The sequence below is a fragment of the Lampris incognitus genome, chromosome 4 (assembly GCF_029633865.1).
Source record: "Lampris incognitus isolate fLamInc1 chromosome 4, fLamInc1.hap2, whole genome shotgun sequence".
NCBI lineage: Eukaryota > Metazoa > Chordata > Actinopteri > Lampriformes > Lampridae > Lampris > Lampris incognitus.
The window spans coordinates 60300018-60444196 of NC_079214.1; the positions used below are offsets into that span (position 1 = coordinate 60300018).

The 144179-nt window shown below is 44.6% G+C and overlaps 3 protein-coding genes across 4 annotated transcripts; 1 reads left to right on the top strand and 2 right to left on the bottom strand.

Annotated features, from left to right (window-relative positions):
• Positions 1 to 2432: 2432 nt before the first annotated feature.
• On the bottom strand, positions 2433 to 78125 carry tcf25 (transcription factor 25 (basic helix-loop-helix)). 2 transcript variants are annotated; one of them, XM_056278210.1, is made up of 18 exons: positions 77742 to 78121; positions 73813 to 73956; positions 72227 to 72295; positions 71697 to 71821; positions 64225 to 64290; positions 64060 to 64142; positions 53563 to 53693; positions 52113 to 52212; positions 45613 to 45706; positions 45380 to 45472; positions 38497 to 38602; positions 37233 to 37392; positions 32459 to 32546; positions 32009 to 32167; positions 23051 to 23141; positions 18052 to 18131; positions 17717 to 17792; positions 2433 to 2798 (listed from the first exon to the last, which is right to left on the bottom strand). In XM_056278210.1, the coding sequence occupies exons 1-18, from the start codon at positions 77958 to 77960 to the stop codon at positions 2631 to 2633; spliced, it is 2052 nt and encodes a 683-aa protein (XP_056134185.1). In that variant the 5' UTR covers positions 77961 to 78121; the 3' UTR covers positions 2433 to 2630. The 2 variants fall into 2 exon arrangements, with proteins under 2 accessions (XP_056134185.1, XP_056134186.1); XM_056278211.1 differs by lacking the exons at positions 2433 to 2798; positions 17717 to 17792; positions 18052 to 18131; positions 23051 to 23141 and adding an exon at positions 24207 to 24605 and having other exon boundaries at positions 77742 to 78125.
• An 8358-nt stretch (positions 78126 to 86483) lies between these two features.
• On the bottom strand, positions 86484 to 93918 carry mrps11 (mitochondrial ribosomal protein S11). Its single transcript, XM_056278213.1, has 6 exons — positions 93764 to 93918; positions 92625 to 92726; positions 92095 to 92193; positions 90284 to 90413; positions 86952 to 87017; positions 86484 to 86684 (listed from the first exon to the last, which is right to left on the bottom strand). The coding sequence occupies exons 1-6, from the start codon at positions 93847 to 93849 to the stop codon at positions 86577 to 86579; spliced, it is 591 nt and encodes a 196-aa protein (XP_056134188.1). The 5' UTR covers positions 93850 to 93918; the 3' UTR covers positions 86484 to 86576.
• Positions 93919 to 94193: 275 nt separating this feature from the next.
• mrpl46 (mitochondrial ribosomal protein L46) lies at positions 94194 to 102040 on the top strand. The gene is made up of 4 exons (XM_056278212.1): positions 94194 to 94460; positions 95444 to 95645; positions 99600 to 99770; positions 101754 to 102040. The coding sequence occupies exons 1-4, from the start codon at positions 94200 to 94202 to the stop codon at positions 101999 to 102001; spliced, it is 882 nt and encodes a 293-aa protein (XP_056134187.1). The 5' UTR covers positions 94194 to 94199; the 3' UTR covers positions 102002 to 102040.
• Positions 102041 to 144179: the final 42139 nt, after the last annotated feature.

Sequence of the window (144179 nt, forward strand, 5' to 3'; positions counted from 1 at the left end):
TGCATTCCAGGAAAGTGCACTGCTTTTGCCCCTCTCTTCTTTTCTGCACCCTCTTTCATCTTCCCCTGCTTCTCTTTCACTGTTTGTGCTGTGTTTTGTGCTTGTAGGGATGTGACAGGCTGTGGTTTGTGGAGGCCTGTCACATGGAGTTTGGTGCACATCTGACGTCCGTGCAACAGCTCTGCAGGGGAGCATTGAGTGGTGGCATGCCTGGTTGCCCTGTAGACCTGTAGAAGGTCTCTGGTTGATGCTGTCCACTCCTTTCCTTCTATTTTCACAGCCAGTAGACTATCCTTCAGACATCGATTAAATCTCTCAATTTCCCCATCGGCCCGGGGGTAGTAGAGTGAGGAGCGTTTGTGTGCAATCCCCCTGTCCTTGAGAAAGGACTCCATTTCCTGTGAAATCAGTTGACTACCATTGTCATGAGATTAACTCTTTTGGGTTTCCTTCCCTGCTGAACACTGTAGACAGCAAGTGGATCGCTGATGCAGAAGTAACTTGGGACATGAATGCAACCTCAGGCCACTTGCTAAAGTAATCTATGGGGGTAACAGCAAAACGGCAACCAGGGGCTGTGGACTCAAAAGTTTCCTGGTATTAACGTGTCCTGACATGAACCTGAATTTCCTGAAAAGTCACTTAGTAAAAGATGCATTTTGTTGACCCGCATAAAGATTAAATGTTTAATGCAAAACATTCTCACTTCTCTGACAATGTCAGAACTTCCTCAAAAACCCTTTCCCATCTTTTCGAAGATATACACATCAGCCACAACATTAAAACAACTACCTACTATTGTGTAGGTCCCCCTCGTGGCGCCAAAACAGCTCTGACCCGTCGAGACATGGAGTCTGCAAGACCTCTGAAGGTGTCCTCTGGTATCTGGCACCAAGACGTTAGCAACAGATCCTTTAAGTCCTATAAATTGCGTGGTGGGGCCTCCATGGATCGGACTTGTTTTTCCAGCACATCCCGCAGATGCTCGATGGGATTGAAATCTGGGGAATTTGGAGGCGGTGGCACAGTGGTTAGCATGGTCGCCTCACAGCAAGAAAGTCCTTGGTTCGAGCCCCAGGGTAGTCCAACCTTGGTGGGCCGTCCCGGGTCGTCCTCTGTGTGGAGTTTGCCTGTTCTCCCCGTGTCTGTGCCGGTTGCTCCGGTTTCCTCCCACAGTCCAAAGACATGTAGGTCAGGTGAATCAGCCGTACTAAATTGTCCCTGTGAAAGAGTGTGTGTGTGTGTGTGTGTGGACCCTGTAATGGCCTGGCGGCCTGTCAAGGGTGTCTCCCCGCCTCCCACGACCCTGAGAGCAGGATCAGCGGTTCAGATAATGGATGGATGGATGGATGGAATTTGGAGGCCAAGGCAACACTTTGAACACCTTGTCATGTTCCTCAAACCATTCCTGAACCATTTTTTGCAGTGTGGCAGGGCGCATTATCCTGCTGAAAAGAGGCCACTGCCATCAGGGAATACCATTGCCATGAAGGGGTGTACCTGGTCTGCAACGATGTTTAGGTAGGTGGTACGTGTCAAAGTCACATCCACATGAATGCCAGTGACCCAAGGTTTCCCAGCAGAACATTGCCCACAGCATCCCACTGCCTCCGCCGACTTGCCTTCTTCCCGTAGCGCATCCTGGTGCCACCTCTTCCCCAGGTAAACGATGCACACGCACTTGGCCATCGGCATGATGTAAAAGAAAACGTGATTTATCAGACCAGGCCACCTTCCTCCATGGTCCAGCTCTTGACGCTCATGTGCCCATTGTAGACGCTTTCGGGGGTGGACAGGGGTCATCATGGGCACTCTGACCGGTCCGCAGCCCCACGTGCAGCAAGCTGCGATGCACTGTGTGTTCTGACACCTGCTTAACATAGCCTGTATTAACTTTTTCCAGTAATTTGAGCTACACTAGCTCTTCTGTGAGATGGCACCAGGCCGGCTAGCCTTCGCCCCGAGCCTTGGGCGCCCATGACCCTGTCGCCGGTTCACCAGTTGTCCTTCCTTGGGCTACTTTTGCAGGTACTGACCACTGCATACCGGTAACACCTCACAAGACCTGCCGTTTTGGAGATGCTCTGACCCAGTTGCCCATTTTTCCTGCTTCAACTTCAAGGAACTGACTGTGCACTTGCTGCCCAATATATGCCACCCCTTGACAGGTGGCACTGTAATGAGATTATCAATGCTACTCCCTTACCCGTCAGTGGGTTTAATGTTTTGGCTGATTGGTGTATATTTCCGCAGGTTCAGCTCCACTTGTAATCGTCACAAAATCACTAGTTTAAAATAATCATCCCTCTGAGAAGTTGGCAATGTTCAAAGATATGAAGTGGACGTTCCCAGAATGGCATTCCCCTTTTGCCTAACCAAGCTCCCTATGCTCACTACTAAAATGGAGGACTGCAACAAAACTATGAAGACAATTTGACTGCACAATGCAAAGTTATTTATTTCCCTTGACTTAACATACTCTTAGAGTAAGCATTTTTTTTGTGTGTGTTTACCTTTTGAATTTTGGCAATTCAAAGATATGTCGCAATCCTGCTATCCCATACCGTGTCATTGTAGTATACTCAATTCCTTTAGCTGTACATTACATACTCAAACCACCCCACCCCCACTCAGTCCCATTCCTCTTCATCCCTGTCGGGGTTGTCTTCTCTCGGCGGCTCTTGAAACTGGATGTTGGCCAGCATGTCCCTCATTGCCACCATTAGACGGTTCACTTCCTGGTTCAGCTCCCGACCGGCTCGAGCCACCTCCATATCATCCTCCTGCCTCTGTCCACCCTGAACAGAGATGATGGAAGATGTCAATTCATTTGCAAATATCCATTTCCATTTATTGGGTATGTTGCCGTTTTGCTTTAACTTTTAACGTTTCCTACCACACTTGTGCATTACTAATTTTAAGGGGCCTTTTACACCAGGTATTAACGTGTCTTGAGTGAGCAGATTGTATTGAGATATGGGTTAACTGCATAAAAAATACAGGCGCAAATGCACCCAGTAGGCATTGTTTGCCCTTTTCACTCCATTACCCCACATAATTCCCATATACCTCATTTTGATAGAGTGAATAGCAGTTTGCCTGAAAATGTATGAAAGAGGATAAAAACTGCAGAAAAAACATATGGTGAAAAACACACTTTGATGGAGAAGATGGACACTAAGAGAAATTCTCATTCTCAGCTTGGTCTTAATGTAAGCCAAATGGCTCACTTCAGCTACGGATAAAATTTTACCAAAAAAAATAAAAATAAAATAAAAAATGTGTGTATGTATATATATATATATATACACATACACACACACACACAGATGCAGGGAAAACAGTTTAAATACATAGCAGTACAAGCCTGTTTCGTGCATCGCCACTCATCGGCTGCTAATGTGATTCAACAGACAGTTTACGCTGCCCAGCGCCACGCCCCCTAATTTCGGTGGACAGCAACCAATCAATCAGAGGAGAAAACATTTAAACTATAACAACCAATTGGGTAGGTAGTTGCACAGCAACCAATGGTGGCACGAACCAGGCCTGTTCTGCTATGCATTTAGACTTTTTTTCCTGCATCCGTATTGATATTCCGCTCATTAGTTGAGCACTTCTATCAACACCATTGACGGTTTCGGGGTGGGGGGTGGGGATGCTATTATGAAAAAAGCAAATCACGTTGGTTCACATCACTATAATCTATAATCTTCAGATCGCATACCGGGCAATTCTCCACGTTCTGCTGCCGAACGCAGTAGCCCAGCTGCAGGCAGATGCCATCAAGCCACCGATTAATGCTCGAGTTTTAGATCGACGGTTAAACAATGACTTACAGCTAAGCATGTAATGCAACTACACGTGCAATGCACACTACAAAGTGATGCAATATTCTTTTGAGTTATTTTTTGCACAAGCCAAATTGGAAATAATGAAGCAAAGCCCTTTTTTTATAGGCGGCAGTGATAATACCCTCCCCGGAGCCAAGCTGGATGTTGCGTCAGTAACTCTTTTGATGCCAAATCACAAAAACATCAGAGGAGGATATTATCTGATAATGTTCAATTCATCCAAGTATTCATCAAGCGGGAATATTTCAGTTTTGCGATATACAGATAGGAGACGTGTGACAAGGAACGGGTGAAGAAAAAACCCCCAACATAAAGTGTCTTGGCAAGGCGTTGGGCCACCATGAGCCTCCAGAACAGATGCTCCTTGTCATAGATTCTACAAGTCTCTCAACCCTACTGGAGGGATGGACGCCATTCTTCCAAAAGAAATTCCCACATTTGGCGTTTTGATGATGGTGGTGGAGAGTGCGTTGGTCACGTCGGTCCAAAATCTCCCACAGGTGTTCCGTTAGGTTGAGATCTGGTGACTGCGAAGGCCATAGCATATGATTTACATCATCTTCATCAAACCTACCAGTGACCCCTGGTGCCCTGTGGATGGGGGCATTGTCATCCTGGAGGAGGCCACCCCCATCAGGATAGAAATGTTTCATCATAGGATAAAGGCGGTCACTCAGAATAAATTTGCATTGATTTGCAGTGACCCTTCCCTCTAAGTGGACCCAAACCATGCGAGGAAAATGCCCCCTGCAGCATAACAGAGCCCCCTGACCCCTTCAATTTTTGAGTGAAAACAATCAGCTGTAGAAGAACATTTGAACCTACTCTGTCCCCACAGCGTGGACTTGCACTTCACACATAACCCCACAGTAGGTCAAATGAAACAGGCTTAGGAAAGGGTAACATTCAGAGGTTTAAGTGAGCGCCTAACGCGTCCTCATGAAATGCTTTAACCGGCACTACATCTAGGCACATCATTTAAAAGGAACACTCATTATGTCCGCGGTGGTGTAGCGGTCTAAGCATCGGCTTTGTGTCGATGCAGTTGCCCACTGGGGACCGGGGTTCGAGCCCAAGTCTCGTCAGATCCGACTATGGCCGGACTCGATGAAGCAGCAATAATTGGCAACGCTGTCTTCGGGAGGGGGGCGGAGTCAGCTTGTGTTCGTCACATGAACGCGTCTCTGGGTGTGTGGGAAAAAGCAGTAGTTCGGCCTGGAGTCGCCTTGTCACGGAAGTGGCGAGGCGACTCCTTCGAGACTGCCGGCCGGAGAGATGCAGTTGGCGAACACATGCAGTACGAGGGTGGGTGTTTGAACTAAAATAGGAATCGATTGGCCACTAAATTGGGAGAAAAAGGGAAAATTCAGAAATAAATTTAAATTAAAAAAAAAAAAAGAACACCCACAGACACAAAATTGTCAGGTTCAGCTGTTTGAACTTCAAGGAACATCCTGCTGATTTCGCAAGTTTGAGCCCATTTACTAGTCAAGTCAAGTCAGTTGTGTTTGTATAGGGCATTACCACAAATTACAAATTTGCCTCTGGGGGGCTTTACAGCAATACAACATGCTGTCTTTAGACCCTCACATCGGATAAGGGACAACTCCCTAAAAAACCCTTTAACAGGGAGAAAAAACAGGAAGAAACCTCAAGGACAGCAACGGAGGTGGGATCTCTCTCCCAAGATGGACAGATGTGCAATGGATGTTGTGTTTACACAATTTACAGAAAACAACATTGAAAGAGGATAACAGAATTATAATGGAATTGTAAGTTATATGAAGAATATGATGAGGAGGATGCCAAGCAGTGTCCAGATGCCACCGGACCAGCCTAGGACCTGAGTAACGGGACCACCATCACCATGTAGACCTGACAGGAGGACAGACTAAACATGCACACAGGGGAGACTCACATCACACCACTCACATACGTGGGAGAAGAGACAAGAAAAAAAAAAAGTCACACATCGGAGTGAGAGAAGGATACAACATTGTAATAGGATAACAAAATTTTACGGATTTATAAGATATATAAAAACATGTGATGAGGGTGATGCCAAGCAGTGTGTAGGTGGCGGCCACCTGGGAGACCTGGGAGGACAGACTACACATGCACTCAGGGGAGGCTCACATCACACCATTCACATACACAGAAGAAGAGAAAGGGGATGACATCATTCAGAGAGAGAAAAGACAACAGTTTGCATTAGTCAATGTTATTAAAGGTAGAAACAAGTAGGATTTTCCTAAAAAAATCAATGTATACACCCTCTCAAACATCACTTATGATGTGTGGCGGTGTCTGTATCGGCAGAGACCCTGTCCTCTGCCTGTATTTTTTTATTTCTCTTATTTTGCTGTACAGGACCTTTCTGAGAGTTAACCTTTGGGCAGCGGGACTATAAAAATGTAGCGACCAGTTGCCAGATCGAGATCACAAGCACGCATCCAAGAGGAAGCTATGACAATGGCGGACACAGCTTCGAATAGACGCAGGTATAGCGAGGCGAAAGGCCAAGCTGACAAAGCTCGTCCCAAAATGAGAGTGAATCCCAGGTTAGCTTTCAACTGCTGGTGAGCACTGGGACATATTCTGACATCTGCGGTGTTCAAGGCTAGATTATGGCCCGGGCATGCCAGGCCAGTGCCCCAGGGCCCCGGACCATGAGGGGCCCCAAAAGGTCAGGGGTATTGTGTTCACGTATAGTAGGGTTCCCCAATCATACCCTACAAGGGACGTTTGTTCCAACCCTGCATCGCAATGCAGGGCCCAAGCTAGTCTCTACTGATGCAGGGCCCCAAGCCTGCACCAATGTTTAGTATTGTTTGCGTAGCCTATCTGACAGGGCCGGGGCAATGGACGTGCATGCCCCGTGGCCCCCTGGTGGGTTAATCCGACCATGGCGGTGTTCTAGTGTCGTTGAGCTGGGGGGAGGAGCCAACTCTGAATGTTCTGTTTGCAAACCGCAACAGAAAAATCCTACCTTTAAATATCTTTTTAATACAAATGGTATGAGGTGGGAACGTTTTATCAAACATTTTAAAAACACTAAAACAAGTTATTTGTTGGCCTGCATCAGTCTAGTCTGTTACCCTGACACATTTTCACTGATGATATCATAATGTATTGGTGTTTGGGGCTTATAATGCAGCTTTCAACAATGAAGAGTGTTTCCTGTGAAGCACTGCTTATGGAAGAGCCATCAGTACCAATGCTGTAAACAACTTTCTTCACATTCGTGAATGTCGTTGTTGTGCAGCGAAAGCAAAAAATACTGGATATACTTAAATTGCTTTTACATGGCGTTGTGTAAAGAGGTCATATGCTTTCACTGCTTTGATGTTTTTCCATTTACAACTGCTTTAGGGGATTTATGGGTACTTCGACGGGATGTCTATATCAGTCAAGTGTGTGTGTTTCGATGTTTTCCTGCTTCCCTTTTTTCACTCTGATCTGTCACAGCTATTGCGTAACCTGCAACAACATGGGCCTACCTCGGGAGCCCTTCCTGGAGAATGGGACATGGGATCAAAAGGCAGACATTTCAGTGTACAGTGTTAAACAGCACGCGTAAGCATGGATGCTGGAAAGACTTTAACTATGTTTAGTTTAGCTGATCTGAATGTTGTGGGACTTCGAATATGACATCTAAGAAACTCTGCTGACAATTTCCCAGGGTGGCATATTTTCTGTCAGTGGTCTTACAACAAACAAATGTGTTCCTTTTGTTCACATTCTCTGATCATCAGAGGACAATGTACCTTATTTCATGGTCATTACTGGAAATGTCCAATTTTCCCTGAGTATTATTTTCAGTTTTTGCCATCGTGCACATAAGTTATGACATGATTTTACTCATCAGCTTCATTGTTTAGAACTTGGACATGGACCACCACTAAACACAGCTTTACAACAGCGTATGTACAATTCAACTGAACACAAGCATTAGACATGTTTCAACAAACCCAATTTAATCCAATTCGTCGTCGCTGGCATCTCTCGTGTCTGAGGATCCATTCCAAGAGATTAAGGTGTGTGCTTGAAACGAAGATGGGTTAACAGTCCAAGGTGAGAATAGAAAAGACGGGAACAGCATGGACGGGATAGTAGGGGGTGGACCCTTTCCTGCAGCTCTCTGTTCTTGGCGGATTTTTTGGCAACGATGCTTTTATTCTGCATAGGCACGTTTGTCAGTTTCAGCCTTGATGGAACCAGCCAGGCAGGCAGCTCTCCAGTGTTCTCGATTTTCCGCTACTTTTTCCCAGTTCTTAGGGTCGATGTTGAAGGTGATCAGCGTTCCCTTGATATAATACTTCTCAGTTTTTGCTGATGAAAGCATTCTAGTTTACGGATTTGGTCCAGGTCCAGGCTTCACAGCCGTACAGGAGGGTTGAACGAACCACTGCACAGTAAACCATGATTTTAATTGATGTCTTGAGATCACAATCACAGAAAAAACAGTGAGAAAGTCAGCCAAAGGCAGTGTAGGCAGCTTTCAGTCTGTTGGTGATATCCGGTTCTAGACTGCACGTTTCTTCGAGGATTCTTCCAAGGTACTGAAAGGATGGAACTTGATTTATAGATTGGCCATGGATGGCGGTTTGAAGCGGAACTCCTGGAGTATCTTGAGGCACAACAGCAAGCGTTTTGGTTTTCTTGATGTTCACAGAAAAGCCAAACCTTTTGTAGGCCTGAACAAAGGAGTTGGTGATCGACTAAAGACCTTCTGGAGTCACGGTATGAGCAGCATTATCATCAGCATATTGAAGCGCGATGATGAAATTGGTGGATGTCTTGTTCTTAGAATTCAATTGCTGGAGATTGAACAAGCTGCCATCGAAGCGGTAACGGATGTTGACTTTACCGTCTAGTGATCGATCTGTCTTCTGCAAGAGAGCAGCAAGGTGCATGGAAAATAACGTAGGCGCTAGAACACAGCTTTGCTTTACTCCACAATACATGTGGGAAAGGCTCGGAAAGGGTTCTATGCAAACAGACACAGCCTTTCATTTCATCATGGAGGGCGCGAATCATCTGGATGAAGTGGTCAGGGCATCCAAATTTGAATAGCACGTTCCATAAAATGGCTCTCTGAAGAGAATCAAACGCTTTCTCGAGGTTGAAAAAGATGAAAAACATTGTCTTCTGTTGTTTTCTTGCCTTCTCCATGAGCTGTCATGCCACAAAGATCAGATCAGTGGTTCCTCTGTGGGATCGAAAACTGCTTTGGGATTCAGGGAGAACTTCTTCGGCCAAGGTGGTGAGATGATTCAGAAGGATCCGCGACAGAATTTTCCCAGCTGTTGAGAGGAGGGAAATTCATTTGTAATTGCCGCACACTCCTCGGTCCCCTTTTTTGAAAATGGTAACGATGTTTGCGTCGCTGAAATCAGCTGGGGTGGTCCTGGTTTCACTGATCTGCAGGATGATTTCGTACAATTGCTTCAGAAGAGGTAGTCCTCCATACTTGTACAGTTCAGTTCGGCAGAGATTCCGTCAGGGCCAGCCGCTTTGTTGTTGTGCATCTGAGCTGTTTGAAGATCCTTGGCGGAAGGATGTGCAGACATCCACGGTTTTTGCGGCAGTGTAGGTGGACCATCAAGACATTCCGGAGACGCTCGTGATGGTTTGCAGAGGAGCTGGTGGAAGTGCTGTTTCCATCATTGACTGATGGCTAAGTCGTCCCTCAGAATTGTTACATTGTCCTCAGCTTTCATTGGTCTTGGTGCGGTCTTGGTGGGCACGTAGATGGCACGGGTAGCAGAGAAGAAGTCGTGGAGGTGGTTCTGGTCTGCAATAATTAATTCAATTACATAAACAACAAATCTAGAATCAAAGGAATTGTGTATAGGTCAGTGCAATCCTCATAAGAATTGCACTGACCTATACATAGGAGAAACCAAACAACCACTACACAAACGGATGGCCCAACACAGAAGGCCAAATTCCTCAGGACAAGACTCAGTAGTCTATCTACACCTAAAGGAGAAGACACACTCCTTCGAGGACAGCAACGTACACATTTTGGACAGGGAAGATAGATGGTTTGAAAGAGGGGTGAAGGAAGCCATCTATGCGAAACTGGAAAAACCATCCCTCAACAGAGGAGGAGGTCTGCGACACCACCTATCTCCCACTTACAATGCCGTCCTTTCATCTCTACCCAGGAGACTCAAAAGCTTAGCCTCCAAGAACAAAAATCGGTCACCAACGGCTCCAACGACTCATGACCACTGAATGGAGCACTAACGAAGTCGAAACTAACACCTCCAACGACTGTCGTTGCTAAACACCGGGACACAAAAGAGCCATTGACATCAATAGCTCTGATAACGACTGTCGTTGGGAAACATCGGAACACAAAAGAGCCATTGACAGCAATAGCTCTGATAACGACTGTCGTTGGGAAACATCGGAACACAAAAGAGCCATTGACAGCAATAGCTCTGATAACGACTGTCGTTGGTAAACATCGGAACACAAAAGAGCCATTGACATCTATAGCTCTGATAACGACTCCAAAGAGGCTAAATATCTGAGTCTCATCACCAGCCAGTCAGACTAGCTTGGTCTAGTCAGAAAGGCGCGAACTGATGAAGCCTCTTGGATGAGAGGCGAAACGTCTTCACGGATATATAACCAAGTCCAGTTGCACTTGATTCAATTCCTTTGGATAACCATGACCTGGATGAATGAGAGCATTCACATATAACAAATCTAGAACTGAAAAAGAAAGGGCAGATTAAAAGATATTATCTAAAATATCCAACAATTGTATTACTGAGCTACTTTCTGGTGTAAAAGACAAGACTGATCCAGGCCAACAAAACATTTAATTTTAGTTTTTTTTTTATTAAAAAAAATCCCCCCCCCTTTTTTTCCCTCCCCAGTTGTACTTGGCCAATTACCCTATTTTCCAAGCTGTCCCGGTAGCTGCTCCACCCCCTCTGCCGATCCGGGGAGGGCTGCAGACTACCACATGCCTCCCCTGATACATGTGGAGTCGCCAGCCGCTTCTTTTCACCTAACAGTAAGGAGTTTCGCCAAGGGATATGTAGCGCGTGGGAGGATCGCGCTACTCTCCCTAGTTTCCCCCCCCCCCAAAAAGGCGCCCCGACTGGCCAGAGGAGGCGCTAGTGCAGCGACCAGGACACATACCCACATCCAGCTTCCCACATGCAGACACGGCCAATTGTGTCTGTACGGACACCTGACCAAGCCAGACATAACACGGGGATTTGAACCAGTGATCCCTGTGTCGGTAGGCAACGGAATAGACCTCCACGCCACCCAGACGCCCCATTTTAGTTTTTTTTTAATAAAAGTTTTGATAAAGCTTTTCCACCTCTTATACCATTTACATTAAAAAGATTTAATAACAACTGAGGTTGCATTTACTATTCTTTTCCTGTCAAGTCAATCCTTGTGTATATATCTGAAGATTGTTGTGTTGTAGTGTTGTTATTCTGTTAAGTACACTGAGAGAGCCACAAAACCGAAGTCAAATTCCATGTATGTGCAAACCTACATGTCCACTAAACATTATTCTGATTCTGTAGTTATGTTTTATGATGGTCTGTAAAGTATTTTGTAATTTGTTGTTAGAAAAGTGCAATAGAAAGTTAATCATAATATTATTGTTTATCAAAGGAACAGTCTCAAAGCAATAACAATCTCAGTCTCAAGCTCAGAAAATCTTATTAAAACGCCCTGCTGCTTTTGGACGAGAACTATTTCAATAGTTGATTCTTTTTTATTTATCTAATTTTTATTAAGTATAATCATTTCCACTGAGTGTTACTAAAACTGTCAGTATGATGGTTAGAACTCTTCTGCATTATCAAACATGTTGGGGTTCTACTTTTCAGCCTTAAATGACCATACCACGTTTTTACATGTTTTAGCCCGTTTTTGAGGGGCCGCCTCGAATGTCAGGCCAGGGGTACTGGTGGTGCAGGAAGCCAGACCACTGGCGGAAGGAGTGCCTTTAATGGAGGTGGGGCAGGTGGTCTGGGTTCTTGGCCCATTAGCCCCCTTTGCCCGGTCTAGATGGGCTATACAGTGTGCTGTTCGGTATGCAAGAGAGTATATATATCAGGCTTTGGTGGACACAGGCTGCATGCAGACCCTGATTCATCAAACTAAAGTAGTAACCTAAACTAGTAACCAGAAAGTAACCTGGCATTGACTGTGGTGTTTTTGATGTCATTGTGTGGAGTGCGGGGTGGTGTGTCGAGGGTGTCTGGCTGGGAGAGCTAGCACTGGATCGGCTGGGACAGATTGGTCTGCTTGGTGTGGTGGGCCCAGGGACCACGGCTCCTGGCAGGAGTTGCACCTGAGGAGGAAACACCGAGGGCGGTCTGACAAGACGTGGAAGCAGGGCAGGCTAAGCTAACTGTTAGCCCATGCAGACCAGCAGTTCTGACAGTCATCCTGGCTGGTGTTCGTTACCTCGGACAGTGATTTTTTTGTTTAGTTTGGATATATGTGTTAGTTTGGATATATGTGTTCTTGTAGTTCTTTTAGTTTTTGGATGTGTTTTTGTCTTTGTGTTGCACTGCTAGGGCTGGGGGGAAACGGCATTTCATTTCATTTCATGTACAATAGTACATGAAATGAAATGACAAAGTGTTCCTTATCCCTGATATGTGGGGCGGCACAGTGGTGCAGTGGTTAGCGCGGTCGCCTCACAGCAAAAGGGTCCTGGGTTCAAGCCCCAGGGTAGTCCAACCTTGGGGGTTGTCCTGGGTCATCCTCTGTATGGAGTTTGCATGTTCTCCCTGTGTCTACGTAGGTTTCCTCCGGGTGCTCCGGTTTCCCCCCACAGTCCAAAAACATGTAGGTCAGGTGAACTGGCCATACTAAATTGTCCCTAAGTGTGAATGTGTGTGTGTGTTGGCCCTGTGATGGACTGGCGGCCCATACAGGGTGTGTCTCCCCCAGCTGCCGCCCAATGACTGCTGGGATAGGCTCCAGCATCCCACAACCCCAGTTGGGATAAGTGGCTTGGATAATAATAGTTCTCATCTAAAACCAGTAAGGCATTTTAATATGACTTTCTGAGACTGAGATTGAGATGGTTATTGTTTTGAGACTTATCCTTGGATAAGCAATACCATTATATAAACATTCTATTGCCCTTTTCAAACAACAAATTACAAAGTACTTTATAGAACATCATAAAACATAAAACTACAGCAAAACATGGTACAAGAGGTGGAAAAGCTTTATCAAAAAGTTTGGAAAAAATAAAACTAAAACAAATTATTTGTTGGCCTGCATCAGTCTAGTCTGTTACCCCTGACACATTTTCACTGATGATTTCATAATTTATTGGTGCTTTGGGCTTATAAAGCAGCTTTCAACAATGAAGAGTGTTTCCTGTGAAGCACTGCTTATGGAGGAGTCATCAGTACCAATGCTGTAAACAACTTTCTTCACATTCGTGAATGTCGTCATTGTGGAGTTGTGCAGTGAGAAAGCGAAAAAATACTGGATATACTTAAATTGCTTTTGCATGGCGATGTGCAAACAGGTCATATGCTTTCACTTCTTTGATGTTTTTCCATTTACAACCTCTTTAGGGGATTTATGGGTACTTCGACGGGACGTCTATATCAGTCAAGTGTGTGTGCGTGTTTCGATGTTTTCCTGCTTCCCTTTTTTCACTCTGATCTGTCACAGCTATTGAGTAACCTGCAACGACATGGGCCTACCTCGGGAGCCCTTCCAGTAGAATCGGACACGGGGTCAAAAGGCAGACTTTTCAGTGTACAGTGTTAAACAGCAAGCATAGGCATGGATGCTGGAAAGGCTTTAACTGTGTTTAGTTTAGCTGATCCGAACGTTGTGGGACTTTGAATATGACACATCTTAGAAACTCTGCTGACAATTTCTCAAGGTGGCATATTTTTTGTCAATGGTCTTACAACAAACAAATGTCTTCCTTTTGTTCACATTCTCTGATCATCAGAGGACAATGTACCTTATTTCATGGTCATTACAGGAAATGTCCATTCTTTTTAATATCCGAGTCTTATTTTGGTAGTTTTTGCCATCATGCATACAAGTTATGACATGATTTTGCTCATCAACTTCATTGATTAGAACTTGGACATGGACCCCCACCTAACACAGCTTTACAACAGCATCTTACAGATACAACTGAACACAAGCATTATTTCAACAAATCCAATTCAATCCAACTATATAAACCTCAAATTTGGAAGTGAAAATGAAAGTGCAGGTTAAAAGGTATTATCTAAAATGTCCAATAGTATCAATGGTTGATACATTGCTGAGCTAGTTCCCGGTCCAATTTGCAGGAATGACCATGGCCTATACTTACCGTAGGTAGTAGCACCATTGATAAACTACCTGGCTGGATAGGTTGTAGATAATGGAAAATCATGTACACAGTCTAACTTGAGACACTAGGTTTTTGCTGTTACTGTTATTGAAAGGACAGCTTTAACGCTTTTTTGGTCACCCTGTAAGACTCCCGTTGTAAAGCGGTGACCAATGGGAGTCCCATATCCAAAATCTCATCTCATCTCATCATCAGCCGCTTCTCCGGGGTCGGGTCGTGGTGGTAGCAAGATAGGCAGAGCACTCTAGATGTCCCTCTCCCCAGCAACGCCCTCCAGCTTCTCCTTGGGGATCCCAAGACGTTCCAAGGCCAGATTGGACATGTAGTCCCTCCAGCAAGTTCTGGGTCTAACCCGGGGGTCTCCTCCCAGTTGGGCGTGCTCGGCAAGCCTCCAAAGGTAGGCGCCCAAGAGGCATCCTAATCAGATGCCCGAACCACCTTAACCGGCTCCTTTCAACACGAAGGAGCAGTGGCTCTATTCCCGACCTCCCTCCAGATGTCCAAGCTCCTCACCCTATCTCTAAGGCTGAGCCAAGACACCCTACAGAGGAAACTCTTTTCAGCCGCTTGCATCAGCAATCTCACCCTTTTGGTCACTACCCGAAGGGTCGGAATGAAGATTGACTAGCAAATTGAGAGCTTTACCTTCTGGCTCAGGTCCCTCTTCACCACAACGGTCCAGTACAAAGTCCACATTACTGCTGATGCTGCACCAATTCGCCTGTCAATCTCCCGCTCCATCCTACCCTCACTTGTGAACAAGAACCCAAGATACTTGAACTCCTTCACTTGAGGCGACAACTCATCCCCAACCCGGAGGGAGCAATCCACCATTTTCTGGTAGAGAACCATGGCCTCAGACTTGGAGGTGCTGACTCATCCCGGCCATTTCACACTCAGCTGCAAACCGCCCCAGTGCATGCTGGAGGTCACGTTCTGATGAAGCCAACAAAACCACATCATCTGCAAAGAGCAGAGATGCAATTCTGAGGTTCCCAAAATGGACACACTCCTCACCTTGGCTGCGCCTTGGGATTTTATCTATAAATATCACAAACAGAACTGGAGATAAGGGACAACCTTGGTGGAGACCCAGATACCTACCGAAAACATGTTTGACTTTGTGCCAAGAATGCGGACACAGCTCTCAGTTTGGTTATACAAGGACCGGATGGATTGCAGCAACTGCCCCAAAATCTGTCCAAAATCCCCATAACCAACATGTATGATGACAAAAACAAAAACAAAAAAAACAAACAAAACAAAAACAAAAAAACCCCCCCAGATTTAAAAAAACAAAACAGAACAGGATTTTCATTTCTTTCTTTGTTTTTTTTTTCCATTTCATGGCTTTGCCTAAAACAGTGACAGTTACATGCAGATGACTAATAGGGATGCACAAATTTCAATTTTATATAATAACACCCAAGTTGTAAAAAAAAAAACCCCAGAATTTTTCCTTATCTTTCTTTTTTTCATCTCATGGCTTTGCCTGAAAGTTAAATGCAAGCGACTAATAGGGATGCAACAATTTCAAGTTTTCACAGGAGCTACAGAATCCAAGTAGGATCTTGAAGAATCGGCCTATGATGAGTACTGATCTGATCCATTACTTTTACTGAGCAGTGCAGACTTGGACCATTAATTTGGACCTATTAATTGCTACAGAATCAGTTGCATCCATGTGCCAAAATGCAGTAAATCGAACTGTTTTGCTTTTATTTATGATATGTTACTTGTGGCTTTTGGTGTCTGCTTTTAGTCAAGAGTAAAATCTCTTAATCCATTTTAGCCTGGTATCATCCCAATACATGATACCAGTATCAGTATCGGTGCATCCCTGGCAACATACATACATACATACACAGACAGAGAGATAAACAAGCAAAAACACCAATCAGAAGATATTTGAAAACGCAAGTAAGCCCAAGGAGGAATTCAGCGCTTATTAGTTCTATGAAACCCATTATGTATGTTAGCTTGTAGATTTTCCCTGAAATAAACAAGGGAACAGATAGCATATTGTCTCTTCTGTTTAGACCCCCTGGGCCCATCAGTGTAATCCATTATTAGATGTGAACCACCTCATGAACCTAGCTTCTAACTCACTCACAAACTGACATGACAGTCAGTGTCATTGACACATTTGGGACGACTTCAAAAATGTAAAAAAAAAAAAACATGCTGTTGAAAGATGTTAAAGATTTTGCATTGGTTTTTTCTTTCTAATTAACATCACAATTTTCATCATTGGTGGGAATATTGGCAAAAATATATTTTTTCCTGCACCTCCATCAATATCCTCTCTTAGCCTCTTCCTCGTATTCTATCACTTGCTATCTTGCGTGGTTTCATTCGAGGTAGGATTTCACAGAATCACTACCAAGAGAGATGCAAGGTACGACATACTCTATCACCTTTAGTGTGCTCAAACAAATAATTCTTTTAATAAAATTTTTTACACGTTTTTATGTCTCAGCTTTTGGGTTGTTGATTAGCTAAAAACTTCATTCAGATGAGCTAACTTTAGCTCTGTTGAACAGCTACAACACCATGTAAGCTATTTTCACAATGTCAGTGTTAAGCTTCCAGTCAAGATATAATGTAAATAATATGTAGTGTTAGCTACTCATTTGAAAATGTGCAGTCTAGGCCAACTTACCTTGATGCCTGCTCACTAATCCTGGTGTGGAATCCCAGATAAATTGAATCAGTTCATCTGGACACAGTATTTAGTGGAGGAACGGTTCATCACTGAACTAAGTGAATTTTTCAGTCTCAGCTGACTGCAGGGATCCCCACCCTTATAACAGTACCATTGCATAATGACTGAAACTGGCGATTTAACACTGGTTTCATATGCAAATTGCTGTGACCATGAATTAACCTTAATTATAAGGTTGGGGATACCTGCAGTCAGCTGAAATTGATAAAGTCACTTAGATGAATGATGAAACATTTCTCCCATTACATCTTTTGTCCAGATGAACTGATTCAACTTTTCTGAGACTAGGCCTACTTCAATTTACAAACTTAAGACAATAATCCTTTATCATTCTGTTTACAGCAAAGTCACACAACAGTTGTACTTTACACCCACGACACTGTGTCCTTGTTAAATATAAGACTGGATCGTCAAATCGTCATCGTTCAAAGTTTCATCAAAATTGGGCAATCATCATTAAGACATGGACAAACAGGAAGAAAAACAACTAGCAAGTAAAAAGTGCGCTTACAGACGAGTTTGTCCAAAGCGAGACGTGGCAGAATGCAGTGGTAAAGGCATAATTCTCCAGATGTTTATCAAAATTTGATCAGTGGTTAGCACCTGAATGATCAAAATTGATATATGGAATTGATAGTAAATCAATAATCAGACCACTTTGGGCCCGTTGGAGGGATTGTTTGTGAAACACTGATGAACAAACAACTGAACAAAGCTATGATTAGATGGATGGAGGCCAGTCCATACCCTTTAAACACTCACCTGAAAGTTGAAATTTGGCAGCAAAGTACGGAAAAACAGCGACAATGTACTCTCATTGGAACCTGCAACACTCTGTCTACACAGGTGCATAAAATAGCCACAAACACAACACAACATATACACACACACAGACATACAAACAAATGCAATTAAAGGGACATTCGATAAGCCCAATATGTCAAATCTTATCCTACCTAGGATATTATATATGAATTATATGAATTAAAAAACTACTTTTCTAAACCCTGTTAGGGTATATTATTTTCTATAATATATTGCATGATTGTATCATAACTTTACAAGTCATTTTTTAAGTCCTGAGCAACACCAGCTACCTTTCAGGTCGGGTGTAAGATGTCACAGACTCCAATGGAGGGAGAGGGTCGAAGCCCATCAAAGGCTGAGCGGTCACGTCCTGAGGGGTAAAAGAAATGAGTAAATTTGGAAAAAGAGTGACATGAATGGTCAGAGTTCACAGTCCTCTTCACTTAAAGCCTAAACCATATAGAATAAAACAACACAGGTGCCGCCAAGTATTGATTTTAACTTAATGTGCTATGGTTTGAAAGCAGGTCAGACTCCCTGGCACCTGGGAGAAAGTCTTGCTTTCAATGTCCAACAGTGAGTCACTATAGGCACCAGTTAAAGGGATAGTTTGGATTTTTTGGAGTGTGGTTGTATGAAGTATCTATCCATAATCAGTGTATTACCTACAGTAGATTGCGGTCGGTGCGCCCGCAGTTTGGAGAAGCAAGCAGGAGTATAAACAGGATTAGCAAGCAATGTACTGCTGTGGAAGGGGCCAGAAACAAAATATGTGTTTTAGCCACCTAAAAAAGCTGCACCTAAAAAATAAATAAAATCAATATCTTCACAGCTTTATCTTGCTGTCAGACAGCTCTGTTTTGGCACAACATTTTCTCAACTGCAGAACTTCCGTATTCCTACACATAAGCTAACTGCTTATGCTAACTAATCTAACTGCTAGCTCATGCAGACCGGCATTTCCGATAACACCGAGGGCGGTCTGGCGGCGGCCTCGCCTGATGTTGACTGTTGGTGTTTTTGGTGTCGTCGTGTTGAGGGAGGGGGGGTGTGTGAGCTGGCGTTGGATCGGCTGGGGGAGCCTGGTCTGCTGCAGCCGGTGGAGCCGAGGAGCACGTCCCCTGCCTGGAGCTACGCCCAAGGAGGAAGCACCGAGTGCAGTCTGACAGGATGCAAAAGTGAGGCAGGCTAAGCTAACTGCTAGCCCATGCAGACCAGCAGTTCTGACAGTCATCCTGGCTGGCGTTCGTTCTCTTGGACAGTAATTTTTTTTTATAGTTTGGATATATGTGTTAGTTTAGATATATGTGTTAGTTAGTATGTGTGTTCTTGAAGTTCTTGTAGTTTTTGGATATGTGTTTTTGTCTTTGTGTTGCACTGCTGGGGGAAACAATATTTTGAAGTGTTCCTGATCCCTGATTTGCGCAGCTGTACCACGCACTGTATCACGCCGCCCACAGATCAGCTGTTTGGGTCCGAGTTTCAGCGGGTTATGAAAGAGACAAAAAATGCAAGAAAATAAAAATGAGTGATGATAACAGCAACAAATAAAAACCATTCACTGTGGAGACAGGATGATAACTTTATGAACCAGAGTATACAGAAGAACTTTTGCAGATACAGACTGAACGGACTGAAAGAGTGAGGGGAAGCGTCTGTCTCAAAACCGGAGGCCAAGAAAGAGCCCAAGCTACCTGGTGGTGCAGATGGGTAAACTGTAAGCCCTTGCCCACGGACACGGAGACCTACTGCTGCCATGAGTGGGACTTGGTTACAACACAACTTCAGGATCTTTCTGAATCAGAGGACGCCAGCCCCTCACATACAGTCTGCATCACTGACCATCCAGAGTTCCCTGCCTTCCTGGATGCTACGGTCTTGTGGACCTTCTTCAATTTTCCGAAGATTAATTGGAAAAAACGTCCCAGACCAGAGGGGCCTGATGACAATTAAGTTTTTGGCTCTCACGACATTTTATTGCATAATGATATACATATCACCATCTACTGATATGTATATAAATGCAGGAATACATCTAATTTCCAAATATTTGTAATAGACAGATCGTGGAAGTACATATCATAGTAACTGTCCCTATTTCATATTTTATATGTGGATATCAAACTGTATTTATAACATTTATTTTATGATGGGAAATAAAAAGCACACTGTAATATTGAAGGGAATTTATAATGCTCTTCTGTAACCATTTTTAACAATAATCCGTGTGTTATGCTGCATATTATTCATCCATCCATCCATCCATTATCCAAGCCGCTTATCCCAACCGGGGTCGCGGGATGCTGGAGCCTATCCCAGCAGTCATTGGGTGGCAGGTGGGGAGACACACTGGACAGGCCGCCAGGCCATCATAGGGCCCACCCACCCACCCACCCACACACACACACACACACACACGCACACACACAAACACACACACACACACCTGGGGACAATTTAGTATTTTTAAAAATAATAATAATTATGTTTATTGGCCATGCAAATAATAACTGACTAAAATATGTGTTCTCTTTTGGTTCTGCTTCAGGCGATTCAGGCTTGTTGCTTACTGGGTTGTACTTGAGTGTGCCTTAAGGGGACTACAGCTTGGAAAAGGCAACAAGACAGTTTTACCATCATGTGTAGTGAATAACAAAAATAACTTCAGGCTCGCTGAGTGAGACAGCTTCGTAAGTTTGCAGGTCTCACTTTTCGAACTTGTAAAATGAATGGTGCTGCCATTACAACTGTAATCTCACCTCAGGATTAATGGATAACTCGACCAAACAAACCCGTGATTTGATACAGCCTGCATCGCCCTCTCCGTCAATTCAAGATAATAAGGGCACAAACTTCTCTCTACTGGACTCGGACACCCCCAGCAAACACAGCCAGTTGCCGGTATGCAAAGTGCCTGCCACTCCCAAGGACATAACCTCTCATCTGATCAACATTTCTCGAGCTATTCCTGATTTAAAGGACTCTGACTGATATCCAGGAAGATGTAAGTGCCATGGGGGTTGCTGTCACTGCAATCCAAACACAGATTAGAAGTTTAAAGGTTACCATCTCCAGAATGGAGAGCGAGTTTATTGGGCTATCTAATTCGCTCACATCGCTCTCAAAAAGAACTGATATCATCCAGTCCTGCATGCACAACGTGAGTTCAATCAACTAAACAAAGACAAGATCCAAAATATAGCAGACCTGGTTGCTGAACAGGAGGATTATACATGTAGATCTAACCTTAGATTAATCCTCCTCCCTGAAGGAGAGGAGGGAAGCGACACAATTGGTTTACTCCAGTGTCAACTCCCTATATGGCTCCCTTCGCTGTCGACAAGAGGAATTATGGAGATGAAGTGGGCCCACATGATTTATTCTATGTCCTCTGCTGATAAAAAACCTTGACCATTTTTTTCAGACTACTCCGTTACACTGACAGGAAGGCCATACTGGATGCTTACCGAGCTGCTGGGAATTGCTGCTGTTTGCTGATTTTTCCCTATACACCTCAAGAAGCAGAATGGCTTTTCCTCCTGTTATGAAAGAGCTGCAGAAAAAGAGGAGTACAGAACTTCCTGCTGTACCCTGCCAAGCTAAAAGGTCTCCAACAATAGGGCGCCCGGGGCCCGGGTATTGTAGCGGTCTATTCCGTTGCCTATCAACACAAGGGTCGGCAGTTCGAATCCCCGTGTTAACTCCGGCTTGGTCGAGTGTCTCTATAGACACAATTGGCCGTGTCTGTGGGTGGGAAGTCGGATGTGGGTATGTGTCCTGGTCGCTGCACTAGCGCCTCCTCTGGTCGGTCGGGGTGCCTGTTTGGGGGGGAGAAATAGCGGGATACTCCCACGTGCTACGTTTCCCTGGTGAAACTCCTCACTGTCAGGTGAAAAGAAGCGGCTGGCGACTACACATGTATAGGAGGAGGCATGTGGTAGTCTGCAGCCCTCCCCGGATCGGCAGACGGGGTGAAGCAGCAACCGGGACGGCTCAGAAGAGTGGAGTAATTGGCCAAGTCCAATTGGGGAGAAAAAGGGGGGTGGGGTGAATAACCGTCTCAATATCAGTCCATGTGTATGAGAGTTTGTGGGAAATGAAATGGAAGGACATACCACCTACTGAGGCAGTGGATGGTATGTCCTTCCTCGAGCAGTTTCATTGACAGTTGATGATTGCTTATAGTATGAAACGGGCTTGTACTGTCTCACAGAAAATTTACTTGACCAACTGAATTAACTTTGTTAAAAGAAATACTCAATGGTAGGGAAAGTGCTCAACAAATAAGGATATATGACCGCGATCTACTGTAGGTAATACACAGACTATGGATAGGTATCTCATACAACCCCACTTCAAAAAAAAACAAAAAACAAACTATCCCTTTAACTCCTCTCTGTGGTCCCTGTAAACCTCTTAATCACGTCTCTCCGACATTTCTAAAAGAAATCAGTTATTTTGGGTGCTATTTTTCTACATTTACTGTGTCCTGACATTACTTAACACCAGAGGAATGCAATGATTATTATTATTATTATACTATTATTGTTATCATCAGATGTTCTTCAGTTTTCTTGATACAGTTACCAAAGAAAATTAAGTGTGGGAGAAAAGTTAGACCATGGGAGAAGAAAAGTGGGGTAAAAACAAGGACTCAGCCAGCCACTGACTAGTCTTGTAAGGCGACTAATAATTTTCATTCTGGGATATAGAAAGAAAATCTGAATCATTCAGTGAAAAAAAAAACTTTGTGATGGAATAACCTCAGATCAGCTGCAATAGCTGGGGTTGGTTCCTTTGCAGAGATAACATCGTGAGTGGTTTATTTCAACCGTCAGTCCTCTTATCAACCATCGTTCTCAAATTTTAACAACATTGGATTTAGGAAACGGTAGGAAGCGAGGGGTTGACAAGAACACATTTTTTTTTGGAGAGCTAAAGGCTGAAAACTGAAGATGATGCATGTACTGCGCTACGTTTTGCAGAGGGGAATAAAACCTAACTGCCAGCCGAGATGCTTTTTAAATGTAATTGTCGTGATGCAGTGGAGTTGATATTATCTCAGTGGAGTTGGATATTGCATTTCTAAATCCATCGTTTTTCCCAGTCCGTCTGACATCCATTACAGAATAACTGCATTAAGAGCTTTCGAAATGTTAAGAACTGCCAATATTTAAAAAGAATGGATTCCCTGAAATCTATGAAATCCTGTGAATGACCTTCAGCATTCAGGTGTGCACAAGAATGAATTGTAGTTGTCAAAGGACGGCTGCTGGTTGTGTTGCTCACCAGAGGCAGAGTTGAGATGGCTTCTTTAATCTCAGACAGCAGGACGTGACGGTGGATGTTTCGTGGTGCACACTGGTACCTCTGCTTTCTCCTGGGTCAAAAAAAAAAAAAGACGTGTCAAGGTTTTCTGACTCAGTATTCTTTATGATGACATGCCATTTAGTAGTTTTTTTTTTTTAATGTACTGACATAATGTACATGTTAAAGGAATGAAAGACCCAATAACTAAAACAGAAGCAGAAAGGAAAAGAAGAGCCGGCAGGATTCTGTTCAAGGCTTATGGGCATTTAGTTGCATAAACCGGGGTCTTTATTGCTACATGGATTCATCACCTATTTCCTATAGAAGTCAAACCAATGAAAACTATAAATCGGCTATAAACGCAGGGCTACACATAGCCTTCACAGAGATGTTCAGCTAAGCATGTGGCTGGCATCTGGGCGAAGTCAAATGACATCTGCGAAGTCATACACCCGCACAAAATCATATTAACTGTGAGGGCTTGTGTTGCATAGCTCATGTGCTTACCACAAATTAAATAAGCATCGTGCTCATGTATGTAATGCCCTCTGCCCAAAGGAACTGTTCACTGTGATTCCATAAGGATGACGCAATGATGGGGCAACAGTGGTACTGGACTGGTATCAGTTCATTAGAAAATATAAACAGGGGTTTTGCGTTAATCAGCAGCATGTGTTGAAACAAAAATCCCCAAAAGCCTGAGCTACAGATTAATTACGTGAAATGAGAATATGGGGCAGCCCTGTGATGGCCTGGCGGCCTGTCCAGGGTGTCTCCCTGCCTCCCGCCCAAAGCTTCAGCATCCCTGCGACCCTGGGAGCAGGATAAGCGGTTCGGATAATGGACGGATGGTACCGCAAATGATTATTCATGTTTTTTCTCCCATGCATCTCATAATTTAAGCTGCAGCAGGTACTCTTTCTGTGCCAAAGTGTGTCCATCCATGGACAGCCAAATTGGCTTTTCATCGACACACAGGGACAATGAACTTAGCGCTGTATGTGAAGTGGTTGTAAACCACAATAGACAATTATAATAATGACTAGAATACTCCGGTACAGTTCTTCAGACAAGTGAGAACAGTTTTATTTTTTATTTTTATATATATACTTTAATGATCCCTGTAGGGAAATTATGCTCTGCATTTAACCCCTCCTAGCTGTGTAGCTAGGAGCAGTGGGCAGCCATTGTGCAACGCCCAAGGACCAACTCCAGTTTGTCTTGCCATGCCTTGGTCAAAGTCACAGACAGGAGTATTAACCCTAGCATGCGTTGAAAAGGAGTCAGTTGACGTGGTTCAGGCATCTGATTAGGATGCCTCCTGGGCGCCTTCCTTTGGAGGTTTTCCGGGCACGTCCAAATGGGAGGAAACCCCGGGGTAGACCCAGAATTCGCTGGAGGGACTACATGTCCAATCTGGCATGGGAACGCCTTGGGATTCCCCAGGAAGAGCTGGAGGGCGTTGCTGGGGAGAGGGACATCTGGAGTGCCCTCCTTAGCTTGCTGCCACCACGACCCGACCCAGGAGAAGTGGCTGATGAGGAGATGAGATGAGATGAGAGATATATAGAAGGACATAGCTCTTTGTGAAGCCGGGGCCGCGTTGGAAGGATCAATCCCAGGGTCGACTAAGAAGTTAAAATCCCCCCCAAGGATCAAGATGGTGTCTTAAAAGTCCAGCAAAGTAGCCTTGATTGTATCAAGGAAATCAACACTGAAAATATTAGGGGTGTATATTGAACCCAGACAGATTTTTTATCTATTTAACATAGCAATCACATAGCAGAAACTCCCATCACTGTCTGAGCCAGAGGCTCTTAATGATATGTTTAGTTTCCTTCTGACCAGACTCAACACCTCCCTCCCCCCTTACTCTTATTTGGGGCCGAGGAAAAAGCAACCATCTTACACATTTTGTTCTGGAATCTTTTGATATCGACAGACTTTAGGTGGGTTTCCTGCACAAAAGTGATGTCGACATTTTTATGTTTTAAATATTCCAGGCACTTCAGTCTTTGTACTGGAGAATTCAAGCCTCGCACGTTCGAAGTCATGAAATTAAGACTGACCATAATTTTCTATGACTAAGAAAGCTTGCCAATACATCACAAGTACTGAAGGCCATGTAGACTAATAAAAAGACACCAAGACAGAACATGAAATACAGAATGAAATCCCCGAAGTAGCAACATGTTACAGTATACTAACATATGTGTAATCTACTAAATAGCAGTCTACTATCAATAAAAATCATATCAATAAATTTCAATAGAAAATATCAATCAAATATCAATAAAAATATAAAATATCAATAAAATCAATATCAAATAAAACAATATATATCAATAAATATCAATATTAATAAATATCAATGCATCATATAAATCAATATCAGTAAATATGAATAAAAGCAATCTACTAAATAACAAAAATTTAAAAAAAAGCCAGTATGCCAGGGGAGGCCCGAGAGGTAACTGGAGAATAACATCATATTAGGACCCCTCGAGTACCCTGACATAAGGCAGGGATGCTCATTTCGAGCTCAGTTTGCTAGCTTGGGAGAAAACAAAAGGGGGAAGAAGAAAAAAAAAAGGAAAAACTTTTTTTAACTTAACCCCCTTCCTCTTTTTTTCTTTCTTTCTTTAAGTCCCTTTCGTGTATAGGTCTTCCCAAATGGGGGGGGGGGGGTTATTACCCGTAAAGTTAGAAAAACACATCTGGGAATCTGAATCTCGAGCTAGAAAATGGCGTCAGTTCAAGCATACAACTGGAATTCAAATAATACAATCCACACAGACGTTGACCTGGGATGACCTCCAAGGTTGGGCTCCAGGGTTCGAACCCAGGACCTTCTTGCTGTGAGGCGAAAGCACTAACCACTGTGCCGCCCACAGATGGATCAAGATATAAAAAACACAATATAGGTAATTTAAAAATAAAGAAATAAAATGCTACTGGATGTTTTATTATGCCATGTTCAAGATTTTTAGACATAAAAAGTTAAATCTGCTTACTGATTTCAGTCCAAACTTTAAGGGCTGTTAGATAAGTACGTGTGCAAAAGCTGTAAATTATGAACCAATAGTGGGTGCCATGAATATCAAAAATGTCTCTCACAATTGGACTGACCAAATCTAATGAAGATTTATCACACATTGATTAATTGTCTCTGGTCCTTTACCCATGAGGGCTAATGATGAGATGTACAGTAGGTTCACCTCAATGAACCGCTGGCTGGCTCGTTACTGTAATGAGCAGGGATTTGGTTTTGTTGATAACTGGCCTTCTTTCTGGGGCCGCCCTTACCAGCTGAAAGCGGAGGGCATTCACCCTACTGGGGACGGCGCCGCTCTTTTGTCTAGCGATATAAATAGCTGTTTACGTTTAGTTTGACACTAGGGACTTGTCATTCAGCAGGTCACAGGTGATTAGAGAGCCTGCTAGGTTTGAATCTAGCGCAGATGTCAGACTGACAGCTTGGTCTATAACACCGAGACCGTCTCGCTACCCTATTCCTCCCAAGCTGTCCTCTCCTAAATGTGTGAATCACAATAATCTAATAATTATTCCTACCACTGGTGGTGGTGAAATGTACAACGAAGCACCTAATAATCTACAAAACCAAACATCTAATGTTATCAAAAATGTGAACAGACATCATTCAAAGTGTAGGTCTTCAAAATTATCAACTACTAACACAAGGTATCTAATTCCAATTAACATTTCCTCTAGTGGTAGCTGTATAGCTCTGCCTACTACTGATCACTTCAACAAGATGATTAAATTTCGTTTCATAAATATCAGGTCACTGTCTACTAAAGCCTGGACTCTGATCCACCTGTGCTTCTACTACTGGACCTCAGTGATCACTGTTATACTATTAGACAGAATAAATTGCAATTTTTGTGTCTCTGGCTTAGCGCTCTCTTGGCTTAAGTCCTACTTATCTGGAAGAACACAGTGTGTCTGCTATAATAATATTACATCGAAATTCTCTGACATTAAATATGGTGTACCTCAGGGCTCAGTTCTCGGCCCTCTATTTTTCTCTACATTTCACCTCTTGGCCAAATTATACAGTTATGGAATACATTTCTATTGCTATGCGGATGATACTCAGCTGTATGTGCCTATAAGGGCTGATGATCGTACTCAAAAGACTTAAAGGCCTGCTTGGCTGATTTAAAAAAAATGAGTGTTACTAAATTTCCTGCTTTTAAATTTGGATAAAACTGGGATGCTGATTGTTGGCTCTGCTAGACACAGACACCAATTTGATCAAGTAACATTAACAATCGACATCTCTGATTTCACAAAGTGTGGCAGCCAAAAATCTTGGTGTTACATTTGATCCCGGCCTTTCCTTTGATAACCACATTAAAGAAATCACCAAGACTGCCTTTTTTCACTTAAATAACATAACTAAAATTCAGTCTTTCCTGTCCATGTCTGATGCAGACTCTAACAAATGCATTTGTTTCATCCAGACTTGATTACTGTTACTGTAATGTTCTGTTTTCAGGTCTGCCACATGCTGCAGCTAGAATCCTAACTAAAAGTAGAAAATTTGACCATATTACACCAATCCTTGCCTCCCTTCATTGGCTTCCTATCCATGTTAGATCAGACTTCAAGGTGCTTCTGCTGACTTATAAAATCCTAAATGGACGTGCCCCATCATACCTGTCTGATCTCCTTAAACTGTTCATTCCATCTTGAGCTCTCCGCTCTCAAAATACAGAGCTCCTATGTGTACCCAAACTTAAAAAGAAGCCAGCTGGTGGCAGGGCCTTTTCCTATCGGGCCCTGTTCTTTTGGAATAACCTGCCTGCTGCTGTCAGACAATCAGTCTGTTGAGTCCTTTAAATCCAAACTTATAACTCATCTTTTTGCCTTAACCTACAATTGATGCCTTTAAATTGAGTACTTCACGACCTGAACTGCATGGCGGGTCGTTTGTGTCTCAACGAATTTACCAACCACTGTTCTGCCGACGACACTAGAGTATAGATTATTGACTATTGCAATTTTTTTCTTCTCACTCACGTCTTTTCTCTCTCTCTGAATGCATTCTCCTTTCTCTTCTCCTGTGTACATGAATGGTGTTGAGTCTCTTGTGTGCATGTGTAGTCTTGTTCTCCTTCCAGGTCTACATGGTGATGGTGGTCATGTGGCTCAGGTCATAGGCTGTTCTGATAACATTTGGACACTGCTTGGTGTCCTCCTCATCCTATTCATCCCATATCCTTTAATTCCATTATAATTCTGTTATCCCCTTTCAATGTTTTACTCTGTAAACTGTTTTATTCCGTACACACAACATCAACTGCACGTCCCTCCATCTTGCAGAAGAGATTCCTTGTCCGTTGCTCTCCCTGAGGTTTTTTGTTTTCTATTTTTTTCCTCCGTGTTAAAGGTTTTCTTTATTTAGGGAGTTGTTCCTTATCTGATGTGAGGGTCTAAGGACAGGATGTTGTTTTGCTGTAATGCCACCTGAGGAAAATTTGTAATTTGTGTTATTGGGCTGTACAAATAAAACTGACTTGACTTCACTTATTCATATCTGTGCAAAATAGCACTCAGGCTGAGGGCTGTTGACATCTCCAGTCCAGCCGAATCCATAAGACCGGTAACTTTCATGATACTGTCTACTGAGTTTTTTTGTTCTCTTTTCTTTAGGTGGTGGGTCGTTTGCACTGGTAGTTAGTTGTGGAATGCTCCGCAAAAGAAAGTAATCTGTTTTCCCCCTCGTGGATTTCTCTTTTTTTAATGTTGTTATCCTCCTTCACACTGGCTATCAATCAGGCATTATTTTTCCCCCACCCGCACTCCGGGAAGACCCACCCCTACTCTTCCTCTGATAGACTAATCCTAACGCTAACCCCACCCTAACCCTAACCAATGGAAGCAACTAGTACTAGCCAATTAGAGGCAGAGTTCCCAGAGTGGGGGTGAGGAAAAACAATAAGGCATCAATCAGGGCCTTTGATGTGTCACACTCTAATAATTCCCACCATCCGGCAACAGCGCAAATGGCAAAAACTGGGGTTTGCTTTGACATAAAATTTAAAAAAAAATTTTTTTTTTTAGGGTATAGCGTTTGCCTCTGTATTGGGAATGACTGCGTACAAAGTACTGATATAGTAAATTAAAAATCTTTACTTTTTTTATAGTTGTATATTGCAACAATAATACTACATGGTTGTCACAAACTCCTATGGCACACGGAAACCAATGGATTAGAGTATTAGAAATCCTGCTGGTCTGTATGTAGTCTTTCCGGCCACCAACTGATGTACTACATGTCATTACTGAAAAAGAAGTCATGTCAAGTCAATTTTACTTGTATAGCCCAATATCACAAATTACAAATTTGCCTCAAGGGGCTTTACATCAACACAACATCCTGTCCTTAGACCCTCGCACTGGATAAGGAACAACTGCCTAAAAAAAACCTTTAACAAGGAGAAAAAATAGGGAGAAATCTCAGGGAGAGCAACAGAGGAGGGATCTCTCCCCCAAGACGGACAACGTGCAATGGATGTTGTGTTTACACAATTTTCAGAATACAACATTGAAAGAGGATCACACAATTATAATGAAATGATCAAATCTATGAAGAATATGATGCGTAGGATGCCAACCAGTGTCCAGACACCACCAGAACAGCCCAGGACCCAAGCCATGCAACCAGCATCACCATGTATAATTTTTTTTTTTTTTTTAAAAGCAGGATAACAAAATTGTATGTATTTATAAGATATAGAAAAAGAAAATGTGAGGAGGGGAATGGCAGGCAGCATCCAGGTGGCGACCACCGTCACCACGGAGACCTGGAAGGAGGACCGACTGCAAGTGCACACAAGGGAGACTCACATGACACCATTCACACACAGAAAAAGAGAAAGGAGAATACATCATTCAGAGAGAGAAAAGACATGTGAGAGAACAGAACAGTTTGCAGTAGTCATTGGTCATAATCAATTAAGTCATTAGTCATAATCTATATGCTATAATCTTGTTGGCAGAAAAGGGGCTGGTAAATTCATTGAAACAGAAACCGACCCGCCATGCAGTATAGGTTGTGAAGCACTCAACTTAAAGGCAGCTCATTGTAGGCTAAGGCAAAAGGATGAGTTTTAAGTTTGGATTTAAAGGACTCAACAGACTCTGATTGTCTGATGGCAGCAGGCAGGTTATTCCACAAGAACAGGGCCCGATAGGAAAAGGCCCTGCCACCAGCCGATTTCTTTTTAACTTTGGGTACACACAGGAGCCCTGTATTTTGAGAGTGAACAGCTCGAGATGGAACGTACGGTTTAAGGAGATCAGACAGGTAAGATGGGGCAAGCCACAACTGCAGGTGTTTTTCATGTGCTACACCTGTTGCAGACAGAAATAAGGTTGAAAATCGGCATATTTTTGCTTATTAATATAATCCTAAATGCTCAGTACTACATGGTTACCCATTATAGCCAAGCTTACATTGATAACATTTTGATTTATGACTTATAAATTGTGTTAAAAATGTAGGATTTTTGATAAATCTGTATAATTTATGACTTAAAATCAATGAGCTACATTCACTTCTTAACTTAAAGAGAATCTTCAGTGGTCAAAATGCTGAGCAACATTTACTTTTTTTGTTTCTATAACACTGCCGACCCATCTTGGCCTTAGATGATTTACAAGCTAAAATTTACTTGACCCCAGAACTGCGGTTAGCTTATACATTTATGACCGCCAGGCGGTAGCCTGGAGAGAATCACGTGTTTGTCTGGCCGTGTGTGTGTGTGTGTGTGTGTGTGTGTGTGTGTGTGTGTGTGTGTGTGAGACCAAGACTAATCTCAACTTGCACTTTACAAATAGAAAAGGTTTGCTATGCAACCATTTTGGACTGACCCTACCCTTATTATCCCCGCCAGGTGGTAGCCTAGAGGGGATTATGTGTTTGGTCATGTGTGTGCGTGTGTGTGCGTCTGTCCGCAGCCAATGTCACAAACTACTGGACCCATCAACCTACTTTTTTTTATTGCACAGTTATGACTGTATGATGAAGAACCTCTCGTGGTTGTGGTGATTATAAACCTTCAGAAAATGCATGTTCTTACTTCCGCCACTCCCTCTCTTCATTCACCGTCTAGCTTGCTCTACAAACGCCGCTCTGGCATGCACACGGTAGACTTCGATCGGGCAGCAACGGTGTCAAAACATTATGTATTCAGGTGCGATTGTTGAAAGTAAATGAGGCGTCGATCATACTTCGCAAATCAGCAAATCGTCCACTGCTGATCTCAGAACAGGAGAACTGGAGGAACACCGGATGAACCAACAATGATTCGTCGTATTCACCCCGCCGCCACGTTGGTTTAAACTGACACCATGAGGGGGATTAGATGCGGGAAGTGCCATAGTCTCCAATGTTAAAACTCTGCTATAAAAATACAATTTAAAGAATAGGATTAATCAGTCCCAGCTGTAAATCATCTCAGTAACGACAACATACCGTTTCCCATGGCTGAGCTATGTTTTCTCACTGGCGTTTTATTGCTTTACAATGAATGAAAGTCATTCGCCTTCATTCATTTTAAAATCATGAAAACTGTGATGGTTAAACACATCTCAAGTCTGTTAATAAGGGCCCCTTCTCCCGGTAGGCAAAAAAAAAAGAAGGGGTGGTCTGTCTCCAAGCCTGAGCACCGGAGACGCCTGGCGGAGATCTGCACACTACTGAGTGCACTCTTCTAGTTTACTTTGCTTTTACTACAGTACATTGTGATTAAATGACTAGAAGACACTAAGAGTTGGCACCCGGATCAAAAAAGCGCAAGTTATTAAGAGGTGTATGAGAGATGGTTGGGAGCCGACTTTAGCGTTGAAAGTTGGAAGTACTATTATTAAAATGAGGGAAAGGGGAGCAGCTTGCTGGGATCTTACTTGTTTTGTGAGTCCTCCACCAGAGGGTCCTTGGTATCTACTCGATGCAACACCTCCCTGACATTTTTCTCTAGCCACAGCAGGACCCCTCCTTCCTTCCACAGGACATGAGTCCTCCCCACGTACAGACTGGTCAACTCAGCTAGGGCCGGGGATTGTCTAGAGATAGCGATGTAGCGAGGGTAGGGAGGGTGTGCAAAATTGGGCGACACGGAGTTGGAAAACAGAGGGAGGGGAAACACAAAAAGAAAGCACAAAGGCAAAAAAAACGGACCACGTGCATAAGATTTAGTGATGGATGTCGTTCAAACTAAACTGTTATGCTTCAGTTACATAAGAGATTAGAATTTCAAGGGAAAACAAGTATTGGGTCAATTTTTTTTGGTCTAATAAACTCAGAAAAAAACTGTTTGGATGGGACAGCAAAGGCTGAACATATGTGATACTGACCCCATATGACTCCTCTGGCCAAAGAACGCATGGGATGAGACTGCACCATCCGGTTGTACTGTACACAGATCCAGTAGGGGCATCAATACTGAAGAAAAAAAAACAAAACAACAAAACACAAATAGCACACAAGACCGGAGAAAAACACATATTCACAACTAGATACACCAACCTTAATGGATACGTTCAATATTTTTGAACCAAAACTTCATTAAAACATTGTTGGGCATCATTTAGAATCATCATGACAAAAACTTCAATGATCTCATTCCTGAATCTTGTTAATAGGCTTAAACACAGTCCAATGTGGCACACTTCTTCTTTCGGCTGCTCCCGTTAGGGGGCGCCACAGCATCTCTTCCTGTCCTTTGCATCTTCCTCTGTTACGCCAACCACCTGCATGTCCTCCCTCACCACATCCATAAACCTCCTCTGTGGCCTTTCTCTTCTCCTCTTCCCTGGCAGCTCCATATTCAGCATTCTTCTCCCAATATACCCAGCATCTCTCCTCCACACATGTCCAAGCCATCTCAGTCTTGCCTCTCTTGCTTTGTCTCCAAACCATCCACCCTGAGCTGTCCCTCTAATATACTCGTTCCTAATCCTGTCCTTCTTCGTCACTCCCAATGAAAATCTTAGCATCTTCAACTCTGCCACCTCCAGCTCCACTTCCTGTCTTTTCATCAGTTCCACCATCTCCAAACCATACAACATAGCTGGAATCACTACCATCTTGTAAACCTTCCCTTTAACTCTTGCTGGTACCCTTCTGTCACAAATCACTCCTGACACTCTTCTTCACCCACTCCACCCTGCCTGCACTCTCTTCTTCACCTCTCTTCTGCACTCCCTGTTACTTTGAACTGTTGACTTTGCCACCTCTACTCCTTGCACCCTTCACCATTCTGCTTTCTTCTCTGTCATTCACGCATATGTATTCTGTCTTGTTCCAGCCACCGAGGACGCACAAGCCACTGCATTCTTAGTGGCGGTCCCAAGCCCGGTTGAATGGGGAGGGTTGCGCCAGGAAGGGTATCCGGCATAAAACCTTCGCCAAATCAAATATGCGGCTCATAAATCACATTTCCAATGTGGCACGCATATAAGCCTTCAAAACCCACACTATATCTCCTTTTCAAAACCAGGCAGCTCACAGTACAGTAAAATGTATCTTAGTTTATTTTATGTTTATTCAGGATATGTTCTGAGTGGAAGCCAAATCCAATTTGATTTCAGACATAACGTTGGCTACAGCCCAGTATTTCCGGAGAAATTCTGCATGGATGTAGGATGGAAAAACCCATTTGCAGAAGTGCAAAAGAAAGACAGCTGTTTTAACTTGAAAGATCTCGTGACCCGAATCAGGATAAGCGGCTTGGATAATGGGTAGGACATATAAAAACACCTAAAGGTACTGAGAACTTCCCATTTTCTATAAGGAGACATATCATGATTTTTGAAAGAGTGGGCAGCAGTAGCTCAGGAAATAAGAGCAGGTCGTCTCGTAACTGGAGGGCTGCTGGTTCAATCCTCAGCCCCTCCTGGCAAAATTATTGAGGTGTCCCGAGCAAGACACCTAACCTCTTACTGCTCCCGATGAGCTGGTTGTTACCTTACATGGTGAATGTGAGGTATTATTTGTAAAGCACTTTGGAAAAAAAAGCACTATATACAGTGGGTACACCCGTTAAAATGTCCGGTTTTGCGATGCAAAAAAATGAAACCAAGATGAATCATGTCAGAACTTTTTCCACCTTTAATGTGAAATTGTAACTGAAATCTTTTAGGGGGGAAAAAAGAAAAAGAAAAAGCTTTCAATAACATGGTTGTGTAAGTGTGTATACCCTTTTATAATGGCTGTGTTCAGAATTAACCAATCACATTCAAATTCATGTTAAATCTTACTGGTTGCATCCAACTGCAAAAGCCACGGTCCACAGAGCTTCTGATGTTGAAAGGTATGGATCAGGAGAGGGGTAAAAGGAATGTCCGAGGCATTAATTACACCATGGAACACAGTGAGGACAACCATCAACAAGTGAAGAAAATATGGCAGAACAGTGACATTAGCAACAACAGGACGTCCCTCCAAAATTGATGAGATGACGAGAAGAAAACTGGTCAGGGAGGCTGCCAAGAGGCCTACAGCAACATTAAAGGAGTTCCAGGAATTACTGGCTAGCACTGGTTGCTCCCTACATGTGACAACAATCTCCCGTATTCTTCATATGTCTGGGCTATGGGGTGGGGTGACAAGAAGGGAGCCTTTCACATGACAAAAAAAAAAATCCAAGTAAGGCTATGCGATATATCGTTTATTCCGTTGTGTTGCAAATAGCACTAATTATGGCAATATTTTTCATCATTTAGAGTCTGTCCAACTTCTGCGTGGATTACATTAATAAATAACTCTTATTGGCTTCTTACTCCCAAAGCTTTTATTGCACTTACAGTAACGTAACTGGTGTAGTTGTGGTCAACTTTCTACCGTTGTCTCTCCTCTGCTCCACTGAGCTCCATATGTGTGGAGGGGCCGAGCCCCACCCACAGTGAAACAGAGAGAAACTATCCATCCACCCTTTATCCAAACCGCTTATCCTGCTAAGGATAGCGGGATGCTGCAGCCTATCCCAGCAGTCATTGGGTGGCACGTGCGGAGACACCCTGGACAGGCCGACAGTCCATTACTGGGCCAACACACACATTCCCACCTAGGGACAATTTGTGGGACTGTGTGTTGTATACTTAACCGTACTTTAGATATATACTATAACAATAAAAGGTATACTACCGTTGGGCAGCCAAAAATGTATTTCTTAGTAAACCACTGAGTTAGACTTTGGGACTAAACTGGTCCAGTTTTTAGTTTACAGAAGTATACTTGTGAGAGTACTTAAGGAGTAACTAAACCCTAGACCATATCCATGGGCGTCTTAATGCATGGGCTTAAGCCCCCGGGCCCCGGCCGCGGACCAGGGTCCGCACGAGACATGTTTTCCCAGGCGGGATGTCGAAGTATTTTAACTCGCTCGCTCCGTGATGCGCTTTTACATGTAAAAGAAAATGACTCGAACTGGGCTTGTTTACAATTCGGGACATCTGAGCAACGTGACCATAAATGACCACAAACGCAGTCGAGACTATATTTATTCATGTTATTCACCTTATCTATGTGCGCTCATTTCATTTCAGCTTAGTGCGAGGTTCAGCAAGTGCGGGGCTGCCCCTCCACACACACACACAGCATGTGCAAATGCTGGGGGGGGGGGGGCACGGACCAGAAACTATTAATCTATCGAATTTATAGAAAATGTGCTATATTGTGATATGTATCGTTATCGGGATATAAAATGACCTATATCGGGATATGAGATTTTGGCTATCATACCCACGCCCGGCTAAGTTTTTCAAAATGACACATCAAGTCTCCCAAAAACCACGTGGAGAAATGTGTTATAATCTGATGAGACCAAGGTTGAACTTTTTTGGCCATAATTCCAAAAGGTGTGATTGGTGCAAAAACAACACAGCCCATCACCAAAAGAACACCATACCCACGGTGAAGCATGGTGGTGGCAGCATCATGCTTGGTGGCTGCTTTTCTCCAGCCGGAACTGGGGCTTTAGTCAAGGTGGAGGGAATCACGAAGAGCTCCAAATATGCAAGGCTCAGCGTTTTCGGTTTTTCATTTTTCAAAGCCATCCAGCATGCCGAATTTCGCCACAAGAGAGCACTGTTACGTAACGTCACACAAACAGGAACAACTTTTGTATCCGTGGAAACATAAAATCTGGGTGAAAATCGGTTTAAAAACCTGGGTATTTTTCAGTGAAAATCGGTAAAAACTGAAAATGCTGAGCCTTGCAAATATGCTGGTCGATTTTGGTGCAAAACTTTCAGGCGTCTGCTAGAAAGCCGAAGATGAAGAGGAATTTCAGCTTTTGGCACGACGATGACCCAAAGCCTACATCCGAACCAACAAAGAAACGGTGTCACCAAAAGATCAACGTTTTGGAATGGCTCGGCCAGAGCCCAGACTTGAATCCAACTGAAAATCTATGAGGTGACATGAAGAGGGCTGTGCACAGGAGACGCCCTCGCGTTTTGATGGCTCTAGAACGTTTCTGCAAGGATGAGTGGGAAAATATCACCAAGTCAAGACGTGCCAGGCTAATAGTCTTACTCAAAAAGACCGACTGCTGTAATAAAATCAAAAGGTGCTTCAACACAGTATTCGTTCAGACATGTGCACTCCTATACAACCAGGTTATTGTTAAGTCTTTATTTCTATTTTTTCCTTTAAATGTTTCAGTTTGTTTTTCACTTTATTTTTATAGGTTGCAATCTCATTAAAGGTAGAAAGGTTCTGACAGGATTTATCTTGGTTTAATTTTTTTTTTACATTGAAAACCCTGCCATTTTAGTAGGGGTGTGTAGACTTTATAGCCACTATAAATGCGGTCCTTTTACCATTTTGAAGGCTTTGAGGCCCAGAGAGAAGATTCAGCAGAGCGGTTGGTGTTTCAATACTTCTGTCTGTACAACTCTAAATGATGCTTGAAAATATTTAAAACTGTCTGGGTTTGAAAAAAAGCAAGTCGATCCTTTAACCAATTAAATTCTTTGTTGCGACTTCCTCAAGCTCTACCGAGAGACAAACTTTGTGGAAGATTTAAGAATCATGCCACAAACTATACTGAGCGATAATACCATAATTACACTTAAATGTGTTTTCGTTCATGGGCTGTGATGTATTTGTATCTTTCTGTCTCACCTCCGGGGAACATGATGAGGGCGTTCTGCAGGAGCATGTCGGCCTTGTGTCCGTGTCTGTCCTTCTCCTCAGGATCCATGTCTTCTAGCTGGCTGAGATGGAAATGGCTCAGCGCCACAGAGAATGCAAAGTTTGGCAGCTGGGACAGGTTTCTGTGTTCCTGAGGTAGGTGAACAAATATTAACCTCCATGAGGCAAATTACAGAACGACCAAGGCGGTCATTATGACCGTTTTGGATTTTCAAAATGTAATAACTTTATGGAAAAAAAAAAGCTACAGACCTGCCGCTCCCTGAATTCTCCTAAAATTGCACATATTTGCATTTAAAATTAGTTTTAAATCAACTGCACCAAAAAAAAAAGTGATTATAAGATCTACCTAAAACTACCATGTCAAAATGGCTGCTCGTAATTTGCGTGTCATCGTGTGCATCATGTCACTATTTATGACGTGTGTTGGTCGCATCATTTCCTTCGTGAAGTTCATTGCTCTGCCCTGGAAACACACTGGCGTTCTCCAGTGCAGAGAAATAGTCTAAAGTTGATTTTTGATTATTTCCAACATGTCTGGTTACGGACGCCGTTCCAGACGCATCATGACTACCACCGCGGCGTTGCAGTATTTACAGGTGTTGTACAGCAGCCATTTTAAATTGTTTGAAAAACAGCATTAGAAGTTGTTAAAATGTTAATTTTGGTGTCAGTTAGTTTCTTAACAGACATACTAACATATGTAATGCATTAATATCTCAATTGGGTATTTATCTCGACAGAATATAGAGTTTAAAAACCGTGGCGTCAAATGACCGCCCATGGTCGTTCTAGCAGTTTTTAAGTTCCAGTCATTGTTAGGGACTGTTTCAATGGTTATTTTCAGTTCTTTTTTTACATTTCACGTTTTATAGGCCTTGTTACGTTTGTTAGATTAGCAATATGTGTTCTCCGTTTTGTTTTTCAGGTAATATTTTCACTTTTTCAATTCTGCTATTCAAGTTCGACCATATCTCTCTGAAGTTTAAATTGTTTAAAAAATAGTATTATAGTTGTTAAACTTTTCATTGTGGTGTCAGTTCTAAACAGACATACTAACATATGTAATACATTAATATCTCAACTGGGTATTTATCTTGACAGAATATAGAGTTTAAAAACCGGCGGTCATTTTAACCGCCCATGGTCATATTAGGTAGGAGTGAAATCCCAGTCGTTCCAGTGGCCAAACACAAACAAACTGACCAAAACACACACAAACACACGAATTCACCTCCCAGTCCTGGTACAAGTGGAGGAGAGAGTGGTGCTCTCTGGAGCGCAGTGTTAAGAAATCTATGAGCAGCAGCATGCAGAGGGGGTCTGAGTCAGGATCCAAACTGATGGAGAGAAGAAGAGAGGGACAAACATGAGACAAACACAGTAACTGATGCATGACCTGATAAGAGATTTGCTAAAATGTGCAGACTGAAAACTATTAAACATGATCCAGCCGTTAAACCTATCTCACAATCAGGAGGACTAAATATCTGTAGGATCCAGACTGGCCTGACAGAATAGAGAGTTTGTTGTGTGCATGAGAAACTGCTTTGAACGGTAATCCGTCATCTTGTTATGGACGGAGAGCTGTCAGACTGCATTTTAAAGCTGCTCATGGAAAAAGGACCAGACCACGTTTATCGTGACATCAGGAAACCAGAGCTTGATGGGAAACATAGATACACCGTGAGTGCGACTTGTATGGGCTATAAAGCTAGCGCTCAAAGCCGTACATACAGGCTCTATCCATCAGGAGGACTCTGGAGGGTTTACGATCCATGAATCAAAGCACTGACGTTTACCATTTCTACACTTTATGGTCATCCTCGTAAATTTAGTCACAGACACTAAGTAAGAGCTGGTTCTATGCATTCTGTACTGCAAATACTACACTGTTTCACTGCTGCAATACAGTATTAGCAGTGCAAAATGTACTGGCATTCTGCAACCTGAAAAACCAAAGATCATCTGAATGAATTTACTTTTTTTGCTGATTGTTGTTGTTTTTTCCAAACAAAATAATTGTTGTTATAGAATTTTTGAGTTTAGGTTTTGAGGCAGTTTTAGAGACAAAGTAAAGTCAAAACTTTAGCACATGTCTGAGATTTTGGATCGGTAACTAAGATGCTGGGACTGAATGACACAACATCATCATTTTATGACCGACAGCCAAAAACATGTGTGATACCTCATTCTTCCCTACTTAGCCATAACACTTGTTCATTCTTAAAATTGTTGGGTGTACTTATTGACTGTAATCTGTCTTGGAATCCATCCATCCATTATCCAAACCGCTTATCCTGGTCTCAGGGATGCTGGAGCCTATCCCAGCAGTCATTGGGTGGCAGGCGGGGAGACACCCTGGACAGGCCGCCAGGCCATCACACAGGGCGCACACACCCACACAGACCTAGGGACAATTTAGTACGGCCAATCACCTGACCTACATGTCTTTGGACTGTGGGAGGAAACCGGAGCACCCAGAGGAAACCCATGCAGACATGGGGAGAACATGCAAACTCCACACAGAGGACGACCCGGGACGACCCCCAAGTTTAGACTACCCCGGGGTTCAAACCCAGGACCTTCTTGCTGTGAGGCAATCGAGCTAACCACTGCGCCACTGTGAATTCTATATGTACTGGGATACATCAGCAACTCTTCTTTTCACACAGACTCAGGGTGTTTGGGATTGGACAGAGGGTAATGATGTTATTTTATCATGCTGTGATAGAGAGTATATTACCTTACAGAATTTCAGCTTGGTTTGGTAACATATCAGTTAAGTTAAAACCACAATTATCAGACTGGTCCACACAGCAATGAAAGTGAATGGGGGTGAGGGAGCATCCCTCCCTCCAAAAGCTCTTTGAAAAGACAATAGTTAAAACAGGCCAGCAAAAATATCGCTGACCCCTCTCATGTCCTGTAGTCAGAATATGACCTGCTCCCATCAGTTAGATGCTACAGGGCTCCAGTAAAAGATACCTAAACAGGTATAAATAGGTTTTATATACATATATAGCGTTTTTTTTCTTCCAGAAATCATCAATGGTGTTGATAAAAGTGCTCAACAAATATATATATGTATAGATGTAGGAAAAAAACGTTTAATACATAGCAGTACAAGCTTGTTTCGTGCGTCGCGCACTCATCAGCTGCTAATGTCTAATACGAAGCAGCTGAATCACATATTAGTCATACTGGTGTTTTAAAACGTACTGTTATTTAGCTGGTCGTGCTTGTTTCATGGGCTAATCATTTGGCCTTGCTGAATCAGAGTCGACTCTTGAGTTTTCCAGCCCATTAGCAGCTGATGAGCAGAGCCGACTCTTGAGTTTCCCAGCCCATTAGCAGCTGATGAGTGCGCGATGCATGAAACAAGTTTGTACTGTTATGTATTAAAAGTTTGATTTCCTACATCTATATTGATATTCTGCTCCTCATTTGTTGAGCACTTTTATCAACACCATTGACGGTTTCGGAAAAGCGGAATATATACACACTTTTTTTTTTTGAGGTTGGGCGGCACGGTGGCGCAGTGGTTAGTGCTGTCCCCTCACATCAAGAAGGTCCCGGGTTCGAACCCCAGGGTTGTCCAACATTGGGGGATCATCCAGGGTTCGACATTAACCATGGCCCGTGGCCATAAAAAGTTACTCTGTGGCCACCATATATCCCCAGTAGGTGGCCCCCTGTGGCCACCAAGTCAAGGTTAAATTAAAAAAAAAAACCATCACCCTTCGCAAACGCAACGTTACAGTTCCACAAACATCCCGATTCATTCACGCCTTTTAATTCAACATTCTACGAAAACAGCTTACAATAACTTAATTCTACTCATCACCGGCTAGCTGCCGATATGTCGGGGCTGCTGAAGTATGGGTTTACTAAGCAAGCCTAACATTACTCAAGCTGCGAACACGATCCCTACCGAAAAACCAGAAACACAAAAGGTGGACTATGAAAAAACGGAACGGCAACGAAAATTTAAGAGTGAATAGAAGCAAGAGTTTAAGTGGCTGGAATACGACACATCTAAGGACGTAAGGTACTGCGGTGTGCCACCAATTTCCTCAACAAGCCGAGAAGTCTAGCTCGTTTTTCATCGGAAACAATGCCTTCAGGAAACACCACATCACAAGTCATGGAAGAAGTGGACAACACTTAAGGTGCACAGTTGCACACCTTGCAGTTACATCGCCTGAAAATACACCCATGGGGAGACAAATGGAGTGAACAACAGGAGAAAATGATTAAAAATTTCAACATCGCATACTATTCTGTACGCAAGGCTCAGTGTTTTTGTTTTTTACCGATTTTCACCGAAAAATACCCAGGTTTTTTTTTTTTTTTTTTAAAGGAGCCGATCGGTTTAAACTGATTTTCACACGGATTGTATGTTTCCACGGATTCAAAAGTTGTTCCTTTTCATGTGAGGTTATGTAACAGTGTCCTCTTGTGGCGAAACTCGGCATGCTGGATGGCTTTGAAAAATAACAACCGAAAACGTTGAGCCTTGTCTGTATGTAACGAAATCGCATCCAGTGCTTTCCCTGGGCTTATCAAACTCCATATCAAGAACGGCGTGGACATGGTGCATGGATATGCAAACGACAAAGCCATAGCAAGGTGGGTTGGTTTAATTCTAATCTAGTTAGCTAGCTAGCTGGTTAGGTTTATATGCTGCAAATTAACGTAGTGCTAATGCTACTAAGTAGAGCAGCCACCTAAATTTATTGGACAAATAATGTAACGTTAGCTAGTCTTCATCAGCGTAGGCTATTGCTGGCTAGCTCACATAGCATATTTTCTGTTTGCATTGCAGCTAGTTGCTCATAGTTAATGGTTTTAACGTTGTTCTCGGCAACTTTACTGCTGTAGATTCATTCCCCACATCTACAATGACATCTGGGAACCAACACTGGAGAAGCTGTGCCAAGCCCGCTATATTTCGGTTGTTGCGGATTATAATTCTACTGCTTTTTGTAATGTTTTTATTGCACACATGACTGACGCCGGGACAATGCTGGGAGGGAGGGAGCAAGCAAGCGAGAGAGTGTATGAGGCAGAGGGATGCGGAAAAGACTGAACTGAAACTGTGAGAGAATATATGTACCATATGTTTACAAAAACTTGAGTTTTCAATTTAAATAATTATTAAAAAAATATTCATTCTGCCCATGTATTTTGACAATTTTGGCTACAGTTAGAAGTATGTGTTATAGGTTTTCTACTGCTTTTTGTAATGTTTTTATTGCAGACATGACTGACAGGCACAATGCTGGGAGGGAGGGAGGCTGGGATTGAGGGAGCGAGAGAGAGCGTGTATGAGGCAGAGGCATGGAGGGGGGGTGCGAAAAAGAGACTGAACTAAGAGACAAAGACTATGTATTTATGTTTACAAAAGAACTTGAGTTTTCAATTTAAATAAATAGTTCTATATTTTCATTTTGTTGATGTCTTTTCGTTTGTTGATGTGTCACAGTGTTAAATTGTGATAAATTGCCTTTTCTGTGTTTTTACATTTGGGCCACCAAAAATGTACTTTGGCCACCAAATTTAGGGGCTTGGTGGCCCATGGGGCCAGTGCTTGAAAACATTAGCATCTATCCCTGTCATCCCAGGTCGTCCTCTGTGTAGGGTTTGCATGTTCTCCCCATGTCCGCAGTGGGTTTTCTCCGGGTGCTCCAGTTTCCTCCATCATCAAAAAAGACGTGCATGATATACATATCAAATAAAAACTCTTTCATCCCATGATCAGTGAATCTCCTAAACTCAGGACATAAGGAGGGTGTGAAACGAGGGGCTGTGCTGCACATATTTGAATGCACTTTATGTCTGCACTTGTCTGTGCTGTGCACTTTATGTCTGTTACTGCACTATAATCTATTTTTGTGGCAGCCTTTATGTCCAAGACAAATTTCCCTAGGGCCAAATAAAATAATCTTGAATCTTGAAATGGACATTTTCATTTTCACTGGCGGTCCCATGCACGACTGGCCCAACAGGGATATAACCACATATCTTCAGGTAAATACCTGAGCATTTTAGTTAGGTCGGAAAGAGAACAATATGATATTTGCCCAGTTTATTGTCTTTTCACAGTACATGAATAGAAAAATGATTACAATGCTTCTTCATCATATTCTGATTGAGCAGGTTGCTGTGGCGGCCTCTTCCACTGAAATAATGTTTTTCAACTATAATACATATTCTATTCTCACAACGAATGTGTTCTCTGCATTTAACCCATCCTTTTGTATAGGAGCAGTGAGCGGCTGCAGCACCCGGGGACCAACTCCAGTTCTTCTTTCAATTGCCTTGTTCAGGGACACAGGCAGGAGCATTATGTCTTTTTGATGGTGGGAGGGAATCGAAGCACCCGGAGGAAACCCACCACAGACACAGGGATGACATGCAAATGACCATGAAAATTGATGCATTGGGAGCCAAGGCAAAGGGTTAATGCGGCATCATAATAGCGATGTAGTTAAGTCAACTCTCCCCACAGAGCATGCTAATATTTTATTCATCACTTTTCATCATCTTTAGATGGTAATAACTTGGATAGATAGTAGAAAAAGAACATCCATCCATCATTCCATCCATTATCCAAACCGCTTATCCTGTTCTCAGAGTCATGGGGGATGCTAGAGCCTATCCCAGCAGTCATTGGGCGTCAGGCAGGGAGACACCCTGGACAGGCCGCCAGGCCATCACAAGGCATATACACTCACTGGCCACTTTATTAGGTACACCTTGCTAGTACCGGGTTGGACCCCGTTTTGCCTTCAGAACTGCCTTAATCCTTCGTGGCATAGATTCAACAAGGTACTGGAAACATTCCTCAGAGAGTTTGGTCCATATTGACATGATAGCATCACGCAGTTGCTGCAGATTTGTCAGCTACACATCCATGATGCGAATCTCCCGGTCCACCACATCCCAAAGGTGCTCTATTGGATTGAGATCTGGTGACTGTGGAGGCCATTTGAGTACAGTGAACTCATTGTCATGTTCAAGAAACCAGTCTGAGAAGACTCGAGCTTTATGACATGGTGCGTTATCCTGCTGGAAGTAGCCATCAGAAGATGGGAACACTGTGGTCATAAAGGGATGGACATGGTCAGCAACAATACTCAGGTAGGCTGTGGCGTTGACACGATGCTCAATTGGTACTAAGGGGCCCAAAGTGTGCCAAGAAAACATCCCCCACACCATTACACCACCACCACCAGCCTGAACCGTTGATACAAGGCAGGATGGCTCCATGCTTTCATGTTGTTGACGCCAAATTCTGACCCTACCATCCGAATGTCGCAGCAGAAATCGAGACTCATCAGACCAGGCAATGTTTTTCCAATCTTCTATTGTCCAATTTTGGTGAGCCTGTGCGAACTGGAGCCTCAGTTTCCTGTTCTTAGCTGACAGGAGTGGAACCCGGTGTGGTCTTCTGCTGCTGTAGCCCATCTGCCTCAAGGTTCGACGTGTTGTGCGTTCAGAGATGCTCTTCTGCATACCTCGATTGTAATGAGTGGTTATTTGAGTTACTGTTGCCTTTCTATCAGCTCGAACCAGTCTGGCCGTTCTCCTCTGACCTCTGGCATCAACAAGGCATTTTCGCCCACAGAACTGCCGCTCACTGGATATTTTCTCTTTTTCGGACCATTCTCTGTAAACCCTAGAGATGGTTGTGCGTGAAAATCCCAGTAGATCAGCAGTTTCTGAAATACCCTGACCAGCCCGTCTGGCACCAATAACCACGTTCAAAGTCACTTAAATCACCTTTCTTCCCCATTCTGTTGCTCGGTTTGAACTGCAGCAGATCGTCTTGACCATGTCTACATGCCTAAATGCATTGAGTTGCTGCCATGTGATTGGCTGATTAGAAATTTGTGTTAACAAGCAGTTGGACGGGTGTGCCTAATAAAGTGGCCGGTGAGTGTATGTTTAGGTTTGTTTGTGAATTGGGAGAGGCTATACGGTGACTGGTTCATCTACCAAGAAACGATTCAGTCAAACGGTTAATTTTTCAGTTTTCTCTTTAAAGGCCTTTATCTTGCCTTTGAGTACGCCTGTATGTTTAATGTGTGACATAAAGTCTGATTGTGTACCTCAGGATCAGTTTGCAGTACTCCATAGCTGTCCGCGGGCATCCTCGTTTCTCCAGGAACATCATGTGCTTATAGAGAGCCAAGTAAAAAGCCCTGGAAAACAAGGCAATAAAACACGCTGTCTTTATTTAAAACAAACTGTCATACGTCCAGTACGCACACAGTGGAGCATAAAGACGTAGACAAATTAATTTGGGAGAGCAGCGGATGTAGATGCTCTGAACATGAACTACCTGTTCTCTGGTCTGAGATAATCAAGTCTGCAGGTCCCTGAAGTCAGACTGAATAATGGGTGGAAAGCGCACTCAAAGCTGTACAAGGCCCTCTCTGAAAAAGAAAAACCCAATTTATGCCCACAATATCAGAAAAACAGCCGTTACGCTCCCTCGTACCAAGCAAGCATCTGCAGCGGAATAAGGCAAACAGGGTTAGTTAATAACAAGAAAAGAAACAAGAATCACGTTGGTGAGCATCCGGGTGGTGTGGCGGTCTATTCTGTTGCCTACCAACACGGGGATCGGTGGTTCGATTCCCCGTTACCTCCGGCTTGGTCGGGCATCCCTACAGACACAATTGGCCGTGTCTGCGAGTGGGAAGCTGGATGTGGGTGTATGTGTCCTGATCGCTGCACTAGCGCCTCCTCTGGTTGGTCGGGGTGCTGGGGGGGGGGGGAACTGGGGGGAATAGTGTGATCCTCCCATGCGCTACATCCCCCTGGTGAAACTCCTCGCTGTCAGGTGAAAAGAAGCGGCTGGCGACTCCACATGTATCAGAGGAGGCATGCGGTAGTCTGCAGCCCTCCCCAGATCGGCAGAGGGGGAGCAGTGACCAGGACAGCTCACAAGAGTGGGGTAATTGGCAATGCACGACTGGGGAGAAAAAGAGGGAAACATCCCCCCCCCCCCCCCCACAAAAAAAATCATGTTGGTGCATGGTTCTGTTAGGCACATTCATCGTGCTCTTCCTACAGAGCATCACCCCGAGGGTGAAGCAACATATCAGTAATTGAAGTGGGTCCACCTGACATCCAGTATTCTGACAACCACTTGGGAGTGTCCGGTGTAGACTGTGGCTGAGATACACACTACAGCAGGGCTTCGCAAAGTTCGGACCTTGGTCCGCATCCGGACCGAACAGCAAGTCAATGCGGACCCAGGCCATACCTGGTCTTATGAATACAATACATTATGAAGTGTAACATTTTCTATTTTGTGTGTTGTTGCTGCCGAGTTCACTCTCTAACAGTACAGCGGAGAATTTGCTTTGGGGGGTGGTGCCAAGCTGTTATCACACTTACAGTAAGGTAACGAATGTAGTTGTCGTCAACTCGAACAACACTATCGTCATCTTCACTCCACCTGGTTCACTGTCTCTCCTCCGCTGTGTGTGTGTGTGTGTGTGTGTGTGTGTGTGTGTGTGTGTGTGTTGGGGGGGGGGGCGTGACCATAAATGACAGTGAGGAGTAGCCTACCGGTACATGAATTTTTGTGAGGGTTCGAGCCAATCAGAGGCAGAACAGGGCAGGTCTTTAACTGCAGGCAAACAATGCCGTTTCCCCTCACAAGGCCCGAATGTGTTTTGACTATCCTGTCTGTCTTGAACTTGAATGTATGTGGCTTAAAATGTGTAAGTGAGTTGATTAAATTTTATTTTGTTATCGCCAACTGTTCCGGACTTCTGAACTTGACTAAAAAAATCAGATGCGGACCTTTGAGAAATACGTTTGAGAAGCCCTGCAGTCCAGTATAGCATTAGCAGTGTGGTGTTTGAGGATTTCCGAACCCTGGTCTTGAACTCGTACGGTATTTGTTTGAGGCAACAGAAGCCCATTCTCTGAATGCAAATAATGCACGGAAATGTTCAGAAAATGAAGTACTTGATTCGTTTGCATACTATGATTAGTGACACTCTTGGAATGCCTCTAGGCTGGTAAGTAGGTAAGAAAGGAAACTGCAGTCGACAGGCAACCAAATACCTTTACAATTTTTGCTCGGTGCCATTTTCTTTTAAAGCATCCAGTGGAGGTTTGATTTACAAATACCCCAGTGTTTATGTTTGTTGTGTAAGTTGTAGGACACTAGCTCTTGGCTATGATATGTCTATGATACTGAAATGTAGCACTGTGCAGCTGCTGTGTAATTGGTAAATAATTTATATTTATGAATTTATAAATAAATTCAATAATTTAAATTTGAATAAAATAATACATTTTAATTTATTTTTAAACTCAAATTTTAAATACATTTAATAATTTCAATTTATAAATTTGCAAATAATTTATATAATATGTCATTTGCAAATAATTTGTAATTTGTAATTAACGTAAAAATACTTTGTAATCATCCATCACTCGCTACTGTTGATCTAAGTCACACTTGGACTAACTGCACTTGACATTACATGTACTCACGGCTATGATATCACTACCACCTCTATGATGCCTGTTACCGACACCCAAACTCTGCTAATTGCTGACTCCCCTGGAAGTTACTTTAGATAAAAACATCTGTGAGATGAGAAAATGTAAAACTCAAATGTAACCTCACCTGGTAAAAGGCCCGAAACTACTGATATTAGCCAGAATTACTGATTGCACCAACCTCATTGGATATCACTTGCCCATGTGTGAGTTTGAGAGCCTTCTTGTCCGAGGACAGTAAGTACATTGTGGGTCTTGCTAAGATGTTTATGTATGTTCGCACTTATGTTAAAGATGCTGGCCTAAGTTAAAATAAGTAAAAAAAATAAATTAATTAAGAGCCCCACCATTTCTGCTGAAAAACACTTCTCACTAAATAAGTTGCTATATTACAATACTATTGACTACTCTGCATAATTATATCGAATCTGCTTTGTTGTCACACAAAACTTGCATAAACTAGTCAGTACAGATAAAAAAAAAATTTCACAACAAATTGCTTAATGAGTTGAATGGAGCTGGTGAAAGAAAAGTCACATGTTTGGCAGGGGATTATATGGTCTTAATATGATTATGAACAGTATATGAATGGGCTCACACAAAGGGCTACAGTTTGCTTCATTAACATTTCAAATAAGCAAACCCAAACAACAATACAGTGCATGTTAAAATAGCCAGGATAGTCCTAAAAAGAGGAGAGGGATTTTGAAAAGCCAAACCTACATTTTAAAGGACAATTCTCTTTTTTTTTTTACAACCTGAATCTTATTTTCATAGATTTTGTCCTTGTGTATATTGGTTATGATGCCATTTTACTCACCGGCTTCATTGTAGAGATCTTAGATACGGGGCCATGACTGGAATCGGCTTTACGGCAGGGGCTTAAGTGTGACAAAACGAGCGTCATACCAGTTTGAACTAGTCTAACACTAGAACGACCAAGGCCATCATTTTGAAGGTTTTGGATTTTCAAAATTTAATAATTTTGCGAAGAATAAAAGATACGGACCTGCCGCTCCATGAATGCCCGTAAAATTGCATATATTTACTAGGGCTGGGCGGTACATCGACTTCTTATATTATATCAATATATTTTCAAACAAGATATAGGATGAGACAATACCGTTTATATCGATAATAGTTTGATATTGCGTTAAAATACATAACCCGTTTCTTAACACTAGAATGAATATGGAGCTGGCAGGGAAGAGGAGAAGAGGAAGGCCAAAGAGGAGGTTTATGGATGTGGTGAGGGAGGACATGCAGGTGGCTGGTGTGACAGAGGAAGATGCAGAGGACAGGAAGAGATGGAAACGATGATCTGCTGTTGCGACCTCTAATGGGAGCAGCCGAAAGTAGTAGTAGTAGTTAAAATATTGTCAGTCGTTTCCTAACAAACATACTAACATATGCAATGCATTCATATCTCAGTTGGGTATGTAGCTTGACAGAATATAGAAGTTCAAAAACCGGCAGTCATTTTGACGGCCCATGGTCGTTTTAGGTAGGAGCGAAATCCCAGTCATTCTAGTGCTAATTCAACCCAATCATCTAAACCACATATGTGGAAGTGAAAACAAAAAAGCAAATTAAAAGTAATTACCCGAAATGTCTAATATCATGAATGGTTGATCGTTTTGCTGATGTACTTCCTGGTTCAACCTGCAGGAATGACCAGCCTACACTTACCGTAGGCAGCAGTAACCATCAATAAACTACCTGGCTAGCACAATAGAGAAGCCATAGATAATGGGAAATCATGTACAGTCTCATTTGGGCACTACGTTTGTTTTTTTTTTGTCAGTGCTGTTGTTGAAAGGCCAGGTTTAAGGCTTGTGTTCAGTTGTCCTGTAAGATACCGTTCTAAAAATTTGATTAGCTGAGGTCACATATCCAAAAATCAACAAAATGAAGCCAAGTGAGTAAAATATCATAACCACGGGCATCTGGGTGGCATAGTGGTCTATTCTGTTGCCTATTAACACAGGTGTCGCCTAATCCCCGTGTTACCTCCGGCTTGGTCGGGCGTCCCTACAGACACAATTGGCCACGTCTGCGGGTGGGAAGCCGGATGTGGGTATGTGTCCTGGTCGCTGCACTAGTGTCTCCTGTGGTTGGTCGTGGTGCCTGTTCAGGGGGAGGGGGAACTGGGGGGAATAGCGTGATCCTCCCACACGCTACGTCCTCCTGGCGAAACTCCTCACTGTCAGGTGAAAAGAAACGGCTGGCGACTCCACATGTATCAGAGGAACCATGTGGTAGTCTGCAGCCCTCCCTGGATCGGCAGAGGGGGTGGAGCAGCGACCAGGATGGCTCAGAAGAGTGGGATAATTGGCCAAGTACAATTGAGGAGAAAAATGGGGAAAAATACAAACTATATATAAACTTAGCACAAAAAGTAAGGAAATGTGTGTTTGGTAGATTATTTCTTTGTTGTAACAATGCTTCTTGGGCAATAAATTGTATATCAGGCACCTGATTGTCAGCACCTGGGGTACCAGCAGCTCAAAACAAGAGTCAATAGCAACAGCAAAATAAGCTGTTTGGCATTGGCAGAGAAGATTTGGCAAATTTTTCATGGGTGCAACCCACATACTCAGCTCTGCTGTTCATCCCACAAATGCACGTTCCTTACAAATGTGGCGCCATTTAAAAGGGAAATAAACAGGCTTTCCAACGGTGTAAGATTTATTGCCAAGAAGCATTGTTACAACAAAGAGATAATCTACCAAACACACATTTCCTTACTTTTTGTGCTAAGTATATATATATATATATATATATATATATATATACACTACCGTTCAAAAGTTTGGGATCACCCAAACAATTTTGTGTTTTCCATGAAAAGTCACACTTATTCACCACCATATGTTGTGAAATGAATAGAAAATAGAGTCAAGACATTGACAAGGTTAGAAATAATGATTTGTATTTGAAATAAGATTTTTTTTACATCAAACTTTGCTTTCGTCAAAGAATCCTCCATTTGCAGCAATTACAGCATTGCAGACCTTTGGCATTCTAGCTGTTAATTTGTTGAGGTAATCTGGAGAAATTGCACCCCACGCTTCCCGAAGCAGCTCCCACAAGTTGGATTGGTTGGATGGGCACTTCTTTGAGCAGATTGAGTTTCTGGAGCATCACATTTGTGGGGTCAATTAAACGCTCAAAATGGCCAGAAAAAGAGAACTTTCATCTGAAACTCGACAGTCTATTCTTGTTCTTAGAAATGAAGGCTATTCCATGCGAGAAATTGCTAAGAAATTGAAGATTTCCTACACCGGTGTGTACTACTCCCTTCAGAGGACAGCACAAACAGGCTCTAACCAGAGTAGAAAAAGAAGTGGGAGGCCGCGTTGCACAACTGAGCAAGAAGATAAGTACATTAGAGTCTCTAGTTTGAGAAACAGACGCCTCACAGGTCCCCAACTGGCATCTTCATTAAATAGTACCTGTTAGAGCCTGTTTGTGCTGTCCTCTGAAGGGAGTAGTACACACCGGTGTAGGAAATCTTCAATTTCTTAGCAATTTCTCGCATGGAATAGCCTTCATTTCTAAGAACAAGAATAGACTGTCGAGTTTCAGATGAAAGTTCTCTTTTTCTGGCCATTTCGAGCGTTTAATTGACCCCACAAATGTGATGCTCCAGAAACTCAATCTGCTCAAAGAAGTGCCCATCCAACCAATCCAACTTGTGGGAGCTGCTTCTGGAAGCGTGGGGTGCAATTTCTCCAGATTACCTCAACAAATTAACAGCTAGAATGCCAAAGGTCTGCAATGCTGTAATTGCTGCAAATGGAGGATTCTTTGACGAAAGCAAAGTTTGATGTAAAAAAAATCTTATTTCAAATACAAATCATTATTTCTAACCTTGTCAATGTCTTGACTCTATTTTCTATTCATTTCACAACATATGGTGGTGAATAAGTGTGACTTTTCATGGAAAATACAAAATTGTTTGGGTGATCCCAAACTTTTGAACGGTAGTGTATATATATATATATATATATATATATATATATATATAAAATCATAACCAATATGCAGGATGGTGAAAACTATGAAAATAAGACCTAGGTTGTAAAAAAAAAAAAACACACAAACAGATTACGGAGGGTGTGAAACATGAGCTTGTGCCCTTATACATAAGGTTTGCACTGCTGGGCATGTACAGTGGTTTCCTGTAGCATTCATTCTGATCATGCCAATAAGACACTGCCTATAGACATGCCCGCTGGTTGACTGCTAAGGCTTTAAGTTAATCCCCACTCCAGTTTTCGATATCACATAAAATTGTCTTCTGATCCTCACCAATAAGATCCCTGGCCATCTCCTGATCCTCCTGTATACGGCAGACATCAGACAGCTGCAACAGGGAATCGATGTGATAAGGGTTCATCTGCAGCAGGGCCTGGACAGAGAGTGAAGACAGGGAGGGGCGACCAGAGTTGGGAAAGAGAGGCGAAGCTGGGTTAAAGAAAATACTCACAATATGAGGAAGCCCCGACAATAGGGGGTATTTATAAAGCAAAACAGTAGCTGCATTCTGTTGCATACAATCTTCCCTTGGCTGTTAATTAGAACGGATTCACAAGTTTCCTGTGGCAGTCGCTGCAATGACATAGTTGGATTATCACCGCCCTATATCAAAAAGTACCCTGGGTGACGGCCAATAAAGTGATTATAACTGTGTTGTACGCCCAACTACTAGCTATCCGCGATTTTTCACAAGTTCTGTGGACTGCATCTTAGACATGCCACTGGGTCAAAGAAGGCTTTGACAGTGCTCCTGCCTGCAGACATCTGCAATGTAGGAAAAGTGGTGGTAGGAAATGTTCATGAGTTATTAAAATAACTGACATCCTGGCACCCCATGACTCTCAGCAAGATGATTTACTGAAATGCCACAGTCAATCCAACAAAAACAGTTAACCTTTATTCAAGAAAAAATTGTGAAATACCACAATAAAGTAGCAGTCATTTTTTCCACTGTAGTGACAAGACACACAAAACAAACTATTTAATTCACGTTTGGGGATTAGAAAGCCCTCTGCTGCGACTAATATGCAAGAACTGCGGCTCGGTTTTGTGAAAAACTCATTACCCTGATTGGTCTGGTATTTCGAAATAAAGGTAAATTAAGTGTACTTTGATACTACTTTAACCACTGTGAAATTATTCTCATGGTTACAAAATAATGCGCTACGTATTAGTGATTCCTTTACCCACCCTTATCAGTCCAAGTGATTATAAATATCCCCCCCCCCCCGCTTTTTCTCCGAATTATACTTGGCCAATTACCCCTCTTCCGAGCCGTCCCGGTGTTGCTGTTCCACCCCCTCTGCCAATCCGGGGAGGGCTAGACTACCACATGCCTCCTCCGGTACATGTAGGGTCGCCAGCCGCTTCTTTTCACCTGACAGTGAGGAGTTTCACCAGGGGGACGTAGCGTGTGGGAGGATCACGCTATTCCCCCCAGTTCCCACTTCCTCCCGAACAGGTGCCCCGCCTAACCAGAGGAGGCGCTAGTGCGGCGACCAGGACACATACCCACATCCGGCTTCCCACCCACAGACACGGCCAATTGTGTCTGTAGGGACACTCGACCAAGCCGGAGGTAACACTGGGATTCGAACCGGCGATCCTTGTGTTGGTAGGCAACGGAATAGACCGCCACGCCACCCGGACGCCCAATTTGATGAATCGTTTTAAGAAACTTACTGGCCGTCTCATTGTGAAAAAGTGAAGAATGAAGTTTTACCACTATGTTGCTGGGGTCCATGGACTCCACAGCATCCAGGAACTTGAACTGTACTTGCTGGTAGTCCCGATTATGCTCAAAGGTGAAGTACTGCAGACCACCCTTGGATTCGAGCAGGGTCATCGAGATGCCTGCAGAGTTATATAGGGAAAGAGTTTAAAAGAAAAAAACAAAACTCACTTAAAGCACTTCATTCAAAACCAAGCCCCAACAATGTCTTCAAATTACAAAACATATTTAATCTGTAGATTGGCCATATCTTTCATTTACTGAATCAATCAAATAAAAACACAACGATAGTAGGGAGTAAATATATAAATGAATTTATCAATGAATTAGGGTTGGGAAAAATAATCACAATCTTTTATCCCTATTTTACACACACATTAACATATATTTTATTCTCTATGCTGCTTATTAGTTTATCTACTCATTTCGACACGAGTAGATAAATATAATAATATAATATCTGTCCCCATACACTTGATGGAAGACAAAATGTAAAGCCTGTATTACAGTGTTACTCTGGTCCTGGCAAGATTCCCCCCCCCTTTTTTTTTCCTCCCAACTGTATCCAGCCAACTACCCCACTCTCTCGAGCTGTCCTGATCTCTGCTGTGATCTCATCCCGATTCCCCTCTGCCGACCTGGGGAGGGCTGCAGACTACCACGTCTCCTCCGATACATGTGGAGTCGCCAGCCGCTTCTTTTCACCTGACAGTGAGGAGTTTCGCCAGGGGGACGTAGCCTGTGGGAAGATCACGCTATTCCCCCCAGTTCCAGTTCCCCCTCCCCCCTGAACAGGCGCCCCGACTGACCAGAGGAGGCGCTAGTGCAGCGACCAGGACACATACCCACATCCCGGCTTCCCACCCGCAGACACGGCCAATTGTGTCTGTAGGGACGCTCGACCAAGCCGGAGGTAACACGGGGATTCAAACCGGCGATCCCCGTGTTGGTAGGCAACGGAATAGACTGCCACACTACCCGGATGCCCTTTCCTTTCCTTTTTGTAATGTATAGTAGCTGAATTAACTTAAGAGTAGATGAGAAAGGGTAGGAAAAAATAAGTGTATACCACCTCCTACTCCTTTTCCGACACGTAACAAATAATCTGATGTACATGGAGATATGTTCACTGAGTTTGATTTGTTTATCACTTTAGATTGGCAACGGATGATCTGTATGTCATATCCTGCTTGTTTACATGTTCGAAATACATCATTCATTCATTCATTCATTCATTCATTCATCAGATAAACCTCTGTGGCCAAAAACAACTTTATGCAAAGGCCCCTAGTCAAACTGTATATTATGCTTGAATCCCTCAGGGGAAAAAACATAAATCAACACAACCTCTGAAAGGCATAAACTTAAACACCGCCTGACAAAGACCATACCAGTTGAGACGTTGCTGAATAAAATACGGGTGCTCTAATTCCAGTGCGCGGACTGTGCTCTCACCTGCGATGTATTTCGTAGGTTTGGATGTGCACTTAGCTATTTTTGTATTCCTCATCATCAGATCCGTAACCTATGGAGGTCGTAGGCACAGCTGATGCCTCAGCAAGTCTCTTCCACCGTTCCCTATCCATCGCAGCTCTCCCCGCCTCCACTACGCTCATCTGTAGCAATTCACAAACTTAAACATTGCTTTATTTTATTTTATTTTTTGCACATTGTGAGGTACAATTACTATTTATTTGTTGCATTTAACATCTGGCACGTGCGAAAGTCTGGACACTCTGTCACTCAGTATCAAAGAAGGTTGAATCAGTTCACTGGATACAATGTTTATTGACAGATAGGTTTCATCACCTGACAAGTGTCAACTAAAGTGTCAACAAACAAAAGTGTCAACAAACACTCCCAAATCCTCTGTGAATAGTATACACAGCCATTGTAACCCTAGTTAATGGTCACGCCCATATTTGCATATGAAACCAATCGTTGGTTTCACTCACTGTGCCACTGTATTGTTTATAAGGGTGGGGATACCTGCAGTCAGTTGAGACTGAAGAGGTCACTTAGATGAGTGATACTTAAATACGGGTATAAGTATCTTATACCCGTATCTAAGTGTATTTAAGTATCACTTAGATGAGTGATACTTACATATGGGTATAAGAAAATATCAATACACTCAAGTATTGCGATATTGTCTTTTGCGATACTGTATCGATTCTCAAAACCACTATATTGATTTTTAATTGTTTACACGTGAAGTTTCGTGACAAACATTTTGTATCGCGTGTAACCTCACGACCATTAGATAACAGTGTTGTAATCTATCTTCAGCCATTTGAATCTTTCACTCCAATGCAACAACGTAAACTGAGACAGGGAGTAGCAAAAGCACAAAGAACACAGGCCTATGAACACAATATATCGCCTTTCTTACAGTATCGCGATATATTGAAACGTAACCCTTGTATCATGATACGTATCGTATCGCCAGATTCTCGCCAATACACAGCCCTATTATCAAACCAACATATGGTATATGGACTACATTTATGTAGCGCTTTTCTAGTCTACTGACCACTCAAAGCGCTTTACAATGTATGCCTCACATTCACCCATCCACACACACTGCTCATCAGGAGCAGTTAGGGGTTCAGTGTCTTGCTCAAAGACACTTAGACATGCTCTCTGGAAGAGCTGGGGATCAAACCAGAAACCTTCCGATTACTAGACGACCCGCTCTACCTCCTGAGCCACGCCGCCCACAAGGTATTGCAGTTGCTTATTTTCAAATAATGTTAGAAGTGCTTTATAATTTTATTTTTACTTTGAAATTGGTAAGTATTGTATGTATATTAGTAGAAAAAAACATAGATTTATTTCATTTTAATCCCTGGCTATAGATTAACTAGATGTGAAAATTGTTCCAAGGGGGTATATTCATTTTCAATCCACTGGATCATTCATCCAACTCCCTGATAGTAAAGCCCTAGTGTCCTGCAGTTATTATAGTCAGAGTCAGTGTCATGAAGAGCCATGTGTATGCTGGCTCTTTCCAGCCCAACACGTCACCATCCGATTTTACCAATGAGCACAACTTCAGCTAGACAGGAGAGCAGTGAAATCAACTGGTGTTGGGTTGGAACAAGAATCCGGAATAAACAGGGCCCTCCATGGCACATTGTTGAATACCACTGACCCAAGTCATTATTATTTAGAGACACGGTATAACAGGTACAAAATAGGTATATAATATATATATATATATAATGAATGTAGCGAATTCAGGGGGCAGCTGGGAACTGCCGCAGCTGGGAACCGCGACGGCCGGGACGCAAACCCAGGTCTCCCGCACCAAGGGGTGACTACATTAACCAGTCACTAAAGGGTCCGACCTGTTAGCCAAGGGCTAGCGAGTCTAGTTATCCGTGGTCGTTACACTACCCCCCTCCTTCAGGAAGCGCGTCCCCGTGCTTCAGCATATCAGCTCCCTCACGCCTCTGGGCGCAAGCACTTCCGATGGCCTCACGGTCTCACCATCCCACTTTTGACACCAAAGTAGCGAATTCGCTACATTGGATAACTGTATGCTAGTTTGGACTATTCGCTCCTACCCCAACCAGAAGCCCTGACTTAAGGAAAGCCATCAAAGCTGCTAAAGGCAATGTAAGGACAAACTGGAAAATGAAAAAAACTGTGACTTGGGGTGCAGGTGGAAGAGGCTGCAGGCGATTATGGACTATAAATCTAAACCCAGCGTGGCTATCAACACCTCTGCCTCTCTCCTGGATTACCTTAACAACTTTTACGGCGGCTTTAAAGCTCACAACTTGGACCACAACTTGGGCCCAGTGACAACAGCACAGTGGCCACCCGATGAAGTCGATCTACAGGTGACAGAGGCTGATGTGAGTAAAACTTTTAAAAGGGTTAAGGATCGTAAAGCTGCTGGCCGAGATGGCATCCCTTCCCGTGTCCTCAATACATGTTACACTCAGCTATCTCAGGTTTTTACTGACATGTTTTACCTGTCTCTGTCATTATTTGTGGTTACACTGTGTTTTAAGAAAACCACCATTGTGCCTGTATCTAAGAAAAACCTTGCTTGCCTTAACGATTACCGACCTGTTGCTTTGATATCTATTATTATGAAGTGCCAGGAACGATTGGCTTTATCATATATAAAACATAACATTCTTGCTACCCTTGACCCATTACAGTTTGCCTACTGTTCCAACAGATCTGTAGATGATGCTATCTCACTTGCGCTGCATACTGCTTTAGTACACCTTGAAAAGAAAAATACCTTATGTCCGAATGTTGTTTATTGATAACAGCTCTGCTTTAATACAACTGTACCATCCAAACTGGTGTTGAAACTTAGAGCTCTTGGTCTGAAACTCTTAACTGTAATTGGTCATTTGGTTTCCTGACATGCAGGCCCCAGACTGTGAGAATAGGTAAAACATACGCATCCACATTAGTTCTGAGGACTGGCACACCTCAGGGCTCCTGTCTCAGTCCCCTATTATACAATCTGTTTACACACGACTGTGTTGCCAAATATGACAACAGCATCATTAAATTCGCAGATGACACCACAGTGATTGGACTGATAAGTTAGTGATGAGAGGGCTTATAAGAGGGAAGGGGAAGATTTATCATAAGGTGCCATGATAACAACCTCTCTCTAAATGTCAATAAGACAAAAGAAATCATTGTTGACCTTAGAAAGATCAGAGGAAATCACATTCCTATTTCCATCAATGGATCATCTGTTGAAATTGTGGAGTTTCAGATTTCTCGGTTTACACATCAGAGGCCCTCACATGGTTTCTCAACACCAACTGCATCCTCAAGAAGGCACAACAGAGACTATTTTCTGAGGCGCCTCAAGAGTTTTGGTATGATTACCAAAACTCTTATGAACTTTTATCACGCAGTACCATTGCGAGTGTCTTGACAGGCTGTATCACAGTGTGATTTGCAACCTGACTGTTTCAAAGGACTGTAAAGACAGCAGCAAAAATCATTGGCATGGAACTACCACAACTGCATAATATTTACACCACTCACTGCAAAAGGAAAGCCCAAAACATTATTGACACCAGCCACCCCGCTCATGTTCTATTCTCGCTCCTTCCATCTAAAACACATTACCGGAGCATCAAATCACACACCACCCGTCTCAGTAATAGTTTCTTTCCACTGGCAATCAGGCTGCTGAACAGCTGACGCACCCATATACACGTTACATTGTTGTGTTAGTGTGTACAGTATATTGTGTGTATAATGTCCAGTGTGCATAATTTATGTAGATGGTGTGTCCTTGTGTGCCTTGGGTTAAGGCAGAGACAGTTAGAGCACAATAATTTCATTGTATTCTAATACAAATTGAACCCAATATACTACAATTATTGTATTGAGAATTATTGTATTTGGTATTTTTACTTAGCTCAGTTAATTATACTTCTCTTCTCTTGCTGTGTAAATGTACAGCACACTGAGAGCAACGTACCAAGTCAAAATCCTCATATGTGAGCATACCTGGCCAATACAACTTGTTCTGACTTCCTTTAGCATGTCCTCAAATCACCGCAAAGCTTCCCACAGTTTATTGGTAAACAACAATAAGTAGATCAGATCACATCTCTGTGAAGGTGGAACTGGAGCCAACATATCAGCTGGAGCAATTGGTGAAAAACGGAATTTCACAGCTAAGAAACTCCTGGTGAATTTATTACAAAACAGCAGTTATCAAAGAGCCTGTTTTAGCCAAAATTAGTTCGACTACAACCATCACAAAACGTTGAAACATCAACATCTTTAATGTGACGTTCTGCACCCAAGTAAAGCAGCGTCTTCACGCACCGTAGCCTTGAATATGTTGTGATATATTACGAGGAGCTGGAAATGGTGGGTGAAAATGTGTGCCCATAACCTGTGTGTTATGGGCACACAGGCTGTTTTGTTTAAGGCTCGTCCACAGTTTTAACAGTTAACAGCGGGTTTAAGCAATACGTCAATAGAGTCTTCAAGCCATAGCTGAACTTTGTTGCATTCAACCAGTGGAACATTATAGTTAGACATCATGATATGACGTCACACCAAGGCGGTCTAGACTGAATGTAGCCTCTGTTGGGATAAGTTTAGGAATATTTATAACTACCAAAGTGGTTTGAGGCTACAATCGACGTTGACACATTATCAGTTGTTCTGCTCGTTCTTGGAACAAAACAGTCAGTGGTATTAAGACCTCATCTTACCACATCAGTTTTTGTGCGTAAAACAAAAGACATATTTGTTTAATGTTCTTACTGATGTGTTCAATGACTGAACCCACATTATGACTTCAATTTTTTTTCCCCAATTTTCATGTGAAAGGTTGACCCATGTGATGTTAAGTTTCATAGTGCAGGGTTATCTATTTTCTGCTTTACAGATGTGGTGATAACAAACTGAAAAAAAATGTTAAAATTGTTTGTAATAATTACAGATGGGTACTGAAACCCGGTATTAAACAGGCACCGGTGCTAAATTATTAAAGACCATAGTATTCTTCATATAACTTATAATTCCATTATAATTCTGTTATCCTCTTCAATGTTGTATTGTGTAAATTGTGAAAACACAACATCCACTGCACGTTGTCCATCTTGGGAGAGAGACCTCTCCTCTTGCTCTCCCCGAGGTTTCTTCCTATTTTTTCTCCCTGTTAAAGGGTTTTTTGGGGAGTTGGTCCTTATCCGATGCGAGGGTCTAAGGACAGGATGTTGTGTTGCTGTAAAGCCCACTGAGGCAAATTTGTCGTTTGTGATAATGGGCTATACAAATAAAATTGACTTGACTAGTATTGATACATTCCGACGTTAACGGTTCTGCTATCAGTATTGGCGAAATTCAGAAAATAAACTTGACATCATACAGACATCATGGACATCATTAGCTCTGATAACGACTCCAAAGAGGATAAATATCTGAGTTTCATCACCAGCCAGTCAGACTAGCTTGGTCTAGTCAGAAAGGCACAAACTGATGAAGCCTCTTGGATGAGAGGCGAAACGTCTTGACGGATATATACCAAGTCCAATTGCACTCGATTCAATTCCTTTGGATAACCATGACCTGGATGAATGAGAACATTCACAGATAGGTTACAATGAATTTGTTCTCTGCAGTTAACCCATTCTATTGTATAGAAGCAGTGGGCAGCTGCAGCGCCCGGGGTCCAACTCCAGTTCTTCTTTTCATTGTCTTGCTGAGGGGCACAGACAGGGATATTAACCCTAACATCCATGTCTTTTTGATGGTGGGAGGAAACCGGAGCACCCAGAGGAAACCCACGCAGACACGGGGAGAACATGCAAACTCCACACAGTAAGGACCTTGGGACGGCCTGGGGTTCAAACCCAGGACCCCCTTGCTGTGAGGCAACAGTGTTAACCACTGAGCCACCGTGCCGCCAACTTCCCATTTATTTACTCTACATAAATGTTATCTTGCGCCTTTTATCTCACCAACTCTGTTTCTAATTTGCAGTAAGAAAACACATTTGTCTGTGATGCATTTTCGCTATTCCCAATCCAGATAAGAGATCTTTCTCTCAGAGCCTGCTGTATGGTGAGCCGCGGGGCGGGGCCAGCTTGCTCTGCCTCTGTCTCTCAGACACACACACACACACACACACAGCCTGTTCTTAGTAACAATGGCGGAGAGAGAACTACTACTACTACTACTACTACTACTTTCAGCTGCTTCCGTTAGGGGTCGCCACAGCGGCTCATCCGTTTCCATCTCTTCCTGTCCTCTGCATCTTCCTCTGTCACACCAGCCACCTGCATGTCCTCCCTCACCACATCCATAAACCTCCTCTTTGGTCTTCCTCCTCTCCTCTTCCCTAGCAGCTCCATATTCAGCATCCTTCTCCCAATATACCCAGCATCTCTCCCCCACATATCTCCAAGCCATCTCAATCTTGCCACTCTTGCTTTGTCTCAAAACCATCTAACCTGAGCTGTCCCTCTAATATACTCGTTCCTAATCCTGTCCTTCTTCGTCACTCCCAATGAAAATATTAGCATCTTCAACTCTGCCACCTCCAGCTCTGCCTCCTGTCGTTTCATCAGTGCCACTGTCTCCAAACCATACAACATAGCTGGTCTCACTACCATCTTGTAAAACTTCCCTTTAACTCTTGCTGGTACCCTTCTGTCACAAATCACTCCTGACACTCTTCTCCACCCACTCCACCCTGCCTGCACTCTCTTCTTCACCTCTCTTCTGCACTCCCCGTTACTTTGGACAGTTGACCCCAAGTATTTAAATGGTCAGAAGTCTGGTTATACGTCACCAGAGTCAATACTGACACTGCTTGTTGCCACAAGTGCAACAGGTCTTTTGCACGTAAGGGCAGAAACACAAGAGATCTTTGGAAACATCCAGCAAGAGTGCGTCAAACACAGGCGGAGAAATACAGTTTTCGACTGCCTAGCTCGTAGTTCATCCCCAAGGCTCAGCATTTTCAGTTTTTACCGATTTTCACCGAAAAATACCAAGATTCTTAAACTGATTTTCACCCCCCCCCCTCAACAGGTGCCCTGACCAACTGGAGGAGGCACTAGTGCAGTGACCAGGACACACACCCACATCCGGCTTACCACCCGCAGACACGGCCAATTGTGTCTGTAGGGACGGCTGACCAAGCCGGAGGTAACATTGGGATTCGAACCGGAGATCCCCGTGTTGGTAGGCAACGGATTAGACCGCTACGCTACCCGGACGCCCAAGTCTGGGCATGACAGCCATCGCCGCCGTCACTGGTGGTATAAATACAGTGCATCCGGAAAGTATTCACACCCCTTCACTTTCCCCACATTTTGTTATGTTACAGCCTTATTTCAAAATAGATTAAAATTCCTTTTTTTTCCTCATCAATCTACATACAATACCCCATAATGACAAAGTGAAAAAAGTTTTGTAGAAATTTTTGCAAATTTATTAAAAATAAAAAACTGAAATATTGCATGTACATAAGTATTCACACACTTTGCTATGACAATCAAAATTGAGCTAAGGTTCATCCTGTTTCCACTGATCATCCTTGAGATGTTTCTACATCTTGATTGGAGTCCACCTGTAGTAAATTCAAATGATCGGGCATGATTTGGAAAGGCATACACCTGTCTATATAAGGTCCCACTGTTGACAGTGCATGTCAGAGCAGAAATCAAGCCATGAAGTCAAAGGAATTGTCTGTGGACCTCCAAGACAGGATTGTATCGAGGCACAGATCTGGGGAAGGGTACAAAAAAATTTCTACAGCTTTGAAGGTCCCGAAGAGCACAGTGGTCTCCATCATTCGTAAATGGAAGAAGTTTGAATCCACCAGGACTCTTCCTAAAGCTGGCCGCCCAGCCAAACTGAGCAATCGGGGGAGAAGGGCCTTGGTCAGGGAGGTGACCAAGAACCCGATGGTCACTCTGACAGAGCTCCAGCGTTCCTCTGTGGAGATGGGAGAACCTTCCAGAAGGACAACCATCTCTGCAGCACTCCACCAATCAGGCCTTTATGGTAGAGTGGCCAGACGGAAGCCTCTGCTCAGTAAAAGGCACATGACAGTCCACTTGGAGTTTGCCAGAAAGCACCTAAAGGACTCTCAGACCATGAGAAACAAGATTCTCTGGTCTGATGAAACCAAGATTGAACTCTTTGGCCTGAATGCCAAACGTCACGTCTGGAGGAAACCAGGCACCTCTCATCACCTTGCTAATACCATCCCTACAGTGAAGCATGGTGGTGGCAGCATCAAGCTGTGGGGATGTTTTTCAGCAGCAGGAACAGGGAGACTAGTCAGGATCGAGAGAAAGATGAATGGAGCAAAGTACAGAGAGATCCTTGATGAAAACCTGCTCCAGAACGCTCAGGACCTCAGACTGGGGCGAAGGTTTACCTTTCAACACAACAACGACCCTAAGCACACAGCCAAGACAACGAAGGAGTGGCTTCGGGACAAGTCTGTGAATGTCCTTGAGTGGCCTAGCCAGAGCCCAGACTTGAACCCCATTGAACAACTCTGGAAAGACCTGAAAATAGCTGTGCAGCGACGCTCCCCATCTAACCTTACAGAGCTCGAGAGGATCTGCAGAGAAGAATGGGAGAAATACCCCAAATATAGGTGTGCCAAGCTTGTAGCTTCATACCCAAGAAGACTTGAGGCTGTAATCGCTGCCAAGCGTGACTCAACCATGTACTGAGTAAAGGGTGTGAATACTTATGTACATGCAATATTTCAGTTTTTTATTTTTTAATAAATTTGCAAAAATTTCTACAAAACCTTTTTCGCTTTGTCATTATGGGGTATTGCATGTAGATTGATGAGAAAAAAAAGGAATTTAATTCATTTTGGAATAAGGCTGTAACATAACAAAATGTGGGGAAAGTGAAGGGGTATGAATACTTTCCGGATGCACTGTACATAAAAGGTTAGTTTGGTGTGTGACTAGTTCAAAGCAAGAGCAAAGCAGGAGGCGCTACCTGGGCGGCTGAAGCGAGGCCAGGTGTCTTTAGGAACAGTCATCCAGGTGGTGCGATGGAACTGTCTCTGTCTCTGCCGAGGTCTGTCAAAAAGGGATAAATGTCAACATGCATGCATGGTTCCTTCACTACTTCAATTTAAATAATCTAAGAAATGTTGTCTACCTCTGATCTCCAAGAACCGCTCGAGCCCCGAAATATCTCTTTAGCTCCGTCTCTGGATTGAGATTCCTGGTGAAAAAACAGATACAAGTCTTTCAAGTCGATAACAGCAGAGAACATTGTGGATCAATGAGCCAACACATTTTGATGACCCCATAAGGTCTGGTGTAAATAGTTTGTGTACACTGGACAAATTCTTGGGTTGGTTTGTATTTTTGGGGCAATTATCCATCCATCTATTATCCAAACCACTTATCCTACTCATGGTTGCGGGGATCCTGGAGCCTATCCCAGCAGTCATTGGGCAGCAGGTGGGGAGACACCCTGGACAGGCCGCTAGTCCATCACAGAGCCGAGACACACACACACACACACACACACACACACACACACACACACACACACACACACACACACACACACACACACACACACACACACACACACACACACACACACATTCACACCTAGGGACAATTTAGTATGGCTGATTCACCTGGCCTACATGTCTTTGGATTGTGGGAGGAAACCGGAGCACCCGGAGGAAACCCACGCAGACACGGAGAGAACTTGCAAACTCCACACAGAGGACGACCCGGGACGACCCCCAAGGTTGGACTACCCCAGGGCTCGAACCCAAGACCTTTTGCTGTAAGGCAACTGCGCTAACCACTGTGCCACCATGCTGCCCGGGGGCAATATCTAAACACAGAAAACCAGGGAAATTCTCCTATTGCTTTAGTTTTTTTATACTGTTTGTACAGAGCCAACACAAAAAAGCTGAAAAGATGGCAGATAATTATACTGCATGGCAAGAATATACAAAAAGACGCAGAGCCAAATGGAACAAATAAGGCATTGCGGTGCCCCTTATCATAGATTCTAATCCAAGTAATTTGCTTAAAAGAAAAACAATAGAAATAATAATGTTAACATTAATATTTTTAGGTCAGAAGGCAGCACGCTGAGCTTGCTAATACAGCAATGGCTACCCTGCACACTACAGCACTTACACTTGTCTCATGATGTGCAAAACTGAAAGGACACTTTACCTATTACATAGGTTACGACAAACTTAGGAAGACAGTTATAAAATGTGTTATACTTTGTGATATACTTTTTTATTATCGCAAGGGCTCCAAAGCGTTTGAGAGAACCCAGTCCAGGCTGTCTTCACTGTCAATGGACCAAAATAGAAGGAAATGATGACCCCTTAATCATTTTAGGCACAAAAAGAGACTACCACTTAGTTTGCTGAGCTCTGCAGGTACTGCAGGGACTCCATGTATAATGTCACTGCTTTATGGGTTCAGGAGGTTTTGCAGTTGTCGGCAATAACACAGCGCAGTTCACTGTCTGGAAATGCAGCCACCTCAGTAAAAACAGTGAGGCACTGGCAGATGTTTCCTGGCCACAGGTAAAAATTACTAATCAAGTTTAAAAGTTCACAGGGCGCCCCAGTGGCTCACCTGGTAGAGCGCGTACCACATAAGGCTGAGCCCTTACCGCAGCGGCCTGGGTTCGAATCCGGCCCGGGCTCTTTGTTGCATGTCATCCCCTCTCTCTCTCCCGTCTTTCTCGTCTCTCTCTACTATCGCTATCAAATAAAGGCGGAAAATGCCAACAAAAAAAAATCTTTTTTTTTACAGATTTTTTCATACCGTTCTCCATAGCTACATTTTCAATTTTATCAAGAACTGTGAGACATGGTCAGGTCCTTATCAGTTTACCTTTGAGTGACAGATACAAGACAGGGTTGGCGGTAAGGGTGAGTGGGGTATAAAACTGATGATTTGATCTGATTGACTGTATGTAAATGTGTCTGATAATACCATGAGTATCAGAAAAGAAGACTGTCTGAAAGAAGCTGAACTAGGTAGGCGGAGCTCTTCCGAAAAAAGAAAAAATTCGAAAAACTGAATTCTATTTTTTCGTATTTTTTTTTCAGTACAGAGAGACAGCATCAAATGCACGATGATTAAAGTAATTAACGTTGTTAGAAATGAGGGCTCACCTAGAAGGAAGCCATTGAGAGTAGTTCTGAACTCCCAGTACTACCACGCCTACCTCTGGCAGACCTGGACAGAGAGCAGCTGACGGCCACGCCCAATTAAGCAAGAACTGCAGCTAGTCGCAATCACTCTACACAAGCCAAAAAGACCAAGATTTTGGGGAGAGTGAGAATAGAGTGGAGGGGAGAAACGTGAGCACAGCTGGTTGATAAGAGACGTGCCCCCCCCCCCTCTAATTGTATCTGGCCAATTACCCCACCCTTCCAAACTGTCCCAGTTGCTGCTCCACCCCCTCTGCTCTGGGGAGGGCTGCAGACTACCACATGCCTCCTCCGATACATGTGGAGTCGCCCAGCCACTTCTTCTCAGCTGACAGTGAGGAGTTTCACCAGGGGGACGTAGCGCGTGGGAGGATCATGCTAGTCGCCCCAGTTCCCCCTCCCCCCCGAACAGGCACCCCAACCAACCAGGGGAGGTGCTAGTAAAGCGACCAGGACACATACCCACATCCGGGTTTCCCACCCGCAGACACAGCCAATTATTTCTGATCACCTGGTGAGCCTTCTGGAAAATTATCAGGTAACCATGGAGATGATGGGGCCCACAAGAGAAGAATAGGTGAAAGGGAGGGGTGGCGCAGGCCGGTACCAAACAGACAGGCCTGAAAGAGGGAGGTTCCAGAGGATGCTGGCTAGGGGGAGCCCACCCAAAAAAGACCAGCCAGTGAGACAGATGAGAGGAGGTGTTATACATGTGGAAAAGAGGGTCACATAGTGTTGAATTGTCCAGACTGATGTGACCATGCCGTCTCCCAACTCGGCCACCCCAACCTGCCTTTATGTCACCTCCTGCTGGGAGTATGAACATGTAAAGGCTCCACATAGCCCTGTATGGGCAGAGGGAAGAGACACGGAGGACCTACCAGACTATGGCAGCAAAGTAACCCTTGTCAGACCAGAGTATGCAGGAGAACTTGTGACAGGTGGGGTTGATGTATCCTGTGTACATGGTGATGTAAAGACTTACCCACTACTTTCTGTGTACCCTCACACCACCCAAGGACAGACAACCTTACCAGCCGGTGTGATCGACAACCTCCCAGTTCCTGTATTAATTGGTAGAGACTGCCCTCGTTTCTCCCAACTCTGGAAAAAGGTGTCCAGGGGTGGTGGAAGCACAATGTAACAAAAGAGGAAGAGAAGATAGAGACACCCCATGGTGCAAGTGTGCACTGTAGTACTGCCTACTAACCACCAGGAAAGCTCCAACCAGTCTGAAAGGGGGTCAGAGAACAACCCCCCTCTGGGAGACACCATGGAGTCTACTGAAGAAGGGGCTGAGCATAGACCAGCACCTCAGGAGATCATATCAGAGGAGTTCTTCTCAGAACTTCCCCTTGCTGAACCACGAGATGCCCAAACGCCAGGTTGGTTTGCCACAGCCCAACTCCAGGATCAAAATCTGGCCCAAGCACAGAGAGATGTGAAGATGATAGATGGAGTCCTCAAAACTGGGGTGAGTGAACTCAGATATCCTCACTTTGCGTGACAAAATAGTTTGCTGTACAGGATACAAAAAGCCCAAATGACTGTAGTTAACCAGTTACTCATACCCAGTTCCTATATTTCTAAGGTCCTGTATCTCACTCACTCACCTACTTGGGGCACATTTGGGACCCCAGAAAACCTACGAGTGGATCATGGCCAGATTCTACTGGCTGGGAGTCAAACGGGCAGTCGAGGACTACTGTCAACACTGTGCCGAATGCCAGCTAACCGCGCCCACAACACCGGCACCTGGACCGCTGGTTCACCTACCAGTTACAGAAATCACATTCAGCCGGTTAGCCATGGACATCGTGGGCCCCTTGATGAAGTCAGCATGAGGTCGCCGCTACATCCTGGTGATCTAGACTATGCCACCTGATACCGAGAGGCCATAACATTGCGGACTGCCACTGCCAGAGTGAACGCCAGGGAGGTATTTTTACTCTTCTCCTGGATGGGGATTGCCTCAGAAATATTGACTGATGCTTTATGCTTTACTGATGCTTTGTGTCAAAGATGATGGGAACGTTGTCCAAACTACTAAAGGTTTAACAGCTGAGAACTAAGGCTGGACCCGAACACCCGGGTTTTCGAATATTTGTTCGTTGGGTAGGTATCCGGTTTCAATTTTGGGATTCAGATATTCGAGAGTTTTTTTTTTTTTTTTTTTTTTTTTTTTTGCTTAATGTAGGCTATCAATAAAGGCAAACTGCAAAATAACATTTGTCAGCCCATTCTTGTACTATATTTACACTTTTTAAATGTGGAAATATATACCATCTCAGCTGCGGCGCCTGACATCCCTCTCACGCACAGCAGTGACGTCACGCTTCCGTTCACCTTGGCCTTTAAAGGGAAAAGATTGCCGACGACGTCAGGTGTGTGGCGACACTTTAAATTGAGTGATGACAAGGCAGTGTGCCAAATATGAAGTTTGAAACTGGCCTACCACGGTGGCTCAACAAGCATGATAAATCACCTGAATGCTGTAAGTAGTAGGCTATTCTTATACGGTGTAAAAAACCGAGACAATACTAGCTAGCAAAGTTAGCTCATGTTTGTTTTCCAGTCGTCATTATCTAGCTGCTATTATCCGCCGTTTAAACGGTAACGTTACACATGATAAAAACGGGCACTTACTGAGCTTGGAAAATAGTTGCAACTGATCCGAATAGTTAAAATAAAACATTACATCTGTGGCTAAGGCAATTATTGGCCTAAAAAAACCCTAATAATAATTTGTTACGGCTGTCTCATTAAAAGTGTTGTTATAACTGGGCGGGGGTCCCTACAGACACAACTGGCCATGTCTGCGGGTGGGAAGCCGGATGTGGCTGGGCGTCCTGATCGCTGCATTAGCGCCTCCTCTGGTCAGTTGGGGCGCCTGTTTGGGGGGGAGGGGAAACCGGGGGGAATAGCATGATTCTAACATGCGTTACGTCCCCCTGGTGAAACTCCTCACTGTCAGGTGAAAAGAAGTGGCTGGCGACTCCACATGTATCAGAGGAGGCATGTGGTAGTCTGCAGCCCTCCCCGGATCAGCAGAGGGGGTGGAGCAGAGACCGGGACGGCTCAGAAGAGTTGGGTAATTAGACAGGTACAATTGGAGAGAAAAAGGAGGACCCCCACCCCCCCCAAAAAAAAAAGTCTATATATATCATTATAACAGAAATAAGCATGTTTTGTTGAGTCTTGTTGGGTTCAGTTTGTCAAATGTTATAGACTTAGGCTGATGGCTGACGAAATGTGGAACTGAAGTTGGCCCCGTACACTGCTCCTAGTGTATAGGAAGAGTTAATTGCAGAGGAAAATTTTCATTTTAACATATGCGAGTACTGAGAAATGACAAAGAAATGATAAATAAATATAAATCTTGTAAATATAAATCTCAAATCTTCAATTTGTCGGCGCTAGTATGCCATTTCTGCGCTTCGGTTTCACAGCGCTTTCTCAGGCATTGTCTCGGATTCGGAGCCTATCATAATGAGCATTTATGTAGATCTACAATTTATCCATGATAAGAAAAAATTGTCATAGACAGGACCTCGTTCAACTAAATCCCTCAGGATTACAAACACCAAACCTTAATACAAACAACAATCTACTACTACTGCTTTCAGCTGCTCCCATTAGGGGTGGCCACAGATCATCCGTCTCCATCTCTTCCTGTCCTCTGCATCTTCCTCTGTCACACCAGCCAATTGCATGTCCTCTCTCACCACATCCATAAACCTCCTCTTTGGCCTTCCTCTTTTCCTCTTCCCTGGCAACTCCAAACAAACAACAATACTGTAGAATAACAGAATCCTCAACAATTAATATCTTCAATTCAAAAGACACGCGTTGCACCGCTATGCTGTCCATCTCAGCCAACAATTGAGAAATGTCTGGCTGACTCGTTCCCGAGTCACGATGAAGCAGGTAAAGGCCTTCTTGGGCTTAGTGGGGTATTATAGTCAGTTGGTGCCACATTATGCAGCAGTTGGGTGATCTCACCCAACTCAAGAAGCCGCACCAGATCCAGTGGACTGAGGAAGCCGAAGTTACCTTCATTCGACTGTGAGAGGTCCTCTGCAGAGAACAAGTCTTGGCTACCCCAAACTTCAAGTGCCCCTTCATATTACAAGGAGATGCCTCGGAGTCTTGTCATGGAACAGTCCTGTCACAGGGGATAAATGGGGCAGAGCACCCCGTTGTAGACTGCTAAAGCATGAGAAGAATTATGCTACTATAGAAAAAGAAGCTTTGGCACTGAAATGGGCAATGTACAGACTGCAATATTACATATTAGGCAGGAAGTTCACCCTAGTGACAGATCATGCTCCATTGAAATGGCTCTACCTAAACAAAGGGAAGAAGGCACGCATCACACACTGGTTTCTAGAATTGCAGGACTTTTCCTTCAAGGTAGAGCACAGAGCTGAGAAGTACCATGGTAATGCAGATGCCCTCTCCTGCAGGGGTGAGTGCCTCTGGGTTGTCACTCCCTACAACAACATGAAGCTATGGGCGTGGATATGTGAGGGCTCACCAAGAAGGAAGCCATTGGGAGTAGTTCTGAACTCCCAATACTATCACGTCTACCTCTGACAGACCGGGAGCAAGCGCAGCTGACAGCCACATCCAATTAACCACGAACTGCAGCTAGTCTGCAATTGCTCTACACAAGCCAAAAAGACCCGAATATTTGGGGCAAGGGCGAATCGAGTGGAGGGGAGAAACATGAGTACTGAGTACAGCTTGTTCAAAAAGGAGACGTGGGTTTTTGACCATATTCTGTGACAGAGGCATTGGAGGAACAGTGACACCGGGAACCAGACGGGAGAATGAGAGACGACCACGGACAACAGCAAAGACAGCTTGGTACCTTTTTCGCCTCTTGTGTCTCACCCCCTCTCTCCTTTCTGTCTTCCAAAGCAAACCCTGTTAAGTGTCCCAGCGCAGCACTATAAAGAAGGACCCCAACCAGGGAGAACCTCAGTTTAATTCAGCCCCACCGTTTAATTAATAAAGTGTATTTGAGTTCTGCAACACTAGTATAAAAAGTGTGTGTGTGTGTGTGTGTGTGTGTATTAGTAAAAAAGAAAAATAAGAACAAACTAAAACAAAATACATCCTTTTGCCCATCATTAAGACATCCAGAATTCATCCTCTACTCATTCCATCACTTTTTGAGCCACTGACCTTTAGAGAAATCATTGCTCGCACAAACGACATGGGGCATTCAGGTGTGCCAAGCTGTGTGCGGTATGGCCACATGGTGTTATGGCATTTTCTGCTTTCAGCCATGAAATTCATAGCACTGACATAGGTTTACTAGAAATGACCTTTTTTCCAACCCAGTGGCTTTAAAGACAAAACCAAAAGAAAGATGCATTTGTGCCACTGTCTAACTTAAAAATACTGGTGTTCTCACCTGTGCTGCACATATAGTGCAGGTCTTCTGTCTGAGCTCCCTTGAGACTCATTCTGTAAGGTCAGCCCATTGGATTGCTCCATGTTCCCCAACAGTGCATCAATGTCAATTTCAGCTACATCCTCCTGAAACCAGACAGAGGTCAGTGAACAAGACTGCGGCAACGCGTCATTGCTGTGGTTTCTTAGTTTGATCTACAGACAGTACGAAAGCAGCACTAAAAAGCCATGTAAACTTGGTGTTTTTTTCTGTCTTATTGTGCGTCTTTCTCTTTTTCATGCTCTCTCTGAGGATGCTCACAAAATAGGGTGGCACAATTATGTACAACTATAAACCACTGTTTTGAGTTTCCAAAATCAAAAAATGCAGAATATTGGCATATCTGCCTGCTTTATAATTTTGATCCTCAAATCATGAAGACATATTATGAGTAATAACTGTGGTAATAATATCTAATAAAAAAGTCAGTTTATTATATTTACATGGATTGAGGAGCCCCCTGCCCCTTAGCAAAGGGGTTATTTAAATACCTGTCTCTCTCCTGGGGCCATTTTTTTCTTCTTCTTTTTCTTCTTCTTCACTTTATCTCCAGACGAAGACTTAAAGGAAATGCAATCTTATATTCAGACATCTTATATTCACACAACAACAACAAAATATACAAATTATATACACATTGATCAGCCAAAACATTAAAACCACCTGCCTAATATTGCATAGGTCCCCCTTGTGCTGCCAAAACAGCTCTGACCCGTCAAGGCATGGACTTCCAAGGCATGGACAAGGCATGGACATGGATACCATAGGACCTCTGAAGGTGTCCTCTGGTATCTGGCACCACGATGTTAGCAGCAGTTCCTGTAAATCCTGTAAATTGCAAGGCGGGGCCTCCATGGCTGGACTGTTTTTCCAGATCGTTCCATAGATGCTCTATCGGATTGAGATCTGAGGAATTTGGAGGCCAAGGCAACACCTTGAACTCTTTGTCATGCTCCTCAAACCATTCCTGAACAGTTTTTAGTGTTGCAGGGAGCATTATCATGCAGAAAGAGGCCACCGCCATCAGGGAATAGTGTTGCCATGAAGAGGTGTACTTGATCTGCAACAATGTTTAGGTAGGTGGTACGTGTCAAAGTAACATCCATATGAATGCCAGGATCCAAGATTTCCCAGCAGAACATTGCCCAGAGAAACACACTGCCTCTGCCGGCTTGCCTTCTTCCCATAGTGCAGCCTAGTGGCATCTCTTCCCCAAGTCAATGACCCACATGCACCTGGTCATCTACATGATGTTAAAGAAAATGTGATTCATCAGAGCAGGTCACCTTCTTCCATTGCTCCATGGTCCAGTTCTGACGCTCACATGCCCATTGTTGGGCACTTTCAGTGATGGACTGGGGGTCAGCATGGATACTCTGACCAGTCTGCAGCTATGCAGCTCCATACGCAGCAAGCTGTGATGCACTGTGTTCTGACACAGGTCTATCATAGCCAGCATTAACTTTTAAAGCGATTTGAGCTCCAGTAGTTCTTGTGGGATCGGACCAGACAGGCTAGCCTTCACTCCCCACATGCATCAATGAGCCTTGGGCACCCATGATCCTGTGCGGGTGGCCTTCCTTGAACCACTTTTGGTAAGTACTGACCACTGCATACTGGGAACACCCCACAAGACCTGCCATCTTGGAGATGCTCTGACCCAGTCGTCTAGTCATCACAATTTGGCCCTTGTCAAAGTCACTCAGATCTTTACGCTTGCTCATTTTTCCTGCTTCCAACACATCAACTTCAAGAACTGACTATTCTCTTGCTGCCTAATATATCCCACCCCAACAGGTGTCATTGTAATGAGATAATCAATGTTATTCACTGACCCGTCAGTAGGCTTTAATGTTTTGGCTGAAATATATAATATATATCAAAAAACAGAATTACAGAATTCAAAGTTCATTTCACTGCTTGGAGTCATGCTGCTAACTTTCTCAGTTGTCAGCACCAGGGGGATTCCCTGGTTTGTTTACGCGGTTCAAATGCTTATGACATCTCATCTAAATTGTTATGCCAACTGAATAAATTGCCTGGAAAACAGGCTGCCTCCTCACCATTTGACCCTTACCTTTAAAGAGGTTTCTTCTTGCTTTGGACCAGTCTTCTCAATGTCTCTATCAATCTTCCTCTCATAAGCATCACCATTGCCATCTGGCTTCCCAGCATCTTCATCAGGTGACAGTTCCTTTGCCTCATCCGCTGCATCACTTATCTGTCAAAATGATGATTCAACAATGAGTAAAAAAAAAAACACTAATGTTTTATATGGACTTTAACCAGCTTCTGGGGGAGCAGCAGGTAACTGAGATGGCCATGTGTTGTGTGTTCACATTTTGATAAGTATGGATGTTTTTCTGGACATGGTAATTGTATCGGCCTATATCATAGCAAACATATAGCGTAATGGAAAGGCTAACAACCTTATTTTCTCATCATTCATTTCTTTTTGTATACAAGTATAGCATTATACAAGGCGTGCAGATCATAAATCACGACTTCTATACCGGATCAGTCGAGGCCCAGGTTACCACCCTGTTGGCCAGCAGGGTGCCAGTGGAAACTATGCTACTGTTGGGCGAAGCAGAAGGAGAGGGGGAAGGCATTTCCAGAGGCAGCGAGAGAGAAGGAAGGGTAAGCGTGTGGAGGTGAGAGTCGGAACTTTGAATGATGGCACTATGACTGGTAGAGGGAAAGAGCTGGCTGATACGATGGAAAGAAGAAAGGTAGGTATACTGTGTGTGCAAGAGACCAGGTGGAAGGGGAGTAAGGCTAGGAGCATTGGAGGTGGGGTCAAACTTTTCTACCATGGTGCAAATGGGAGGGGAAATGGGGTAAGGGTAATTCTGAAGGAAGATTATGTCAAGAGTGTGCTGGAGGTGAAGAGTGTGTCAGACAGAGTGATGAGTATGAAGCTGGAAATCGTAGGTGTACTGATGAATGTGCATATGCCCCGCAATTTGGGTGTGAGATGGAAGAGAAAGACTAATACTGGAGTGAGTTAGATGAAGTGATGCAGAGGGTACTCAAGAGAGAGAGTGGTGATTAGAGAGGACTTCAATGGGCATATTGGTGAAGGAGAAGGAGGTGATGGGTAGGTATGGTGTCAAGGAGAGAAATGTGGGAGGAAGGAAGGTGGTTGATTTTGTGAAAAGGATGGAAATAGCTGTGGTGAAGAAGAAGAAGAAGAAGAAGAAGAAGAGGGAGGAACACAAGGCGACGTATAAGAGTGGAGGAAAGTGCACACAGGTGGGCTATATCTTATGTAGAAGGCGTGTTCTGAAAGGGATTGGAGACTGCAAGGTGGTGACAGGGGAGAACTAGCTAGGCAGCATTAGATGGTGGTCTGTAGGATGATTTTGGAGATCAAGAACAGAAAGAAAGTGAAGGCAGAGCCAAGTATCAAATAGTGGAATTTGAAGAAGGAAGACTTGTGTGGAGTTCAGGGAGCAGTTAAGACAGGCACTGGATGGTAGTGAAGAGTTGCCAGATGGCTGGGTAAGCATTGCATAAATAGTGAGGGAGACAGCTAGGACGGTACTTGGTGTGTCATCTGGACAGAGGAAGGAAGACAGGGAGACTTGGTGGTGGAATGAGGAAGTACAGCAAAGTATACAGAGGAAAAAATTGGCAAAGAAGTGGGATAGTCAGAGAGATGCAGAAAGTAGACAGGAGTACAAGGAGATGCAGTGTAAAGTGAAGAGAGAGGTGGCGAAGGTAAAGGAAAGGGCATATGGTGAGTTATATGAGAGGTTGGACACTAAGGAAGGAGAAAAGGACTTGGACCGATTGGATAGACAGAGGGATCGAGTGGGGTAGAATGTGGAGCAGGTTAAGGCGATGAAGAATAGAGATGGAAATGTGCTGACAAGCGAGGAGCGTGTGTTTAGAAGGTGGAAGGAGTACTTTGAGAGGCTGATGAATGAAGAAAATGAGAGAGAGAGAAGGTTGGATGATGTGGGGATAGTGAATCAGGAAGGGCGGTGGGTTAGCAAGGAGGAAGTGAGGGCAGTTATGAAGAGTGGAAAGGCGGTTGGTCCAGATGACATACCTGAAGAAGAGTGTCAGGAGTGATTTGTGACAGAAGGGTACCAGCAAAAGTTAAAAGGAAGGTTTACAATATAGTAATGAGACCAGCTATGTTGTATGGTTTGGAGACTGCCACCAAACAGGACACGTCAGGGATAGACTACAACGGACAGTTAAGTCTGCAGAGAAAATCACTGGTGCCAACTTGCCCTTCATTCAAGACTTATAGACCACCAGACTCAGGAAACGGGCAGGAAATGTCACTGGAGACCCATCACACCCTGGTCACAACCTGTTCCAACTCCTCCCCTCTGGTAGGCGCAACAGAGCACTGTACCCCAAAACAACCAGATATAAAAACAGTTTCTTTCCATAGACTGTCATTTAAATGAACGCTTAACACTGTCAAATAAAGCCAACCATTTTCTATAAACTGTACTGTACATTGTATGTATACTGGTACGCTCTGTCATGTCCATCTACCTCAAGCATGTATGCAAGTAACCTGCTAACATTTATTTGAGAGATTTTGAGATTTGAGATACTTTATTGATCCCCAAAGGAAAATTTTTTCTCTGCATTAAACCATCCTAGCTGTGTAGGTAGGAACAGTAGGCGCTGCCGGGGACCAGCTCCAGTTCGTCTTTCCATGCCTCAGTCAGGGCCACAGACAGGAGTATTAACCGTAACATGCATGTCTTTTTGATGGTGGGGGAAACCGGAGCACCCAGAGAAAACCCACCGCAGACACATGGAGAACATGCAAACTCCACACAGAGGACAACCTGGGATGACCCCCAAGGTTGGACAACCCTGGGGTTCGGACCCATAACCTTCGTGCTGTGAGGCGACAGTGCTAAACACTGCACCACCATGCATCACTGATAAATCCTGTGCACCACTGCACTTTCTCACCTCTTATTTTGCCTGTATAAGTCAATCCTTGTGTAGATATCTGAAGACTGTTGTGTTGTAGTGTTATTCATTGTTAAGTACACAGACAGCCACGAAACCGGAGTCAAATTCCATGTATGTGCAAACTCACATGGCCAATAAAACGACTCTGATACATATAGATCTATAGACACTTTATTAATCCTGAGAGAAATTAAACACAAGCCCAATATTTCTTTATGATAGCCACCATGAACATAAGTTTCGCAATCTCCCAATCGATAAGAGATTGCATTTTTTTCTACACTGGCCCAACGCAGCACGTAGATCTAGGAAACGCTTCACTCAAGAGCATTTCTAGTGCTTACTGAATACTGAACGAAATGTGAAGGCAACTAAACACACGCACATCACACTCAACAAGCCCCACCAAAAACATGAAGCCACTCACTCTTGACTACAACAACTTGTGCTGGTTTCCTGCCGTCCATTAAGTTGGTGTTTGGGATCGAGTTTAACGCTTGTGCAACATTGTTAAGTCTTAATTACATCTCGTTCTCGTTTACCCTCCTGTTATTGCTTTCTTCTGCTGTAAAGCTACAGTGATTTACCAGCTTTGCCTCCTTGTTTACATGCTTTTTTTCTACTGTGTATTACCACAAGCAGGTATGCCGATACCCACTTTTCTGCATGTATTTTGGACCCTCTTCTCCTCCACTGTTCAGTTCACTCTATCCTGATATACACTTGGGGCACCAACCTACTTGTATACGCTGACTCTTATTTCATGCATTTATGGTAAAAGAGTCCCGAGGAGCAGCGGAAGCACTGGACGAGATCAAACGGTTCCGGTTTCAGCTTCAACGCGCTTGCTGATCCTGCACATGCTAACAGCTAGCTGGATGCATCTCACGACAGATGTTAGCGACGTGGGCCGGCCTACGGCAAGTCTCACGGGAGTCCAAAACCCCCAAACTCGGAAGTCTGTCGCGTTACTAAAAAAAAGTAAAGGTACAGTCGTCGTTCCGTACAATAACACTACAGGCCGACGTGCGTGTTTACAAATTCCCACTTTACCAGTTCATAAATGTTGCTGAGGTTTTTCTGACCCTTGCTCTTCTTCGCTTTTCGGGTGCCGCTGCTCTTCTTCGGCCGGGGAATCGCCTCGTCCGACTCTTCCTCCTCGACCGGGGCAGCCTGATCCCGATGCCCGTCGTCCAGGCTCACGTCTCCGGGGTCCAGGGCTTCCTGTCCCCGCTGTTTCCCCCGAAGCCTTCGCAGAGCCCGACTCGACATGACTCTCCCCGGGTCATGGGCTCACGCAATTAGCAGGCGCGACTTTCTCCGCTGTCGACCGACGGCTAACTGGCCGAGCCCCAGCCAGGTAAGCCACGGGTAGCTGGTGTTAGCTTGTTAGGCGGCCGCCGTGAAGTCCACGGTTGGCTGACGGTTGGCTGACGTTAGTGACGTAGAGGAATCCGGAAGTCACTTTCAAAATAAAACCTCTCACGGTGAACGCGTTATAAACATGAAGGACGGATGTATGAAAACAAAGCCTAACTTTTGGAATGTTTCTCAATATGCAATTTTAATAATGATTACAAATAAGGATTACAGATAAGCAGCCGCCCTCAATATTTTACAGATAATGGCAAGACTTGAAGTCAACACAACTCTAGCCTTGAATCTTGCTATAAAAAAAAGTTAGCGTTAGCATATTGTAACGTGCATGGATAAGAAGACACGCCGGCCGCTGGCTCGCGGTTCTGACCCTTTAGTCGAGCGGTTAGCGATGCCTCCTGCGGTGCGGGCGACACGGGTTCGCTTCCCGGCCGCGGCAGTTCCTGTGGTTGCGTTGTCCCCCGAATTCGCTACAATATAGTAAATCCTTATGAAATGTGTCCTCGGTCTGATGAAACATGACTTCTGTCATCATCTAAGATGAAAGGCGATAAGATATAGTCAAATAATGGGTCTCACTGGAATGTTCGCTAATAATGTATCATTCATTAATTCATTCGTTAGTTAACTCGTTATCCTAACCGCTTACCCTGCTCTCTCAGGGTCACGGGGATGCTGGAGCCTATCTGCGACTCTAAAAATAGAACAGGCTTGAGCGCGCACTGAATCATGGGATTGATTTGCGGACAAACTGCTCTTCGTTTCGTAGTGTGCGACAGTGGTCTTGCCGAAGATTTGTGTTTACGACGGCTGGTAACCTTGTCATAGGGGGAGCCAAACAATCTAGAAAAGGTGCCAGAAAGCATTGCTGCTGGGGAACTTGTAGATCGGATTCACGATATAAAGAAAGGCTGCCTTGAAGGAACAGAATTTTTGGGGGTTCCCAAAGCCAGGAACCGTGAAAGATGGCCTAACAGAGTGGGGAAATAAACGCGAACAGAAGACTGGAAAAAAAGCAGAGGTGGCTTCATGCATGTGGAAGGAGAGACTTCTGTCGTCTTTCGGAGATTAAGAAGGACACTTGCATATGCAGTTTACATTTCTTCTCCTGGTTGTGGCGGTTTCCGGGCTGCCCCCTGAATTCGCGTATGGTATACAGAAATCAAAGGTTACAGTCCTTTGGTGGCTCCCTCTTCTTCTAATGTTATCGTTCCTTGGGAGAACACCGGTTGCATTCATCATCACGACTGGGAAATCTTAGGCCTTACCTTTCCTTTGCAGCAGTGCCAGCTCAGCTCTTTAAATTCTCGTTTTATCGCAGCTCTGATCACTATTTAGCAAGTGAAATACGCTCGCCAGAAAACCCCCACATTGCTGAAATAAACCACTCACGGGATTAAAACGACGAAATTCTTCTAGTTCGCTCGATTCTTGTGTTGAAACGTGTGCAGGCAAGGCGTGTTGCGCCTGGTTGTTCGGCTTGTTTGTCGCTTTTCGATCCCAGGCTGCTTTGCGCGAAAATTTCGTGACGTAGCCACCGCGGAGCCCCATTGGGCGGCAGGCGGGGAGACACCCTGGACAGGCCGCCAAGCTTATCACGGAGCCTGAAGGACACAACATTTTCAATAAATTCCAATCCAGCTTTTGTCACAAACATAGTACAGAAATAGTACTACTAAGAGGGATAATACTGTAGTTTGTTATGGTTGTAAACTACTAATAAGACACATTAGCCCCTAGCTAATGAGTCTGACCCTTTAGTCGAGCGGTCAGTGATGTCGCCTTGTGGTGCAGTACACCACGTGTCAAATCCCGCACCGGGCAAGAAAATAACCGGTTACATTGGTGGCAGCGGTGGGATCCGGAAGTGTGCAGATCCTCAGAAGTCTCTTCGGAGCGCGGGAATAACAAAGCGCGAGGGCGTGCTTCCGGGAGAGGGTGACGACTGTAAACTAGCCCCTAGCTAACGGGTCTGACCCTTTAGCCGAGCGGTTAGTGACGTCGCCTTGTGGCGCAGCACACCCCACACCCCGTATCGAATCCCGCACCGGGCAAGAAAATAACCGGTTACATGGTCATGCCAATAAAGCAATTTCAATTTGACAAATGACATCCTCATGCGAGCTGACAATGGCGAACATTCCATCCTGGTCCTTGCCTGGCTTAACTGCTGCTTTTGACACCATTGCACAAATTTGTGCAAAATCTCTGCCTACATTTTGCAAAATTATTCAGGAAATGTGTGCTGTTGCTTCCAATGGCTACTACTTTGTGTGTGTGTGTGTGTGTGTGTGTGTGTGTGTGTGTGTGTGTGTGTGTGTGTGTGTGTGTGATGGCCTGGCAGCCTGTCCAGGGTGTCTCATCGCCTGCCGCCCAATGACTGCTGGAATAGGCTCCAGCATCCCCGCGACCCTGAGAGCAGGATAAGCGGTTTGGATAATGGATGATAAGAGTATAAATAACATGGAAGACGTCAATGGCGTCACCAGATTCTTTGTAAATGTGGGCCCAAAAACTGGCAGAAAAAAAATCAGTGACACACAAACAATCACAAAGAGAAATGATAGTGATTATGGGAACAGAAATCCAAGTTCCATTTTTCTTAGAGCGGTAGAAGAGAAGGAAATTGTGGACATTGTAAACAAATGTGAGAACAAAACAAAAACAAAATCTACTAACTGGAATGATATTGATATGACAATAGTTAAAGTAGTCGAAGGTATTGCAAAACCACTAACTCACATCTATAACTAGGGCTGTGTTGGCGAGAATCTGGCGACTCGATACATATCACGATGCAGGGGGGTTACGGTTCAATATCTCGCGATATATCGCGATACTGTGAGAAAGGCGATATATTGCGATTTCATAAGCCTGTGTTCTTCGTGCTTACGCTACTTCCTGTCTCAGTTTACACTGTTTGGTTGGAGTGGAAGAGTCAAATGGCTGAAGATAGATCACAACACTGTTACCTGGCGGTTGTGGGGTTACACACAACACAACATGTCTGTCGCGATCCTTTACATGTAAACAATTAAAAATCAATACAGTGCTTTTAGAATCGATACAGTATCACATAAGGTAATATCGTGGTACTCTAGTGCAGTGTTTCTCAACCAGGGGTCCGCGGACCCCTAGTGGTCCGTGGTGCAATTGCAAGTGGTCCGTGAAAATAAAATATCTTTAAAAAAAAAAGATCCTATGACATTTATAGAAATAGGATTATTTTACTCAAATGTGACTGAGACCTTTAGCTACCTAAACTATAAAGGGTAACAGGACTTTTTTCTCTAATTACATCTGTTTCACAAGTGTAATTTATTGTATTTTAATAAGAGATCTCGCTCCCGTTTGCATTGTTAAAAGTTACTGCATAGCAATTCTGTTGTGACATATACCTGAAAGTTACTGAATACATATTCTGTTTTGTTACATACACTACCGTTCAAAAGTTTGGGATCACCCAAACAATTTTGTGTTTTCCATGAAAAGTCACACTTATTCACCACCATATGTTGTGAAATGAATAGAAAATAGAGTCAAGACATTGACAAGGTTAGAAATAATGATTTGTATTTGAAATAAGATTTTTTTTACATCAAACTTTGCTTTCGTCAAAGAATCCTCCATTTGCAGCAATTACAGCATTGCAGACCTTTGGCATTCTAGCTGTTAATTTGTTGAGGTAATCTGGAGAAATGCACCCCACGCTTCCAGAAGCAGCTCCCACAAGTTGGATTGGTTGGATGGGCACTTCTTTGAGCAGATTGAGTTTCTGGAGCATCACATTTGTGGGGTCAATTAAACGCTCAAAATGGCCAGAAAAAGAGAACTTTCATCTGAAACTCGACAGTCTATTCTTGTTCTTAGAAATGAAGGCTATTCCATGCGAGAAATTGCTAAGAAATTGAAGATTTCCTACACCGGTGTGTACTACTCCCTTCAGAGGACAGCACAAACAGGCTCTAACCAGAGTAGAAAAAGAAGTGGGAGGCCGCGTTGCACAACTGAGCAAGAAGATAAGTACATTAGAGTCTCTAGTTTGAGAAACAGACGCCTCACAGGTCCCCAACTGGCATCTTCATTAAATAGTACCTGTTAGAGCCTGTTTGTGCTGTCCTCTGAAGGGAGTAGTACACACCGGTGTAGGAAATCTTCAATTTCTTAGCAATTTCTCGCATGGAATAGCCTTCATTTCTAAGAACAAGAATAGACTGTCGAGTTTCAGATGAAAGTTCTCTTTTTCTGGCCATTTTGAGCGTTTAATTGACCCCACAAATGTGATGCTCCAGAAACTCAATCTGCTCAAAGAAGTGCCCATCCAACCAATCCAACTTGTGGGAGCTGCTTCTGGAAGCGTGGGGTGCAATTTCTCCAGATTACCTCAACAAATTAACAGCTAGAATGCCAAAGGTCTGCAATGCTGTAATTGCTGCAAATGGAGGATTCTTTGACGAAAGCAAAGTTTGATGTAAAAAAAATCTTATTTCAAATACAAATCATTATTTCTAACCTTGTCAATGTCTTGACTCTATTTTCTATTCATTTCACAACATATGGTGGTGAATAAGTGTGACTTTTCATGGAAAACACGAAATTGTTTGGGTGATCCCAAACTTTTGAACGGTAGTGTATATCTGAAAGTTACTGAATACATATTCTGTTTTGTTACATATATCTGAAAGTTACTGAATACATATTCTGTTTTGTTACATATATCTGAAAGTTACTGAATACATATTCTGTTTTGTTACATATATCTGAAAGTTACTGAATACATATTCTGTTTTGTTACATATATCTGAAAGTTACTGAATACATATTCTGTTTTGTTACATATATCTGAAAGTTACTGCATAAGAATTCTGTTTTGTTAACTATATCTAAGTTACAACTGAAAGCTCTTATTTTTGCCCCAAAGAGTGAATACATGCTATAATGCAATTTAAAATGCACTTTCTACTGTTTCTATCAAATTGCAACCCCCCTCCCCCAAGATCAGGTGGAGGGGTCCTCAGGGTAGATCAAAAATACGCAGGGGGTCCAGGACCCCAAAAAGGTTGAGAACCACTGCTCTAGTGTATCGATATTTTCTTACACCCCTATCTATAACATGTCCTTTCAATCTGGTGTCGTTCCAAGCAAAATGAAAATCTCAAAAGTCATACCCTTATATAAAACCGGAGATAGACTGATTTCATTATTGTCACAGTTCTGCTCGACTAGTCAGTTTCATCGAGAAGCACCATCTGCTGACCGATAGCAAGTTCAGGTTTCAACTAAACAGATCGGCGTGTCTGGCGCTCATTGAATTAATTGAAATACTAACTAATAGCATAGACAAAAAAAGTTAGCAGTGGGAATATGTATAGGTCTAAAAGCTTTTGACACTATTGGTCACAATAGATTAATAGATAAACTGGAAAAGTGTGTTATCAGAGGGGTGACTCAGAATTGGCTAAGAAGCTATTTAAGTAACAGGAAGCAGTTTGTAAAGCTAGAGGAACATAAATTGTCATGCATGGATATTACTTGTGGTGTACAACAGGGGTCGGTTTTAGGTCCAAAACTGTCAAGTGCCTTGAAGTTTGGGGATTTAGTGGAATTGAACATAGCACACATAATATTCAAAGCAAGAAACAATCTACTACTGAGTAGTTACAAAAAACAAACAAAATATATATATATGTGTATTCTCAGGTAGAGAAGGGGGATATAATTTGAGAGGGAAATTAAACTTCAAGAAATTATGTGTTTGTACAACTTTGAAGAGCATGGGCATTTCAATCTGTGGGGTAAAATTGTGGAACAATCTGACCATGGAACTCAAACAAAGTACAAACATTACGCAGTTCAAGAAGAAGTACAAAGGACTGACGAGATATAGGGACGATGAAGAGTGGTGTTAACTGTCGTACGTTTTATTTATCGCTTAACATTTCTTATTACTTTTTTCATTTTTCTTTCTATTACACCGAGTGGATATTTGGGTTGTACATAGCACCGGGATCTATTTATTCTTGGTACATGACATTAGGATGTGTTTTTCTTTCTCTCGTCCCCCCCCCCTCTCTTGTTGTCCACAGTATTTTAGTTTGTATTGTGCTGCACAGCTTGAAATTGAACAATACAGCACAGTGGGAATTTATTTTGAAATGTGTGCAGGTGGGAAGGGGTAGGAAAAACTAAGTGTATACTTCCTCCTACTCCTTTTCCAACACGTAACAAATGTATACGGAGATTTGTTCACTGAGTTTGATGTGTGGATTTGTTGATCCCTTCAGATTATTGGCAATGGTTTATCGGTGTGTTATATCCTGCTTATTTACATGTTTGAAATAAGTCACCATTCATTCATTCATTCATTCATTCATTCAAGGCTGGGCAGTAATTCAATATTATTTATCGCCTTTCAGTGGCAAAGCATCGGGGTGTAATTCGGCTATTGTGAAACACAATTCTGTGGTCCAAATTACATATAAAGCAAATCCACTGCATTCATTTTTTTTTTCCTCCCAGAAAATGAAGTCTGAAATATTTAGAGTATTATTTGAAAACCATTTTTGGTTTGATGTTATACGTTACATAACCAAACGGTTCAGTGTGATGAACCTCGGATGAGTTCTTACGTTATTTTTGCATATCCATTATTCCATCCGTTATCCAAACCACTTATCCTGCTCTCGGGGTCGCGGGGATGCTGGAGCCTGTCCCAGCAGCCATTGGGCGGCAGGCGGGGAGACCCCCTGGGCAGGCCGCCAGGCCATCACAGGGCATATTTTGTGAAATCCCCTATCGTTATCATCTACAGGTTAACAGCAATGTAAAGGTTAAAACGTTTAAAACATGGCAGGCTGGTCTTGTCAGCATAGCAGATAATAACATCAGTAATGGATCTGTTGGACGTAGGTGTGCCAAAGAACCAGCACTCACAGTACTGTTGACAATAGTTAGTGCTGACTCTGTCTGTCTGTCAATGCTGATAGATGTTCTGGTACGTGGACATCCAACAGATCTAGCTGTGTTTATTCTGAAGTCTATAAATTCTTTAGTTCATTTTGGCAGTATAGAAAATATAGGGGCAAAAAATAAAATCAAATATCCCATTCAGCCACAAATGAGAAAACAGCTTGGTTTAGCCTGTTTATTTATTTAATCATTGCTGGGGTTTGGGGTCCTACTCTCTATGTGGGTCAAAAGGTAGAAGACACTGATAATGATGGGATCTGGGTTTTCATTTCCATTCAGACTCCTACTACTACTACTACTTTCGGCTGCTCCCATTAGGGGGCGCCACAACGGCTCATCCGTTTCCATCTCTTCCTGTCCTCTGCATCTTCCTCTGTCACACCAGCCACCTGCATGTCCTCCCTCACCACATCCATAAACCTCTTCTTTGGCCTTCTTCTTCTCCTCTTCCCTGGCAGCTCCATATTCAGCATCCTTCTCCCAATATACCCAGCATCTCTCCTCCACACATGGCCAAGCCATCTCAATCTTGCCACTCTTGCTTTGTCTCAAAACCGTCCAACCTGAGCTGTCTCTCTGTCCCATAGAAAATCTTATCATCTTCAACTCTGCCACCTCCAGCTCCGCCTCCTGTCTTTTCGTCAGTGCCACCGTCTCCAAACCATACAACATAGCTGGTCTCACAACCATCTTGTAAACCTTCCCTTAACTCTTGCTGGTACCCTTCTGTCACAAATCACTCCCGACACTCTTCTCCACCCACTCCACCCTGCCTGCACTCTCTTCTTCACCTCTCTTCTGCACTCCCCGTTACTTTGAACAGTTGATCCCACATATTTAAAACTCATATGCCTTCGTCACCTCTACTCCTTGCATCCTCGCCACTCCATTCAGACTACCCATACTAAACTATGTATTCACTTCTAGTGCTCTAAGTCACTTTGGGCAAAAGCATCCAACAAATGGCAGACATGTGCAGCATCGCCCGTGTGAAAACTCATCTGAGCACACGTCGTCGTTTTACCCGTTTTGTCCTCCAAGACAGCCAAGTCGGCCTTTGTTGCTGTTTACAAAGCTCGGTCCACCAACTAATTTGACCAAAGCACAAACAGCAAGGCCACAAAGGCTTTCTTTCATCGTTCCAACAGTTCAAGAGTAATCTTACTGTCCCACAAAGTGGGACATTTGGCTCGGGCTTTCACCCATGCTGCAGCCATAGAACGCAAACATTCCACATACAGAACATTCCCCAGCCATTCCACATACAAAACATTCCACATACAAAGACATACAAAGGTGTTAGTAAATAAAAACATACAGCAAGGCTCCTAAAAGCACCTATCAGTCAAACAGAAAAAAACATCAATAAAAGCAAAAAAATCACGATCAGACGTCCATTTTCAGGTAATTTAAAACCCGACCCCGGTAATGAATTGTGAAGAATCAGCTCAGGGCCAGAAGAGTTATCTTAAAAAAACACTTTATTGACATGTTAACCAACAGCACTCCGTCCTCTTCGCGACTGGAAATGGTGCACGCTGCTCACAACCTCCTGGCTTTGCGTGGGCGGCATCCGTTGTGTGGAACAGGGGTGTTGTCAGTGATGGACACCACATCAAGGCCTCCCATAGTCAAACCTTTGATTGCAGACTACATAATACAGAGAGATGCGGTCATCCATTAGTAAAGCGACTTTGCAAAAATTAGGGGGAAAAAAGAGGAGCTTTTGGCCAAGCATTCATAAATAAACCGGGCAGCTTGTTCCATCTTTTTCATTAGAGCTCTTGAGTACAGATGGGGTTGGGATTAAATCTGCATCAGCACTGCTACTCAGAATGAGAAAATAAAAACAGGACTGTATGTACCATATCATGTCTGACCTCAAGCATTTACTGTGTAGATTTTTACCGTACTTACCAAACGCCCAGGCCCCAATCCTTTCACCATCACACGCACATACTTCACTCCTTTCACCGTAGATTTCTGCCCAAAAAAAGCAAGAGAAGTTAACGTTTACATTTTTCCTTTTAGCAGAACCTATTATCCAAAGTTACATATCACATTCAATGAAATCATTGGGCAGAAGAGTATTAAAAATATTCGCTGATAATAAGTGGCGGGGATTTTCGGTGTTGTTACTCCAGAGACGATACTGAAAGAAGTGAAATTTTGCTGCACCTTTCGATAACATTATCCATAGATCGGGACAGAAGCGAGGTGTTTCAAGAGTACCAGGATGCCTGGAAATGCACGACTATCACGGTTCAACTCATCAGAGAAGCCAGGGAAGTATATATAAATGCAACCTCTTGGCGCCATCTCTGGGCCAACCAAACTTACGTGGCTCTATATCCAAAACTCGTGGTCTTTGTACCGACTGAGTATCAATCGTGCTCTACACACAGCCAAAGACCTTGTCATAGACTACTACAACACAGTCTGCAGGAGTGTCTCCTCTGGCACAATCCACCAACCAAGTATGAGAGACATTCTGAGGAACACTCATAGCAGGAACTCCAAATGCCTGAAGAGCAGCTGGAGAGCAAGATGCATGCCCATCAGAGGTGAATGAATACAGGGGTCGATCCTTCAGCATGCTGTTCAGCGGGATGGAGAGGAGGAGAAGACGCTTCTGCAACACCACTAAAGCGACAGAAGAAAAGCTTGAAAATGGTGTCGGGTCAAGAGGGGACATCCATAATTTTTGGCCACTTGGACAGAAACTGGTATGCGTTCGATGCTGAGAGACCTCAAGTGCCAGTGACTCCAGGAACATCGCTGAACATGTCTCCTGCAGCACTGGTGGATGTATTAACAGCCACACCAGCAATAATGGCAAAACATTATCAGAATCTCTACCTCAGAAAAGGATATCTACTGATTAAAGCCAAAATCCAGTTAAATGATTTAATTCATTAAAACACTAAAGACTACAAAAGGTACATCATTAACTGTCCCAGTTGTGGCATCACCCTCCTCCGTGTCTTCGTGTGAAGTTTTTCATTTAGTTCATCAAATGTTTTCGTTTAATGGCTAGGAGAGCTGGTGTTGGATTGGATGAGAGAGCTTACGGCCCTTTCTGGAGCTGTACCCGAGAGGAAACACCGAGGTGGTCTGGCGGCGGCGTCACCTAGCATCGACTGTGCAAGTGTTTTTGTCTGCGTCTGTGTCGTCGTGTGGAGTGCGGGGGAGGTGTGTCGAGGGTGTCCGGCTGGGAGAGCTGGCGTTGGATCCGCTGGGGGAGCCTGGTCTGCTTCGGCCGATGGGCACAGGGACCACGGCCCCTGCCTGGAGCTGTGCCCGGGGAAGAAACACCGGGCACAGCTTTGCTCTCTCTGTTTTGTATGTTTTTGGTGGTGTCGTTTTTGGGAAATTTTGGATGTGTGTTTTGTGTGTTGCACTGCTGTGGGCTGGGAGAAACGAAATTTCGTTTCAGGAACGAAAATCGTTTCAGGAATCAGGGACAATAAATTGTCCCTGATTCCTGATCTCTTTCCCTCCGTCTCTCCCGCAGGTTTCCATGGAGGATGCATGTGTGCGTCTCTCTCGGCTGGGGGTGGTCGCTGTGATCCTGGGTTCCCAGCCGTGCCTCATCAGTCAGTCAGTCCCCTTGTTATTTTACCTAGCCCCCACTTAGTTTTTGTTGCTTGATTATTGGAAATGCTTGCTTGTTACCTCTGATGCACGTGTTTTTCCAGACCAGAGAGTCTTCCCCTTAGCTCTACTTGTTTGTACCTTTGGAATTATCTAGTAAATACCTGCCTCAGCGTCTGCTTTTGGGTTGAACTAAACTAAAACACAACATTTAACAGCTTCAACAGCCAACTTTTTTGTCCACAGGCCACAATGCCTGGTGCATCCAAGATTCATCAGCCGTTGTTTTGCCAGCCAACAGGAATTTTAAAATTAAACAGGAATCAGGAGGCAGGAACACTACCCCAGCAGACAGCAGTGCACAAAAAGACAAAAACACATCCAAAAACTATAAGTACACATATATCCAAACTAACACATATATCCAAACTAAACAACAACAAAAAAAATCACTGTCCAGAGAACGAACGCCAGCTAGGATGACTGTCAGAACTGCCGGTCTGCATGGGTTAGCAGTTAGCTTAGCCTGCCCTGCTTCCAAGTTCTGTCAGACCGCCCTTGGTGTTTCCTCTTCGGGTGCAGCTCTGGACAGGGCCGTGGTCCTTGGGTCCACTGGACACAGCAGACCAGGCTCCTTCAGCCGATCCAATGCCAGCTTACCCAGCCAGACACCCTCGACACACCTCCCCCCCACTCCATATGACGACACAAAAAAACACCACAGTCAACGCCAGGTGAGGCCACCATCAGACCGCCCTTGGTGTTATTGAACTGCCGGTCTGCATGGGCTATAGTAGTTAGCTTAACCTGCCCCACTTCTGCATCCTGTCAGACCACTCTCAGTGTTACCTCCTCGGGCGCAGCTCTGGAGGTCTGGAGGTCCCTGGGCCCACAGGAGACAGCAGACCAGGCTCTCCCAGCCAATCCAGTGCCAGCTCTCCCAGCCATTAAACGAAGACAAAACTTAGACGTTGACAAAGACACTGCATGGACGGTACTGGGTGAGGCTGCCGCAAACATGAATTCGCACCACCATCTTCCCACACCGGAAACAGGACTTCCAGATGACAATTCAGTTAGCTGTAAAAGTTGCTGGTGGTGTAGACCAGCTTTCAAGCAACAGCCATAGTTGAGCAGAATTTGGTTGGTGATAATTTCCCACTGTGGCTTTTTAATAATAACTGACTGGCTGAGAAAAATATTCATATTCACCAAACTATTGTGTTTTCCACAATAGCTGGAACATCAACAGCTATAAAGACAACTCCTCATTGGATTATATAAAAGCAATCTTACGTCTGCTAAGATAAACAAATTTGTTTTCCTAATGTGGAAATCTATCGTGATGGCAATTGGTTCAACTATCCTAGGCCCATACCAGCTCAGAAAAATGTAAGAAATACTTACTAACCCTTTGAAACAAATAACGGTAATATTTTGAGGAAATTAAAGGAAATGGTGTGCAAATATTCAGATTCCAATTTCACACCATCCTTTAACAAATAATTTTGCTGAAGTCTTATGACATTCTTTAATGCCATATACCACAAATAAAAATGTTTTGTTTGTTTCTGATGAATGATTAAGACAAACAGATCTCGGTTGTGGACTCAGACTTTTGGGTCCCACTGTATGTCAAGTTGTAGATGCCTTACCGTAGCAGCAGCGATGCCTGCCGTCTGAGCAGCAATTGGAGTGGATTTCTTGATGTTCTTGAAACCCTCCGTTCCACAGGATGTCCTGACCATAGACTTGCCCACGCTGTCTGTCACCTGGACGTGTGTGCTAGTGCCAGACAACACAGTTTATAAGGTCACTTTTGCTCAGAAGCGGAGTGTTGACCAATATTAAACAGTGCAACATAGTCGCTAAAAAGCTGTCAGCTGCACTGAAAATGTTAGAGGCATAGTTCCATCCATCCGTTATCCGAACCGCTTATCCTGGTCTCAGGGTCGAGGGGATGCGGGAGCCTATCCCAGCACTCATTGGGCGGCATGCGGGGAGACACCCTGGACAGGCCGCCAGGCCATCACACAGGGCTGACATACACATTCACACCTAGGGACAATTTAATAATGCCGATTCACCTGACCTACATGTCTTCGGACTGTGGGAGGAAACTGGAGCACCCGGGGGAAACCCACACAGACACGGGGAGAACATGCAAACTCCACACAGAGGATGACCCCCAAGGTTGGACTACCCCGGGGCTCGAACCTGGGACCTTCTTGCTGTGAGGCGAGCGCACTAACTACTGTGCCACCATGCCGCCGAGAGGCATAGTTCTCTTTTATAATTAATTAATTAATTAATTAATTAATTCAGGCAAAGTCAAGATGGCAGACATTGATGCCCATATGGTTTTACATTTGATGAACTAGTGTAGCACAAGAGTCTATATAAATATACTTTAATAAGTATAAAATATTTCTAAAACTTGGCATCCATGGAATAAATTTACAAGCCACAAAAAGGACAGGAATAGACTTCAAGAATTCTGAACTACCCTCTACACACCACTAATGTCAATATGCAGAACTGTTTTCACATCCGCTCATCCTGTAATTCACTGCTGGACATAACTCCTACTAGCCAGCTACAGCGCAAGACCACTGGGATTTAGCAATAAAAGGACTTAATATTTTGAAATAACCACAATAATTCACCATGACAGATTGCTGTACCAATATGTTGGGTTTGGGTGAGCCAAGGAAAGTTTTTGGTTTTTTTTAACTGACGTCCTGACTTTTATGCAAAAAATACAGTGCCTTGCAAAAGTATTCAACACCCTTGAAATTTATCACTAATGTTTGGATTATAAAAGATACTCACACATCTGTTCCTGAACAATATTATTTTTGTGAACCCATAAGCTCGAACAGCATGTTCCCAAAGCCAAAATAAGTTAAGTTTCACTGACTTTTTAGAAATAAATTAAAAACTTAAATATAGTGCTTGTGTAAGTATTCAACTCCCACATATCAATACTTTGCAGAGTACCCTTTTGCTGCAATAACAGCCATGATTTAAAACGGGCCTTAGGACACTTTTTTTTCTTTTTTCAGAAAAGCTTTTGATTTAACCAAGTAGTATTTTTGTTGTTGTTTGTTTTAATGCACTGTCAAGCACTTTGAGATTGTCTCTGACAATGAAAGGTGCTATACAAATAACATGAGCTGCTGAAATAGGGCCCTGTGATGGACTGGCGGTCTGTCCAGGGTGTCTCCCTGCCTGCCGCCCAATGACTGCTGGGATAGGCTCCAGCATCCCTGCGACCCTGATTGGGATAAGCGGCTTGGATAATGGATGGATGGATTATTATTTATTATGATTCTCTTGGGATAAGTATGTACAAGCTTTGCACATTCTTCTGGAGTAATTTTTGCCCATTCTTCTTGGCAGAATTTGTGAAGAGTAAAATTGATTTAAAAAAATCGAGTTTTTACACTTCAGGGTTATTACTTACTTGTTATATGTGGCCTTGATGTAAACAATCGGTAACTCCTCAAATTTCTGTCCACCCCACCTTAGCGGACTGTCTTCACCAGGCAATGGGGGATAAATGCTGAGAAAAGAAAGCATAAATATCAGGAATATTCGAAATATTTAACAGTAAACAATAGCTGATAGGGCAGACAAAAATACAGCACATGTTATAGTTATAGACCGGTTATTTGAACATAACAGTGTTTTCATATTGTCTTTAGTTTATCTTTACGAAAATATCCTCTGCTGCTGCTTTTTATTTACCAAAAAGACAAAAAGCAGTGGTAAAGCAGTGGTATTCAACCATCTGCCGATGAGAGCCATGTGTATGCAGGTTTTGAAGCTCCAACCAAACACTAAACCAGCTGATTTTTAGCACACCTTCAGCCAGACAGGGGAGGTTTAATCAGTGAAATCAGCTGGCTTGATGTTGGGATTGAAAGGAACATGCACATGACTGGATATAACTGTGTCGAAGTTTCGTCATATTTAATGCATTCATGATTTTACCTGAAGTCTCTGGTGTTTTTCTCAGAGGTGGGAGTGGACGGCGAAGTCGTTTGAAATCTTACAGCACTGGAACATATTCTTTGTTGCAACCCACCATTTCTCCTACACACAGGTAATTCAATATCATGCAACAGTGACAACACAAAACATCATCACATAACAACAACAACAATAATACATTAATTTCATTAGGGTAATAAACATTTGGTTGGGGCTTATTTGTCTTTGAGACACTTTAGCTTGCACTACGATAAGCCAACCATGAATTCAAGGTGTACAAGTGACTGGTGAAAGACACAGCAGTTAAAAGATGAGTTTGTTTTCTTCATCATCGTTGTTTGCCATGGCCAGCATCAGCAACCCATGCTACACAAATTACACATGAGCTATGCATGATCAAAAGACATGTGACAGTCTAGTTTACCTTGCTGTAACTCAGCCTTAGGTTAATGTTACTCCAGCTAACCCTACACTCACTGACTGGTAGCCTAAGTCAGTGGTTCTCAACCTTTTTGGGGTCCTGGACCCCCTGCGTATTTTTGATCTACCCTGAGGACCCCTCCACCTGATCTTGGGGGAGGGGTGTTGCAATTTGATAGAAACAGTAGAAACCGCATTTTAAATTGCATTACAGCATGTATTCACTCTTTGGGGCAAAAATAAGAGCTTTCAGTTGTAACTTAGATATAGTTAACAAAACAGAATTCTTATGCAGTAACTTTCAGATACATGTAACAAAACAGAATATGTATTCAGTAACTTTCAGATATATGTAACAACAGAATTTTTATGCAGTAACTTTTAACAATGCAAACGGGAGCGAGATCTCTTATTAAAATCCAATAAATTACACTTGTGAAACAGATGTAATTAGAGAAAAAAGTCCCGTTACCCTTTATAGTTTAGGTAGCTAAAGGTCTCAGTCACATTTGAGTAAAATAATCCTATTTCTATAAATGTCATAGGATCTTTTTTTTAAAGATATTTTATTTTCACGGACCCCTTGCAATTGCACCACGGACCACTAGGGGTCCGCGGACCCCCGGTTGAGAAACACTGGCCTAAGTCACATCTATCGCTTCTAACCAACGTCAGTTAACACAAATGCTAACAAGCAAGAGCTTCAGTAAAACACTTACAAAAAGCATCCGATATCGAAAGACGCGGGTACTTGCTGGCAAGCCTTTCTTACGCAACTGGATAACATAAAGTTTAGTTTATTCATGATTTCTCGATATATTAGGAAATGTTTGGCTGTCTGACATTAGCTACTCCCCACACAGTGTATATGACATTGGGCACAACGCGGATCACGAAAAGTACGTTCATAGTGGGGGGGGGTATTTGACGGCTATTATAATCTTTGAAAGATATGTATCACAAGAATAGTCTTTATTTGTTTAGTTAATCGTATAACCTCAAAAATCGTATACAGAGTAATGTAAATGCTGAATTATATCATACATTTGGTTTAACTGTTGATATGATTATTTTAACGCCCCCCCCTCCAAAACTTCGAATAATACATTGACCCTCTTTCGCACAGCACTATGGGTGAAATGTGGTAAAGCCAAGATGGCCGCGCCCTGCACAATGAGGGCCGGTCGCCCTTTACTACAACTTCTTAATTCCTTTGCGCGGACGGGTGGTTGTAATGCAAAGGTTCGTTCGTTTGCTGTGAGCTGCGTGTGCCGCGCCACGTTAAATGCTCAACGGAAAACAGAGAGCCTCGGTTCGCCGTGGAAGCTAATGGGGGCAGTGTGTCTGCGGAGGCTGCCTGTCATAACGCAAGATCGGACTCCCATCGAGGAGTGCTTTGGGGAGATGTTGCACATGGTACGTTTGAGATGTTTGAAATGGGGGGGTAAAAGCGTGTTGCAGAGTCGTCACTATAAACACTGGTGTCGTTCTCGGGCCACCCAAACATTTTGAGTGCACCTGCTCATAGTAACGTGTTTACGTTTGCAATGTCGAAAAATAGCACCCACATTGATGTTGGTATCACTCTCTGGGGAAGGTATATTCGTTTTAGAAAGGACCGATTATGTCAGAGGGGCGCGCATTATTAAGGTAGGGTAAGGTTAAGATCCACTGGATTCTGCCGGGTAGTACGTTCGCTTGTTAGGCGAGGCATTCCAGCCTCCAATCAGAGGTTTTAGACTTGGAGCAAGTGAATCTTATTAACAACCTGACAGAAATGGAGAACCATTAGCACCAGTGCTACCTGAAGACTAGGGATTTAAACCATTGCATTTGGCTGGTCACTACTGAATATTACGAACGTAAAGCTGCAAATCTTGCTGCTTAGTTTAGCTTTGCAGGATAGAAGATATCAGATGTCCAACATTTTGAAAAGAACAGCATGATTGTGATATTGTCTTTTGCTTATTACTGCTCCATAAGAAGCCTGTGTCAACCACATAATATCTCAGCACCGCATAGGCCACTTACCTTGCTGAAATAGTATTTCGTCTTAAAACACAGAAGTTTGGACTAGTTATAATTACGCAAACAGTTTATAGCAATATAGACGAGGCATATACCTAGTCTGATATACAAATGGCATCACAGTCTGTGCAACTACAAGCCCGCTGACTTTTCACAATATGTCATTCGTTGCTTTTGAAGACTAGTCGTCAGCAGTAGAAGGGACATGCCTGGACTTAGATGCCAGTCATGTTGTCAGGTGCACTCAGCATAGCTGAACCAAAAGTTGAAATATCATTCAAAAATGGGCCTTGAGTATAAGAATAAGTAAGGAATTCAAAATTGGGAACACATCATCAACATGAAGATGAACTGGCCTTGATTCCTTTCAGATGGAGTCGGAGAAAAGCCTGTTGTCAGACCACGAGCTAAAGCTGCTAGAGGATGCTGAGCGAATGCGTCGCAGGCAAGCTAATGAATATGACTCCGATGACGAGGAAGACGATGGTGACCGGGAGATTGTTTTGACCCAGGACCTGGAGGACGCCTGGGAGCAGAGGCTGAAGGCATTCCAGCTTGCACCGAGAGTCAGAGGTCAGCGCACAATAGCTGTTAGACACAATGTCAAATGCAGGGGCCTAAACCAGTGGTTTTAAACTTGGATGTGAAAGAAACCTTGTTTGAGATTATCTTGGGAATGGGGGTGGGGCTGTGGCTGTTAAATGACTAAAATGCATTCAAGCCAGCGATAAGAGAACTCAATTAGTTATTCTTTGTTTCAGGCATCACAAACTAAGAGGGTTGGGAACCATAGGGCTAAACTGTAACAGGGATTACATAATTGGTTATAAGGCATTACAAGGGTGAGGTTACTCTCTGAATATCTGCAAATTTTTGCTAGGGGTTGGGAAAAAAAATCGATCTTAAGTGTCGTGATTTTTTTTTTTAATCAGTATTTTAATTCCTGAATTGGGAAAGGACAGTTTTAATCTATCTTAAGTATCATGATTTTTTTTAAATCAGTATTTTAATTCCTGAATTGGGAAAGGACAGTTTTCAAGTTTCATATGTGAAGGATGTTTATTTAAAGGCTCACATTTGTGCTGTGTGCAGTTTTCAGGGGCTCTAATCATTTTGGCCTAAAATTTTTTCATCTATAATTTTCTTATGGTACTAACGTGATGGGCAGGAATAGTTAAATGGAGCACTTTACTTCAAAAAGTACTTTATTTACGACTTTATATGCAGTATAGCGATGCTGCTGCTAAAATAAAATTCTGAAAGACTGACTGATATGTGATGTGCATTGTTTTTGGAAATATGACTGATGATATACAGTCTCTAGAAGTGTATGATTCACTTTTCCCCATCGTCTAGTGTTAAAAAAAGCAAACAAAACTCGCAATAAATCATAATATCAAATCACGATACTTGTAGAATTGCAATACTTAAGAATCACAATACATATCGAATCGGCACCCAAGTATAGTGATATTATTGATTTGGGGGATAAGCATATCGTCCTAGTCCTAATTTTTACCATTATTTGTCAGTCTGCTATTTTGCTTGTTAAGGTGGCTGAGAAATTTTGGTATTCGTAAATGATCACATTTGATGAGTTTCCTTGTCTGGCAGAATATATCGTCATTTAAATTTTTTTAAGTTTATAGGGTGCAGTGGGTCGACATCACTGACTCTTAAGGCAACTCATCTGTAGGCTGTAGCTCCTGACCCCTAACCCTAGAGTCCCCTAACTCTGGCTCATGATCCTGACCAATCGCTGTTTGAGGCCACTGTGGTACGTCTAACCCTGTGGCAATGGGGCATTCAGATGGCTGTGCAGAATGAGAGGTAGAAACCTCCTCCTCCACCACTACAAACTCGGCTCAGAAACCTCAGGCATGTCTACAGCTACTGTTGGCCATAATTGGGCAGTTTTGTCTTTGTCCTTGGTTTTGGGACAGGGGCAGCACAAGGACGCAATTCTGACCTATGAATCCTCTTGCTGGGGTCTCCTACTAGGGGCTCAACAGTGTGTGTAGTGCCTTGGAAGTCAACTACCCTGTACACAGTTGGACCCTTTGCATCTTATATCTTGTGTCTCCCTAGTGGCCTATGACGGGGGACAATAGTGCACCAGAGACTAGGGGTGCACCCATTCCTGCTGTTAGGAGGAGCCAGAGAGCAACTGCAGGGGGCCATGCTAACCCCTTTCATCTGCCTAAGTCAGCCTGTAATGCAACGACTATTAGCACAGATATGGTCTCTCAGGTGTTGACAAGCCTGGGTGCTGCTCTGTTTGAGAAGGCCTTGCAAGGGACAATGGGATGTGTTAAGTCAACGAGGACACAGGGGAGAATGTAGACAGGTGGTAAATAAAATATATTCCACACAGGGTAAGCTACAAAGCAAGGGTTGTTTTAGTTCAGAAAACATGTTAAAAAGTTGTTGTAACTACCAGTTACAACTTTTGTCCACTAGATGGCCCAGTCTGGAAAATTGTAAGGTTAGCGAGCCGGGTGCATCTCGAATCTTTTTTCCATTCTGGTTGAGCCTGGTAATGCACGCATGGAGTGAATGTGATCGGGCATAGTGGAAAATAATCGGTAAAGACGTCGTGGGTTATTAAAATCTGAATAGAATACACTTTTGTGAATAACACTATCAATGTATGGAGCTATATTTTAGGCATTTATTGTATATTTTAGGGCAACACGGTGGCGCAGTGGTTAGCGCGGTCGCCTCACAGCAAGTAGGTCCTGGGTTCGAGCCCCGGGGTTGTCCAACCTTGGCGGTCACCCCAGGTTGTCCTCTGTGTGGCGTTTGCATGTTCTCCCCGTGTCTACGTGGGTTTCCTCCGGGTGCTCCGGTTTCCTCCCACAGTCCAAAGATGTAGGTCAGGTGAATCGGCCGTACTAAATTGTCCCTAGGTGTGAATGTGTCGGCCCTATGATGGCCTGGCAGCCTTTCCAGGGTATCTCCCGGCCTGCCGCCCAATGACTGCTGGGATAGGCTCCAGTGACCCCAATTGGGATAAGCGGCTTGGATATTGGATGGATGGAGTGCAGTGGTGCATATTTTAGATGATGTTGAGATTGATTGGTATTGAAACATGTAATTTCTTTTCATCTATTTTATTTAGGGAACGTTTTTTTATTGAGCCCTGATTTTCAATATTGCCCACATCCGTTTTTCCTCACCGAGGTGCGGCGACTTGTAAAATATTCTATAAATATATTTCCATGCATTTTTTTTCAACTCATAAAATTGAAATAAAAGAAGACCCTCCCCAACTAAGACACATACAGACACACACACACACACACACACACCGTCAGCTTTAGAATTAATAACAAAGAATATTATTCTCTCGGTGTGAGAATAATGAGCCCTGCTTCACATTCACATATAGTTCCACACATTTGGCCCAGGGCACTTCCCAGAACAACTGCAGTCTTCTGCAGTTGGCCATTGGGAGCTGCCCAATGTAACCACAGGTTCTTAGTGTCGACCATTCAGAAATGGCTGGTCGAGCCAATGTCTGCTATTGTTAACCAGCGGGTGCTGCCTCGATCTGCTGCAGGCCTCTGAGCATTTGGAGTTCAAGAGCTATGCCTTTCAGCAATAGTTGTCAGTGTCCTGCACATTCACTGTCCAAATCATCTCAGAGGGTTCAGTAAAGGCGGCACGGTGGTTAGCGCGGTTGCCTCACAGCAAGAAGATCCTGGGTTCGAGCCCCGGGGTAGTCCAACCTTTGGAGTCATCCAGGGTCGTCCTCTGTGTGGACTTTGCATGTTCTCCCCGTGTCTGTGTGGGTTTCCTCCGGGGGCTCCGGTTTCCTCCCACAGTCCAAAGGCATGTAGGTCAGGTGAATCGGCTGTACTAAAGTGCCCTTTGTTGTGAATGTGTGTGTTTGTGTCGACCCTGTGATGGCCTGGCGGCCTGTCCAGGGTGTCTCCCCGCCTGCCGCCCAGTGAATAGTGGGGTAGGCTCCAGGATCCCCGCGACCCTGAGAGCAGGATGAGCGGCTTGGATAAGGGATGGATGGTTCAGTAAACTTTTGTGCCATTTGAAACTTCAGTCTCTTCCCTGATGGACTAAAATAAAAGTGTGTCCTGGCACTGGAAGTAAAGTATACTACTTCAATATACGGCCAGTATGAATATACAGTACATATACTCATTGGGTTCTGAATTTCAATGTCACATAGGGAATCTTCTTTATTATCAGTTATCCTAGCACTCAACCTACTAGTGATGCAAAATTGACCCCCCCCCCCTGTAAATACAAATAAAAGTGTTACTCTAGCTAAGTACCATTAACAGCATCAAAACTCCTCTTCGCAAAAACATCTTCAACTTTATAGTCATGTAACGTACCCTCAGGAAACCTAGAAATGGGGGAAAGTATTGTCAAATGATTTTCCAAAAAGAGCCACCGGAGGCTTCACTAAAAGTAAGACCGCAACAGAGGGCTGGCTCAGTAAAAACGGATTCAAGCCTGAGCCTGACCCCGTAATCCACCTGACAGTCCTATCTTTGTTTTTAGATGATGTGCACAAGGACCTGACTCGGATGGAGCGCTGCTTGGCCGACTCGCTGTTTCTCCTGGTGGAGCAGAAGGTTGGCAATGAGACGGTGTGGCTGCTGCCTCAGAGCCAGTGGCAGCCAGGAGAGAGCCTGAGGCAGACCGCCGAGAGGGCCCTGGCCTCCATACCAGGTAACTACCAGCACTGGCTCTGGAGTGGAGGACATACCGACGTGGACTCGGAATCAGAAATCTTTATTTTTCCAAATATTTTTTTTCACATATGAGGAGAGGATGATATGTTGTAGTGAAATCTGACCAGATAAACAACAGTAAAATATTTACAGACTGAGTTATTAAAAAAAATGTGAAAATTATAATAGAGGGTGAGAAGGGCTTTTATGGCACATGTATTGAAAGCAAATGGAGAAACTAGACTGATGTCTGAAATACAGAAATATAGTTAACATCTTTTTGATGAAATGTACAGCCATCAGCTGTCTGATATTTACTATTTTAGAATTTAAAATTTAGGTATTTTGCTTGTTCTCATCAATTGGTTAGTTGATTGGTGTCAAAAGTTCGTAGTCTAAAGGATGCGTTAACCAAGCATTTTCCGTCATTTACTGAATTTTAAAAGCGTTAACAGATATTGCCAAATGTCAGCCGTCGTTTTGACAGAGTCAGCATAAGGAATGTGTTGGGTGGCTGTTGTGAAAATTCTCACTTACATTCCTGTCAGTTACAGAGTGGATACACTAGAGCGGAGTGAATATCATACGGAGAAACTTAGATTTACGATTCAGAAAGGGTAGACAAGTTAAACTATCTTTGTTTAACACTCGAACGACCGGGATTTCACTCCTACCTAAAACGACCATGGGCGGTCAGAATGACCGCCGGGTTTTAAACTCTATATTCTGCCAAGATAAATACCCAGTTGAAATATTAATGCACTGCCTATGTTAGTGTCTGTTATGAAACTAACTGACACCGAAATTAACATTTTAACAGCTTTAATACTATTTTTCAAACAATTTAAAATGGCCGCCGTCCAACGCCTGTAAATACTGCAACGCCTCGGTGGTAGTCATGGTGCGACTGAAACGGCGTCTGTAACCACACATGTTGGAAATAATCAGAAATCAAGTTTAGACTATTACTCTGCACTGGAGGACGCTAGTGTGTTTCTAGGACAGAGCAACGAACTCCGCGAAGGAAATGACGCGACCAACACACGTCAACAACCCGACCCAACACGCGCAAATTACGAGTGGCCATTTTGACCGCCCATGGTCGTTTTAGGTAGATCTTTTTGCAATTGATCTAAAACTCATTTGAATACAAATATATGCAATTTTAGGAGAATTCAGGGAGCGGCAGGTCTGTACCCCCCCCCCCCCCCCACCACAAAGTTATTAAACTTAGAAAATCCAAAACAGTCAAAATGGCGGCCTTGGTCGTGTTAAGTAAAGTTGTGACCTATCTGGAGTGATTTCGGTAAATGAGTAGCTTAAGCTTATTGTTCCATCAAACGGGTAACAAGTTACCAATAGTAAGGGGGTGAGAGGTTGGTGGCAACAGATAAAATATGGATAGAATATTCCCGTCTCTTCTCGAAAAGTAATGTGTGACAGGAGAAGAAGCAAGGGACCAGAAAGAAACAAAAAGAAGAAAAGCGCATTTCTAATTTTTTCCATTAAGTGCCGAGTTACAGCGTTATCTATGTCAGATGCAAATGTTCCTCTGTCGAACCGAACCGAACCCTCAATGGACTCGAATGCCTCGACGAAATGGCGGATTCTGCACGTCGCAGGCTCTCCGAGCCTTGCTTATGAACTATTAACGTGACGAGCGAGTCTCCTTCTACGCGCAAGTTAAACCCCGCACTTCGTTTGAATCATTACCCTGTTTGGCCTGGTAGTGTTTCTATTCCGTTGTTGTACTTGACATTATCATCCTCCGCTCAGCAGCAGCCGCTATCCAACATGTCTTCCAGCGCTATTAGCGCATGCATTTTTAGCGTGCGCGGCGCCGGTGGGACCGGAAAGCTGGCAGTGTCGGCGCCCTGCTCAACTCATTAAGCTTCACAGACGACAAGATTTACATATCAGTACAATTAGTCTTGGTGCTGTGGCTTTAATGACTAACCTCCAGTCCCGCTCTTATTTGCAGTGGACGGTGTCACAGTGACTTTACTGGGCAACGCACCCTGTGGAGTTTACAAGTATAAATTGCCCAGAGCTGTTCAGACGGAGAGCTGTGTCGGCGTGAAGGTGTTCTTTTTCAAAGCCGTCCTGTCGGGCAACAGCCCCGCTCCGATTCCCACCGCTCCATTTCTGTGGCTGAGGAAGAGCGAACTCCAAGACTACCTGAAGCCGGAATACCTGAAGAAGGTCAACACGTTCATTCTCGACGTGTAGAGAGGAAGTGAGCGCTGCGAGATCGTCTTCCTGTCCTCAGAACATCCCGACGACACACCCGGCAGTGATTCTGCTGTCCTGTCTCTGCTCTTGTTTCATGTCTTTTTCTTGTTATTATTGAATATATTGTCTATAATTCATTGTGTGATTATTAAAGTTTCATTTTCCACTTACGTTTAGACTGTGTCCTGGGTGAAGGGAACGCCGAGGTTTTATAGGGCTCTGGGGGGCTGAGCTTTTGTATTTTAGCTTTTTAGGCTGCAATTATTAGACTGATTGATTTTTAAGCAATCTTGATAATGTGTCGGTATTTAAATCCTTCTATCAATGATGTTTTCTTCTGAGTGCACACTTCAACCTGCAGTACGTGAGACCAGGAATGTGGCGTTCGACCACTGCAGGTAATTTCTCCCCATTCCCTCCACTAGATGGCAGTATTTACTCGCCAGACCAAAATGAAGCTCTCGTTGGGGGTACTTAATCAAATATCAGCGGTGACCTCGAGGAGGGACTGCAGTGAGAGCTTTTCTGATCAACTTTTGCCTTTATTTATACCAAAAACATAAATCATTTATCCAATGTAATGTTCCCTCAGGATACAGTAATACTTAGGTAAGAGCGTTCTGCTGTTCTCAACCAGTTCTCCGCCCAGGATCTTCTTGCTCTTTCTATTTGTGTCTTGGAGGGGAGGAGGGGGGGGCAAGGAGTCATCCAAGTTGAAAACGGCTTGGATTTTTTCAATATCTATTTTCAGGCTTTGCTAAATGCCTCCGGGCTAAAATGTGGCAATGGCCGAAAGCGGTTTTGGAGATGGGTTTTAGTGTAGCGCGGCTCTCGGCAGCTCTGCTCGGCGGACGCTGTGAGATGCGAAAGGTCAAGGCAGGCTGATGAGGCCGCGTCCAGCAGTCAGAAGGAACAGTGTGTCCACGGCTCTCTAGCTGATGTACCGGCTGTGTATATATATGTATATATGCTGTGGCAGGTATTGAATAAAAATTGCCTTCTTTTCCTTAGATGCCATAAAAACTTAGACTGCTTTTATTTGTCATGGCCTTATAGGCATGGCTCATACGTGCAAGAGAGCAAAATGATGTTTCACATGGACCACAGTGCCACGTAAAAACAAATAACAAATATTTAAAAAGTGTATTAAAAAATGACTTCACAGACCTAGACATCACAAGCACAGCCGACACGGACAGTGAGGTAGAAGGTCAAAAAGTCATTTTATGGAAGGTCCGAGGGTTCAGGCTGTTGAGGAACCTCACAGCCTGAGGAATGAAACTGTTGGCATAGTCCGGTGGGGGGAGCAGGGATGTTCCGGTACCTCCCGCCAGAGGGTGGGGGGGGGGGTGCTGAGAGCCTTCTGGGTGCATCATAGATGGCCTGGATGGATGGGAGGGCAGTTCCTGTCATCTTTCCAGCTGTCTTCCCTGTCTGCTGTAGGGATCTGCGGTCGGAGGCCTTGCAGTTCCCATGCCAGACAGAGATACAGCTGCTCAGGCAACGTTACACATGTTTTGGTGGAAGGGAGAGAGTTGGCCGTCCTCAACCCGAGCACGGTAGTCAAGACGACCACAGCCGAGACCGAGTCTTTATGGGGACCGAGTCTGAGTCAAATCCAAATGGGACCAAAACTCGTGTAGAGACTTAACACCAGAACAGTGCAAGTCCAATTTAACATCATTACTGTAACTGTATTGGTCCACCATCATGGTAGAAGTCAAAATGTCACAATATATCTGGCTTTATTTCCTCCACCGAGGGAAGAATGTTTTAGATTCCAGTTTTCCAAAGTTTCAGAGATATAAATTGATGACAACAAAAAAGGAATTGGATGAGATAGCTGTTTATTGATCTCTTTCGGAGTTTTTTATTCTTTCAAAAATGAAAAAGTGTTTTGCACAACCATTCTTAAAATTGATCACGAGTCCATGCCGTCCGAGACCGAGTCACATTCGACTCATGTTCTGACGCTCAAGACCCGAGTCCATGCTCGTGCCATGATTTCACTGTTTGGTTCAGAATTTCAATACATTTTAAAGGAAACACTTGTCTTTGCTCTTGGGTAGTTAAGTTAGCGTTGTGGTTTTTATCAGTGAGTATTCACTACTGCCGAGTGCGTTACGCTACTGTGATATAGAAGTGACCAACACTGTGGTACAAATCACCAAAATAAGTCACAACATTCAAGTTAAGGGAAAGGAAAAGGCATCAGGAATGGTCACTCCTCACACCACGGTGGTTTAACTGGTCGTCTGGTCTCATTCTGGCTCACGGTTTAGCTCTATGCCATGGTAGATGGTTCATGAGGGCATTAAGACCACGCTTACCAGAGGACATTTTCTAAAAAAAAAAAAAATAATAATAATAATAATAATTAAAGCTTAAGAGTGTTGCGTGGATGGGACTATGGCCGGGTTTCTCCATCCTAAAGAGTAGTAAGAAGGTCATCAGCGGTCACTCGGGGTTGAGTATGACCGTCCTCTCTCTGGGTCCCCCTGGGTCCCTCTGGGTCCTTAGGTTGGTGTAGATGCCAATCCTGGAGCCACATAATGGGAGGACGCCTGCGCGTGCCAGCTTGTTACATGGCATGGCTGATGCACCTGCAGCCACCACACGGCCCTTGGCAGGGGGTGGCCAGAGTCCAACAGCATGGAGAACCAAGACGATTGGGGACCACTTCCTGTTGCAGCCTTCATCCGCCTTCACTGCCGTTGTGACCTGGGGACATTTTCCACCAGTTCTGCTGTTGAGGTCTTGGTTGAATCGCGCTTCGTCTGGAACCTCCCCCTTGACCTATCCGCCTTGCGTGACCCTACCAGGAGCCAAGCTCCGGACGCCATAGCTCTTGGGATCACCGGTACATGCAAGCCTCTCCACCACGACAAGGTGGAGATCCAGAAGAAGAGTAAGAAGATCAGAGAACATCATCTCCTATGGCTCTGTACACTGGCCTTGTTTTTATTGGGGTTTGTAATACTGATTTTCTCCTCAGTTTTCACGGTGACATTTTCCCAACAGTTGAAAAAAGAGGAGAATAAAACAACTTCAGCCTTATCGATCCCTGTACATCGATGGGTGGAGAGGGACACCGCTGTGGTGCGACAGCCCACATAGACCACCAACAGCCTGATGCTACACATGTACTCCTACTTCAGTTTACATTTAAAGTCTGCATCCAAATGATGACAATATGACAAATGAAGAAGCGTGAATAAAAACACATAAAATCCGTTTGGATGCCGTTGTAACGTGACGACGGTACCCTCCAGAGTGACTTGTCAGTCTTATCTGTAGTAGTTCTCACGTATTACATAAGCTCTTCCCCAAAACCACCACCATCCCTCTGTTGAAAACAGGAGAGTGCCATCTCGGATCAGCACTTAGTAGGAATAATGAACTGCACCACGTCTCTTATTACAAAAAAACAAAACAAAAAAAAAAACACCACAGACGGAAAGGAAAAACCCCCTCATGTTTGTTTACACTGAGCTTCTGTTTTATTCTATGCAAATCCGGAATGACTGAGTGGGATGTAAGAAGGCGGGTCATTCACATCAGCTTAGCCAAACACTTATTAAGCTTATTAAGGCACTTTATGTAACGCACAATACAGCACAGACGGCATAAAGAGAAGAGGGGATCCTTAAAGGCCGATGGCAAAGAGCAATGTGTGCTGAGGCGCCTACTCATGATCAGTCACCACAGAATCCCCGTTGCCAGTTAAACTCCCCCGGAGTCAGACATGACAGTGCTTCCCCCGTCCGTTCTGCCTGTGCCCTCCTCATCTGAAAACACCTTCACACAGCACCAGGACTCGTAGCGTACTGATTAGGACTTGATCTGGTCTCGGAGCGTACAGACACGGGGCAACTTTTCAAGACCGGTCCGAGCACAAGATTGGAACTTGTTCTCAATTATTTTGGAAATGAATATCAAACGTCCCCCCGAGAAGATCGGTAAGGTGCAATCTAGTCTGTTTCTGTTTTATTATTATCATTAATCTGTGTATTTAAATCATCGGAAAATTGGAATCTGGAACATTCTTTCCTTGAAAAAAAAACAAAACTTAAATAAGTTTAACAGTGCTGTGAAACCTGTCCTCCCAGGTCTCCCCGGTTGTCACCACTTGGACACTGCTTGGCATCACCCGCATCACATTTTTTTTACAAGTCTCACCCCAGAGCAAGAAGGCCCTGGGTTCGAACCCCGGGGTTGTCCAACCTTGGGGGTCGTCCCGGGTCGTCCTCTGTGTGGAGTTTGCATGTTCTCCCCGTGTCTGCGTGGGTTTCCTCCGGGTGCTCCGGTTTCCTCCCACAGTCCAAAGACATGTAGGTCAGGGGAATTGTCCATGCTAAATTGTCCCTAGTTGTAAATGTATCGGCCCTGTGATGGCCTGGTGACCTGTCCAGGGTGTCTCCCCGCCTGCCGCCCTGTGACTGCTGGGATAAGCGTCAGCATCCCGCGACCCCGATTGGGATAAGCGGTCTGGATAATGGATGGATGGTGAAACTTGTACTATGATGGTGGGCTGCTGTATTTACAGTCATGGTTTTTAACTGGACTTCCTCTGTTCTAGTGTCCGTCTTTACAGACGTTTTAGCCCCATTGGTCTTGAGTTGGACTCGCCACCTTAAAGACTTGGCCAGTAGTAATCTTTCTCACCTTGGTTGGTGTTGAATACAAAACTACATGGCACATTTGACACTGCCCCCCCCCATATATTTATGCATTTTCCCAGCCTTATACTTATGTGTGCTGCATGGGAGCCCTAGGGTGACCAGGCGTCCCGCTTTATGCGGGACTGCACAGCATTTCTATCCCCTGTCCCTCATATCGAGACGATGTCCCGCGTTTTGATTGGCTCTAGTTTTCAAAAGTCAAGCCGCTGCAGGACGGACGCTTTTCTGAGATCTGGCTTGCATCCAGTGACGGAAGAACGCAGGGAAGGCCGTTATCACTGACATCTGTGTGATGTCAGTGATAACACGGAGGGGGACTACGACGTGCAGCCACACGGGACATGTGAGTCTCACAAGAAACGTGTGGCTCAAAAAGAGATGTGCCGATCTATGGACTCTTTCCTACTGAAACCCAAAGACGACTGCCAGACCCATAAGGTAACAGCAGCTGAAATAGCTAGCGTTTACAACCAGTGTTGGGCAAGTTTCTGAAAATTAGTAAGTATTAGTAAGTGAAATTAGTAAGTTACTAGTTACTGCTCTCAAAAAGTTACCGAGTTACTTACTGAGTTACTGCATTATAAATGTAATTAGTTACTATGGAAAGTAACTTTTGCGTTACTTTTTTCTGCTTCTTCAATATACTCACACCACACTGTACAGTACTCCCACCCATACAGCACACTGGTAGTAAGCTAGCAACGGTCATTTTTCCAGATTCGGACATTGCAAAAAAATAAAATATATCATGTCACGTGGCCTCTTTGGTGACTTGTTTGAGAGAATTAAAAACACCAATGGTTCAACTCCAACGTGACAAAAACGCACACATGCCATTTTTTCCAGTGGCTTCAGATGCTTCTAATCATGGCACTACAAAACTTTTCCCCATCTATTAGATATTGGACACCAGAGTTGGGTTTGAAAAGCAAGGGCCTTGACTTTTGTGAGACTAGCGACGAGTCATCTGCTAACATACACCGCCAGATTACGAACAGGATAAAAGAAAATGGCCTGCGACTGGACTTGAAAAATATACTGAAGTCCTTCACACGCTAAGGGCCTAACCTGTAACCTGCATAGTCTATTGTGTTCTACTGAATCAACCGGACGGCAAAGCCTAGAGATGCTTTATGAGCTAAGGGGCAGATTATAAATGTTTATTTTTGAATATAGGCAGACATTATATCAAAATTTTAGACTACCCTCTCAGCATAGATAACGTGCCCCACATTGTCCCACACAAACATAAACTTTGTCCCACATCTGGTTTGTTGGGATGTGGTTACCCAGTAAAACTCCGGTCCTCTTACTCTCAACTACTGAGCGGCTCAAATAGAGCAATTGAGGGTTAAATGCCTTGCTTATAGGCAGCGGTGGGACCAAGTCATTGTCTCCCAAACTCCCAATCTCAAGTCTTGGCACTTAAGTCCCAAGTCCTAACTTCAGAGATTCAAGTCCTAAACAAGTTATTATGTGCTCTTCATCAAATTTCATTTCATTTCAAAATTTAAAAAGTAAATCATGCATGCTTTTAAAATCTGTATTCATGAATGTGGCGCATTGGTTAGCACAGTCGCCTCACAGCAAGAAGGTCCTGGGTTCGAGCCCCGGGGTATTCCAAACTTGGGGGTCGTCCCGGGTCGTCCTCTGTGTGGAGTTTGCATATTCTCCCTGTGTCTGCGTGGGTTTCCTCCGAGGGCTTCGGTTTCCTCCCACAGTCCAAAGACATGTAGGTCAGGTGAACTGTCCATATAAAATTGTCCCTAGGTGTGAATGTGTCGGCCCTGTGATGTCCTGGCGGCCTGCCCAGGGTGTCTCCCCGCCTGCCGCCCAGTGACTGCTGGGATAGGCCCCAGCATCGTGCGACCCTGAGGGCAGAATAAGCAGTTCGGATAATGGATGGATGGATTTATTTACGTTTGATTCAAAGTGGATCCGTAATTATGGAAATTATGAGCTTTGTTTTTGGGCTTGAAGAAGGTATCAAATCTTTAAAGTCAAAAGGCTTTAATCCAATCACAGTCATGAGTCACTGGTGTTAAAGTCAAAGTTGAGTTTCAAATCTTTTTCAGTTTTGTCAAGCCAAGTCTAAAGGCATCAAATTTGTGACACGAGTCTGACTAAAGTCCAAGATTTGAGACCTTCTTCAAGCCCAAAAATAAAACTCATAATTTCCATGATTACAGATCCACTTTGAATCAAAATTAACACGGGCACGCGGAACAATTCAATAATTAAGAAAAAAAATTAATATACCTCTTTTGATAATAAAAACATTTTAGCATAAAATGTAGCCTAACGTGCACTGCATGAACAACTTGATCTAAAATAATACTGAAATAATTGGGTCTCAAAATACACCATTGTTTCTGACAGCGAGAGCGCACACAAGTGACGTAGTCTATCATGCCCCGCCTCCCACTTATCTGCCAGTAGTGACAACGTAGCATTCATGTCAAGAACAACCGACGGTGGCGGAAGCAGCGTTGTCTAATATTCGCCTCTTCCAGCCCTCTTGGACAAACAAATTTGGATTTATTTCGCGAGAGGATCAAGCTGTGTTTTCCCTCTGCTGCAAAAATGTTGTGCGTCAAACTTCAAGTGTAAAACGTCGTTTGAAACAAGGCAGGAGTGTCCCGTACTAGACTTTATCACATTAGCATAGCTGTAAAATAATAACGAGGCAAGAGACGAGCACCGTACGTTTTCAACTCCTTTCTTTTTATCTCACTTCTTCATCACCCTCAGCACCGTACTACACTCAGAAACAATCATTAGGCTACTGCGCCCTCTGGTGGCGTGGTGGTATTGCAATGCATGAACCATGAATGAACCGACTACACAACAAGGAGGAAAACTTCAACGGTAAGGCTGTTAAAGCTGAATCAATCCAGTGGGCAGTGGCCCAGTACGGGAAGCAAAGCAACGTGTTTACAACCCAGCAGCTATAACGCCGTGCACTGCATTGCTTAAAGGCCGTGACACACCAGGGTGGCCAATGTCGGGCCGTCGGTGAGCGTCTGTGGCCCCAGTTTTTGCGGTGTGTCCCGCACCGTCAGCACTAGTCGGACCCCTGTCGGCAGCTTTCAGCACGATGAATCGGCGGCGGAGCCCGTCGGTGAGAGATCACTCTGATTGGCTGTTCGGCTTAGCGAATCAGTGCACGAGAACGGAAGTCACGAAAGCAAGCAAACGACGGAGTCAAGAGGCCACACCATGGATGTGTTAGTAGAACCGGGTGCGGCGCCGCCCCTCAGCCTTGAAGTCCGTAAGCTCCGCCTCCAAAGGGAGAAACGGGAAGCTCGGCTTGCTTCCTTTGAAAAGTTTTTTTTATAGCTTTATAACACTTTGGGTGTTGTTAGAAGGAAAAATCAAACCGTTCTCATTTCTCAGTCGGCACGTTTATTTTTTTAAGTCACCAGAACCCTTTTTCTTTCTCGCTCTCTGTCACGTCGTCTCTCTCTCCTTAACCCGTTCTAGCTCCCCCTACCGGCTGGTGGTTAGATTGCCACATTTAACATTTAAGTCTCAACTATTAATTCGGTCAATAGAACAAGCTATATTCTCCCAATAAAACCTGGGCTATCCTGTGCTTAACTGTCCTTACAAATTATATCTCTTACAGCTTTATTGCCACCTTTTCACTGTTAAGGTAGTTCAACGGGTAAGTTTGTTATTCTTCATTAGTCCTTCCCAGGTCCTTCCTGTTCTTACATTACTCAAACTACGTGGAAATATGAGACCTTTTTTGCAGAAAGTTCCACGTTCCTGCAGCTAACTTCACCTCAGTTTTAACACACTGGTATTGTTGACTTGCGTCCTGGGTACGACGTTAAACTGCAACCGTCGGGTCGTCGGCGACTAAACCGGCACCCCCACTTCAACCCTTGGGTTGTTGTGAGGAGGGTGTGTGGACACCCAGCAGGACTAAAAACAAAACCTGTCAAAGGGCGGATGAGTTCCTCTGTGAACCAACGGCAATCCCTACCTGGAAAAGGAGATAGGGACCACCAGGTACTCCCCCTACTGAAACACAACGATGACTCAACCAGACTTGTTGAGGCATCAGCTGTGCTCCTACGACCTCCATAGGTTACGGAACTGATGACGATGATGCTCAGCCCTTGCAAACAATTTTTTTCCAGTGGTCACTCGCGGTATTGCAGCGAAAAATCCCCTGCGGACCGCATTGTCTCCATAGACCACCACTGTAAAAGAGACGCCTGTAAAACTGTTGACAGGACACCTGCATCTATAATCATGGTCAATTATTACTCTGTATTGTGTATTTTTAAGCCATGAGGTTTTAATCTTTTACATTTTCCGAAGCCCAGAATTGTTTTTTTCCCTACATGACGTAACGGCTGTGTACGAGCGAGCGCTCTAGTGCGGTCATAATGTGTCTCGGAAACGAGGATCTTTGCTAGGTTAAACAAACGCTGTTCGGATGAACGAAAATCAAAGGTAAGGGTGAATAAATGACACAAAGCTGAGCTTTCTCTTTCACACATCAAGATATTTGGAGTTTGGGGTTTTGCTTTGCATTTAGCATAGTGTAACCGGTTATTTTCTTGCCCGGTGCGGGATTCGATATCGCGTGTACTGCACCACAAGGCGACATCGCTAACCGCTCGGCTAAAGGATCAGATTCGATAACTAGGGGCTAACGGGTCTTATTATTAGTTTACACTAGCATTGAACGCGGATCGCCGGATCCTGAACGCGGGTCGCTCGTCGTCATAGCCTGGAGGCATGATGGGAGTAACGCCACTGCGCATATTCAGGGTGCCGCATGTACCCGGAAGTAACCCGGAAGCCAGAAACTTTTTCGGCGTGTGCGCCGGTTGTGGCTAGTAGAACTGGATACCGGATCTAAAAATGGCGCCTGTTCATTCCTATGCGAATCGTTGGCCTGGCGCATACGCCGAAAAGGTTTCTGGCTGCCGGGTTACTTTCATTGCAGACATGGCTGAAAATGTAAGGCACCAGCAAACTCCTGCATTGAAAGATGCGTCGGTGTTCAGCTCATCTCGACGATTTTCTTTTGTGCCCTCGTAATTTTCATACATTTGCACAAATAATGGTGTATGTGTGTGAATGTGTGTGTGTGTGTGTGTGTGTGTGTGTGTGTGTGTGTGTGTGTGTGTGTGTGTGTAGAGCGCAGATCTTTCGGCATGCTGAATCTAGATGGGGAGACAATCAGCAGCAGTAAGTAAATTGATAGATTGATAGATAGATTGATATATAGATTGATAGATAGACAGATAGATAGATGCTCATGTAAATGAACTGGCACTCGGGTCTGATATATTTTTTTAAAACTTTGTAAAGTGTCACGGGACATCCAAAAGGTTGCCGACCCCTGGTCCAAGTCCATCCATCCATCCATCCATTATCCAAACTGCTTATCCTGCTGTCAGGGTCGCAGGGATGCTGGAGCCTATCCCAGCAGTCATTGGCCGGCAGGCGGGGACACACCCTGGACAGGCCATCACAGGGCATGCCAAAAGCTGTATATGCCCAATCTGCATTCGTGGATCTGTTACATGTTGACAACTTTGCAAACGTTGAGCATTTCTTTCCTTTCTTTCCTTCCATTTGTCCAAGTCATTGGACCAAGTCATGCGACTCAAATCCATACCTCGGCTTATAGGCACCTTAATAGTAGTCGCAGTGTTTCTAATTTACTTTCCCTATCAAATTGTGCCTAGCTGGTTTGAGTGTTACATACAGCCAGAGAAACAGCACTACTACCTCAGCAGTACTGCCAGTACCTTCCCCAGCAGCAGGTTCTGAAAACCCTTTATGACCAAGTTTTCTTTTTTTTCCTCCAAAAGTTCAATACATACAGTATATCATGCCTTATTGAGTGGCTCCTGACAGGTCGAGCGGTAGTCTGCGGGATGTCAGTAGCAGGGGGAGAAGAGGTGGAGATATCTTATGCTGTGAAAGGAGCAGAAAAAACTGAGGATGGCTGACAGCTCTTGGGAACACCCCCCCTCCTGCAGTCTGTCCTGTCTGTCGTAGGAGGGAGGGGGAATATTTGGGCTCCAATCCTTTCCTCTCCATCCATCCGTCTATCCCTGCTTCCCACTCTCCCTCCAGCCATTCCTTTATCTCCATCCTTCAATCCGCGCACCCTTCACTTAGCGAAAACAAGAAGTGAAAGATCAGAAGATGTTAACTGGATGTTATTGTGCCGTCCTCGTTTTTGCCGGACGTTCTTTAAAAAGCATCTCTAATGTAGTGGCTGGATTTTGGAATCGGTGGGAAAAATAACATTAACTGGTTGGCATGGTCCTTTGTTGCTTTCTGGGTACCGCAGCATGGTACAAACACTACCATCCGTTCATGCCTTCCTCTTCCACCCCCGCCCCAACCCCCACACACACACATAGACAACCCCACCTCCACTCGCCTCCATGCTTGCTCTCTCTCTCTCTCTCTCTCTCTCTCTCTCTCCCTCATCCCCTGCCTTTCTCATGCTGTCTCCCCCCGCTGGTCCATCCATACTGCAGTTGGCAGACAAACCTCTGGCCTGCAGGATGACTTCTCTGGCTGCTGTGTTCCCGGATACGGCATCTCCTTGGAAGCGACACACACCCTGGGAGCTGTCAATCCCAAACAGACTGGCTCAGGGTGGAGACGAATAGGGGGGGTAGTGTGTCAGTCCAAGGGGCAGAAGGGGTTAAAAGTCACGTCTAACTGGCTGGCAAGATGACACCGTGTCAGCGTACAACCAAGGTCAACCAATTCGACCCAACTGTCGCCAGACCCCGCTTGCCCACCACACACACACACACACACACACTCACACACACCATCCTAACTTGAAGGCTGGCTGATTGGCAGCAGAGGTCAGTGGTTCACCACCAGTCAAACCAGAGCAACACCACACCCCCCCCCCACCCCCAACCTCCTGGTAACACAAGGACTGCTTCAACACTGTCTGATTAACTGGATAGAGGGGAGGGCAGGTGGGGGGAAGGGAACAGATGCAGAGAAGAGTGGAAAAAAACAAGTGGAGTGGAAGACGGTAGAAGATGGAAGACAGACAAATTGTAAGGAAAGAGAGAGGGACCTCAAACCGGCCTGTTTAATCTTGATCAACTGTCAAGGCTAAAATTTTACATAGGGTGGCTGGTTTTGTAAACCCAGAAAGGGTTTTTTTCCCCCACCATGGGGGCCCCCTAGTGGAAGGAAAAGAAAACATTGACATTTAGTTTATATACTACATTGCCAATAGTATGTGGACACCCAAACATCACACCCATATGTGCTTGTTGAACATCTCATTTCAAAACCGTGGGCTTTAATATGGAGTTGGTCCCACCTTTGCTGGTCTCCACTCTTCTGGCAAGACGTTCCACTAGATATCGGAACGCGGCTGTGGGGATTCGCTCCCATCCAGCCACAAGAGCATGAGTGAGGTCGGGCACTGATGTTGGGGAGGAGGCCCGGCTCACAGTCGGTACCCCGGTTCATCCCAAAGTTGTTGGATGGGGTTGAGGGCAGGGCTCTGTTGAAGGCCAGTCAAGTTCTTCCACACTATTGGGGCATTGCCATGCTGAAACGGGAAAGGGCGTTCCCCATACTGTTGCCACAATGTTGGATGTACACAATTCTCTAGAACAGGGCTCGGCTGCCCTGTACACACACACACACACACACACACACACACACACTTCATTATTGGTGCAAATGTATCAAAATTACCAGGGCACAAAAGAAAATTAACTCTTATCTTACCGATTTAGTGCGACCCTTGTTTGTCACAATATCTGGTAACCACTGCTAGACGTAGAACGTTGTTTACATCCACACTCCCGTCAAGAGTTACACTGAATGCTGATGCATCTTTCAGTGCAAGAGTTTGCTGTTGCCTTACGGCGTCTGTAATGCGCCTCTCTACAGTTCTCACAGAAACGGGCATTTCTTTGCTCCCGTTGATGATCGTGTCTTTGTATGGAAACCCCTTCCCCTGGATCGCTACCCTGCCATGGTGGAGAAGCTTGCGTGTACCAGTGATCCCAAGAGCTATGCTGCCTGGAGCTTGGCTCCTGGTAGGGTCACCCAAGGTGGATAGGTCAAGGGGGAGGTGCCAGACAAAGCGCGATTTAACAAAGACCTCAACGGCGGAACTGGAGGAAGATGTCTCCAGGTCACAATGGCAGTGAAGGCGGATGGAGGCTGCAACAGAGGGCGGTCCCCAATCATCTTGGTTCTCCATGCCATTGGACTCTGGCCACCCCCTGCCAAGGGCCGTGTGGTGGCTGCAGGCGCATCAGCCACTCCATATAACAAGCTGTCACACGCAGGCGTCCTACCATTATGCGGCTCCAGGATCGGCCTCTACGCCCACCTGAGGACCCTGTTTTCTTCTCTCACATCTTTTCTCTCTCTCTGAATGGTGTCTTCTCCATTCTCTTCATCAGTGTATGTGAATGGTTTGATGTGAGTCCCCCTTGTGTGCACGTGCAGTCTGTCCTCCTCCCAAGTCTCCATGGTGATGGTGTTGCCACTTTGACACTGCTTGACATCCCCCCATCACATTTTCTTATTACATATCTCATAAATCCATACAGTTTTGTTATCCTGTTTCAATGTTATATCCTTCTCTCACTCAGACGTGTGACTAATGTGTAATGTGTTTTTGTTTTTTTTTGTCTACATGGTGATGCTGGTTGTGTGGCTCGGGTCTGGTGGCATCGTGACACTGCTTGGCATCCTCCTCATCATATTCTATAATTCCATTATAATTCGTTTATCCTCTTTCAATGTTGTATTCTGTAAATTGTGTAAACACGACATCCATTGCACGTTGTCCATCTTGGGAGAGAGATCCCTACTGCTCTCCCTGAGGTTTCTTCCTATTTTTTCCCCCCGTTAAAGGTTTTTTTAGGGAGTTGTTCCTTATCCGATGTGAGGGTCTAAGGACAAGATGTTGTATTGCTGCAAAGCTCCCTGAGGCAAATTTGTAATTTGTGATATTGAGCTACATGAATAAAATTGACTTGACTTGACCCAGAGGGAGGTTGGTCATACTTGACCCCAAGTGACTGCCGATGATGATGGTTTGGTAACCCATCAAATATGACCTGCGAACTGCTGAAGAAAGCCTGCTTTATATACTCATGGCCGGATTAACCCACCAGGGGGCTCCGGGGCACGCATGTCCATTGCCCCCCCCCCCCCCCCCCCAGTCAGCTAGGCTACGCAAACAATACTAAAACAATGCTAGTCAACGGTATGCCAATCTGCATGGGATTCGGATGGCGACTACAAAGTACAACACAATTTTGAATCACAAAACAAACAGAGATGAGAATAGCAGCTCACAGCATCAATAGAGACTTTGTAGCTTGGGGCCCTGCATCAGTAGAGACTGTAGTTTGGGGCCCCCGCATCAATAGAGACTTTGTAGCTTGGGACCCTGTATCAGTAGAGACTTTGTAGCTTGGACCCCGCATCAATAGAAACTGTAGCTTGGACCCCGCATCAATAGAAACTGTAGCTTAGAGTCTTTGTAGCTTGGGGCCCTGCATCAGTAGAGACTGTAGCTTGGGGCCCCGCATCAATAGAGACTTTGTAGCTTGGGGCCCCCGCATCAGTAGAGACTAGCTTGGGCCCTGCATTGCGACGCAGGGTTGGAACAAACGTCCCTTGTAGGGTATGATTGGGGATCCCTACTATACGCGAACACAATACCCCTGACCTTTTGGGGCCCCTCATGGTCCGGGCCCTCGCCCGGCATGCCCAGTCCTTAATCCAGCCTTGTATACTCTCCATCGGTGGCTCCCCGTGTTAAGCAATGCACTGTATGACTTTATAGCTGCCCTTGGTTTTGGTTTGGTTGGTTTTGGTGGAACATTGGGTTGGAGAAACACTTCTTTGCTTCCTGTACTGGACCACTGCCCTCTGGATTGATTCAGCTTTATCAGCCTTATCCTTGACGTTTTTCTCCTGCCTTGTTTCCAAATGACATTTTACAATTGAAGTTCTACACCCATTTTCACAGCAGAGTGCACTCGGTCCTTTCATGAAATAAATCCAGAGTCGTTTGTCTGAAAAATCTGAAAGAGGCAAATATTAGACACCCTACTTTTTTTTTTTTGCTTCTGCCATCATCAGTTGTTCGTGACATAAAGCCAAACAGAAAGCTAGCTAGCTATGCTACTTTGTCACTGCCGCTGTAATGCTGCGCTCTCTTGCTGTCAAAAACAACGGTGCAGGCGCCCAGGTAGCGTAGCGATGTATTCCGTTGCCTACCAACATGGGGGTTTGTTCGAATCCCCGTGTTACCTCCAGCTTGGTCAGGCATCTCTACAGAGACAATTGGCTGTGTCTGCAGGTAGGAAGCCAGATGTGAAGAGTGGGGTAATTGGCCAAGTACAATTGGGGAGGAAAAGGGGGGAGGGGGACAATGGTGTATTTTGAGACTAATTAATTATTTCAGCATTGTTTTAAATAGAATTGTTCGTTTAGTGCACCATTAGGCTAAATTTGATATTAAAATGATTTTTACAGAAAAAGTATATTGAATAAAATATATTTATTGAATTACTCTGCGCACCCATGTTAATGGCTTCACGTGCCACCATGGGCACACGTGTCATAGGTTGCTGCTCTAGAATGTCATTGGATCCTGTAGCATTAAGATTTCCCTTCACTGGAACAAGGGGTTCAAGCCCAAACCATGAAACACAGATCCAGACCATTAGTCCTCCCCCACCAGTTGGCACTATTCATTCAGGCAGGTAGTGTTTGCCTGTCATCCGCCAAACCCAGACTGGTCCGTCAGACTGCCAGATACTGAAGTGTAATTCATCAATCCAGAGAACATGTTTCCACTGCTCTAGAGTCCAATAGCGGTGTGCTTTACACCACCCCAGTTGACACTTGGCATTGCATATGGTTATCTTGGGCTTGTGTGTGGCTGCTCGGCCATGGAAACCCATTTCATGACGCTCCCGACGAACAGTTCCTGTGCTGACGTTGCTCCCAGAGGCAGTTTATATCTCGGTAGTGAGTGTTGCAACTGAGGACAGACAATTTTTACATGCTATGCTTCAGCACTCCGTGGTCCCGTTCTGTGGTCTTGTGTGGCCTACCGCTTCACGGCTGAGCTGTTGTTGCTCTGAGACGTTTTCTCTTCACAATAACAGACTTGGGGCAGATCTAGCAGGGCAAAAATTAGATAAACTGACTTGTTGGAAAGGCAGCATCAGAGCCACACTGTCTACTGCCAATGTTTTTCTATGGAGAGTGCATAGCTGTGTGCTTGATATAGTGAACTCTTAAATTAATGGACCTAATACTTACTTTTTATCTGAATTTCTGATAATTTAGTTATTCACCACCTCACCTCACCCAGGTCATCTGTCAGGATGCCCCAAACAAACAGAAATTAGTTATTCAATATATCCCTATTTCCCCACATAGAACTAATATAATCCATTAGCTGGTCAGCTCCTATTTTCTTTTTTCTTTTTTAGATTTTTAGGTTGGCTAATAAAGCACAGAGCCCTGGACAGACAGAGACGCGTCATCTCCTCACACTCCATCAGGTCAGTTCTACTGAGACAACGGACCACAGAGACTGAATAGTCATTCATTCATTCATCATCGACCGCTTTTCCGGGGTCGGGTCGTGGTGGCAGCAAGTTAAGTAGGGCACTCCAGACGTCCCTCTCCCCAGCAACGCCCTCCAGCTCCTCCTGGGGGATCCCAAGGCGTTCCCAGGCCAGATTGGACATGTAGTTCCTCCAGCAAGTTCTGTGTCTACCCCGGGGTCTCCTCCCAGTTGGCCGTGCCCGGTAAACCTCCAAAGGAAGGCGCCCAGGAGGCATCCTAATCAGATGCCTGAACCATCTTAACTGGCACTTTTCGATGTGAAGGAGCAGCGGCTGAATAGTTCCAGAAATTTGGGAGCTGGTAGCACTAGCGCCATAAAGTATTATTGTTTAGACTACAGTTTTCGAAGGTACGAAGTTCAAATCATCAGCACTTTATGTTGAGATTTGAGGCTTATTTTATCATCACATTTTAAATGAGTTAGCAATGGCAACAGGCATGGGTGCAAGTCCATGAATACTGGGATGGCATCCAGCGCTTTACCTGTGCCCCCGTCCATAGGGTTAGTGGTTGTCTCAGGAAGGGCATCCGGTGTAAAATTTTGCCAAATCCTCATGCAGATTGACAAGACCATACCAGATCGGTCGAGGCCCGGATTAACGACGGCCACCATTGGTGCTGTACTGATAGAAACAATGAAATCCACTGTGGTGACCCCCGAGAAACGGAACGAGCCGAAAGAAGATTTTAAATGAGTTAGCATTTTTACAGCATTGTCTCTCGTTCTCAACCTGTTCCCATTCAGCTAACAAGATAATGCTATGCAGTTCATGGAGCAATTAAACAACAATATGGTTTTAATAGGGTCTTTTTATGTATTGTCATGCATTATAGAATACAGACAAAGGCCTCTAAACATGAATATACTCTGGAAAAGATATATATTAACTCCTTCACGTCGAAAGGAGTCAGTTGAGGTGGTTTGGACATCTGATTAGGATGCCTCCTGGGCGCCTTCCTTTGGAGGTTTTCCTGGCATGTAACTGGGAGGAGACCCCGGGGTAGACCCAGAACTCGCTGGAGGGACTACATGTCCAATCTGGCCTGGGAACGCCTTGGGACCCCCCGGGAGGAGCTGGAGGGCGTTGCTGGGGAGAGGGATGTCTGGAGTGCCCTACTTAACTTGCTGCCACCGCGACCCAACCCTGGAGAAGAGGCTGATGATGCGATGAGATGAGATGTATTAGCTACTTAACTAGATCTAACTTTGGAGCTTGTATTTTGTAGTCTGGTGTGTGGATGTGGGGAAATGGGCCTATGTGCCCTGTGATGTGATGTGTGTTGATTTGGACTAACAATCAGTACTGATCACAGCATATATCTGAAATGGAATGAAGAACAAAAGCACCCAAGTCGAAATCTTTTTGGCTGAAAATTTCACGTTGTTAAATAAATACGACCTTGTGTTTTGGTCATTACATTGACAAACTCCGAAAATGTCATCCGTCAAAAATGCTACATTTTCTGCATTTTGCACATTCATCGATATATTTCTCAGAGATTTTGGGAGCTGTCGGACCACGATGACAGATGCAAACATACGAAAAAAAATAGCGCGTGGTGTGCAAAAGAAAGAATTTTAGGCTATTTTGTGATGCACGGCTGTTTGTATAGATGGGAGACTTCAGGTCTGAAGATGTACCAGATGATTGACTTCTAAACACAGTAGAAAGATAATTGTTGTATACTATGTAGAATAGCATCTTTTTATTTTATTTCTTATGTGACCTTTATGCAACCTGGCAAGTCATTGAGAACAAATTTGTGTACGTTCATCCGACATGAACATCGTGAAAATACCCTCTACGTGTTTGTTTATGTCCTGTGTCAGACCCAACCATCAGCATCAAAATCACTTTATTATTTGAAGAATAGCAATAAGTACTTGGGGTCAACTGTCCAAAGTAACGGGGAGTGCAGGAGACAGGTGAAGAAGAGAGTGCAGGCAGGGTGGAGTGGGTGGAGAAGAGTATCAGGAGTGATTTGTGACAGAAGGGTACCAGCAAGAGTTAAAGGGAAGGTATACAAGATGGTTGTGAGACCAGCTATGTTATATGGATTGGAGACAGTGGCACTGATGAGAAGACAAGAGGTGGCACTGGAGGTGGCAGAGCTGAAGATGCTAAGATTTTCATTGGGAGTGATGAAGAAGGACAGAATTAGGAACGAGTATATTAGAGGGACAGCTCAGGTTGGACAGTTTGGAGACAAAGCAAGAGAGGCAAGATTGAGATGGTTTGGACATGTGTGGAGGAGAGATGCTGGGTATATTGGGAGAAGGATACTAAATATGGAGCTGCCAGGGAAGAGGAGAGGAGGAAGGCCAAAAAGGAGGTTTATGGCTGTGGTGAGGGAGGACATGCAGGTGGCTGGTGTGACAGAGGAAGATGCAGAGGACAGGAAGAGATGGAAATGGATGATCCGCTGTGGCGCCCCCTAACGGGAGCAGCCAAAAGTAGTAGTAGTAGTAGTAGTAGTAGTAGTAGTAGTAATAGTAGTCGTAGTAGTAGTAGTAGTAGAAGTATTTGAAGAATAGCAGTCTGCCACTTGTATGGGTGGAGGCCGGAGTCGTGGAGAGAATTGGTTGTAGATGCTAATGAGAATCAGATCTAGTTATTTGGTGCAGTGTTTTAAGTGTCCCTAACGAGACCTGGTCAGGCCCTGTAGCTTCTGATGAGTTTGACTTTGTCAGCAATGTCATGTCCATGACCCGCTTACTGACGTGTCATTGTGTGAACACGTCCGGCGAACGGAAGCCGTTAATATTCAGGACTCTCTGAACCCTCGTGTCTTCAATTTAATCATTTACTGAAATGAAATGGTGCTGAACATTTCATCTACCAGCTGCAGCAACAAGCACCGAAGGTTAGATTCCCTCAAATAGACCTGCCTATTCGTGTAATGGACATGTTATGGAAAGGGAAAACGAGGGGAAAAAATTACAAATTGCGCTTTGAAATTAATGCAAGGTTTTCTTTTTAGGCTGGCTCTGCCAACCGTTCAATTCGTTCAATATCAAATAGATAATTTGATTCATTTGGGGGCCCCTTCCGCACCAAAAACACATCACAAGCACAAGACTATACCAATGTCAAATGTGACTGAACCGTAACAATTATTTATGCCAATAATAAATGTGAATAATTATATTATTCAAATTTATATTCACGTTTATATTTTTCACATTTATTCACATTCATATTATTCTCATTTATTTATCCACATTTATATTATAATATACTAAATAAGTAACTAAATAATATAATGTAATTATATTATTATAAATGTGAATAATTATATTATTCACATTTATTTATTTGTTTATTTACATTTATATCATAATATAACATAAATAGGTCAATAAATAATTACATAATTATTTATATTATTATACATGTGAATAATTATATTATGTGAATAATAAGATGTGAATAATAATTATACCAATAATAAATGTGAATAAATTATTATACCAGTGTCAAATGTGATTAAAAAAGCTGTCTCTCTCTCTCTCTTTCTCTCTCTCTCTCACACATACACACACACACACACACACAGACACACACACACACACATATATATATATATATATATATAGTATATTAATGGATTAGTGTGGATACTTTAACAGATGCATAGAGACTTTGCTCTACTGATCATCCTCTTCCATAGACCTTTCTAGAGATGATCGGTGGTCTCAAAGGGGTTTCTGGGAGGCCCACCTTTGGCAGCGACTCCTGTCCCGGGACACCGAGGACCAGGAGGCTGACAGCTGGCGTGCGTGGCCTAAACATCTGGCCTGGCCCTGGGGAAGTCAAAAGTTTTGCGCAGAGGTTGTTGGAAGAAAGCTTGTGACACGGAAAACCCCGCGCGTCATGGCGTGGTGTTCGGCAGAGATCACAGGCACGACGCACAACTCCCCAGACGGGGGAGTCGGCTGAATCTCGCCTTCAAAGTGACGCTGAACATGATAAAAGACTATCCTCTTTTGCTAGGAAGGCCTGAGAGACAACAACAGATGCGGTAAGTACGCTGATTACGACGGCAGCCGTTGGGGAGTCCTTTTTTTTTATCGCACGCTGAGTCAAATATGTACCCTCTGTATAGACAGTGCCTATATTTGTTTTCTGGTGAGCCGGTTGATATTTTTCAGATTCTGAGCCACTGCTGCTGTTACGCTCAGTCCTCGGGATGAGTCATCTGAAAAAGATCACGTTTTGTTCTTAAACGGAAGTTACCAGATTTACTGAACGGCAACTACGTAGCTGAAATCACCAGCTGTCAATATACTACACACTGTCCATTCATTCATTATTCATTATCCAAACCGGTTACCCTTACTCAGGGTGGCGGGGATGCTGCAGCCTATCCCGGCAGTCACTGGGCGGCAGGCGGGGAGACACCCTGGACAGGCCGCCAGACCATCACAGGGCCGACACATTCACACCTAGGGACAATTTAGTACGGCCGATTCACCGGACCTACATGTGTCTTTGGACTGTGGGAGGAAACCGGAGCACCCGGAGGAAACCCATGTGAACACAGGGAGAACATGCAAACTCCACACAGATGACGACCCGGGACGACCCCCAAGGTTGGAGTACCCCAGGGCTCGAACCCAGGACCCTCTTGCTGTGAGGCGACCGCGCTAACCACTGCGCCACCGTGCCGCCCACGGTGAAACACCAAGAAACAACTCCCTGCAACAACAACATGCAGTGGATTTAGTGTGACTACAGGGAGGGAAACCTGTGCAGCACATGTGCTGCACAGGGCACCAGTGCAGGCAGGGTGGATGTAGGATGCATGCATTGGGGATGAATTGTGCTACGGCTAACGCTGTACAATACCAGCCGCTATTTTCTGTCCCTGATGTTTGTGGGTGGGTGTGCTCTTTTCAGCTGAAAGCGCCGCAAACTCTCATTATAGTTTCCTCAACTTTCCCCCCCTCGGCAAAACTTTGCACGCTCAAAGCTGGTGCAACACCTTACGCAAGACATCAGCAAGCAAAACAGCCTGCTCGCAGCAAACGCCGACCGGAGGCATTTGCAAAAAAAAAAAAAAACAAAAAAAAAAACACTCGGGCTTTGATAACGGTTTCAAATATTGTTTCTGTTGATGCCGGCGTCTCCCAGCATTCATTCCATCACACAAAATGGATTTCCACACTACAGCAAGCCAGTGCATTGCCATCCCTTCTCATTTCATTTGCCTGCGCTTCGTCCCTTCTACTCTGTTGAGTGGCGTTCCACAGGAGGTTGCTGAGCACACATTCTTAACAGAATCCCTTTTCAAATTAAATTTAAATGACCCCCTCAGCTCATAAGCAGAGGCTCTCCTGACAACTTAATTCATAATTCAGTGCTGAGCCAGGGCCTGGAGGACCACAAGGACGCCCTAAATGGAGAAGAGATGCCACTAAATGGGCTGTTTGTTTGCACCTAAACCTCTTTACAGGCCGCAAGTCCACAACTCAGCACTGTGCTGGTGAAAAGGAAAGGGGGAGGGGGGGGTGGAGGCAATTAGCTGACCAGCTGCTTTTGTCTCTCACCCCATCTTATGCTCCCTGATTCATGGGGGGTGTTGTATGTTCTTCAGTAAACATCTCCAGGTGCAGGTAAAGGATCAGCAAAGGACTGTGGTGCCTGTGTGTGTGTGTGTTTGTGTGTGTGTGTGTGTACTCGTTTTTCTAACCAAGTAGGGCCCAAATGGCCCCTTTAGGACAGGAAAACAAGAAACCACCTACCTTGTGTGTGTGTGTGAGTGACTTGAAGAATCAACGATACACGTATGTAGTGCCTTTTCAGGTAGTACACACTGTGAATGGTGACAAAGCGAGCCCCGCAACCTAGGCCAACCATTAGTCTGTCCATGGGAGTAAATATGAGAGCAGAGCATCCGAGCTGGTTTCTCATCCCCCAAGATGCTGAAAGCAGAGTTCAGCGTTGTTGACCTTGTAGTTTGATCACTGCGTAGACCAGGGCTCTCAAAAAAATAAATAAAAATTCATGCCATGATCCACCTCAGTGAAAAAAAAAAGAAAAGATTCTTGGCCCTCATAAACTTGAAGCCATATTTTCACTCCTACCTAAAACGACCACGGGCGGTCAAAATGACTGCCGGTTTTTAAACTTTATGTTCTGTCAAGGTAAATACCCAATTGAGATATTAGTGTATTGCATATGTTGGTATGTCTGTTAAAGAAACGACTGGCACCAAAATTTACATTTCAACTTTAAGTAAAACATAATTGAAATATGTAAAACCAAAAGTACATTTATTAAAATGATTAAACACCACGTAGAACTGCTCAGTATAAACTGAATATAAATGAACCGAGCAAACTGCGGTAGATTCATTTCACTAGATCCAAAGGCAGAGGCGACGCGCGTGTCCGGGAGTAAAAGGAAACGTCATTCCGTCGGTGACGTGACCTGTGACCTGGGCGGGGCACGGGGACTCGAACACGCCATTTTGACTGAGCGGGACAAATGTGGCGCGAACGCTATCAGGCAAGTTCAATCGCTTGCCATCTGTTGTGTTTCGGTGTAGCAATCTGTTATTTGAGAAGTACATTAGTTTAAAAAATGCTTTAACATTTATTTAGTTGTTTTTTTTTTACCAAAACTTAATGTTTTTTTTTTGCTAGCAAGCGCCTCCCCGCCCCGCTGTAACGTTACGGGGAATAACCGACTTTTTCTGCAAAGGAGAGACGTGTGGCGACATGCTTGACTGCCAGGGGGCGCTGCTGGGTTTCTAGCTAACGTTACGGTTGGTCTCCCTGTCGTAAGCCCGGGCCACACCGCCTACCTGGGCAGCGTAGCGTCATCTAGGATTTCGACAGCCAGCATAGTCCTCTGAATAGTAAGCATGGCCTTTGAAGCTCTAATTAATGGTCAATTCCATATTTGCATATGAAACTGGTCGTTGGTTTCGGTCGTTAGGTAACTGTATATATATATATATATATATATATATATATATATATATACACACACACACACACACACACACACACACACACACACACACACACACACCATGCCTTCACCTGAAACGAGTAAAACACAAGTTAATACAAGATGATAATTCAAATGTATGATTCACTATCTCCATATTCAAATGTGAGGCTGCACCCTAGATGACCACACTATTTGGTGCTCTATAGTGTCCCTTGGCAAGATTTTGTGTTGTTTGGTGGCACAGTGTTGCCGAGACGGCCGCAGAAGAATCCTGTTGCTTTTTGCCAGAACTGCTGCCGAGCTGACAAACAGAGCTGCCGGTTGCCAGAACCGCTGCCGAGTTTACTGAGCGGAGCTGCCCCATGCTTTACCCTTTCCGGGTACTGACAGCTGGGTAGACTGTGCCTGGGGATTTGAATTCAGAGTTACCTTCTCCTTGCCTTTGCCTAAAGAGGCATCAACCCATAAGGCAGCAGGTGGATTTGAAATCAGAGTTCCCTTCTCCTATCCCAATGTGTCGGCTGGACTGGGCACCATGGGAAGTACCATACAGGCATGCAGGGAGGACCAGATCTACCAGTAGGGACATCATCCTTAGCCAAAGGGCCCTTGCTGAGGTAAGGTGCTACCCTGCTACAGCCTGCGGTTGCAGTTTAGCGTCTTACCCAAGACAAAGGCGAGGCAGGGCAGGACAAAAAAAGGCAGGGCAGGAACAGAAATGGCACGCCAATCAGGGTATGGGGAACAGGTGAGCAAAGCAGGGGCAGGAACAGATATGGCAAGACCGGTGAGCCCTCAACATAAAATAGGGAACCCAAACACAACCATCCATCCATTATGCAAGCTGCTTATCCTGTTCTCAGGGTCGCGGGGATCCTGGAGCCTATCCCAGCAGTCATTGGGCGGCAAGCGGGGAGACACCCTGGACAGCCTGCGGTCGCAGTTTAGCGTCTTACCCAGGACAACATTTTTGTTTTTATTGTTTATAAGGGTGGGGATACCTGCAGTCAGTGGAGACTGAAGAGGTCACTTAGATGAGTGATGAAACGTATCTGTCAATAAACGTTGCATCCAGATGAACTGATTCAACCTTCTTTGATTTTCATACCTGGATTATTGAGCATGCATGAAGACATTCAAACCACCGTTCCTCCCTATGAAGGATGTGCACATCCTCATCCTTGAAAGAGTGGCCACTGGCCTGTGGATGGGTGTAGACCACGGATTCCTGGTTTTCAAACCCCAAAACACGCTGCGCCAGAGATTGGTCCAGCCCAAGGATCGGGTACCCCAGCACAAACAGAGCAATATAGCGTATGCTGTTAAGTGCCGAAGAAGATGGCACAACACGGAAGAGCGACCTCGTTAGGCCAGGACTCCGCAGTCTACACAAATCAGTCTGTCAGATTCACATTTGCGTTCTTCCAGGAAGTGTTGATGAACGTGGAAGACAACAAACTGTCCCCAGAGGTCCAAACATTTACACTTAGGATGCTTCAATGAGCTGACAAGTACAGCACTGGACGGTTAAGCTAGCAACTTCTTGGCTGGTTGGACTTTGCCATTTTGAGGACTGTAAGAGCTCAGTCTTGTCTAGGGTTTTTCTTTATGGGGGGCTTTCATGTTCCATTGCTATGGAGCGCTAATGGAGCAGACTGCTCTTTGAGCCTTTTGCCATTTTTGCACTGAGTTTGCATACTATTATCTTAATGATATATCTGTGTATGCAAAGGCCCTTTTTCATGCAAGTATTATATTAACTGAAAGGCCTTTTGATTTGCCTCGGTCATTCTTCTCAAGTGTGACTTGTTCCCATTTTGCAGGAATTATCTCGAAGACTGTGAGCACTGACTATTTAAATGTGTCATTTGTGGTATTAATAGCCCGGAAAGCCTGCTGTCTTTAAAATGTCAGATGTTTCTGTAATTCATGTTCCTAGAAGCCGCACAGTGGCACAGTGGTTAGCACAGTCGCCTCACAGCAAGAAGGTCCTGGGTTCAAGCCCTGGGGTTGTCCAACCTTGGGGGTCGTCCTGGGTCGTCCTCTGTGTGGAGTTTGCATGTTGTCTGCGTGGGTTTCCTGCGGGGGCTCCGGTTTCTTCCCACAGTCCAAAGACATGTAGGTCAGGTGAATCGGCCATACGAAATTGTCCCTAGGTGTGTGTGTGTGTGTGTGTGTGTGTGTGTGTGTGTGTGTGTGTGTGTGTGTGTGTGTGTGTGTGTGTGTGTGTGTCGGTCCTGTGATGGCCTGGCGGCCTGTCCAGGGTGTCTCCCCGCCTGCCGCCCAATGACTGCCGGGATAGGGTCCAGCATCCCCGTGACCCTGAGAGCAGGATAAGCGGTTTGGTTAATGGAAGGGTGGATGTTCCTAGATGTTGAATTTTACACATTTGTGTTGTTCATTCTTTAGGTTATTATATTTTTCTCAGATTAAAAAAAAAGCTTTGTTGTTGCTAGTATTGGCCTATTCCATATTTGTGATACATTTTAATTGCTCTGCCAATAAAGTGCAGAACTGTACTATTATTATGTGTTTCATTAATTATTATAGGAGATAAAATAACCCATTTGAAATGGATTACTTTTATGTATACTAGGCTACATGAGTGAACACACAGTTTATGCAGAAGTTCCCCTTAACCTTATATATGTAAGTACTGAATAAACAAAACGTTAATGTAGTTTTCATAACTGTAGTTTAATAGATTTAGTCAAATCTGACTAAGTTGTTTAATTCACATTGAGGCAACATGATGGAAAAACAGCACATGTAACGTGATCCTTTAGGTTGAACTTATGTGGAAAATTTATGTATAATTGAAATACTAATGTCAACGTTTGAGCATGATTATTTTTTCGTGTGTGTGGAGATAAATTTTTTTTGGGGGCGCCCCCCCTCTCCTTTTTCTCCCCAATTGTACTTTGCCAATTACACCACTCTTCTGAGCTGTCCCGGTCTCTGCTCCTCCCCCTCTGCCGATCCTGGGAGGGCTGCAGACTACCACATGTCTCCTCCGATACATGTGGAGTCGCCAGCCGCTTCTTTTCACCTGACAGTGAGGAGTTTCGCCAGGGGGACATAGCGCATGGGAGGATCACGCCACCCCCCCCCTCCCCGAACAGGCACCCCAACCAACCAGAGGAGGCTCTAGTGCAATGACCAGGACACATACTCACATCCGGCTTCCCACCCACAGACACGGCCAAATTGTGTCTGTAGGGATGCCCAGCCAAGCCGAAGGTAACATGGGGACTCGAACTGGCGATCTCCGTGCTGGTAGGTAACAGAATAGACAACCATGCTACGCGGGTGCCCCCAACACCTGTACGCCAGTTGTGTGGAGATACTTTTTGTCCCGGGACCTGCCAATTAGGGCGGCACGGTGGCGCAGTGGTTAGCGCAGTCGCCTCACGGTAAGAAGGACCTGAGTTCGAGCCCCGGGGTAGTCCAACCTTGGTGGGTCGTCCCGGGTCGTCCTCTGTGTGGAGTTTACATGTTCTCCCCATGTCTGCGTGGGTTTCCTCTGGGGGCTCCGGTTTCCTCCCATTGTCCAAAGACATGCAGGTCAGGTGAATCGACCATACTAAATTGCCCCTAGGTGTGAATGTGTGTTTGTGTGTGTGTCGACCCTGAGTGATGGCCTGGCGGTCTGTCCAAGGGTGTCTCCCCGCCTGCCACCCAGTGACTGCTGGGATAGACTCCAGCATCCCGTCACCCTGAGAGCAGGATTAGCGGTTTGGATAATGGATAATGGATGGATGGATGTTCCTCTTTTCAGTCTGAAGACATAGCTCACTAATGATCAAATGAGACAGATGAGACTCATCAATGTTAAACGTTATTTTAGTGGTATTTTTGAATACATTAAGTCATTGCATTGTTAGCATTGACTCAAAAAGTAGGAAAATAAATCTTTTCTCTCCTTTCTTTTTTTTAATTTAAATTTTGTCTCCAACCAAAATGTGTTTATTGTGGACATCCCTCGACCCACCTGGCCTCCTGCTGCGACGCGCCACATAGTTTGAAAACTACTGGTATAGAGACATGAGGTGATGCAGGAGGACAGAAAGGAGGAGAAGAATGATGATGAAGTGCTTTAAAAGATGGTAGAAGAGGAGCTGCAGAAAGGGGCAGGTGGTGAGCGCCCTAGACAAGGCTGGATTAGTACCCCCAGAGGCCCCTGGGCACTGAAACTCATAGCCCCTCGCCTCTCTCTCTCTCACATGCACGCACGCACACAAACACCATGTCCACCCCATGCCACCCACCGCAACCATTAAACCCCACCTTAATTAAATCCACCAGACCATCACACAACTATTGGTCAAAGGCTGAATAACCAGCCCAGCTGAGCAGGTATGTCAGGTCAGCAGACCAAGTACTGCCACTTCACTCATAAATCACAGGACAAGGAAACAATAGATTAAATCATGTCCAGGCAGTGTATGTCTAGACTATGGCAATATTTGTGTCATGGTTGTGTTTGGCGGCCCTGTGATGGACTCGCGGCCTATCCAGGGTGTCTCCCCGCCTGCCGCCCAATGACTGCTGGGATAGGCTCCAGGATACCCACGACCCTGAGAACAGGATAAGCAGTTTGCATAATGGATGGATGGTTGTGTTTGGGTTCCCTATTTTATGTTGAGGGCTCACCGGTCTTGCCATATCTGTTCCTGCCCCTGCTTTTCTCACCTGTTCCCCATACCCTGATTTGCATGCCATTTCTGTTCCTGCCCTGCCTTTTTTCTCCTGCCCTGCCTCGCCTTTGTCTTGGGTAAGACGCTAAACTGCAACCGCAGGCTGTAGTGGGGTAGCACCTTACCTCAGCAAGGGCCCTTTGGCTAAGGATGATGTCCCTACTGGTAGATCTGGTCCTCCTGCATGCCTGTATGGTACTTCCCATGGTGCCCAGTCCAGCCAACACATTGGGATAGGAGAAGGGAATTCTGATTTCAAATCCACCTGCTGCCTTATTGGTTGATGCCTCTTTATGCAAAGGCTAGGAGAAGGTAATTCCGAATTCAAATCCCCGGGCACAGTCTACCCAGCTGTCAGTACCCGGAAAGGGTAAACCATGGGGCGGCTCCGCTCAGTCAACTCGGCAGCGGTTCCGGCAACCGGCAGCTCTGTTTGTCAGCTCGGCAGCGGTTCTGGCAAAAAGCAACAGGATTCTTCTGTGGCCGTCTCATCTACACTGTGCCACCAAACAACAGAAAATCTTGCAAAAGGACACTATAGAGCACCAAATAGTGGTGCCATCAAGGGTGCAGCCTCACATTTGAATATGGAGATAGTGAATCATTATACTATCTTTGTATTAATTTGTGTTTTACTCGTTTCGGCTGAAGGCGTGTATATACCTGCATTGCTCACCTGTTCCCCATTCCCTGATTGGCTCCCAGCAGTTATATATTCCCCCTGGTTGCCCTGACTCACTGTCGGATTGTAAATTGTAACCTATGGTAGCTCATGTTGGCCGGGTGCTTCATGCCTTCCTTGCTGTTTGTACCTGCCGCTCCAGTTTTTGTAAGTTAGTTTAATTCCTGATAGCATTGTTCTATCGTAGCCTTTCTCCGCTGTCTGCATTTGGGTCCTGCGTTTCTGCTCCTGGCGAGACAGTACAATCCAACCAAATATGGACCCGGCAGATCTGCTCAGCCTGCCGTATGCCTCGGAGGATTTTGGTGTGTTGAGGGACACTTTCCTAAAAGAAAAGCCAAGCTTCTTTAAACTCTTCACTACCATCTGGAAGAGGAACCCTAGTTTGCCCAAGAAATGGCTTTTTTTTCAGTTGGCAGTTTCATGTTGACCCTGTTCCTGAAACTTCCAAGCCCGTCTACTAGCCACCAGACGATGCTTTTCAGCTTTTCCTGTGCTGCCGGCCGACCCGTCAGTATGCGCTGCCCAGCATCCTAGAGTCTCTGCCACCCGGCACGAAACTACGGAGATCTTCCTGTCCCTGCCGACAACCAGCCAGTTCCTGTACCAGAGTCACCGACTGCCTCGGCTGATACCCAGCCTATTCCTGCTCGTGAGCCGGCAGCTGTCTCCGCTGACAGCCAGGCTGATCCTGTTCCTGAGCCTCCAGCTGACCTTGCTGATGGCTGGCCTGATCTCGATCCACCACCCACCTTTGCCGACACTCAGCCTATTCCTGAGTCATCGGCCGTCCCTGCCGACACCTAGCCTGTTTTTGAGCTGTTAGTTACCCTCACCAATGCCCAGCCTAACCTCAAGCCACCGGTCGTCTTTGCCAACGATCAGCCGGACCTCCAGCCATCGGCCCGACCTGCCAATGCGCTGCCTGATCTCCAGCACTTGACCGTCTTCACCGGGGCTCCCAGTTTGTCAGATGATTGTCTTTGCTGCCGTCCAATCCGACCTCCAATTGCCAGAAGTAGTGAGGTCCTTGGTCTTTTGGGTTCCTGGTTGGAACCCAAAGACCTGTCCATGTCGCTGGCCTCCCGAGCAGCTGCCCTGTCCATGTTGCCAGCCTCCAGATCATCTGCCTGCCCACCCGCCGGAGCTGCTCCGCCCTTCAGTCCTGCATCCTGGTCTCCCTCCAGATCGGTTGCATCCATTGGTCCAGCCCTCAGGCCACCCGCCTGAGATCCCTGGCCCCATTCATCCACTCCCAGATCACTTGGACCAGAAGCCAGACCCCTTCGCCCATCCTGCTCCTGGTCATTGGATTAAAAACTTCCTGACAGACAGGAGGCAGCAGGTGAGGCTGGGCAAAATCACATCCAGCACCCGGCCAATAAGCACTGGCGCCCCCCAGGGATGTGTGCGCTCCCCTTTTATGCTTCTCCCTCTACACAAATAACTGCATATCAGGAGACCCGTCTGTTGAACTCCTGACGTTTGCAGACAACACAACCATCATTGGCCTTATCTGGTATGGTGATGACTCTGCATATAGACAGAAGGTTGAACAGCTGGCCCCCTGGTGGAGCCAAAACAACCTGGAGCTGAACATGCTCAACTGTGGAGATGAGTGGACTTGAGGAGGAGCCCCCCCGCGACACTGCCCCCCCCATACTCAACAGCACGGTGCCTGCGGTGAAACCCTACAGATTTCTGGGTTCCACACTCACCCAGGACCCCAGGTGAGTATCCAACATAGACACAATCATCGAAAAGGTCCAGCAGAGGATGTACTTTCTCCGCCAGCTCAAGAAATCCAACCTGCCTCAGGAATTGCTGATTCAGTTTACTCTGCAATAATACAGTCTTATCTCTGCTCATCCATCACTGTCTGGTTTGGATCGGCCACCAAACAGGACAGGGACAGACTACAATGAACAGTTTGGTCTGCAGAAAAAATCATTTGTGCCAACCTGTCCTCCATTCAGCACTTGTACATCTCCAGAGTCAGGAAACAGGCAGGCAACATCACTGCAGACCCATCACAGCCTGTTACAACTCATCCTCTCTGGTAGGTGCTACAGAGCACTTTATAAATGTAATCCATTATTATTATTATTATTATTCACGCAAAAAAACAAAAACAAAAAGTTTCTTTCTGCAGGCTATCATTCAAATGAATGCTTAACATTGTCAGATAAAGCCAACCACGTTGTATACTGTACATTGTATGTATACTGGTACACTGTCATGTCCGTCTACCTCAGGCATGTATGTTACCTGCTATCATTAAATTCAGCTTCTCTGATATATTCTCTGTACCATTGCACTTTATTGCCTCTTAGTTTGCCTGTATTTCGCTTGTATATAGTCAATCCTTGTGTGTGTATATTTGAAGGTTGTTGTGTTGTTCATCTGTTAAGTACACAGAGCCACGAAACCGCAGTCACAAATTCCATGTGTGTAAACCTACATGACCAATAAATCTGATTCTGAATTTGATTTATCAAGGGATAACGGTGACCTCTGGCTCGGAGCAAGACAGTGAACCAGAGCCAGCAGGAGATGTCATCGAGCCTCTCCTAACTGCATCAAGCACCAGATATGCTGTTCCAAAAGGACCAAATGGTAGGCCTACACTTTAACATTACACATTTTAGTTAGTAGCTGTTAGTATCTAATGTTGTGGATCCCTTAATTACACATTTCCATAGAGATGTCGCACATTATTTGACATGCACTCCACACATTTGAAGATCCAGAGGAGATGGTCCTGTACACAGGTGTTTTAAAACATTTCCCATAACTCAGCATGGTAGGAAAAGGGCTTTCAACAGTTCCTGGTATTGGGACATTTCATGGCTTGAATATTCTGTAAGTCCAGATTCAACTTATTGTTTCACCTGTAGGCATTTTTTTCTGCCCAATACACCTGAATCTTCCTTCACATCACAGTCAGGCTTTGTTAAGCAGAAACGGTACCGTTTAAAGATTCTGGGCTTAAGTTCCATTCGAAGACAGAACATTATATCAGTTATGTTGCTTGGACTCAGCGTAAGGGTAAGGGTTATTGACAGCAACTCAATGTTAGATGTCACAAATGACGACCGGAAACAGAAAGTGGAGAAAATGTTGTGGCAACGGCCGGAGTGGAACCAAAAGAGGCAGTTCAGAGGCAGCAGAATCTTCTACCACCGGGAAAGCGGATTTATTAGCAAAATTAAATGGGGGAAAACAAGAATAAAGTGTCTTGTGTATGGCGTGTTATTCGTCTTGTGGGATGTGGTCTAAACTAAGTGCGCTGACCAGCGGGTTGTGTGTCTAGGCCAGTGTTTCCCAATCCGGTCCTCAAGGACCCCCTATCCTGCAGATTTTCACAGCACTTAATTATGCAAGGTGTGCAACATCTGACATAATATTGCTGACTGGTTGAATAACTACAAACAGGTACCTATTCAGGGTTGCAAAGAAAATCTGCAGGATAGGGGGTCCTTGAGGACTGGGTTGGGAAACACTGGTAGGCTATATGTAAGTATTTACTCTACGTGTGGTGCGGTATGTAAAAGGCGTGTCCAATGTATGAAATATGCGTGCAGACAAAGGAGTCCGCGGTCCGTGATCCAAGAGAGAAGTCCAAGTGTGGTTTTCCAGGGTCTGTAATTTGAGAGAGAGAGTGTGAGTCCTTTGGAGGTCCAAATCAAAAAGCCGGGAGTTCCAAGTGAGAAGTTAGGGTCCGTGGAAGAGGGCAGAGCTCAGGGCGGTTCTTGAGGAGACCAGGAAAACAGGATTAAACAGGGCACCAGAAGACACGAAGGAAAACTTGGGTTGGCAATTTGACTAGAAGGCACGAGTAAACTAGGTAGGCTAGGCAACGTTACCGACTGTCGCTTAGGCACGTTTTGACCGCGGACACAGTGGGTTGGCTGGGGTCTTGTGGATTGGTGATGAGCTGATCACTCGCAGGTGTGGTGGTTATTGTAGATTGTAGACAAGTGCGTTGTTGTTGATTGTGTCTACGCGACGCTCTGAGCGCGCGCAGGCGTGCCTGGTGTTTCCGAGACAGATGATGGAGATGTGCTTCGTGACCTCACAGTGGAGCCGGAGGGCCGAGCAGGGGGCTGAACCACAACAGAAAAACTGTTCTTAGGTTAAAGCAATTGCAGATGTGCTCCTATTAACTGCCTCTCAAAATATAGCGTAGAGAGGTCATCGAGAGTCTGACTCTCACAACAAGGTTGATTTTTTTTGGGGGGGGGATCCGGCCAATTACCCCACTCTTCCGAGCTGTCCTGGTCGCTGCTCCATCCCCTCTGTCGATCTGGGGATGGCTGCAGACTACCACATGCCTCCTTTGATACACGTGGAGTCGCCAGCCGCTTCTTTTCACCTGACAGTAAGGAGTTTTGCCAGGGGGACGTAGCGCGTGGGAAGATCACACTATCCCCCCCCCCCCCGAACAGGCACCCTGACCGACCAGAGGAGGCGCTAGTGCAGCGAGCACGACACATACCCACATCCAACTTCCCACCCGAAGACACGGCCAATTGTCTGTAGGGACACCCGACCAAGCCGCAGGTAACACGGGAATTCGATCTGGCGATCTCCGTGTTGGTAGGCAACGGAATAGACCGCCACCCTACTCGGACGTTCCACGGTAATTTTTCTGACAATCTTAGAAGAAATAGCAAAGCACCACCCTCTCATACAGAAAAGGATAAACAAATGTGGCAATGCCAAGTACACAAGCCACCAAATCCAGAATGAAGTTTTTGAGGGCTTAGCTGAGATGGTACAAAGTGAAATAATAAGAGAAGTAAAAAGTTTGTAGTGTAATTGCAGATGAAACCAAAGATTTAAAGAAAATAGAACAGATGTCTTTAGTTATGGGGTACTATTACAATGGGGCCATCCACGAAAGCTTTTTACACTTTCATTCAGCTGAAAGCCTCGATGCTGCAGGTTTCACCAAAATGATAATTGATTGCCTTGAAAAACATGGTCTTGACTACAGAAATAATTTTGTGGGGCAAGGCTATGACGGGGCATCCATCATGAGTGGAAAGCACTCTGCCTGCCTGTGTTCAGCCCCTCCTCAAAAAACCCTCTCTTGATCCGGCAAGGGTAGAGAAAGAGGCTAGTTTCCAAACTTTCTTTCTTATCCAAAATCCTTGAAGAAAATTTTGCGGACCAAATCCTGCAGCTGACCGAGGGTCATAATATTTTGACAAATTACAGTCCGGCGTTCATCACAAGCATAGTACTGAGACTGCATTACTAAGAGTGTCCAATGATGTTCTTATGCATGCTGATAAAGGTGAATACGCTATTCTTATTCTACTAGACTTAACCGCTGCCCTTGACACCATCGATCATGCCAGCTTACTTGCCAGGTTGGAGAACCGAGTTGGCATTTCTGGTACAGCGTTAAATTCGATGCACACTTATCTGACTAATAGATATTGTGTGTTTGCCTGCTGCCCAATTACTGCTGGGATAGGCTCCGGCATCCCCGCGACCCAAATTCGGATCAGCGGCTTGGATAATGGATGGATGGATGTTTGTATTAACAGCCTTGTATCTTTGTCAGCTCCCCTGCTGTGTGGAGTCCCTCAGGGGTCTATCCTTGGGCCAATCCTGTTGTCTTTATTCATGCTTCATTACATCTAGGTAGCGCAACATCCTCAATTGTCATGCCCTCTTCTTCAATTTTTTGGCTTTTTTGAAAAATCTACTTTTTAGTGGGATTTTTTTTTTTTATTGTGGCCGCTTCTTTCAGTTACTTTGCCTTTTTTTTGCCAGGACCACTAGGCTTTTGGTTAACGCTGTCCATTTTCTGCTTTTTGGCAAATTTTCCTGCACACTTCTCACTAATACAGCCCTAACTGATAGTGGGTCAGAAAAAAACTAATTGCACTGTTTTTAACCTTGACTTGGCTTAAGAAAAACGAATATTTAATCTGCGCAATGTAAGCCACCTGCCCTCTATTCCCACCCACCCTGGCCATTAGCTAATCTATGCAGTGCAATGCTGTTGCTCACCAGTCACCATTTGCCCAGCCATCTCATCAAGAAAACAATCAATCACGAGACTTAATTTTCTTGTAAACAACTTTCATTTCATTCTGATTGGAGAATTGGTCAAGCTTTGTCTCCTGTGGAGCCCAACATGGAAAAAAAACAAAAAAATTTTTTCCTCCCGGTGCAAAGGGCCCTTTTGCACTCAGGGGTCCCTGGGCACATGCCCAAATTGCCCATATGGTAGATCCGATGGTGGCCGTAGAGGAGGAGGGGGTGTAGAAAACTGTAGGGGAGGGGAGAAAATTGTGAAAAGGAAGTGGACAGGCACATGGAAAATTTTGTAGACGAAGAGGAGAAGGGTGTAGAGGAAGAGGAGATGCCTACAAAGGAGATGGGGAACACTGTAGAGGTGGAGAAAAGATGAGAGCGGATTTGTAAGAACAGTGCCCGGTGTTCATCATGACCACCTGAGTGACATTTTCTATATTTCAGTTGTGTAAATAATGTTCTCTTAAAGCATGACTAGCTAGGCACTGACCTGTCCGCTCAACAGACACAGACAATAACCATATTTCTATCCAAGTGTTTTTATCTTGAATTTTGTCATTTTTAATGAAAAAAGAAAGCTCTATGGACTCGGCAAATATTGAATAAAGTCTCGTGCAAAATTTGCATAAGTTTGTGCACTCACTCAAGGTGGTACACTTTTTATTCGATCTGAAGAATGTGATAAATTGCAATGGAAATGCATTTGCCAAATAAAGACAAATTAAATGCAAATAGAATTGAGTCACATGGTCAGCTGTTTCTTCATCTTAACTCGTGCATTGTTCTCGCGGGTGTGTAAGTATGGACATGTGACATTGGATACACAGGCCTATGATCAGGGTTTTATTCATTTAAACAGATGTGACCAAAAAGCACCTTAGTTCCCTGGATTTATTGTGGCAACATGTAAGTATTAGCTTGAAATGTATTTGTAAGTCGTATGGAAACAGAGTGGTTGTGCTTGTGCTGTTTGTTATGGAAGCTATGATCCCTTGGCATAGGTGGTGCGATGGGGAGGCTAAATTTATGAAACATTGCAGTAAAAAAAAAACACAGCAGCCCTCCCCTCTGCCGATCCAGGGAGGGCTGCAGACTGCCACATGCCTCCCCGATACATGTGGAGTCACCAGCCGCTTCTTTTCACCTGACAGTGAGGAGTTTCATCAGGGGGACGTGGTGCGTGGGAGGATCACGCAGTTCTCCCTCCCCTCAGAACAGTCGCCCCGACCGACCAGAGGAGGCGCTAGTGCAGCGATTAGGACACATACCCACATTCGGCTTCCCACCTGCAGACACGGCCAATTGTGTCTATAGGGACATGCAGCATGGGGACTCGATCCGGCGATCCAAGTGTTGGTCGGCAATGGAATAGACTGCCATGCCATCCGGACGCCCTGATTCTTTTAATCATAGATAGATAGACAGACAGACAGACAGACAGACAGACAGACAGACAGATAGACAGATAGACAGATAGATAGATAGATAGATAGATAGATAGATAGATAGATAGATAGATAGATAGATAGATAGATAGATAGATGTAAAAAAATTCGGTGATCATTTTGGCCTCTTAATAGCGCCGCCTATGTCCCTTGGTTAGAGTCGGACTGAAATTGAAACACTAATTCTCACATTACGTAATATTTTAATTGTCATGCATGACATAGACGGTACAAAATGCAGGACAATTAAAATAATAGCAACAATAGCAAACAGCATTTATATAAAATGCAGGGCTATTTTTTACTCATGACGTCATCGCACCGTCATTTACATACAGCCGATCAGATCAAAACGTCAAAATATGAAACCCCGCCCACTCTTGCTTGTACCCGTCACTCAAAGGTCAGCTTGTGAATATTAATGAGGACTAGACCACTCCCTCACAGTTATTGAGACGGTTAAGTTTTGGATAAAGGTGTGAGAGGAAAAAAAAGGCACTATTTTCCAAATGTAAAAAATATATATTAATGAGTGTTTTATTGTGTTCACAGAAAGGTGAATGAGTTCATGTGGACACAACGTTTATTGAGAGAGAGACGTTTCATCACTCATCTGAGCGACCTCTTCAGTCTCGGGTGACTGCAGGCGTCCCCACCCTTATAAACAACACGGTGGCATAACGACCGAAACCAGCGCTCGATTATGAGGGTGGGGATACCTGCAGTCAGTCGAGACTGAACGGGCCACTTCAGGCTCACATCCAGATGGCGTGTTGCCCAGAGCACCACATCTTTGCCAAAAAAAGGCCCACATTTGATTTGGCACATGTGGGCCATATTTGCTGTTATCCATGCGGGCCACTTCAGGCTCACGTCCATTTTGTCAGGGCCAGAAGAAGGCCGTCAGCGCTGCGTCATTGCCCGAAGTGGCCCACATCCGGATGCTCTCCGGGTTACCTGGATTACTGAGCATGCGTCAGTACATTTTATTATGTTGTGTTAAAAGAATTGTAGACATGAAAAGTTAAATGTGACAACTGATTTCTTACCAATTTTGAGATTGGGTTTTGTTCTTATCGACAGCACCGTCCTGCTGTTAAAGGTGTCAGCAACAAAATCTGCTGTTCTCCATTGTGGCAGACAGCCCAAAGGACCACCACACACACACACACACACACACACACACACACACACACACACACTGGAGGAGGGACAAGGCTTTGGAGAACCTAGACCACCTTGTCCGCCGTGCCATTACCCGCTGTAAAAGCAGTGATTTGTCGGTGACCATACACTCCCTCTCACAGGAGCTTTTCGGTGTTCAGTGTAGGTTTGGGAGTGAGCTCTATTAAAAAGTCATTAAAGCCGGGAGAAAGCAAGGTGGGCTTGACCCTCGAGGCGAATGGCGCCTGTGGAAATTGCTCCATCCATCATAATTACACATACAAGGCCGGTCTGCGAGAGGGCAGGGGACACAGCTCCCTCCCTAACCCCGTGGCCAAAGGGTCCCCGAGCCCGGGGAGGTGGCTGGTGCCCCGGGTTAGGGGAGTGGGGGAGGGGGAGGGGCAAACGTGATGGGGAGGAAGGGGATGACGCAGGAAGGTAGGGGTAGAGAGAGGTAGTCGAGGGTTCGCCTGCACACAGCTATGTGTGTGTGTGCGTGGGGTGGCCTGGGGTCTCAGTTCTGCCTCTCGTGGTACCCCTTCTGGAAGAACAGTTTGAAAGAGGGGCGGCACAATGGTTAGCGCGGTCGCCTCACAGCGAGAAGGTCCTGGGTTCGAGCCCCAGGGTAGTCCAAACATGGGGGGTCGTCTCGGGTCGTCCTCTGTGTGGAGTTTGCATGTTCTCCCCCGTGTCTGTGTGGGTTTCGTCCGGCTGTTCTGGTTTCCTCCCTCAGTCCAAAGACATGTAGGTCAGGTGAATCGGCCATACTGAATGGTCCCTAGGCGTGTGTGTGTGTGTGTGTGTGTGGGCCCTGTGATGGCCTGGCGGCCTGTCCAGGGTGTCTCCCCGCCTGCTGCCCAACGACTGCTGGGATAGGCTCCAGCATCCCCGCGAGAGCAGGATAAGCGGTTTGGATAATGGATGAATTTTAAAAAGGGAAGTAAGGAGGCTGTAAGAAAGCTGATACCAGCCCGGACGACAAAGGAGTGTGTGTGTCTCCCATATTTGGCTGGACGATAGTCACCAAGCTGTGTAAACCTTGTCTCAACAATGCATATAGTAGTAACGTGGCGCAGGAACGCGACAACACAACCCAAAGCAGTACGACTCAATTTAACTCGAGGCAACACCCCCCCCCCCCAAAAAGCGGTGCCGCCCCATTTAACACAGCACGAGGCAGTGCAACACAACCTAGCGCACACGTTTCAGAGCAACACACTGTGGGATGACACAACGCTGTGCAGCGCAAACCAACGAGCGCGCCCAGGGCCAAGCTTACGCCGTAAACGCTGTGTGTTTTCTGGAGGCGGTGTAGCGCGCAAGGTTACTCCGTATCTTCCGGGGAGCGAAGACAAACAAACAGCTGCCGCAGTCTTGATTTATGCACAGGGCCCCGGCGTTGTCGGCTTTTACCGATTTCCACCGAACAATACCCAGATTTTTTTTTTTTTAAAAAGGGGGCAGATCGGTTTAAACTGATTCTCACCCGGATTTTCGTCCCTGTTCGTGCGAGGTTGTGTAACGGTGTCCTCTCGCGACGAAACTCGGCACGCCGGGTGGCTTTGAAAAAGGAAAACCGAAAGCGCTGGGCCTCGTTTATGTGATGTTTTGTCATGTAAGCAAGTGTTGGGCCGAGGCGTGTGTCCTGGCCTTGTGTCGAGCAAAAAAGCTGGCAAATACGGCTTGTTCTCGTCTTGATATTTCAATTATGCCAATAACAGATGAACCTTTTGTGAAACAGTAAAATCTTGTTTTATTCTGTGCAGGCTTGGCCCTCGATGAGAAGGGTAGGTTATTTTGGCTCCAACATTATACATGGAATAACATTAAAAGGATGACGTCTTTTTAACTCCCCCTAACAGATTCTACCATGTTATCAGGACCGTCCCGGTCACTGCTCCACCCCCCTCTGCCGATCCGGGGAGGGCTGCAGACTACCACGTGCCTCCTCCCATACATGTGGAGTCGCCAGCTGCTTCTTTTCACCTGACAGTGAGGAGTTTCGCCAGGGGGATGTAGTGCATGGGAGGATCACGCCAGCCCCCCCCCCCCCCCAAACAGGCGCCCTGACCGACCAGAGGAGGCGCTAGTGCAGCGACCAGGGCACATACCCACATCCGGCTTCCCACCCGCAGACACGGCCAGTTGTGTCTGTAGGGACGCCCGACCAAGCCGGAGGTAACACGGGGATTCGAACCGTCGATCCCCGTGTTGGTAGGGAACGGAATAGACCAGCACACTACCCGGTCACCCAAAAAGCAGTTTTAACAATTAGACTGTTTATCAGCTTACTTACTTTCCTAAAGGTGAACAAATGGAAATATGAAAGTGACCTTGACTAGAGTCTCCAGCTTGCCCGGGATGAGATACACAAACCCCGGCTGTAATCTGTCTGTGAGCTCATGAGCAGAGTTATTAATGTTACAGGATCTCGGTCTGACTCATTGCCTTTTCTGCTGGTAAAACTCTCAGTGTAAGTCAAGTCAAGTCAAGTCAGAGTTCATTTAAAGTGCATTATCACACCGAGGTGTCCCAGCACAACAGCATCAGTACAAGAATCAGCACACTTTACAGTCACTGGCTGTACGCATCATCAGGTTTTGACCTTTGGTTGATGGCATCATGAACTTTACAAATGTTTTCACCACCCTGACTGAGCAAAAGTTTTTGTATTTTTAGGGCATCCGGGTAGCATAGCGGTCTATTCTGTTTCCAACCAACACGAGGATCGCCGGTTCGAATCCCTGTGTTACCTCCAGCTTGCTTGGGTATCCCTACAGACACGATTGGCCATGCCTGCGGGTGGGAAACCGGATGTGGGTATGTGTCCTGGTTGCTGCGCTAGCGCCTCCTCTGGTCGGTCGGACCGCCTGTTCGGGGGGGGGGGGGAATAACGTGATCGTCCCACGCGCTATGTCCCCCTGGTGAAACTCCTCACTGTCAGGTGAAAAGAAGCGGCTGGCGACTCCACATGTATCAGAGGAGGCATGTGGTAGTCTGCAGCCCCCCCCCCCCGAATCGGCAGAGGGCCGGAGCAGCGACCGGGACTGCTCAGAAGAGTGGGGTAAATGACCGGATACAATTGGGGAGAAAAGGGGAGAAACCCCCCCCCCCCCAAAAAAGGTTTTTTGTATTTTTCACTTTGTGTCCCTCTCCATCCACTTTGAGGCAGATACCCAAACAAGGGCTGGTGGATGAAGTGTGGTGTGTGTGTGTGTGTGTGTGTGTGTGGGGGGGGGGGTGTTAAACTAATGCCTAAAGCTATAACCGGATTCAAGTGTTAACATTTACACTGTTAATCACAAATTTAAACTTTGTTTAAACATTGTTTTGCTCACTATGATTTTTAAAAAAACAACATTTTTATTGTTGCTTTTGGAGACACAACTTGACTTCATCCCTCTTTTCAAAATCTCAGTGATCCAGATGAAGACCTTCTGATCTGCCACCGGCGCCGCGGAAAAACAACTCTGAAAACAGTCAGCGAGTACACCAGGATTTGGAAATCAGATTTGACAGAATGTGTGATTACCTTCCAGCCACGACCCCGTAACGCCACGCAAACCCGGCACACGATGACGTCATACATCCGCTCTCTCCTCGCCATATGAGGGAGCTGGTTTACTTGGATCCCAACCAATGAACGCCGAACTACATTTGCAGGTGAGCGGACTGCATGCGGGGTGGATTCTCTGCTGTGGGTGATCGCCTTGAAACCATCGTGTGTATGATGATGGGGCAAATAACAACATTTAAATGGTGAGAAATTTCATACTTCTACTTTTTAAAACACTCTCACGTTCTTTGTACTTTTTTTGTCGCCTTCAAGTATACTAAAGCGTACTCGACTACTCCTTGAGTGCAACTTCAGTTGTTAATGACATCTATTTGGAAGTACACTTTTTAAAAGTACATTTTAAGAATACTTTAAGCACAAAAAGTAAACGTATACTTGTACTAACTTTAGTATACATAGATTATATTTCTAATACACTAAAGTATACTACTTTTTGACCTCTGTATTTGGCATGTTTTGGAGCATGGAAAGCTTGAAACCTGAAATCCAACCCACACATATTAGAATTGTTAGTTGGGGGGGGGGGGGCGTCCGGGTGGCGTAGCGGTCTATTCCGTTGCCTACCAACACGGGCATCGCTGGTTCGAATCTCCTTGTTACCTCCGGCTTGGTCGGGCGTCCCTATAGACACAGTTGGCCGTGTATGTGGCACCTCCTCTGGTTGGTCGGGTCACCTGTTCGGGGGCAGGGGGCAGTAGGGGGAATACCGTGATCCTCCCACGTGCTACGTCTCCCTGGCTAACCTCCTCACTGTCAGGTGAAAAGAAGCGACGCACACATGTATCGGAGGAGGCATGTGGTAGGTAGTCTGCAGCCCTCCCCGCATCGGCAGAGGGGTTGGAGCAGCATCCTTGAAGGCTCGGAAGAGTGGGGCAATTGGCCGGATACAATTGGGGAGAAAAGGGGGGTGGTGGTAGTGGGAGAGACAAACAAACACTTGTTTGAGGTATAGTGAACAAATATTATGTCACAAAACAATGCAGTACACAGGAGCGGATCAGCCAGCAAGTCACCGCCATGGGGAGAAAAACGAGGAGCGACAGGTGTAATTAAAATGCATTTTAAGTCACACCAGGGAAAATCTAGTTTAGATTGGAACAGGAGATGTCAGAAGTGCAAGAATTGGCTCAACTTCGAGGCCTGCAAAATCACAGCACCCCCTGCCAGGTTTTCACTTGGTGCTCTGTCTTACCCGTGTGTCTGAGAAAGGGACGCTCATCTAGCTGCCCTCATTCCACCTCAATCTCCATCTGCTATTCTGATTTTTGGGGTAAC

Excerpts from the sequence above, each read along its gene's own strand:
- tcf25 (XM_056278210.1), bottom strand. The coding sequence starts at position 77,960 with ATGTCGAGTCGGGCTCTGCGAAGGCTTCGGGGGAAACAGCGGGGACAG. Across the intron at positions 64,291-71,696 it reads GCACTATATGTGCAGCACAG|GAATCTCAATCCAGAGACGG; the intron begins GTGAGAACACCA and ends TTTTTTCACCAG. Across the intron at positions 38,603-45,379 it reads TACTGCAAACTGATCCTGAG|TTTGGATCCTGACTCAGACC; the intron begins GTACACAATCAG and ends TCTCTCCATCAG.
- mrps11 (XM_056278213.1), bottom strand. The coding sequence starts at position 93,849 with ATGAATAAACTAAACTTTATGTTATCCAGTTGCGTAAGAAAGGCTTGC. Across the intron at positions 92,194-92,624 it reads AAAAACACCAGAGACTTCAG|CATTTATCCCCCATTGCCTG; the intron begins GTAAAATCATGA and ends TTCTTTTCTCAG. Across the intron at positions 86,685-86,951 it reads GATTGGGGCCTGGGCGTTTG|TCTGCAATCAAAGGTTTGAC; the intron begins GTAAGTACGGTA and ends TGTATTATGTAG.
- mrpl46 (XM_056278212.1), top strand. The coding sequence starts at position 94,200 with ATGGCCGCGCCCTGCACAATGAGGGCCGGTCGCCCTTTACTACAACTT. Across the intron at positions 94,461-95,443 it reads TTGGGGAGATGTTGCACATG|ATGGAGTCGGAGAAAAGCCT; the intron begins GTACGTTTGAGA and ends GATTCCTTTCAG. Across the intron at positions 95,646-99,599 it reads GCTTGCACCGAGAGTCAGAG|ATGATGTGCACAAGGACCTG; the intron begins GTCAGCGCACAA and ends CTTTGTTTTTAG.